The sequence below is a fragment of the Eleginops maclovinus genome, chromosome 4 (assembly GCF_036324505.1).
Source record: "Eleginops maclovinus isolate JMC-PN-2008 ecotype Puerto Natales chromosome 4, JC_Emac_rtc_rv5, whole genome shotgun sequence".
Lineage (NCBI taxonomy): Eukaryota > Metazoa > Chordata > Actinopteri > Perciformes > Eleginopidae > Eleginops > Eleginops maclovinus.
This window is the reverse complement of record NC_086352.1, coordinates 31,197,279-31,339,857: the sequence shown is the minus strand read 5'-3', so window position 1 is coordinate 31,339,857 and position 142,579 is coordinate 31,197,279. Positions and strand designations below refer to the sequence as shown.

General features: G+C 40.5%; 8 protein-coding genes and 2 long non-coding RNA genes across 25 annotated transcripts in view; 5 read left to right on the top strand and 5 right to left on the bottom strand.

Annotated features, from left to right (window-relative positions):
- The window catches only part of LOC134863273 (adhesion G-protein coupled receptor G5-like), a 12,865-nt gene extending 3,106 nt beyond the window's left edge, over window positions 1–9,759 (top strand). For all 5 annotated transcript variants that reach the window (XM_063881701.1, XM_063881700.1, XM_063881699.1 and 2 more), the window contains 9 exons: window positions 3,300–3,419; window positions 3,519–3,564; window positions 3,709–3,803; window positions 4,008–4,123; window positions 4,439–4,707; window positions 5,486–5,582; window positions 7,382–7,511; window positions 8,628–8,784; window positions 9,091–9,759. In XM_063881701.1, the coding sequence (XP_063737771.1) occupies window positions 3,300–3,419; window positions 3,519–3,564; window positions 3,709–3,803; window positions 4,008–4,123; window positions 4,439–4,707; window positions 5,486–5,582; window positions 7,382–7,511; window positions 8,628–8,784; window positions 9,091–9,182 (1,122 nt within the window). In that variant the 3' untranslated portion in view covers window positions 9,183–9,759. The remainder of the gene's footprint in view (window positions 1–3,299; window positions 3,420–3,518; window positions 3,565–3,708; window positions 3,804–4,007; window positions 4,124–4,438; window positions 4,708–5,485; window positions 5,583–7,381; window positions 7,512–8,627; window positions 8,785–9,090) is intronic.
- An 11,850-nt stretch (window positions 9,760–21,609) lies between these two features.
- LOC134863291 (uncharacterized) lies at window positions 21,610–22,335 on the bottom strand. 2 transcript variants are annotated; one of them, XR_010165647.1, is made up of 3 exons: window positions 22,263–22,335; window positions 21,912–22,135; window positions 21,610–21,752 (listed from the first exon to the last, which is right to left on the bottom strand). It is a non-coding gene; the product is annotated as an uncharacterized LOC134863291 (long non-coding RNA). The 2 variants fall into 2 exon arrangements; XR_010165648.1 differs by having other exon boundaries at window positions 22,047–22,135.
- A 6,397-nt stretch (window positions 22,336–28,732) lies between these two features.
- On the top strand, window positions 28,733–31,018 carry LOC134863290 (uncharacterized). Of its 2 annotated transcripts, none has more exons than XR_010165646.1 (4): window positions 28,733–28,805; window positions 28,933–29,021; window positions 29,317–29,461; window positions 30,846–31,018. It is a non-coding gene; the product is annotated as an uncharacterized LOC134863290 (long non-coding RNA). The 2 variants fall into 2 exon arrangements; XR_010165645.1 differs by having other exon boundaries at window positions 28,933–29,157.
- Window positions 31,019–40,040: 9,022 nt separating this feature from the next.
- On the top strand, window positions 40,041–51,111 carry LOC134863279 (adhesion G-protein coupled receptor G6-like). Of its 5 annotated transcripts, none has more exons than XM_063881713.1 (14): window positions 40,042–40,160; window positions 40,728–40,795; window positions 41,962–42,198; window positions 42,558–42,726; window positions 43,821–43,974; window positions 44,761–44,880; window positions 45,066–45,188; window positions 46,250–46,289; window positions 46,385–46,479; window positions 46,691–46,806; window positions 47,606–47,874; window positions 48,229–48,334; window positions 48,753–49,081; window positions 50,744–51,111. In XM_063881713.1, the coding sequence occupies exons 2-14, from the start codon at window positions 40,744–40,746 to the stop codon at window positions 50,857–50,859; spliced, it is 1,926 nt and encodes a 641-aa protein (XP_063737783.1). In that variant the 5' UTR covers window positions 40,042–40,160; window positions 40,728–40,743; the 3' UTR covers window positions 50,860–51,111. The 5 variants fall into 5 exon arrangements, with proteins under 5 accessions (XP_063737785.1, XP_063737783.1, XP_063737786.1 ...); XM_063881716.1 differs by having other exon boundaries at window positions 40,043–40,160; window positions 42,154–42,198; XM_063881715.1 differs by lacking the exon at window positions 44,761–44,880 and having other exon boundaries at window positions 40,041–40,160.
- A 514-nt stretch (window positions 51,112–51,625) lies between these two features.
- Window positions 51,626–59,381, top strand: LOC134863280 (adhesion G-protein coupled receptor G1-like). Of its 3 annotated transcripts, XM_063881718.1 has the most exons (13): window positions 51,626–51,962; window positions 52,036–52,152; window positions 53,064–53,118; window positions 53,306–53,393; window positions 54,210–54,338; window positions 55,395–55,544; window positions 55,637–55,691; window positions 55,770–55,861; window positions 56,740–56,858; window positions 57,649–57,920; window positions 58,249–58,351; window positions 58,488–58,795; window positions 58,884–59,381. In XM_063881718.1, the coding sequence occupies exons 1-13, from the start codon at window positions 51,905–51,907 to the stop codon at window positions 58,997–58,999; spliced, it is 1,662 nt and encodes a 553-aa protein (XP_063737788.1). In that variant the 5' UTR covers window positions 51,626–51,904; the 3' UTR covers window positions 59,000–59,381. The 3 variants fall into 3 exon arrangements, with proteins under 3 accessions (XP_063737788.1, XP_063737790.1, XP_063737791.1); XM_063881720.1 differs by lacking the exon at window positions 52,036–52,152; XM_063881721.1 differs by lacking the exon at window positions 51,626–51,962 and having other exon boundaries at window positions 52,030–52,156.
- A 4,795-nt stretch (window positions 59,382–64,176) lies between these two features.
- slc7a6os (solute carrier family 7 member 6 opposite strand) lies at window positions 64,177–70,753 on the top strand. Its single transcript, XM_063881723.1, has 5 exons — window positions 64,177–64,436; window positions 65,186–65,515; window positions 67,521–67,715; window positions 68,969–69,101; window positions 69,863–70,753. Exons 1-5 carry the CDS (start codon window positions 64,248–64,250, stop codon window positions 69,988–69,990), a joined length of 975 nt encoding a protein of 324 aa, XP_063737793.1. The 5' UTR covers window positions 64,177–64,247; the 3' UTR covers window positions 69,991–70,753.
- A 2,089-nt stretch (window positions 70,754–72,842) lies between these two features.
- LOC134863272 (proprotein convertase subtilisin/kexin type 6-like) lies at window positions 72,843–88,401 on the bottom strand. 4 transcript variants are annotated; one of them, XM_063881692.1, is made up of 22 exons: window positions 88,336–88,401; window positions 87,817–88,118; window positions 86,435–86,539; window positions 85,748–85,858; window positions 85,525–85,668; window positions 85,312–85,388; window positions 84,586–84,674; window positions 83,817–83,989; window positions 83,518–83,730; window positions 81,766–81,866; window positions 81,131–81,234; window positions 80,929–81,046; window positions 79,625–79,813; window positions 79,097–79,233; window positions 78,816–78,971; window positions 78,260–78,362; window positions 77,380–77,576; window positions 75,645–75,732; window positions 75,463–75,566; window positions 74,567–74,696; window positions 74,315–74,427; window positions 72,843–73,905 (listed from the first exon to the last, which is right to left on the bottom strand). In XM_063881692.1, exons 2-22 carry the CDS (start codon window positions 88,015–88,017, stop codon window positions 73,808–73,810), a joined length of 2,751 nt encoding a protein of 916 aa, XP_063737762.1. In that variant the 5' UTR covers window positions 88,018–88,118; window positions 88,336–88,401; the 3' UTR covers window positions 72,843–73,807. The 4 variants fall into 4 exon arrangements, with proteins under 4 accessions (XP_063737762.1, XP_063737763.1, XP_063737764.1 ...); XM_063881693.1 differs by having other exon boundaries at window positions 75,478–75,566; XM_063881694.1 differs by having other exon boundaries at window positions 87,817–87,964; window positions 88,336–88,385.
- A 7,008-nt stretch (window positions 88,402–95,409) lies between these two features.
- plekhf1 (pleckstrin homology domain containing, family F (with FYVE domain) member 1) lies at window positions 95,410–96,980 on the bottom strand. Its single transcript, XM_063881724.1, has 2 exons — window positions 96,577–96,980; window positions 95,410–96,326 (listed from the first exon to the last, which is right to left on the bottom strand). The coding sequence occupies exons 1-2, from the start codon at window positions 96,821–96,823 to the stop codon at window positions 95,728–95,730; spliced, it is 846 nt and encodes a 281-aa protein (XP_063737794.1). The 5' UTR covers window positions 96,824–96,980; the 3' UTR covers window positions 95,410–95,727.
- Window positions 96,981–97,643: 663 nt separating this feature from the next.
- pop4 (POP4 homolog, ribonuclease P/MRP subunit) lies at window positions 97,644–104,710 on the bottom strand. Its single transcript, XM_063881727.1, has 7 exons — window positions 104,551–104,710; window positions 102,839–102,894; window positions 102,321–102,538; window positions 101,717–101,794; window positions 101,538–101,599; window positions 99,376–99,477; window positions 97,644–98,692 (listed from the first exon to the last, which is right to left on the bottom strand). Exons 1-7 carry the CDS (start codon window positions 104,555–104,557, stop codon window positions 98,556–98,558), a joined length of 660 nt encoding a protein of 219 aa, XP_063737797.1. The 5' UTR covers window positions 104,558–104,710; the 3' UTR covers window positions 97,644–98,555.
- A 620-nt stretch (window positions 104,711–105,330) lies between these two features.
- Window positions 105,331–130,744, bottom strand: tpcn2 (two pore segment channel 2). The gene is made up of 25 exons (XM_063881705.1): window positions 130,452–130,744; window positions 123,483–123,538; window positions 122,646–122,722; window positions 121,782–121,959; window positions 121,508–121,624; window positions 120,854–120,960; window positions 119,699–119,771; window positions 113,842–113,941; window positions 113,697–113,762; window positions 113,545–113,609; window positions 112,222–112,313; window positions 112,030–112,111; window positions 110,774–110,863; window positions 110,508–110,627; window positions 110,144–110,203; window positions 109,798–109,926; window positions 109,391–109,440; window positions 108,828–108,927; window positions 108,367–108,438; window positions 108,081–108,154; window positions 107,724–107,829; window positions 107,461–107,543; window positions 107,264–107,345; window positions 106,720–106,811; window positions 105,331–106,598 (listed from the first exon to the last, which is right to left on the bottom strand). The coding sequence occupies exons 1-25, from the start codon at window positions 130,609–130,611 to the stop codon at window positions 106,520–106,522; spliced, it is 2,310 nt and encodes a 769-aa protein (XP_063737775.1). The 5' UTR covers window positions 130,612–130,744; the 3' UTR covers window positions 105,331–106,519.
- Between the last annotated feature and the right edge of the window lie 11,835 nt (window positions 130,745–142,579).

The following is a 142,579-nucleotide window of genomic DNA, read 5'->3' as shown; positions in this document are numbered from 1 at the left end:
TCCTAATATTTTCCAATTCTTAGATGTTGTAATGGCCACATAGTTTCTTCTACAACTGACCACCAACTCAATCTTTGAAAATGCTGACAATAATAAAGCTTTATTTATATAGCACATTCCATACACAAGGTGCAGCTCAAAGTGCTTTGACAAATTGGCAAACAATACAAATTAAAACAGTGAAACCAAATATCCACCTCGGATCAGCAGGTAAACAATGCTTACTTGTATCTGTCATAACCAGCCACCTGCTTCAAATGTTAAAAGGTTGTGGTTCCTTTTTATGGTTGTTTCTTGAATATGTTTTTTTTCCTGTTTTAAGGTTATTTAAAGTCAACAACACGACGAATAATATGACCAGTATTGTTTTGTTTATTTTATTTATTTATTGTTATCAAGCTAGAGCTTATGTACTACAAAGCCCAGTCACCCTTTAATGTTAACTTTTTCTATATTCCTGTTCCTATGTCATGACATTTAGATTGTGTGGTATACGTAAAGAACAAGTCGAGCTACTTTTGAATATAATTAGTAAAACTACTGTAGTTATGTTACCCATAAACTCTAGATCTGTTTTTTCTTCTTCTTTTTTTTTCCAACTGTCTCTCACGGTCACCTTTTTTTCTTACAAATGCTTTACACCATTGCTACCTGCTGTAACATGCAAAACATTATGGCTGAAAGCAGAATTGAACTGGTCCTATCTACCCCTACGGGTTACGGGATAATTGTGGGTTGTCAGTTAACGCGGTAGTGTTTTGCCCTGACCATTGGAAACTGGACCAATTGAGAGGACATTACTTGTGGAATTGACCAATTTGTTGCACCACTTTCTGTGTCCACAATGTGGTGCCCGAGGAACATTGCTTAACAAACATGTTGCTCTACTTCATGTGAGGAACACACAATGTAATTTTCCCCTATCGCGTGGTTATTTTCACATAGGGTTGACTTCTTGTTGCCAGTAGGTGGTGCTGTGCCTGAGTCAATATCAACCTGAAAACATCTTTAGGCAAATACTCTTATCAAGCACAAGACATTTGTAGCAGGAGATTGTGCTTTCAAGTTACAAACTCTACCTCTTTCATGGTGAGTGTCTCAAAACGGCGTTGCATATATCATAAAGCCATTTTAATCCTGGACCTCTCAAGAAGGTCTTGATCAAATTTGATATTGATTGAAAAAAATCGGTAGTCCTGTTGAGTTTAGACAATGTCTGCGAGAGACTTCTTATTAAATCTTCTTTATTTATTTTATTGTACATCTAGCTAAATCAAACAGTGAGAGCTGGTTTGTTCAAGTCTTAAAGAGGGCCCCCAATTGACACCCACACACAACAACCATATCCCTTACCTAAGTTTATCATTGTTAGTCCATGTGTCAAGTTTTGTGCGTGTTAATACCCAGCCCTAAAAAATAATGATCTGTTTCGTGGTGGATACGTATCACCTTATGAAAAGTGTTCGACTGAAGCTTACAACCTTTGCCCTCCGGCAAGGGGAAGGTCATGACATTAAGCTATGATGTTAACCAGCTGACAGCTGTAAGACAAAGTAGTGCAACAATAACTCCCTCTTGACACAAGGTTGTACTATGACTAAAATTGTCTTGTAGATGTCTATAGGGCAGGACCTTCTTTGCTTATGTTGACAAAACCTTTGTATAAAATAAGTTTGTAAAAAAAAAGAAAAGAAGAATCCGCGCCAGGGTTAAGGGTAGGGGGTAAGGGGGAGTCTCATTTACATATTGACATTGATTGAAAAAGGTTTTTGACACTGTCGATCACAATCTACTTTTAAAAAAGCTGTCTGATATGGGCTTGGATACGGGTGCTTGTGCGTGGTTTCATGATTATCTATCTTCCAGGCGTCAATGCGGGAAATCACCACTTGGCAATTCGGAATTTTTATCCATAACAAAAGGTATCCCACAAGGCTCTGTATTGGGTCCTGTACTTTTTACCAAATACATTAATGAGCTAGTCTGCTCTTTAACTGGCTGCCTCACCCATCTGTATGCAGAAGATACTATTCTGTACAGTACTGCAGATACCCCACGGGCTGCTAATGACAACTTGCAGCTTTCCTTTAACTTATTACAGGACACTCTCTCTGACCTTAAACTAGTCCTTAACACGCAAAAAAATAATTTATGTTATTTTCAAGTGCTAGAAATATTGATTTTACTTAACTTCATATTTTAACTGTTGATGGCTCTCCTATAGAGAGAGAGTTACTGATTTTAAATATCTCGGGCTGTGGCTTGATCAGAAGGTCTCATTTAAGACTCATATTGACTGCCTCGCCTCCAAGCTCCGACAGAAGGTGGGCTTTCTATACAGAAACCGTTGTAGCTTTCCTTTGCTTAGTAGGAAGAGAGTTGTAGCGGCAGTATTTTTATCAGTATTAGACTATGGTGATGTAATCTATAGACATGCAGCTACATCTACACTGAAAAAATTAGACTGTTTATCATTCCACCCTTAGATTTGTCGCCGGTGATAGTTATAATACACACCACTGCGTTCTCTATAGTAAGGTTGACTGGTCCTCTCTTTCTTTGAGGCACAGTTACCACTGGCACTTGTTTGTTTTTAAAGCCACTAGTGGTAAACTTCCTCCGTATATCTCCTCCCTATTACATTGGAATCTTGGTTCCTATCAAACCAGATCCAACAATTGGCTCATTCTTAGGGTTCCTTGCGCACGTTCGGATCTTGGAAAAAGACACACTTGGTGGAATACGAGGGTAAGGTTAGAGGTACTCCCATCTGCTACTGTTTTTAAACATTTGGTGTTTAATATTTGCTCTTCAAATTGCAACTGTTTTTATTTATTTATTTTTTCTCCTCATGTTTATCCGTCATTGCTGTCGTTATGTGCATGACCCTTGATTTAAACTTGTCGTCATTGAAAATGAGGGAAAACTCAATGCCCTACGAGTATAAAATAAAGGTTAGAAGGATGCAACCATAAAAATTTATCAATAAAGCTTGCCCCATGTCTTGAGACGTTTTTCACCAAATTTCAGAGAGATCAGAAAAATATGGGAGGAGGAAGAGAAAGAAAAGAACAAAACTCATTACCCTTCTAATACCAATAGAAGGTGGTATGTCGATTAAAAAAACGCAATAAAATGTAGAATAGCTGACTTCCTGTTGACTTTTCAGTCTTGCGCCAATGTCCATCCGTCCGTCCCCAGAGTGACTCTTACTTTGAACATGGTAAAGACACTTCAGGCAAGTGATGTCCCTTTACCTGCATAAGCTGTTTAACTAATGATTTTATGTTGTACCGCAGAGCAAACATGAAGCCTCGGATGAATTATATGAGAGCAGATTGGTTGGCCTGAGTGTGCGGGGAAAGAACATCTCAGGACTTCAGGAGCGTGTCAACATCACATTGGCTTTTACTGTGAATGTAACTACAACTTCACTCCTCAAGTCGTTTAGTTAAGGAAGTTAGAAACACCCACACAAACAAACAATAGTGTTCACTTTGTGTTGTGTTGTGTCACAGGAAATGCAAAAGCCCAGCTGTGTGTACTTAAATGAAGTAACAAACGGTGAGTATGAAAAAACAAAGACAAGTGTTTTATTATAATGAATATGACAACTTCACACATGAAAAACAAAGTGGGCTGTAATTCACATGTGTAAGAATCACTCTTATAATGGATATTTCTGTCTACGTTTGTTTGACCTGGCAGACTTTAGTACTGATGGCTGTCTGACACTGTGGGAACCAGGTCAGAGTAACATCACCTGCTCCTGTGACCACCTCACATACTTTGCCGTGCTCATGGTAGGCTTGTCGTTGTCATCATGCAAAGGAGGCAGTGTACTGTATACTGTATGTAAATATAGTGGATAGCCAAAATAAAGGATATTTTGGTTTCAAGGCTAGGGTAAATTAGTAGGGTCTTGTTTAATCAGGAACAATGTTTGTATTTGTAATGTATAATACAAATTGTCCCTGTAAAAAAATGATGTTGTCCTTTCTCCTCAGGTGTCTGCCCCCCTCTCACAAACAGACCTGCAGATTCTGACATACATCACTCAGATTGGTTGTAGTATTTCTCTGTTTGCCCTGATCATCACTGTCCTGCTCTTCATCACGAAAAGGTAAAAAAAAAAATGTCTTTCCAGCTGGATGATATTTGTCTTTCATCCCTCTTTACCTTCAATCCACCATCTCACATAATGCTCAGATCCAGCAGCATGCTTCTGTCTTTGCTTCCACTATTTATTCTGCTCCTGAGCTCCCTTTTTTGTCTCCCTTGTTGCTGTTGTTTCTTAGGGCCTTATTTATAACTTACTTTTAAATGGGTGTGCTTTTCTCCCTCCTTTCTCATCATATTGTTTCACTTTTTCTCACAATAAATGTCATTAAATCTTCAAAAAACTTGAACACTTAACACAGATCAATTCTCCTCCAGAAAAGGTCCGAGCAGATATCTCCATGAAGGTCCACATCAACCTGGCCATTGCCTTGATCCTCCTCAACGTGCACTTCCTCCCCAGCCAGACGGTGGCAGCGCAGTACTCCAAGGAGCTCTGCTTCTACATTGCTGTCTCTCTTCACTACTCCCTGCTGGCCACTTTCAGCTGGATGGCCCTGGAGGGCTTACACCTCTACCTTCTCTTAGTCAGAGTCTTCAACATTTATATCAGGAAATACTTGCTAAAGCTCAGCGTGGTGGGATGGGGTGAGTAGAGTCGCAAAGGCCAGGTATCAACAGGTGGCCATCTTCTGATTTTGGGAATTTGGCACTTGTTTCCTGTTTTATTTTTAAACATATTTTGTCATTGTGTCTTGTTTTACTTCCTGTCCCTGTTTGATTGTCCAATTATTTTCACCCCTTGTGTTTGTATGCCCTCCCCTGCTGTGTTCTGTCTTTGTGATTGGTATTGTGAGTATATATACCTGTCTTCCCTTGTGTTCTCTGTCAGTTTGTCAATGTTTCCCCAGTTTGTATAACTTTATCACAGTTCCTGGTTTGCTATCTGTATTCAGGATTTTCCTCCTGTGTCTTGCTGGATTCTTACTTGTTTTTGTTTTGCTACCTTTCCTTTTGTTTTACCTTGCCTGCTCTTTAATTTATATTTAACTGTTTTGTGCCAGCATATTTAACATAGGTAGCTTTTTGTTTATACCTCTATACCTGCCTCCCCTCTTTGATTTTCCATTTCGGTTCTGATGTCCTCAACCCTGTGACAATTGAATTCTAAGATGCTGTCACGAAACCAAATTACCCCGTGGATAAATAAAGTATTATGATGATTCTGATTAAGTTGTTATCTACACCATAGTTATACATCATACTTTCATTGTTGATTTAAATTTTGTATAATGAATTTAATTCTGCTAAATCATTATTTAAATAATATTATTATTTGAAGTGCAATACTTGCCTCTGAAATGTTGCAAAAAACAACGTAAGTTCATGTTACTTTTGTATCCCTTGTCTAATCCTTATGTCTCAGGTCTCCCTGCAGTCATTGTGGCCCTGGTGGTCATCTTCGACCAAAGCTCTTATGGACGTGTCCCTCTGGACACTACTTACACCAACAGCACACAAATGTAAGGGAGAAGTACATTTGCAAGCATGTACCATTTTAAATGTATAGGTCACTTATTTTATTAAGTATTTTGTATTTGCATTACCATTTCTCTCTATTAAAATGTAATTGGAAAAGTTGCACAAACACCATTTACAGTGAAGGATGGGTATAATGAGTGTTAGAAAAGAAGGTTCAAGGGTTTTTATTGTCATATGCACAGTACAGCAGCTACAGTGTAGTTATGTAATGGCAGTGAAATCTTAGGTCCCGAGCTCCTCCAACAATGCAACATATTATGTATAGGACATAAGACAACCATTACAAATGAAAAAGAAAATAGTGCAAAATGAAACAGGGTAAGATAAATTAGAATAAAATAGTGCAGGTTATGTTGCAAGACCAGTCTGTACATAGTGCAGATGAAGGTAACTATATGCATGTCAGTAAAATAAATAAACACAATAAGCTAAATAATGCAGAGTATGTTGAAAGTGACCAAGTAATGCAGGATGCTATGTACATGTGAATATAATTTGTATATACAACAACAGAATGTAAGGTTAAATAATGTTCTGTGGGTTCCAATAAAAAAACTGTTTAATGTAATAACTATTAAGATAACAAATTAAATAAATTGCTAGATGCAACTAGATGAATATTTTTGGTTATGGAGGCACTTCATAACCCAACAGTGCTCAGGCGTTTAGCAGTCTTGTTGACTGTAGGGTTAAGCTGTCTCTGAGTCTGTTGGTTTTATTATTATTATTATTATTATTATTATTATTATTATTATTATTATTATTATTATTATTAATAATAATAATAAATTGAATTTATATATTTAAATTATATAAAAAAAACTAGGACAAATAAAAGAATAGAAAAATAAAGTAAATAAAATAGAAGACAAAAATGGCAGTTGTGGTAGAAGAGCAGGGGAGTAAGATGAGTTAGTGGTCAGAGACTCTGGTGAAGAGGTGAAGTATTAATGAGGATTTGAAGATGTCCAGGGAGGCAGTATTACGGATCTCTGCAGGGAGAGCGTTCCAGAGGGTGGGGGCCGCAACACTGATTGCCCTGTCACCAACGGTTCGGAGGCAAGTGCGGGGAATAGAGAGAAGGCCGGTGTCCAAGGACCGCAGACTCCGTGAAGGGGTGTAGGGATGGAGGAGGTCTGATAAGTACTGTGGAGCGAGACCATGGAGAGACTTGTTGGTGAGGAGGAGGGTTTTGAAAGTGATCCGGGACTTGATCGGGAGCCAGTGAATGTGGATGAGGGTGGGGGTGATGTGCTGCCATGGTTTGGTGCGGGTGAGAACTCTGGCGGCAGAGTTCTGGACATGCTGGAGCCTCTCCAGGGTTGTGCTGGGAACCCTGGAGAAGGCCCCATTGCAGTAGTCCAATCGGGACGTGATGAAAGCAAGTGTGAGCGTTTCTGCCTGAGAGTGAAGGCCGGAGTCGGGAGATGTTTTTAAGATGATAGAAAGCAGATTTAGTGACCGATTTGATGTGAGACCGGAAGGAGATGGTTGTGTCCAGGATGACCCCCAGGTTGGGACTTCAGGGGATGGAGAGATGATGTCCTGATGCTGTGGTACAGCCTGCCAGATGGCAGCAGACATATCAGTTTTTTGCTGGGATGATGGGGGCCTTTTATAATCCTGTGTGATTTTGTCACTGGGAATAGACGTCCTCTATGGATGCCAGCTCCGTCTTGGTGATGTGCTGTGCAGTTTTCATCACCCTTTGTAGAGCCTTCCGGCTTAGGGCAGTGCAGCTGCCGCACCAGGCATCAATACTCTTTCTTTCTCTTTGCAGATGCTATATAAGGGATACCAAAGTGAAGATGGTGACTACAGTGGGCGTGTTTGGCTTGGTCTTCCTCTTAAACGTGATCATGTTGGGGGTGACAGTCAGACGCATTGTTAGTCTCCACAAGTTCAAAAAGGTACGACTCAATCTGGATTCTTTGCATTCTACTCTACTTGTCTACAAATATTATCTTCAAAGGATAATGTAGTTAATTCCTTAAAGCTTTAACTGTTGATGTGTTTCATTAAAACCAAATCCAGCAACCAATAAAGTAGTGCAGTGTAGATATATTTCTGGAGGCCAACCCAGAAGTTAGCATGTCAGGGCCCCTACAACAAAAACAAATGGGATTTTTTTTTGTGGTCGCATGGCTTCATGTTACCACCGTTGAGCTAAAGGCAGCTAATGTTCAGCATGATCACATTTGGTAGTGATTTAGTCACTTGTTAGGAACTGTCATTTTTATGTTACATACTGTAGAAGGATCAGACCTTCACCAGTGGGGTATTTACTGGCAACTTTAATGTGCTAGGACAAAATGTAAAAGTCCCTCTAGCTTGTGTTAACCACAGCTAACTTAGTAGAAGATTCATTCCTGCACAATTCTATTGAATCTATGTTCTTACATATATTGTGTGTAAATTCAAAGCCTGATATTGTTTAGTCTTCTGTGTCGAAGAGCTACACTGTTGTCCAAAAACTATTAAAAACGATTTAATGAGCCACACTGTTGCAGCAGGTGACAATTAACACACACACACACTCTATTTATTTCTGACTCATTTGCACGCAAACTAGCCCTTTGCTTAAAGTACATACAGCTCCGCAGAAAATAAGAGACCACTCCACATTTTTCTTAAATCTTTATCTCATGTATGGCAGCCATTCCAGTGTCTGTTGAATTCCAACACAGAGAAAAATTGTCAGTAGTTTGTAGAATACAATACACTTTAAAAAATCATTTAACTCCAAGACATACCTATAAATAATAAAACAAGAGAAAATGATCATGCTAAAGAGGTCTCTTAATTTTTTCCGGGGCTGTATTATAGTTCATAGATACTCTCTTTAATAGAAAACATGATATAATGAATCCTGGGGGCACACAGCAATTAAAGAAAGTAGTCGTTTCCTGTTTATTGTACTTACAGGTATGATTTTCCCTCTACCCAACGATATGCATTTCATGGTACCTACTTTCAGATTTTCGGTCACCTGCTGATGTATCATTTTATACTTGTTTTTGATTTAGTATGGGCAAAGTGACAGTAACAGAGCCAAGAAGGACATCTGTATGCTGCTGGGAGTCACCACTCTGCTGGGCATTACCTGGGGGCTGGTATTCTTCTCCTTTGGCTACCTGACCATGACTGGCCTCTACCTCTTCTGTATCCTCAACTCACTGCAAGGTCTGCACCACCTATTCATGTCCAGCTCTATGGGATGACGATAATATTGGTTTTATATATTTTAATGACCCTTGCTGTTGTTTATGCAAAGTCGATCCTCTTGGTTTTACATTTAGGATGGGGCACAACAGTATGACACTTTCATAAATACAGAAAACTGATACAAACATTGAAACAAAAACAATCTAAGTGGTTAAGAGCAGGGACTTTAATACTTGATCTTAGCCAGACCACTCAGGGCAATTTAATGGAAACACAACCTCCTATGCTCACTCTAATACTTTTCTTGTCACTCCTTCAACTCAGGTTTCTTCATGTTCCTGTGGTTCTTGATGTCTCTGAGAAAGAAAGGAGCTCTTTCTACTAAGAGTAGTGTAACAAGCATCACCAACACCTAAGCACTACACAACACAACACACCAGAGACGTGTGTGTGTGTGTGTGTGTGTGTGTGTGTGTGTGTGTGTGTGTGTGTGTGTGTGTGTGTGTGTGTGTGTGTGTGTGTGTGTGTGTGTGTGTGTGTGTGTGTGTGTGTGTGTGTGTGTGTGTGTGTGTGTGTGTGTGTGTGTGTGTGTGTGTGTTGTGGATTTATAGAGCAATACTGTAAAGTTTGATACTATTATTTTTGCTTCAAATCATTATGTTTATGTACACACAAGTAGAAAGTGTTAACTTTGGAAGATCACTGCCTAAGTTAACCCTTAAGCAGTGTCATTGTTATACCCTGGTGTTTTAATAAGTCAATATGTTGGTGTTTAATTACATCCTCCATACCTAGCAAAAGCTATGTTTCATACACTGTAAAAACTGGGATTGGGGTCAATTAATATTAAATAAATAATACAAAGTAAGTTATACACAATATAAATGACTTTGTGTAGTTTGTACATTAAGCTAAATTCAAACCATTTTGAATGATTTATTAATTGCATTTTAATTAAGTTTTGTTTGAATAAAATCAGCTGTGGATTTCTGAGTAGAAATGAATGGTATATTTTTAGTAGCGTCATAAATGCAAAATATTGATGAATTTTACTCATTGGGAGGTTGTCAGTTCTACTGCCTTTACACTTCCGCCCCAGGCATTTTGTGCAACATGGTCATGTTCATCATCTGCGTCTACCACACTTCACTTCTGACTGCCAATTTACCAAAGGTAAGACTTGTTTTATTATTGTTAATTACAATATATTTTTTAAATCACTTTGCTGTTGCAGTTGAACATCGTTTTGTGTTACTCTAAGTGACCAAACATGCCAACTTTACTGGATGTGTAAACCAAAATTTCAAATGTAGCTAACGTTAGCATTAGTGATTCGGTCCTATTGCCTATTGTCTTTGTGTCGACTAAAAGCATTTTAAGGAAAAAAAGGTGGGTCCTATGTCACAATTTCTTTACATGTTCTTGATATGTAATCGTAATACAATGCTTTTAAGGTACTGGCTAAAGTTTGTGTTGACTCTTATACCAGATTCCCAGAGGCTGTTCACTTAAGGTAATGGCAGTGTTTCCCACTCATAGACTAATTCGTGGCGGTGCGCCACAGATTCATCACCGGTCGCCACACATTGCGTTTCGTTATTATTAATTTTTTTTAACGCTATTTAAAAAATACGCATCGTATTCGTTAAGCTGCATTTCCTTTCCCTGCTCTCCCTCCGTCTCTCTGTCAGTCACGCGTCTCTCTTACATAGCCTGCACACACACACAGCCCCTCCCCTCCGTGCACACCACATGTCTCCATCAACCAGTGCTCGAATTATGTTTTTGTCTTCAAGGGGGTCTCTCTATTTTATAAATATGAACGCATATATAGACAAAACACTCGCATCATGTAGGCCTAACAATTCAGTTCGATGCTCTGATCATGTTTGACCGTGTTGGGCTTTACGGAAATAGATTAAACATATTCTTTTGAATTTCAGTTTAGGGCTAGACTGTGAACTGTTATGCATTATGTAGCCTATGGCTTTGTCAAACAACATAGAAGAAAGCACAAGTTCAACAGCAAACATGACATTCTCAGGACTTGTCAAATAATGTAACCCAATGAACGCATATATAGACAAAACTCATCCATCATGTAACAATTCAGTTCGATGCTCTGATCATGTTTGATTGGGCTTTACGGAGACAAAAGAGACCAAACTGCCCTGCTCTCAGCTGGCTGGGGCCTGCGCCCAGGAATCCATGATGCTGATGTCCGGTGGCCACTCTTAATCCATGAGTGGACAAACGGCACGGGGTTGAATTTCTCAATAGGAGGTCCATTCAAGTCAATGAATAGCAGGGCAGTGAGGCTCGCTGCACGCAGTCCGTTCCTAGTTTTATCGTCTGTGTCATTGCAAGCCGAGAAACCCCTCTCACACTCCGCTGAGGTCGGGAGTATAGTGCGGCATGCGACGATAAGTTTCTTAAGAGTATTCCCCTGAGAACCTTGAAGCTTCCAATCTCGGAATTCCTCGATAGCCTCGGTAGAAGATTCACAGAGGAGTTTTGCGAATCTCCCCACTTCGCGCTCTCCAAATAGCATTAGGTCTGACCTCTCTGCAGGCCAAAAGTGCTGATCTAGAGGCTTGAGCATGGCAATAAGTTCACTGTCAGGAAGACGTGATCTGAGATTATCAAGGATGGACTGATAAAACTGGGGTTTATTAATCTTAGGCTGCGTTTCCCTAAGCACAACGCCTTTGAACCGACCACTTGCTATGCCTGCGCGAATCTTGGATTCCGTTTTACCGGCATCTTCTTTCATAGCAGACAGTATCTCGATGGTTTGATGGATTTGTCTGCTGCCATCCACCAGAGACGTGTCCCTTCTCTGTAGTCTCAATGAGAGCCCCTGCAGTTCACGAAGCACATCTTTCATCACTGCCAAATCGGAGAGGAAGCCAGTAGATGTCAGATGCTTGAGTAGGCCACCATACTTCGCCCTCTCCACACCATTGCGCGAGGCATCTTCGCTGGCCATTGTAAAGTGCTGTGCCAAAACAGGAAAATCTTTCACCACAGCTTTAACTGTCCGGAAACTGCTTGCCACCCACCTGATTGTGAAGACTTTGCCTATTTTTAAAATCTGCATGTTTAGTTCCCTAGCAGCATTTTCAAGCTCCCGTGCGTTTTTGGTGGATTGGTGATACAGACTATGAAGCTTTGAAATAAAAATGTCAAAATGGTTGCACCCAGCCACAGCCTTCAAAGAATCATTAACAGCTAGTTCTAATCGGTGTGCCAGGCAATGTACATCCTGCAGTCGAGGGAAGTCTTGTTTAAGTCTTTCAATGAGTCCTGTATGCCTACCGGTAAGGACAGCGGCTCCGTCTGTGGCTATGCTGATGAAGTTCCTCTTAAGAAATTCTGCCTCTATCCCCACATTTTGAAGACTGTCTTTTAACGCATTGTAAAGAGATCCTGCATCTCCTTTTTCCAACTCAACAATGTCCAAAAACACGTTCTCTACGTCTCCATTACCTGTTACATCGCACCTCATGTAGATAATCATATAGGAGCGTCCATGCACAGTGCTTTCATCCAACGTTATGCTGATACGTGAGTCGAGTTTCAAGACATGGGAAACAAGTCTTCTTTTCATTTCATCTGCTATATGTTTCACAATAGCAGCACAGGAGTGATCGGAGCGGTGTGCAGGGCCCACTGTTGCACCATTAAGCTCATTAACTGTCATGATCGGCGTCATTTTGGTGTATGGCAATCTCTCTTTGGCTATAGTGTACGCCGCCCTAAATGAGCTTGATGTAACGTCGATGGCAGCCAAACTCAGCTCTACAACTTTGGTGGGCAGAACATCTTTTTGTTTTAATTCTGCTATCTCCACTGCTCTTTTATGAGCAAGGCTGTCCCGGTGCAGGTAAATCTTCTTACGTAATTGCTTTTGCAATGAGCTACTGACGGTCCCATTAACCCATGCATCCGAAAGGTGCACCCCAGGCTTTTTTTCATGGAGCAAGAGAGTTTTTGCTGCCTGGCAGGGAGCGCACCCAAGGCCACTCTCACTTGTACACAACCATGGATTTCTCTCCTTCCACGATCGCCACTGTGTGAGCCCCCAGTTCTGAGGCAGGTGGCGCAGGTGCTTCAGTTCCATATCGGTCCCGGACCCCGACCCCGTCTCCGCAGCCTCTTCTCCGTCCAATTCCTCCTCAACGTCCTCATCGTCATTGGTAAGTGTCCCAGCTAAAACATCATGATGACTGGTTGTAGCCACAACGTCCTCTGGCTCAGTAGAGTTAGGCGCCTGGCTAGAACTAGCTGTTGCTAGGCCATTTTCTGATTCTAAATCTGCAACTATTTTTGTTTTTTTAGTGGTAAAACCGAAACTGGTCAGGGCCGAATATGAATTTGGTGCAGGTGGCCTTTTTTTCGGCGGCATAACTGGCAATTACATTTAAATTTAAGATATGTTGTTGGTCTTTACCTCAAAAGCACATTTTTATGTGACTTCTTCGGACTTGCGAGTGCTGTCAAATCGATCTTATCCAGTTTGCTCACGTAGCCTAGTGGTGTGGTGGTGAAGTGCAGTATGCTGCGCTCTTGAGCGTATAAGCACGTCCGGTATTAGCCTATTTTAATGTAACGTCTTTAATGGTTGGAGACCGCAAAGGGATGGATAATGAGTGTTGTTTACGATTAAATTACAATGCAATATATGGCAGACACCTTCAGATATGAGAGACCCCCTCAAAAATTTGACTTTGTTGCTTTCATGGGAGCCAGTCATCACTCTATGGGAGCTCGGCTCCCTCTGGCTCCCACGTAATTCGAGCACTGCCATCAACGATATCATCCATGGAAGCGTGAAAGCTGTGCCTTAGTGCAGAGAAGACGGCTGGCGAAATTCAACGAAAGGTTGGTATCACGTGCACCTTTATAAAATCACACATTAAAAAGTCCTATATAAATATTTTATATTTTGAATACAATGTTGTCCCGACCCGACCCATAGCAAACAAGCGATTACGCCTTCTTTATAAAGTTAGGCTAACTATAGTTGCAAGTTTGCGGTAAAAAAGTGTTTTATTTTTACCGCCCGTCCCCCCCCTCCACACCCGGTGGCCTACCGCCACACATTGCCTTCAGATCTGTGGGAAACACTGAATGGTGAGAGTCGTTATGCCTTCCGACTGACGACCGTCCGACGACCTTCCAACTGACGATCGTCAGTTTTTCTCTCAGTTTCAACCAGTGGTCGGCGAAACAAATACATCTACTGTAAGTTACCTGAACTGTGCAGAAATACGGCGATGGTTTTTCATCCACAACACGGTAACCTCTTAAGCCCAGACGCAGCAACTTGTAAGAAACAGCGTCTCAGGCAGAGGCGGCTGGCCCATAGGGGGCGCTGGGGCTCTGCCCCACCAGCTGTTGAGGGGAAAAAATATTTTTTGCATGTTTTTTTTTTAAATCAATGTCAGTTTTACTTAATAGTGTGTGTGCCTACATGCAATTTAAATCATTTAAACAACATTTCCACCAACTAACACTCATTAAACAGTGAATTTCCACTGACAGACAGTGTATCATTCTCTCATGGGGCGATCGGCAAAGTGCCCCTGACCGGCAGCTAAACAGCCAATCCGGTTATGGTTGCTAGGGGGAAATTATGAATAATTGGCCTATCAACGTCGCCAAATTTAACGCCGGTGGGGCGCTGGAAATTTAGCCCCAACTGCTACGTAAAATGCGTGAAGGTTTAGGATTGCTGTAGCTACATAAGGAGCCAGCGATAGTTTTTTTTCGTAGTGCGACTCCCAGACTCTGTCCTACGCTACGTGGGGAAAAAATACGCGCGACGACGAAGAGAGATGATGGCGATGGCGGTGACAACTGGAGTTCAAGAGCAGCTTCCACCAAATTCGGTGAAATCGTTAATAATATACCCTTTTGCGAGACGGACGACGGAGGAAAAACTTCTCGTTAAGGAGCTGGGACCCGACAAGCCTGAAATCAGCATTTCCCAGCAAATCAAGCTGAAAGATAAATCTTACAAACGGAGTTTTTGTCGGAGCTGGTTCAACCGTAAGACGTGGCTGGCAGGTTGTGGAGCAGCCAATGCACTTTTCTGTTTCCCCTGTATGTATGTAAGTGACAAATGTGATTCGACTTGGACAAAGACTGGACTAACTGACTTAAAACACCTCTCTGAACGGATCAAGAAGCACGATCGATCCAAAGTTCACATGGAAAACTGCGTAAAGCTAGCTGTGTTCGGAAAGATTAGCATAGCAACGCAGCTCGATGATGGGCACCGCATCGCTGTAAGAAGGCACAATGAAGAGGTAGATAAAAACCACAATATTTTATCTAAGATCATCGATTGTGTACATTTTTGTGGTGCTTTTGAATTAGCAATGCGGGGACATGATGAAAGGGATTCCTCAGACAACGCCGGAATATTCAGAGGTTTAGTCAACCTAATGGCATCCATTGATCGGGATTTGAGGGAGCACCTTGAAAATGCGACCGTATTTAAAGGCACCTCGAAGACCGTTCAGAACGAGCTCCTGGACTGTATGCTGGCAGTTCTAAGAGAAAAGATCGTGGATGAAGTGAAGACAGCTGAGTTTTTAGCTATCCAAGCGGATGAAACTACCGACATTTCCACACACTGTCAGCTAGTCCTGGTCCTAAGATACATCGATGGACGCAACAACATACAGGAGCGCTTCTATGAATTCATCAAGCTACCCAACAGCTGTGCGGATTCAATAGCCGGTGCCTTATTGGAGAGCCTGCACAGCATCCTTCCTGAGGGACAAAAAAATAAGTTGATCGCCCAGGCATATGATGGGGCAGCGGTAATGAGGGGTGCCACTGGAGGAGTGCAGCGAAAGGTACAGGACATCTATGCAAACGCTCACTACATTCACTGTTATGCCCATCAGTTAAACCTGGTAATGCAGCAGGCGACCTCCCACATCCCTCAGATCAGTCACTTTTTCACCGACATGGGGGGATTTGCTTCTTTTTTCTCAAAATCGAGCAAGAGAACGGCAGTGCTAGATGAGCTGGTGGCGCACCGACTTCCAAGTGCATCCTCAACACGTTGGAACTTCAACAGTCGTGCAGTCAACACAGTCTATGAGCACAAGAATGATCTGGTGAAGTGTTTTCAGACCATCCGGAACAGTGAAGCATTTGATGGCCAAACGAAGAGAGAGGCTGGAGGCTATGTGAGAATGCTGGAAGATGAAGCTTTCTGTTTTTTCCTAGCCTTGTTCCACAAGATCATGCCACATGTAGACATGCTGTATAATCAGCTCCAGAAGAGAAACATCGATGCTGTCTACATCGCAGGAATCACCCAGGCATTCATGAACCGTATGCAGGCTATCAGGTATGTTAAATGCATTATTATGTAGCATAGCCTAATTGTTAATTCTCTGCATATATTATGTGTAGCCTTAAATGCTTATATGTCATCGTATTCAAATAATTAATTTATTTGTGAAGTTTAGATGAAATATAATTGCCAGTAATTATAACAACCTTGGGTTTGGTTAATATATCCCTAACCAGTTTTCTTATGCATTGGATCAGGGAGGCTGTTCCTAATCTGGCTGAGGATGAGGAGTACAGGGGACCTGTTCAGGATCCACCCACAAAGAAACGGAAAACATTGGGAGAAGACACACAGCACCATTTGGCACTAGAGGTAAGCACTTGCTTACACACACACACACACACACACACACACACACACACACACACACACACACACACACACACACACACAGAGGAACAGACACACAGACACACAGAGAGGAACAGACACACATACACACAGAGAGGAACAGACACACAGACACACAGAGAGGAACAGACACACAGACACACAGAGAGGAACAGACACACAGACACACAGAGAGGAACAGACACACAGACACACAGAGAGGAACAGACACACAGAGACACACAGACACACAGAGAGGAACAGACACACAGAGAGGAACAGACACACAGAGAGGAACAGAGACATACAGACACACAGAGAGGAACAGACACACAGAGACACACAGACACACAGAGACACAGAGACACACAGAGAGGAACAGACACACAGAGAGGAACAGACACACAGAGAGGAACAGAGACACACAGAGAGGAACAGACACACAGAGAGGAACAGACACACAGAGAGACACAGACACACAGACACACAGAGACACAGAGAGGAACAGAGACACACAGAGAGGAACAGACACACAGAGAGGAACAGAGACACACAGACACACAGAGAGGAACAGAGACACACAGAGAGACACACAGAGAGGAACAGACACACAGAGAGACACAGAGAGGAACAGAGACACAGAGAGACACACAGACACACAGACACACAGAGAGGAACAGACACACAGAGAGGAACAGACACACAGACACAGAGAGGAACAGACACACAGACACACAGAGAGGAACAGACACACAGAGAGGAACAGACACACAGAGAGGAACAGAGACATTATCAAATCTAATGAATGCTCGCCACTTGATATAGTAGTCCAGACTCAAATGTATCTTGTCATTTGACGATATCTATGAATAATTACAGTTAACCATTTTGGTTTATTACACAATATAGGCTAGCTATTCAGAACATTGATTGTAGTGAGACATGTGAAGACCTAATTCTTTCCCTTTTTTAAAATTGTATATTATCGCATAGGTATGTGACACCATCATAAGCCATTCCAAGGAGAGGTTTTCTTTCACCAAGCACCTCATCAGCGCCACACTCTTGCAAGGAGACTTGTTCCAACAACACAGCAGAAAGTTCCCAGATTCAGCACTGGAAACCACGGTGGAAGCCTATCCCTCATTGGACAAGGCCAGACTTAAAACAGAACTGTCCCTGATCTACGAGAATGAGGAGTTCCAGAGTTGCAAAGGTGCACTGGCTCTCTATCAGGTTTTGATGGAAAACAACCTTGGAGAAACATTCACTGAAACTGTAAGACTTCTCAACATCATCATCACAACACCAATGACAACATCAGAGTCTGAGAGGTGCTTCTCTACCTTAAAGAGGATAAAAACTTTCCTAAGGAACACTATGTCACAAGATCGGCTCAACGCTCTGGCTATGCTCTCCATCGAAAAGAAAATGACAAAAGACATTCCTGATTTCAACACCAGGGTCATTGAAAAATTTGCCTCCCAAAAACAAAGACGAGCGAAATTCTTGTACAAATAAAACCTAGAAAGAGAGAGAGACAAACACGCACACAAAGAGAGGAACAGACACACAGAGGAACAGAGACACAGATGAACAGAGAGGAACAGACACACAGAGGAACAGAGACACACAGGAACAGAGAGGAACAGACACACAGAGGAACAGAGAGGAACAGAGACACAGAGGAACAGACACACAGTGGAACAGCCATACAGAGGAACAGACACACAGAGGAACAGACACACAGAGAGGAACAGACACACTCAGAGGAACAGAGACACACAGGAACAGAGAGGAACAGACACACAGAGGAACAGAGACACAGATGAACAGAGAGGAACAGACACACAGAGGAACAGAGAGGAACAGAGACACAGAGGAACAGACACACAGAGGAACAGACACACAGAGGAACAGACACACTCAGAGGAACAGAGACACACAGGAACAGAGAGGAACAGACACACAGAGGAACAGAGACACACAGGAACAGAGAGGAACAGACACACAGAGGAACAGAGAGGAACAGAGACACAGAGGAACAGACACACAGAGGAACAGACACACAGAGGAACAGAGACACACAGGAACAGAGAGGAACAGACACACAGAGGAACAGAGACACACAGGAACAGAGACACACAGGAACAGAGACACACAGGAACAGAGAGGAACAGACACACTCAGAGGAACAGAGACACACAGGAACAGAGAGGAACAGACACACAGAGGAACAGAGACACACAGGAACAGAGAGGAACAGAGACACAGAGGAACAGAGACACACAGGAACAGAGACACACAGGAACAGAGAGGAACAGACACACAGAGGAACAGAGACACACAGGAACAGAGAGGAACAGACACACAGAGGAACTGAGACACACAGGAACAGAGAGGAACAGAGACACAGAGGAACAGACACACAGAGGAACAGACACACACAGAGGAACAGAGACACACAGAGGAACAGAGACACACAGAGGAACAGACACACAGAGGAACAGACACACACAGAGGAACAGAGACACACAGGAACAGAGAGGAACAGACACACACAGGAACAGAGACACAGAGAGGAACAGACACACAGAGGAACAGACACACAGAGGAACAGACACACACAGGAACAGAGACACAGAGAGGAACAGACACACAGAGGAACAGACACACAGAGGAACAGACACACACAGAGGAACAGACACACAGAGGAACAGAGACACAGAGGAACAGACACACAGAGGAACAGAGACACAGAGAGGAACAGAGACACAGAGGAACAGACACACAGAGGAACAGAGACACAGAGAGGAACAGACACACAGAGGAACAGACACACAGAGGAACAGAGAGGAACAGAGACACAGAGGAACAGAGACACAGAGAGGAACAGACACACACAGAGGAACAGAGAGGAACAGACACACTCAGGGGAACAGACAGGAACTGACACACTCAGAGGAACAGAGAGGAACAAACACACAGAGGAACAGACAGAGGAACAGACACACTCAGAGGAACAGAGAGGAACAGACACACACAGAGGAACAGAGAGGAACAGACACACAGAGAGGAACAGACACAGAGAGGAACAGACACACAGAGAGGAACAGACACACAGAGAGGAACAGAGAGGAACAGACACACACAGGAACAGACACACAGAGAGGAACAGGCACAGAGAGTGTCTTTTATGTTTATTTTACATTCAATGGGCAATATGTAATAATATTATAGTATGTAATTGTAATATAGTTGTGGAGAATGCTTTGTTGTTTCTCTCAGGCTGTGACATGCAATGACAACTGTATGGCACTGATGCTGTTTTCTCCAAGTAAATGCATTTTTCCTTGAGAGAGGGTATTAAAATAATCTGTTTATGTAAAAATTTTTGAAAATAACTTGGTTCTAAATTCTTTGTATATGTTACATTTTAATAGGAAAGTTCTGTTTCATTCTCTCTTCTCAACCCACACTCACTCATTCACTCACAACTCACTGTTGATTTGTATAGATTCAGCTGAAATCATACCCGTGTTGTTAATTTATCCCTTGATTGTATTGTATAGTATTTGATAGCATAAAGTCTAATATAGCTGTAAATTGTGACTTTTTCTGTGAAGCTGGAAACTGTGAAATTAAATTATTATTGTGGAACTGTAGTCATTTTCCGACTGTTCTTTTGAATGCTTATGCTAGATAAGCCAGGGAAATCTGTTGGCACACTAGCCCCACCAAGATTTTTTTTCACCAGCCGCCACTGGTCTCAGGGCATGTTAACATTTAACAACCTACTAATGTGGCATACTCACTTAACGGGAAGAAACTCAGCTACCAGACCATATTAACCATTTTTACCAAAACGAAACATAATTCCAACACCAAGCTTCTAAATCAGCAGTGAACGAAAACGCGCTAACGCTACATAGCACCGAGTGATCTACCGTGATTTTTTTACTTCATGATCTGCACAAACCACATATCATATGAAGCCTGCGATTCCATGGATTCCTTTGGTATACATCTCATCACTGTATGAACAAAACTCACTGAACTAGCAGCCAAGAAAGAGCAAGAAAACTGCTTCACTTTACAGAGCCATAAACAGTCTTTGCTGTTTGTGATCAAAAGTTGTGTTCAAGGTCATACAAACGCTGCTGAAGGTTAATCCGATGTCTCTGTGTCACTTTGAAATGATTGCTGATAATCCATCATTATCTATTTGTAATGAACTGGTAAGGCAACAAACGATTTTTTTTTCAGTTTTTTTCAGGGGTAGCCAAAGGAGAAGAATACCAGCCCCCAGGTAATGCCCAGCAGAGTGGTGACTCCCAGCAGCATACAGATGTCCTTCTTGGCTCTGTTACTGTCACTTTGCCCATACTGAATCAAAAACAAGTATAAAATGATACATCAGCAGGTGACCGAAAATCTGAAAGTAGGTACCATGAAATGCATATCGTTGGGTAGAGGGAAAATCATACCTGTAAGTACAATAAACAGGAAACGACTACTTTCTTTAATTGCTATGTTTTAACCAAAAAAACGTGAGGAAAAAGTTGTAGGAACTGGAAGTAATTTACTGGTTTAAGAACTATTTATGGCACCACTGTGTCATTGATGACTTGCTAAAGTGAAGCAGGGTGCTCATGATTTTAGGTTTTTGTTCAGTTTTAAAGTAACCATGCTAACATTTCCTGAATAGGGCTTATGGTAGAAGCAATGTAAAGGAAAAGTGAAAGAGGAAAAGTCAGGGATCACAGAAGTGATAACAGTTCCATCAAGGGAACATGTATGTGTGCCCCAAATTCGATGCCAATCAATCCAGCAGTTTTTGAACAATTCTACTCAAAACATGCCAACCTCATGGTAGCATTATTGAAAAAAAGGCATCGCATCATCAAAGTCACAAGGATACCTTATCTTGAAACCATCTGGCCAAATGTTAGGCCAATTGATCAAATAGTCCTGAAGTTATTTCACCAAAAGCAATAAGGAAAAGGGGCAGAAAGCTGGAAAGAAAACATCCTCCTGAAAGGCTGTTGAAAATATCATGGCTACCCATTCAGTAGTTGTATTTCTTCAGATATAGATGATTTGCCTACCATGCCATGCTCCTACCATCCTTACCTCATTATCACTAGCATAAAGCTCAATGCCGTTGAATGGGCCCTTTGGTTTGTGCAGGAAGGCCACCGAGTTGTTGAAAGACAGGAATGTAGACCCAGTCACCTCTGTGTCCTCGAGAACCTGCGCAATGTTCTTAATCGCTTTTCTGGAAATTAAAGGACAAAGTAATATAAATATGTAAATCAGTGTAATCTACAATTGCATCTCTTAAATTGTATCTGCTGGAACATTTGATTTATTATTTATAACTAGACACAGATGCTAATAATAAAGGTTTTCCTGTAAATGAAATTAAAATGATTACCGATTATGTTCGACTTTGGATCTGTTGTTCATCACGTTATTAACACACCATGTGGTGTTTTTAGGATCATGCAAAAAAATGGTTACCCTCCCTCCATTGCCTGTGTATACATTTGATCTTGATCTAAACCCTGACCTGAACCCTTATTGCAACCCGGATTCTGCCAGGTAACGTTTTGAGACACCAAAGACAAGACCAGCCAACAGTGAAGCCAACTCTCCATCCTGTGAAGAGAAGATGATTCATTTAGAAAAACAACCAGTCAAAAATCCCTCTGTCTTTTATCAGCATTACTAAGGAATGCTGGTAGTTAAGGTAAGGGTACCTAAAGAGAATCAAAAGAAAGCCTACCTTTTCATGTTGCGGATTCCGTGTAGAAATGATTCTGCCTGAGGACTATTAAGAGTACAGCTGATGTGACAACACGACAAAAGCAAGTGAGAACCTGCCTACCTTGTTTAACTTTCATTGGAGGTGAAAAGAACAACATGTAAATGATATTGTAAAAATAAAAACAGGGAGCAACAAACCAAGCCGAGGCATTCCCATTGTGTCACTTGCCTCAGTCACCACTGTAAGGAATACAAATCAATATTATGTGTAACTACAACACTGTCTTATTTAGAAAACTGTTTTATTTTGAAACTGTTTATTTTTGTAACCAGATGTATACTACACTGATGACACTTGATGAAAGACTTGAGAAAGAGTAAATAAGGAGAGTGACTTATGGTGTTATCAGTGGTGGCGCCAGAGTATTTTTTCTGGTTCAACTACGGTGGGTCTTAAATCAATGCCATAATTTCAATGTGAATATATATTCAATAAAACAACACCCTCTCACAGCTAGAAACAGGCTCAGACAGACAGAGACGGTATAGTTAATAGTTACCTTGTCCTACAGCCATATATAGTCTACCAAACAACAGCCAAGAGTCAAAACAGATCTCCAACAAATTAAGTATGGTAATTCGGCAACAAGACCACAGCAAGGAAGAGCACCAACACAAGCGAAGCAGAAAGTTGCGTCCATCTCAACCGAATATTCAAGCCAGCTGTATGTGCCAAACCAGGCAACATTGAAAGATCTCTGCTGGTTACCTATTAGCCTTGAAGGGTAAATTTTCCTGATGGGGCCTTGCGGTCCATCCCTGGGTCGTTGGCTAATGTCAGTGGTAGCATTAGCATCATGGCCAGAGTCCATGCCCGCAGTGGTTGGCTGTGGCTGGCCATGCCAGCCCCTTTCCTCATCCTCTTCCTCATGCTCCTGCTGCTGCTCCATCTCTTCTTCTTTTTGCTCATCTTCGTCCGGCTGAGCCTGGCGACCGGAGTGGTCATCTTCCCCTGCAGGTGTCAAAGGTGGTTCCTTATCCAACACGCCATCTGTTGCTCCGTCCGACGACGTTTAAATAAAATTGTATCCATGATAAAGTCTGACCTGAGCTTAATAGGCTACGAGCACAATAGAACTTCCAGTTAACTTCCGTGTGTTGAGTGTACGCTCGACTACTTCCGGTAGGTTGTGTTGTTGTGGAGATTGGAGTCGCAAGTTTAGAGGAGTTGCTAATAATTTGATTGACAAAGTTTAAATATGAGTGGATTTCGGGTGAAAGAGGCGGTTGGCGTATCAACGCGTGAAAAAGACCAGTCGTGTTCGCAGCAGGCAAACATCTACTGACTTGCATTTTAATCAATAAATTGTTTATTTGAAATCTATATCATCTTGGTCTCCCTTCGTGTTGTTTAATTTTCCTCAAGTGGGCCTGACTCATTGAATATTAGTTGGTTTTATGGTAGGGCTAACGGTAGGGCTAACACAATTCTTGGTTGGGCTATAGCCCTATAGTGCTTGAACTGAAGAATCGAGCTCTTTGTTTGCTGACCGCCTGACAGATAACTGCTTTGAGTTTCTACTCTTACGTGGCCTGTGGAAGCGTGTTCCGAACTATTGAACCACAGCTGTGAAACTTACTACTAAACTTACTTTGCTACTAAAACCTACTACCGCATCATTTTATGAAATACTCCTTTTAAAACTTATCTGAGGAGCTTCACTTCTCCTGGACTTTGAATAAAAGAACACTTCTACACCACCCAATATGGGTTTACTTTGAATAGTTGAAAGAATGTATACTTATACATTAAGCAAAAGTTGTTGTTTGGAAGCTAGTTATCCTGAACAATACATTGGTCAATAAACGGCACATCATTTGGTTTATGGCTGAACTTCACTACTATCCTAAATAGAGGGGAGTAGAACATTTAAATAAACATCAAGTGAGACACGCTGTTTGAATTTAAAAGCAAGCGATGCATCCTCAAGTTTTTACATGTTGTATTTTACTCCCAGTTATGAAGAGGATGAGAGTCAATAATTATAAAACATGTGTTTCTATAACAGGCACATTTTCAAATTGTGTCTCTCTCTAACTTTGCAATAACACATTTTAATACTATTAAAATAAAATAAAAATGTCTGATTTCATTGGGCGTGACGGTCTACCTGATTCTGCTATTGTGCCTTTTTTCCCTGTATTTGTTCCCCATTTGTCTTCTCTTCTTGTGTGTGTTTGTGTTTCCCTAGCTGGGCAGGCCTGACCTCCTTTCTCCTTCCCTCCACTACAACTAGTCAGCTGCTGATCATCAACTTCATTACCATTACTCGCCTGCCACCATCCCGTTCCTCACCTCCAATCTTCTGCAGTTTGTATTGTTTCCACGATGCGATGAACATCTCAGTACTTGCTACTTTTTGCTCTTATCAGGTTAACCTGAACTTACCCTGAATCTCGTGTTTGCAGATCCACATACCTACCTTACCCGCTGCCATGTCTATTGCCATTCATCACGCCTCTCCAGCTCCATTGTTTCTTCTGTCCGCTTCATTCCTATTGACTTGCTCTTCCCGGTCCCCACTCCCTGGATTCCCCCTGGTTCTTGTGGCATTACATGTCACTTATTATCAAAGCGTCTTACATACATTCAATACTTTGGGCAGTCCCCACAGGAGCAATCTGGGAGGGGACACTCCCCGGTTTGCCATTCCCTTCCTCTTGGAAACCTTGATCGTGATCTGCTCCTTAAAAGGCTGTGAATAAAATCAGCTTCTGTCTCACTTCTCTGTGCATTGTGGATTCAGTTCTGTTTCTACCAGCAAGCCTTAACAGCACGAACTGGCCATAAGATGAATCCTGCAAACACAGGGGCTGACCCAGCTTTCAAACAAGCACTGTCTAGCCAGGGCTATATTGTGATGCACCATGATCAGTTCATTTGGGCATTATTCAACTATAATCAGGCTATGGCTCACCAGGTTTCAGCCCAGATCTTTTTCCTCACTCCTGCCGTCAGTAATCTTTAACCCCGGTCTACTTCAAGATAGGATTTCCCCATCACCAGTCCTGAACCCATATTTATAGGGAGGTAGAGAAGTGTTACTTTTTATTGTTCCAAGGGTATTTATTCAGTGCCACTTATCTTTTACCTCTCAGTCACTAAAATAAATGATGTGTTGAGCTTGATTAACACACCTTCTTTGAAACTAGAATTCAATGTTCTTTCCTCAATGCCCAAAACTCTTTCTATCTTCTCCTCCCTTACCCAGTCACCCAACTTCCTTCATCCCTTCTACAGAGCCATTTTGTCGACTATTTGGAGAAAAAAAACTGTTATTCTCAGGCTCTGCACTCAACATGCTCTCACTCACCTTAAGAAAGGTAGCTACAGGGTTCCTTTGAGAGGGTATGTGTCCCACACTTGTCAACTCAACCCTGGGGTCCCACAAGGGTCTTTCCTTGGTCCCCTTCTTTTTTCTCTGTACACCAATTCTATTGGCTCTCTCATTTGCTGTCATTGCTTCTCTTCCCTCAGATTATACACAACTTATTCTGGCTTTCCCCCGGTCTGCTACCCAGGTGATCTCTCAGTGGATGTCTGTGTACCACTTGAAGCTTGGTTTTAACAAGACATACCTGCTCTTCCTTCTAAGTCAGGACGGTCACATCCATGAACTTTCTATCCACATCTGCACCTCTGTTGTTTTTCGTAGATTCAGACTGCAAGGAATCTTGGTGTGAAACTGGAGGACCAAGTGTCCTTCACAGCTAAAATTGCTGCTACAACCCTGCAGATACACTCTGTACAACATCCTGAGAACGCGTCCTCTACTGACCCAGAAGGCAATGCAGGTTCTGCGTTACAAGCTCTAATGCATTGACTACTGCAACTCCCTCCTGGCTGGTCTACCATCCAGTGCAATCTGACCTCTGCAGAATTTTCTCCAACACTAGACCGCTCCCCTGCTCCCTTCACTGACTACCAGTAGCTGCCCGAGTCCACTTCAAGAAATTGGTACCGCCTGCCATGCTGTGAAGCGATCCAGTTCTACCTGCATCCACGATATGTTTTAGCTGTACACTAAAGCAAGTGCACCTCGTTCTGCATTGGCCAATCGGCTTGCCACCCCTTCACTGCCAGTTGGACCCAGGTGCACCTCAACAAATACTTTCACATTTGTGATCCTGGCTCCAAAATTGTGGAACGAGCCCACCATTAATATCAGGACAGCAGGAATTCCACAAACCCAGAGTAAAAACCCACCTATTTTGCTTGTAACGTGGTCATTCAATTCAACAAAAGAAATACGAAAAAATGGAAGACGTAAAATTGCTTCTCCATCCTATTTATGAAAATGTGCTGTAAGGGTGGTCATTGGTAATGACAAAATATGTGGGAATGAATCTACAGTATACAACTTAAGTTACCTATTATATAGGTGATACAATGGTAAAATGCAGGAATAACTATGTAATTGTGGAAAAGAATAAGATAAAACAGAATCTAAAATTAAATTCAATACAGTAGAATAAAATAATGCCTATTCTTATTATATACACATGAGTAGACTGTATACAGATGTATGTTGAGACACTGATCCTATTGATACTTTAAAAATGCATATTGTAGATTCAAATCTTTAGTCACCTTAAATGGCCTAGAAATGGAACAGCATTAATTATGATTGTCCAGTGTATGAGTTAAAACCCTCTACGCTCTCTTTCACCTTGCAGATGCTATATAGGGAATACCACAGTGAAGATGGTGACTACAGTGGGCGTGTTTGGCTTGGTCTTCCTCTTTAACGTGATCATGTTGGGGGTGACAGTCGTGACTCTCCACAAGATCAAAAAGGTACGACTCAATCTGCACTCTTTGCATTCTACTCTACTTGACTGTAAATATGATCTTCAATGGATAGTTCTGGTGATATTCTTATATCCCATTAAAACCAAAACCAACAACCAATAGAGTGCAGTGATGACATCTTTTCGGAGACAGACCCAGAAGTTAGCATCATGATGGAAATCAATAGGATTTTTCTATTGGATGTGTGGAATATCGCAGAAAATAACATCTTTGGGAAACACATCTTCATGATACTCACACATTTTGTTTAGCTGGATAATCTTCACATTCTAACACAGTTTATGATCTTGGAAGCATGAATGCAATCTGCCGAAGTAAAAAGCTAACGAAAAGCTGCATTCAAATGATACGCGTTTAAGCGTCTATGCATTGATGTTGTCGTTGTGTATCTATGGAGAGAGCGTTACCACCTCACAAGGCGACACACACAGCTCAAAATTGATGCTGAGCTATGCGCTCATAGTTCAACTTATTAAACCTTTCACCTCGTTACCGCTGACCTTTGGACTGGCAACCCATCAGACAACTGCTGTATGTAACAGTAACAGTGACAGTAACAGAGCCAAGGATCCTTTTGGTTTGACCGTTAGGATGGAGAACTAAAGCTGAACATATTTCATACACATGTCAACAACCAGTGTACGGTGGTTAAGAGGAGGGACCTTAATGTTTAATGCATGCCAGACCATACAGTGCAATTTGAGAATGGAAACATGTGTTCAGCTGCATGGATAACTTCACAATAAACTGACACGTATTGCAGACTGTGGCAGCGGGCTGTGGTTAGGGCGCTGGCTGCTGGAGTGGTGGGAGTGGCTCAGCCGGAGGCCAGGAAGCTGATCGGAATCAGGTAATGAGGAACTGATTAAAAGCATGGTGGTAACCTGGTTCCTTTCCTTTGCAGTAGACTGGGTCCTGAGTGAGGCCTGTCTCCCCTCCCACGCCAGATGAGAGCGACTGATTCGGTGCTTCATTTGAGTTGCCCGTTTGACAATAAAGATTTCAGTTTGTTACACCTTGCCCATCGGTCCTTCCATCATTTTGTACCCCGGTGTGAGCCCGATAGCTCACACAGACTTTTATTCGTCCGTCACGCCCAATGAAATCAGACATTTATTTTCTTTAATAGTATTAAAATGTGTTATTGCAAAGTTAGAGAGAGACACACAATTTGCAAATGTGCCTGTTATAGAAACACATTTTTTGCATAACTGGGAGTAAAATACAACATGTAAAAACTTGAGGATGCATCGCTTGCTTTTAAATTCAAACAGCGTGTCTCACTTGATGTTTATTTAAATGTTCTACTCCCCTCTATTTAGGATAGTAGTGAAGTTCAGCCATAAACCAAGTGATGTTCCATTTATTGACCAATGTATTGTTCAGGATAACTAGCTTCCAAACAACAACTTTTGCTTAATGTATAAGTATACATTCTTTCAACTATTCAAAGTAAACCCATATTGGGTGGTGACTGAGGCAAGTGACACAATGGGAATGCCTCGGCTTGGTTTGTTGCTCCCTATTTTTATTTTTAGAATATCATTTACATGTTGTTCTTTTCACCTCCAATGAAAGTTAAACAAGGTAGGCAGGTTCTCACTTGCTTTTGTCGTGTTGTCACATCAGCTGTACTCTTAATAGTCCTCAGGCAGAATCATTTCTACACGGAATCCGCAACATGAAAAGGTAGGCTTTCTTTTGATTCTCTTTAGGTACCCTTACCTTAACAACCAGCATTCCTTAGTAATGCTGATAAAAGACAGAGGGATTTTTGACTGGTTGTTTTTCTAAATGAATCATCTTCTCTTCACAGGATGGAGAGTTGGCTTCACTGTTGGCTGGTCTTGTCTTTGGTGTCTCAAAACGTTACCTGGCAGAATCCGGGTTGCAATAAGGGTTCAGGTCAGGGTTTAGATCAAGATCAAATGTATACACAGGCAATGGAGGGAGGGTAACCATTTTTTTTGCATGATCCTAAAAACACCACATGGTGTGTTAATAACGTGATGAACAACAGACCCAAAGTCGAACATAATCGGTAATCATTTTAATTTCATTTACAGGAAAACCTTTATTATTAGCATCTGTGTCTAGTTATAAATAATAAATCAAATGTTCCAGCAGATACAATTTAAGAGATGCAATTGTAGATTACACTGATTTACATATTTATATTACTTTGTCCTTTAATTTCCAGAAAAGCGATTAAGAACATTGCGCAGGTTCTCGAGGACACAGAGGTGACTGGGTCTACATTCCTGTCTTTCAACAACTCGGTGGCCTTCCTGCACAAACCAAAGGGCCCATTCAACGGCATTGAGCTTTATGCTAGTGATAATGAGGTAAGGATGGTAGGAGCATGGCATGGTAGGCAAATCATCTATATCTGAAGAAATACAACTACTGAATGGGTAGCCATGATATTTTCAACAGCCTTTCAGTAGGATGTTTTCTTTCCAGCTTTCTGCCCCTTTTCCTTATTGCTTTTGGTGAAATAACTTCAGGACTATTTGATCAATTGGCCTAACATTTGGCCAGATGGTTTCAAGATAAGGTATCCTTGTGACTTTGATGATGCGATGCCTTTTTTTCAATAATGCTACCATGAGGTTGACATGTTTTGAGTAGAATTTTTCAAAAACTGCTGGATTGATTGGCATCGAATTTGGGGCACACATACATGTTCCCTTGATGGAACTGTTATCACTTCTGTGATCCCTGACTTTTCCTCTTTCACTTTTCCTTTACATTGCTACTACCATAAGCCCTATTCAGGAAATGTTAGCATTGAACACAAACATAAAATCATGAGCATCCTGCTTCACTTTAGCAAGTCATCAATGACACAGTGGTGCCATAAATAGTTCTTAAACCAGTAAATTACTTCCAGTTCCTACAACTTTTTCCTCAAGGTTTTTTGAAAGTTTTTTTTCGCTAAAAGCATGAAATACGGTGTGCGGTTAAAACAAGCCTAATGTTTTTCAAGTTTTACTCTACAAGATAAAGTATGTTATTAATTACCCAACCTGAGAATGTCTGAAGCTGTATGTATTATAAAAACAGCGGTTGCTAAAGAGTGACTAAATTGGCATCAATCAAGGTGACACATGTCCTTCTTCTTGCTTAGGGCTGGTAAAGCGCAGCTATGCGACTGTGATGAAGTTCGTTTATAGCCTAGCGATAGCTTTCGATATTTGTCGCTTGCATTAACGCTTCAAAATTCACAAAGTGCCTTTACTATGTGTAGATTATCCTGCTTAACAAACATGTTAAGCAGGATAATGGGAAAATCCTATTGCTTTTGTTGAGGTTCCCCTTTTGGATTCTTAATGGAGGGTCAGCCAACAAAAATACGTAATTCCTGTACCAGTCTATTCAGAGAATATTTGCATGCCAACATCAGCATTTGGCTCAATGCCCGGAAATGTTTAAGTACAATCTCATTGAGTTGCTAGAGGTTTTAGAGGCTCTTGCTCTTAGTCCTATTTAATAAAACGAACAACCTACTCTTAGTCTTAACATCTCTGGTCACTTTTGTAGTCGTAAAACCCTCAATTCATAACAAGTGGTTCTGTTAGTTGGGTAGTTAATTAATCCGTGAAACCTCTCAGAGGTCCAAATGTAAATATAAATGTGATTTATTATTATTACCTGTGAGAGTTTCGTTATTACGTAACAGGTATTGAAAGGAATGTTTCTGTTCTACACTCTGTGCCTCTGATATAGGTAAAGTCAAGCGTCTGTCAACAATGGCAAAGTGAGGGTTTGACTGCCGAGAGAGCTCGTTGCTGGATCAGAAAAAAACATCGTTTTCCACATGCTCACCTGGCCTGAAGCAAACTGGGTCAGAGACTTTACTTTTATGTGTAATTCTCTAATAAAAAATCTGAATAAATGAAGTCCAAATGTATGCATTCATTTTATATTGTCTTGACATATGTTTCTACATTCAGGTTATTTTAGCCCATTGTAGATTTGTTTGTACAATGTCTCTTGGTGAACTGGGCAACACAATTCCATCGATCACATTCTAAAGTCCAAGTTTAAGCCATATATCTAATTAAGTGATGTGTTTTGTTGTTTATATAAACCCCAACAACTCCACAGCCTCTCCCTGTTTCAACTATTACAACAATTCAACATTGTACATTTCAGACATGTTCACAATTGTTTCATGCTTATAAGATTTTGCTTTTATTTAGGTTGTGCAATGGCTGCATTCTGGACAGCCATTGATAGTATGTCATTATTCATTTACAGTGACTGCATGTTATAGTGAACATGTCCTTGTCTTAATTGGGGAAACGTTTTTTAGTGATGTTATTTCACTTGCTAGCAGGAGAAATTTTGAAAACAAGTGTTCTCCTTGATGTTCAAATGGTTTACTTCAAATACATGTAATGTGGTAAATGAAAAACAATCCACCTATGATATTGATTTTGTAACCCGTAAGAGCTTCCTTAAACCTGCGGCATCATTGAGGAATTAGAGTGGGTGTGGCTCATATTGTGAGTTGTCTCCATTCGTTGCTGGCATGTGACCATTTTACAAACTAAATTATCTAATATATTCCAATATATATTGTTAGATGTTAGATGGGCACTTTGTTGTTATTTTTTTTTTTATTCCTGTCCCTTCGTTTTCGAAATAAGATAATATGGCATACGCAAAAGACAACCTGGTTATTTGTAGAATTCCTTTTTGAAGTAAATTGACTACAGTTGTTTTTCTTTATTATTCTTTTTTTTTTCTGGTTCGCTGCCAAAAAGTTTCTCATGGTCACCTTTTTGTAAAAATGTTCATCAACACACATGCCTCCTTCACAAAGAGGAATAGATTTTTGTACACCACGACTGATCATTTGAAGCAATGTGACTTTTCCTTAAAACACAGGAAAGATCGTTCAGTAAAAGGAGCACAATTTCCAAAATTATTGTTGTGCCTTATCGGTTCAATTATTGATTGTTTGTTGTACTATAGTCCATAATTGGAGCTGAATTATATGAGAGCAGACTGGTTGGCCTGAGTGTGCGGTGCAAGAGTATTTCTGGACTTCAGGAGCGTGTCAACATCACATTGGCTTTTACTGTGAATGTAACTACAACTTCTCCTCATAACTCATTTACTTATGTACATTTTAATATTTTTGCCCAATGAAAGTAAGTTAAAACATCCTCACGAATATACAATATTGTAAACATTTTACTGTGCTGTGTCACAGGATACCCAAACGCCCAGCTGTGTGTTCTTGAACTATTTAACAAACAGTAAGTATGAAACACAAAGACACTTTTTTTTGGTGTTATAAATATTTCAACTACCGACAAAACTAACAAAGTGGGCTGTAATTCACATGTGTAAGGATCACTCTTATAGTGGATCTGTCTGTCTACGTTTGTTTGACCTGGCAGACTTTAGCACTGATGGCTGTCTGACCCTGTGGGAACCTGGTCAGAGTAACATTACCTGCTCCTGTAACCACCTCACACACTTTGGCGTGCTCATGGTAGGCTTGATCATCATGCAAAGTAGTCAGTATACTGTACATGTAAATATAGCCAAAATACAGGATGTTTTGCATCGCTGCCTGCTGTAGTTTCATTACAAGAAACAACAGAAGCAGTTTTCAACATTTTGGCAGGTCTTTCCATGTCCGTGGACTGATTTTGTCACAGTTATAATATCAAAGCTCTGCAAAACGCAGTTATGAAACTCTACAAGTGTGTAATAGAGTGGTGCAGTGATGATAGCTCTAGTTAATTCTTTATAGTTTTAGCTGTCAATATTTCCCATTGAAACCAAACCAAAAAGCAGTAGGGTTGTGCAGTGATGACCTGTTGAAGGTAAGCTTCACAAGGGCTCCTTCGTCGAATAGCAGTATGATTTTTTTGTTTTTTTTCACCAGCTTTGCTATATTGCATAACATAAGATCTGTGGCAAACACATGATACTTACACATTTGGTTCCACATAATAACATCACTTTTATGATAGTTGAGGAATAAATAAAATCTCCCAGAAGTAAAAATCTGAGTTAAGGCTATTAACGAAATACATCATAATTGCATTGTTGGCAACCGCCTTATTTAGGACACCTTGAAGCTTAAGACATTCACTAGTGGGGTGTAAACTGACATACTTTATGTCGTAGAACAAAACTTTAAAATCTTGTAGGCTTCTATTTACAACAGTCCTCATTTTAAGAATGTAATTTTAAAAACATGGAGTTTGAGGAGAGGGCGCTTAGAAGAGCTAAAATGCTAACTTTCAAGGTTTAGGACTCATTCCTGCACCACATTTTTAGTGATCAAAATGATGGTATTTAATACTAAGGCTGGTTAGAATGGAGCTTGTTTTATTGACTCTGCTGTTTTAATTATTATTGTACAAGAATGTCTTAGCTGAATTTTAAAACCAAATTGCCTGTGAAAACAAAATGATGTTGTCCTTTCTCCTCAGGTGTCTGCACTCCTCTCACAAACAGACCTGCAGATTCTGACATACATCACTCTGATTAGTTGTTTATTTATTTATAACTTACTTTTAAATGGGTGTGCTTTTCTCCCTCCTTTCTCATCATATTGTTTCACTTTTTCTCACAATAAATGTCATGAAATCTTCAAATAAGTTGAACACTTAACACAGATCAATTCTCCTCCAGAAAGGTCCGAGCAGATATCTCCATGAAGGTCCACATCAACCTGGCCATTGCCTTGATCCTCCTCAACGTGCACTTCCTCCCCAGCCAGACGGTGGCAGCGCAGTACTCCAAGGAGCTCTGCTTCTACATTTCCGTCTCTCTTCACTACTCCCTGCTGGCCACTTTCAGCTGGATGGCCCTGGACGGCTTCTTCAACATTTCTATCAGGAAATACTTGCTAAAGCTCAGCGTGGTGGGATGGGGTGAGTAGAGTCGCAAAGGCCAGGTATCAACAGGTGGCCAGCATCAGCCAACAACATTTTGATTGGTTAAATCCTTAATCAGTGGGGGAATAAGTTCTCAGATATATTCCTTGAGGAGAAGTAGCCATAGTATAATCTATAAATACTATATATATATATATATATATATATATATATATATATTAAATGAACCAAAACAAAAACAAGATAGGAAAGGATAAATACAGCAGACTAAGAATAGAATCCCGGACTAAGACTAAAGACATGAAATCAGTCAATAAATATATATATATATATAAGTACAAACAATCAAACTGCACACAAAATATCAAAAATAAAAGTACTAATTTTGCACAGGTCCCATTTCAGAATATGTACTGTATATATAATTTGGGGCTAAATGGTTGCTGCCAGCTTGTGAATGTGACAACGGGATCAATACGTTTGTTATTGGACATCATACTTTACCTTCCAAGGTGTATATACATTTTTTTCTTTAATTATATAATACAAAAAAACACGTTTAAACTTTATTTAATTTTTTCATTGCACACTTTTACTTTAACCTCTAAGGTTTAGTTATTGCTGCCAGCTAGTGAATTACCTCACAGGATCAATACATTTTAAAACATTTTTTTTTAACAATCTGTTTATTGTGATTTTTCAATTAAAACAAATATACAATACAGTAAAATTTGGTAAATATAAGTGACAGATTAACAGTGCAAGTTAAATGAACCAAAACAAAAACAAGATAGGAAAGGATAAATACAGCAGACTAAGAATAGAATCCCGGACTAAGACTAAAGACATGAAATCAGTCAATAAATAAATCGAGAAATAATAAATAAATCCAAAAAATAATAATAAAATAGTAAAAATACAATAAAATAATAAATAAATAAACATTGTGTATAATATAAACATAAACATAAATCACTGTTGGTCAGTCAGTTGCCTGGCAGATATCTGGCATGTCCAGCCCCGGCACATATTCAACGAATGGGTCCCAAATCTTATAACATTTCCTCAGGGAGACCCTCATTATGCATCTGATCCTCTCCAGCTTTTATCCACAAGGTATGCGAGGGATGAATTGAAGATTTCCACCTGAGCAATATCAAGCGTCTGGCTAATAAAGTAACAAAGGCCATATATAGGTTGTCTCCAGGGAAGAGAGTGGCAGTGTGGGTGGAGCAACACCAAGCAGTGCAGTCATAGCATTAGGATCAATCAGTTTTCCAGTGACTTCCGACAGTGTTATAAAGATTTTGATCCAATAAGAATGTAAAGCCGGGCAAGACCAGAACATGTGTGCATGGCTTGCTGGTGCTTGGCGACACCTGTCACAAATTGGCTCTACATCATTATAGATGCTAGAGAGCCAGACCTTTGTGAAGTGTGTGCGATGCACAATTTTGCACTGGATCAGTCCATGTTTCGCACAGATAGAAGATTGGTGTACTTTAGCAAGGACCTTCACCCAAAGATCCTCAGGGATCTCCTCACCAAGATCTACTTCCCAGAGAGTTTTAATGGAGTGTAAGGTGACTAGACGAAGGGAACAAATCTGAGCATAGATATGAGTCATCAATCCCTTCAGATCGGGTACTGGTTTAAGGAATGCGTCTAATGACGAATCAGTGAAGAGGTTAGGAAACTGAGGAAATCTATTGCTGACAAAACTGCGAATCTGTAGGTACCGAAAGAAATGCTGCCTAGGTAGAGCAAACTTCTCAGATAGCTGCTGGAAGGACGCTAATGTGTTGTCAGTATACAGGTCTTTGAAAGAGTTGATGCCTTGGTTGGACCAGATAGTAAATGAACCGTCTACTAAGGATGGAGGGAAAACAGGGTTTGCAGTTATAGGGGCTAACGTAGAGTATGTTTGGAGACCAAAGCAGGGTTTGAACTGACTCCAGATTCTCAAGGAGGATTTGACAATTACATTTTTAGTGTAAACAGAGGGGGGGCGGGAGTTCCGGTTATGACGTCAACGTGAGAAGTCGCAGTACCCATGTTCTCCGGTGAAATATTTGGATAAAAGATAAGTAAACCCACTCATTTGAAAGTGAAAGCAGTTTAAGCTAATTGTCCGAAGTATATGACATACTATATAGTTAGAAATACTGAGAATGCCGTCGAGTAAACCCGGTAAAGTTAAAGGAAAGAAGGTAGAGGCTGAGTCTGAGTCTGAATTAGCACAAGGAGAAACGGAAACCTCTCATGCTACGGAAGGGATATTAGCAGCTTTTCAGGCTCTTAGGCAAGACTTTTCTGCCCAACTCCAAGAAGTTATATCGTCAAACCGTGGCATTAAAGAAGTCATTGACTCCTTCTCCGAAAGACTGGGAGGTGCAGAATCACGTATAAGCTCTGCGGAGGACCGACTGAGCGACTTGGATAAGCTAACAGCAACCACCAATAAACAGGTGCTAGCACTCACCAAGTCGGTGGAATCCATGGAAAACCGTCAGCATCGCTTCAATTTGAGACTGGTGGGCTTGCCGGAAAAAAACGAGAAAGGTGACTAGTGTCGTTTCTCAACCAGTGGTTGCCCGAAATCCTTGGTCCAGAAGATTTTGTGAATCCTCCATCTATTGACCAAGCCTTCAGACTCCCAAGAGCAGCAGCCTCCGCCAACAACAATCCGAACCGAACACCGGCTCCTCGGGCTATCATCATGAAGTTTTGCTGGTTGAACGACAGAGACCGGGTGATGAAGGCAGCTCGCAAGAAGAAAGCTGTAAAATTCGAAGGGACCCGACTGATGTTTTTCCCGACCTTTCAGCAGAGATCCAGCAACGGAGGAGATTGTTCGATGGAGTGAAATCCCCACTACACAGCCTTCAGATCGAGTTTGGTTTACAATTCCCGGCTAAAATGAGAATCTTCCATAATGGTAAAACCATAGACTGTATATATATACAGTCTATGGGTAAAACGCTCAATTTTTCCAACCCAGCCGATGCAGAGGCATTCGTCCAAAAGATCGAAGCAGAACGGTCCCAGACTGAATGTAACGTGGACTGAGTGAGTCTTGCTAGCTTAGCACTTGGATCCATTCCAAAAAATGATTCCAACTATCTTAATGAATAATTTCGGCCATGTCTTAGATTGGTAAACATTGCTGTTTCATCCTAAAATGCGGTCATTTAGTTTGGTTATGATGCAATGGGCCAGTAGGCTATAGGGTTTTTTCACATATTTAATTCGGCCGGACATGGGTTTACTTTTTTATTGATCAATGTTTTATATCTGCTCCGTTATTGAGAAACGGCGTAGGTGTTCCGGTCCTTCAATTATGTGCATAAGGGTGAAAGGGGTCTGTGCAATTAGGGGGCACAGGGTTTTAGGAGAGCTCTCTCGCTGTTCTCGAGAGTTTCTTGTTTTCTTTTCTCTTTATTATCTTCTGTGTTTTGATGATGCACTGTTTTACTTTGCTCAGAGGGATGCTGATATAATAACTTTATGTAATATTGCTAAGGCTATGTTATGAGCAATGCTCCTTTTCTCATTATTACTTCATGGAATGTTAGGGGTATGAGAAAATTAGTTAAAATTAAGCAAATACTCTCCAGACTTAAACACCTTCAAGCTAACGTTATTTTTCTACAAGAAACTCATTTACAGTTAGACGAGATTATACGTGTAAGGAAGAGATGGCCAGGGCAAGTTCTTGCCTCAAGTTACTCTTCACAGGCTAGAGGAGTAATAACCCTTATCCATAAATCAGTCCCTTTTAGGATTCACAAATATATTCAAGACCCTTCAGGTAGATATGTGGTGGTCAATGGACATTATTGAACCAAGAAATTACTTTTGCAAACATGTATGGGCCCAATACTGACGCTGCCACATTCTTTAATAATCTCTTTCTGGTGGTTTCCTCCTTCAGAGGTGAAATAATAATGGGGGGAGATTTTAATTGTGCCCCTAATCTACTTTTAGACCGGTCTACCAGAAATGACACCTCCCATTCTAATTCCCGCAGGGCGATAAATCCCTTTGTGTCAGAACTGCACCTATGTGATATCTGGAGAATCAAAAATCCCAATACTTGAGAATACTCTTACCACTCCAACACACACCAAACACAGTCCCGCATAGACTATTTCTTGATTTCTAAATCCCTCACAGCTAATATACTGGATTGTGGTTATAAAGGCATTGTTATCTCAGATCATGCCCTATTATTTTTGCACTATTGCTTAAGATTCTATATGCGGGGGCAGACTGTGTGAAGACTTAGCCCAAAATGGCTCCCAAATCAGGACTTTTTAAAGTTTGTAGAGACAAATATTGAGGTATTCTTTGCTATTAATAAGAATGAAACATCTGCCTCTACTAGATGGGAAGCCATTAAAGCTTATATTAGAGGTCAGATGATTTCATATACAAGTAGCAAGGCCATTCAGATGCATCTACTCTTTACTGAACATGAGTGAGATCTTAAAGATATGGAAAGGGAGCTCTCAGTGAATAATTTACCAGAGAATATACAGAGGCTCTCCAAATTAAGGGCAAAATAAAACGAGTAATTAAACAGTATCACTAGGTTAAAACAGACATACTCTAAGCAGGGAGAATCTGCTGGAAAATGATTAGCATGGCGCATTAAAACCCTACAGAATGAAAGGGCTATTACAGAGATTGAAACTGAAGGGGGGACAAAAACAAACCCAATCAAAATTAATAAAGCTTTTCAAAATTATTATATGAACCTTTATACATTAGAGACTCCATATACTAATGACCTCCATTCCTTTCTACACCAGCTTACCATTCCAGTGCTAAAAAAGGGGATAAAGGAGGAGTTGGACTCCCCTATTACAATGGATGAATTGTTTGATGCACTGTCCTGCATGAACGGTGGGAAAGCATCTGGTCCTGATGGATTACCTATAGATATTTACAAGCGCTTTAAGGAGATACTTGTACCACCGCTCTTTGATATGTTGGCCGAATCAATTAAAGCAGAGCACATACCACCCTCCTTATGCAATGCATTAATAACACTGATTTTAAAACCGGATAAATCCCACTCAAAGTGTGGATCTTATCGTCCAATTTCATTATTAAACTCCGATGCTAAGATCATTGCAAAAGTTCTTGCAAAACTTTTTGAAAACCATCTCCCTATTCTGATACTCCCAAAGGGCCCCCAAGCTTTCCATAACATTCGTAGAGTAACTCCACGTTGTTTATGCAAATATGATCCTTTTGGTTTGACCTTTAGGATGGGGAACTAAAGCTGAACATATTTCATACACATGTCAACAACCAATGTACGGTGGTTAAGAGGAGGGACCTTAATGTTTGATGCATGCCAGACCATACAGTGCAATTTGAGAATGGAAACATGTGTTCAGCTGCATGGATAACTTCACAATAAACTGACACTGGGTGCAGTGAGACAGCAGAGTTTTTTTAAGCGTGTGTATCTGTTGGCCTAATCCTACAGACAAAATAGATTGTATTTAAAATAGACTGTTCATCATGTACTGTATATACTGTGTATGGCTTTTTATTAAACATTTTTCACACTTTTCACAGTGTCCGCGTGTGTATGTAAAACTGGGGAAAAAATTAAGAGACCACTCTAAAATGTTCTTAAATCTCAATCTCTACATGTACGGCCATTGCAGTGTCTGTGAATTCCTACACAGAGAAAGGTTGTCAACTCAAAGAGATATCTATAATTAATAAAACCAGAGAAACTGATAATGCTTCAGTGGTCTCTTATTTTTTTCCAGAGCTGTATGTATCTGCTCATATTGTGGTTATGCTAAGCAGTTTTTTTTTAATTCACTACTTCCCTAATGGCTTACGTACATCAGTTAACCTGGAAGTCTTCAGTAGTTTTCCATGAAGCTATTCTACATGAAATAACATTTCTATTGACACACGCCCTTGTTCTGTCGCAGTAGCATTTTAGGCTATGACATCAATATGAAACAAACTCCCCTTCAGTAATATTATTCCACTATTTGCATAAAACAAATTTATCCAACAGCCGAACACAAGAACTATTGTATTTTACATTAAGCTGCTGATCATTAGAATACACCCACGGTTCACAAGGAAGTCTGCTTCATACCGCTTCAGAGGTAACGAGAGCTTTCCACCGAGTGTTATTGTAAGTACCTTAAGTTATCTTTCCTTCATTGGCCATTTTGGGTATTAAGAGATTGTGGGATTGTTTGTCAAAGTTGAAAGATGAAATAGTATATTTAAATGTTGGTAAATCTATTGTAACTATAGAAATAGGACATTCAAAATAGAGATTCTGGACTTCAAATGTCCCTTTTGATGGAACTTCATCGAAGATGTCACTATATTGTGCAATTCATATTGGGCGACACTATTGCACTTATCATTTTTACTGGTTTAAATTAAATGTTGTGTTAATGTTCTGGTGTTATAGAATTGAGAATTTTTGGGAGAAACATTCGGGGGAAAGATTAATGAAAACAAACATGATTCACTTTTTTCTGTATTGCGTTAAACCTCATTGCGTTCCTTTAAAAACTATATTACAGTTACATCCAAATACAATTCTTTGATTTAGTGGTGTGCTTGTTTTTTTTTTGTTTGTTTGGTTTTTTTTGTATCTGAATTCAAAGCCAGAACAGGAAAGGTTTTAAATTAACTTACTGAATATATTGGCATTCAAATGTACATTTCTTTTTTCATTTTTTCACAGATGCAGAGAAAGTAAGATGGTTCCCTTACTGCTGTTACTGCTGCTGCCTCTATCTCTGGCTGACGAAGGTATGGAAGTCAGTTTGATTATTTTGAGTTTTTTTCACCAAAGAGCATTTTGAAATTGGTAAAAAATAATGACTGTTTTTCTGCTATTGCTGTGTTTGTTTTCTATTTATTGTCTCACAAGCTTAAAAGGACAGAGTTCCTGGTTAAAAAGTAAACCAATCTCTACCCTTATTATGGTCCTAACAGGCTTCAAATAGCACAGTTATGGCCATGTGAATTCTAGGGGGGTTCAGAGGCATACCCCTCAGAAAAGGTTAGATTTCACTGCTCTGGAGATGTCTTTTTCTATGGCATTTGGAGATGGGAAATTGCAAAAATTCAAAACAATGGCAATCGACAGCAGCAAAAATAATCTTTGCAGTAGTAATGCATGAGTATCAGGTCACAAGGTGCGATGAATGATCCACACTATGATATACACATGCATTGAGGTTAACTTATTATTATATAAGGTTAGTTAAATTGGACGAAGCACACAGTGTGTTAAGTAGCAAAGCAGAATACAAAAGAACTGAGTTTTAAGCCAAATGATTGTCCTTCTAGTAGGGGACGAAAATAAAATGTACATCTTAATTTCTTCAATTTCCCCTTATCATGAGTCACTCTACAGTGTCAAAGACTTTTCATTGTGCTTCATAAACTCCTTTGGAGCATAGATCCATCAAATAGATAAATGTTTAACTTTTTAGCGATTACATTTTAAACTAAGCTTCTTGTGACGACAGTACAGTAATATGCAACGGTGAAAAGTAACTACATATTTATAAGTAACATATTGAGGTACTTGTATTTCCATTTTTTCCAACTTTGTGCTTATACCCCACTACAAATTAGAGGCAAATATTTTTTTCTCCGTGACATGAATTTAATACCTTTTGTTACTTTGCAGATTTGGATTAATGATGTGAAATACAATCAACACTTTAGTAAGACTTTAGTTAAACCTGGAGTAAATTCACAAGCTATGAGCAGTAAATACAGTTTTTAAAATGACAACAACAATGAAAAACACAAGGATACATCAACAATTATAACCCAAAAACATTCAGAATATAAAATGACAACAATATTTAAAGATATGATATATTGAAATAACTGCTTAAATATGAAAACAAACAAAAAACCTTAAGGAACAGTAAGATAAAGTGAGTTTCTTGTGTTTTCAGTTTGTCTCAACATTTCAAACAGACACGTGGAAATACACATGAAGCATGCTGTTGTTGTTGTTATGGACAAGCCGAATTCTGTGAATTGCACATACAACAACTCTAACTGCGTCGTCTTCTGCAGTTACACCAGCACGATGTGTTTAAATGGATCATCTGTTTGTCTGAATGTGACTGTGACAAATGTGACAGTTCCTCCCAATATAGGCTTTGACACGGATGGAACAAACATGTACCGTAAGTGCATAACTACAATTAGCACAATGAAAATGTCTCAGTTAATCTCACATTAAGACCATTGTTTTATTGTTACCGTTTCTTTTTATGTTTAGATATGCAAATGGAGCGTTATCTTAATACATACTACACTACTTGCATACCGTTTTGGAACCATTTTTTTGCAGAATGCAGATAAATAGAAATATATTATAGAAAAATAGAGGGCGACATTGGACCTCTACTACTGGATCCACACAATATTAATGTGTGGTTATCAGTCATTAGCAAAAGTCTTACTCTTAGTCTTACTTAACAGCAGGGCAAGACTAACCTGCAGTGTCTCTCTCTTTGACTCTGATTCCCCTCTCCCTTCCCAGATATGACTTGCAAACTGTACCCATGCAAGAGCCATTTCATCAAGCCATTGATCACTTCGCTTGGTGGAGCAAGCGCTGGCAAAAAGGAAATGATTAAACTCTTGTACGTAAAGAATTCATGCCAAAATCTGTTCCGTGACAACACGGAAATCAAGAAAGAATATATAAGGTGAGACCTGCGACAAGGAAACCCTGTGTCTGCTGCTCTGGACACAAACTCATGCATTATCTCTGCCAGGACTAAACCTGGGGGGTCATGTTTTTGGTTGTGCGTGCATGTGTGTGAATCTACCTACAGCTCATCTTGCTTACTACTGGATCAGCCTAATATTTTAGTGTGTACTCTTTTTTAGTTTATGTTATACTGTGTGTAGCCATGGCTGTATGACAATGTCTGTCTTTTAACATCTTTGATCCAGAAATATTTCCTAGACGAAATATTTCAACACGCTTCTCATGCCCTGCTGACACAAACATGACAAGTTTAGCACTACAACTGATAGTACAACTAGGAACAACGCTTTATTGGATGATTTCTACTTTGATATCATGGCTCCTCACTCCCCTCAATCATGTGTGTTTCTCTCACGTTAGCTCAACACAGCAAGGATGCAAAAGAGAGGTGCGAGGGTTGGATAAATTGTATTCATCATGCGATAATGGCAATTACTCATCAACAACTATTGTAATTGAATGATTCTGGACCTAAACACATAATCTTTTTCATAAAGAACTTATACGAATAACTACACGTTAGTGATGTCATTCCTGTGTCTACAGGAATATGATTGCCTAATCTACAGGACAACAATGATGACATTATGTGATTAGTAATAATAATAATACATTTATTTTATAAGTGCTTTTTCAGGTGCTCAAAGTCGCTTTACAGAGGTACATAAAAAAGCGACAACAATAAATAAAGTAAAAGTTACATTAAAATCGAGCAAAGTCACACATTAAAAGCCAGTTTGAAGAGGTGAGTTTTTATGAGTTTCTTGAAGGTGGTGAGGTCAGTGCAGTCTCTGATGGGTTGTGGGAGTGAGTTCCAGAGGGAGGGGGCAGCGACGGAGAAGGCTCTGTCCCCCCTAGTAATATTAACAGTGATGCTGTTTCGAAATCACCTTATCTTAAAGTCCCATTAGATCAGCTGCCCATTCAGTAAACATGATTGGTTACAGGACCGTTGTCTCTCCTGGTCTCTTCTAAGAGCGTTTTCTCCGTTGAACAAGGCTTGTAAAATTGGTTTATGTGTTTTTGCAGGGTGGAAAGAACGGTAATCCACAACATCATTGGGATAACCCACCTGGAAGTGAGAGGCTCCATGTCCTACGACATGAAAGAAATGACTCTGAATGTGGTGAACATCACCAACCTCAACTCCACCGGCACCACCGTCAAGCTAGACTTTCCTCAGGTACACTAGCTGTGTTTCAGATGCTGCTGAGGAATTAACAGGATTGTTTACTTTTTATTTATCAACCTGGTTTGTCCGTGAATGTACTTAGCGAAAACAAACAACAACAAAAAAATTACTTTAAAGGCAGTAAAGTAAAAAAAAATATGTAAAAAAAAGAAAAACATGCCTTATTGTATGCCTTGATAAGGATCTTTTTTACATGAAAGAATAAATATATATTTTCTAACTTACAATATATAAATAGCATCCCGAACAACAATTACAAGTAATTAATCTGAAAAATAATGACATGATTATTATTATTATTATTATTATTATTATTATTATTATTATTATTATTATTATTATTATTATTAATAATAATAATAATATATATATATATTATTATTATTATTATTATTATTATTAATAATAGGTTAAACAATTAGAAATTATTGAAATTATTACATAATAATTAAAACAATAATTACTCATTTTAAATAGTTTTATATATATATATTATAGTCATTCATAATAATAATTAATAATAATAATACCAATTAAAGCTGATTCCAAGAAAGTAATATAATGTATAAAGGGGGCAACAATACATCCTAATAATGCCATCTAAAATGGGGATGACTAAGAGTCCTTGATTTTAACATGTTAATGTCTTTGTTGTGCTTATTTGACATTAGACTTAGTTCAGTTTATGCAAACCTTGTTGACCCATGTTCAGATTTACAATGACGTGGATTTCACTATGTGTTGTAATGTGCTGTAACCTCTTGTATCCCCACTTAGCTGCCTGAGAACGCGTCGCTTATCCCTGACATTGTACTGCCTATAGATGCCCTGCGCTCCATCTCAGAGGAGAAGAGGGTTATTGGGTTGGTCAGCTACATGCATAGCAGTCAGTTCAAAGTATGACCTTAACCCTCCCTTCTTGCATGGTCCATCTAGTCCACTATATAGTTCAAGCATTAGTGTGTTATATACTATAACACACTAATGCTTGAATCCTTGTCATGAATGTTTGCAGATTCTTTGGTGATGAACGGTTTGAATATATAAGGTGTACACATTTATAAAGTGAAACTGTTGCTCAGTTCGAACAGGAAAATATCTCATCAATGGTTGTCAGGATAGAGGTCCAAGGCAAAGATCGCCTTCAGAATCTGAAGACACCAATCACCATGACTTTCGGTATTTTACCCAACACAACATTGGATGTAAGTCTGTCGTTGCATGAGTTCTTGTTTTCTCTCTGATTGTCACGCGCCAGTATAAATGCTTAGCCACACCTCACCCAACTAGCTACTGACTTCTGCATCGCATTTGTCTCGGCCAAAAAGTTACATCTACTCAAGTACTGTACTTAAGCACAATGTTGATGTTCCTGTACTTGAGTATTTCCATTTTTTGCTACTTTGTACTTTCCCACTACAAGTCAGAGGTAGATCATCTTCTTTTACTCCACTACATTTATTAAAATAACTTTAGTTACTTTACAGATTAGGATGAATGATGGTAAATATAATCAGCCCTTAAATCAGACTGTAGTTCACCTGCAGTAAATTCAGCAGCTACCCTGCAGTATACAAAGCCTTTAAAACTAGCTGCACCTTTACCAGCTCTGAGAACACTTTAATGATCAATAATTATAAAACATATCAGAGATATTATTCTGAAATGGACCAATCAAACAATCACTACTTTTACTGTGTGTATTTAGAGTACATGTTGATGCTACTACTTTTCTACTTTTACTGGTGGAACATTTCGTTTGCAGGACTTTTACTGTAACAGAGTATTCCTACACTCTGGTACTTCTACTTTTAGTCAAGTACAAGATCTGAGTACTTCTCCCACCTCTGCACTCTTGCTTAAGAGAAAATAACTCTCTCAAACATCAGGGGGTACTAGTGGGTATTCTCCTTTATTAAAAGGAGACCCAGGATATACAAGTGTATGCTACTCAATGTATTAAATTACTGATTGTTCAGTAAAATGATCATGATTATGAAAACATTTTGTTAAAACTCCCCTAGTAATTGTACCTGTTGCCATCTGAAACAGCTTTTGGTGTATAACTTCATCATGAAAAGAATGACATGTCCATATATCCAACAATTTAGCTTTAAAGGGGAATTCAAATAATTGATAACACTGCTTTTGATCGTGTTTTTTTGCTAAGCCTATGTTAAGTCTATTGGTTATTTTTCTTTACCAGGGCATTCATGTACCTGAATTAATAACTCTAATGCAAATCTGTATTTTTGTATTTCTACAGAATTACACGTCCTTACAGTGTCACTATTTTGATGAAAAGGGTAGGTTATATATTCGCTTTTGCTTATACATATGTTGTATTTCAATGATTTGACAACACTGCATGTTATCTAATTTATAATGTTCGCATTTCCAGATTTTCACTGGAAAAAACATGGATGCGAGACCAATAGTAGTCAAACCAAGATTATTTGCAACTGTAACCATGCAACACCCTTTGCAGTCTTACTGGTAAGAAGATAATTTCATTTGACTGATTGCACATTTTATATTAAGCAGTCTTTATTTAAGACATTTCACACAGGAAATGCAAAGGTTGACTCTTTATTCATAACTATTACTGTATTAACCAAGTATGAGAAATCAGTCTCTGACCTCCCAGATGTTGGTACATATCAAGATTAAGTTGCAAATAATTTCCACCATTCTTTGTTTCCTGCAGATAAGGGAACCAATTCCTCAATATCACTGGGACATCCTGTCATACATCAGTTACTTGGGCTGCGGCCTGTCCGCATTCTTCTCTGCTTTGTCCCTCGTGACATTTGTCTTCAGTGGGTAGGTATACTGTACATGTGTTATATAAACCTCTGTGTTGTCCATATACAGAGACACACACACAGGGCAATATGAATGAGGTATTGATTATGTGTGTGTATGTTGCATCACATCAAAGTGCCACGGAAATGTGTATTTAAAAAAATCTTGTAGCAAAATTAATCATAGAATCGGTATTATTGAACCACAGTGATGTATCATTACAATTCACCCGTTTGCAGCCCATTATCTTATACCATTATCATTTAGCGGCTTTCTCGCTCCACATTGAAATGAAACTGGTTCTGTTTCAAAGTTGTTGTCATTAGCTATTTAAACAAAAAGAAAAAAGGAAAATAGGGTCCAGGTTGAAAAACCCCAAGTGTATCCATTAATGTGGATTTCTTTGTTTGTTTTTTAGAATAGTTTGAGTTCATTCTTATCTTTTGCTATATACTTACCTTAATTCAAAGAAACATTAGATTTCACAGATGTTTTCATAAAAGAATGTCCCTTTTCATGTAAAGCTTCATTACCACAATACGTCATTTGCTCTTTGAGGTTGGGCGCAGAGCCTTGCAGTGAAAATGGCTGGTTAAGTTTCTATGGTTACCTGCCCTCCTAACTTGCACACCTGTCATCTGATTGGTTTGAGTGTTGAAAGGTCATAGATAAAAGTGATCAAGTTGAAATAATTTTAACTAACAGCACACAAGGCAGATAGTAAAAGCCTTGACCAGTCTTAGAACCAGTTAAATCTGCTGACCCGCGAAGAGTTTGACATAAATTACTGTTGCATCTTCTCCTGTCACTTACTCAGGAACCACAAGCTGGATTTCTCCATCTCCATCCATGTCTCTCTGAGCGGGGCCCTGTTTTTGCTCAACACAACCTTCTTGCTTACCGAGTGGGGGGCCAAAACGAAGTTGGACTGGGTGTGTGTGTTTGTGGCAGCTCTCATGCATTACTCCTTGCTCTGCTGTTTCACCTGGATGGCCATAGAGGCACTTCACCTCTATCTCTTGCTGATAAAGGTGTTCAACACCTACTTCAAACACTACATGGTCAAACTGTCTCTTGCTGGATGGGGTGAGTGCTGCAGGAGAGACTTCTGCATTTATTAATGCTGACATGGTATTAGTGTCCTATGACTAACATGGTGACACCAGTTGAACCACAACATAAATAGGAAGCCCAAGAATGATAAACAAAATGTGTGAAAACCTTAAAACCAACAGTCAGCTGACACAGAGGCTAGCTTACATAGGAAACAACAAATACAGAATATAGACTCTGTGTTGCTTTCCTCATTCATGACTTCTTGTGGATTGTAAAATGATATATTTTAAATGTTCTGTCATCCAGCACCATAAACCGTGTGTGTGTGTGTGTGTGTGTGTGTGTGTGTGTGTGTGTGTGTGTGTGTGTGTGTGTGTCTTTCAGGGATCCCTGGTATAATCGTGGCAGTCTCTTTGGGCATGAGAGATTTTAAACAGTTGTACGGACTCACAGAAATTACCATGGCTGAACTAAACAAAACTAACGACATGTAAGGACGTGATATCTGCTTTTAGCTAGAACTTACTTACATTTTTAAACAACATAAATTAAGGCTTCTAAATGTGCTCCATCACAATCACACAGCATGATAACGTGTAGTATTTATAATGTGTATGTTCATGTTCCATTTATGTTAGGAAGGGTCCACATGTCCACACAAAACATCTCTTTTATTTAGAACATCTCGTACATAAAATGATCAATTCTTATTAATATGACAAGATGTAAATGACATACAGAGGGTATAAAGTAGAATTGCTGTGGCTTGAATTAGAATAAAAAAGGCCTTAGAATTCAAAATATTTGAAGGAGAGAATACAGACGTAACTCCACTGAGTGCACTGTCTGTTTTTCTTTCATTATCTGTTGTTAAACTATATTCTGACTGTAGTCTTTCCTTCCCATAGCTGCTGGATCAAAGATGATTCGTACTTCTACTCCTTGAACCTGGTGTATTTCACTCTCATATTCATCTTCAACCTTGGCATACTATTGACAGTGGTCTCAAACATCTGTAAGATGAAACAAGTGTCTTGGGCCAGTTCGAAGCTAGGGGAAAGGGTTGAGGGGAAGACTGTGAGAGACTCCCAGAGGTTCAGAGAGACCTGCAGGAGATGCCTCACTGTGATGGGTCTCACCTGCCTGATGGGGACCACCTGGGGCCTGGCCTTCCTGGGATCAGGATATGTCAACTATCCCATCCTCTACCTGTTCTGCATCCTCAACTCCTCCCAAGGTCTGCTGTCACTTCTGTTTGTCTTTTGTTAACGTATCTTCAAACTGATTTTCACTAGCAAGGACTAAGCCACAATGATATGGCCAAAAGTGTCTTATACTTTCTATAAGATTTACTCATAAAAAGTATTGGATGTTACCACTTCTAAATGTAAGGGAAAGTATGAAGAGAAGATGAAGGGATGTACGGAAGAAGGGATGAAAGGTCAGCGACTTTAAATCCGAGAAAAGTGCTACTGTATATAAATACTATTTATTATTGTGGAGGGAGGAATGAAGGGATGCAGGGAGGTATGGATGGTTGGCTGGATGAAGGGATGTACATTATGGCAGAATGGATGAATGGTTAAAGGGAAGTATGGCGGAAAGGATGAAGGATCAAAGGGATGTAGGGAGGGTGGGATGAAGGGGTTAAAGATCTCTCATGTGTTGCTGCCTGAACCAAATATAAGCCCCCAGACCGTCCCTAGAATGAGACATATGCACTAGATTAAATAGAAAGATGAGAGTAAACAGGAAGAGAGGACAAAGGAGACTTGGTCAGACAGGGTGTATTGTTAGATTGATAAATGGATGAACAGAAGTAAGTAGTGTGAAGGGTCAAGGAGTGGGAAAAGGAGGGATGAGAGATGAAGGGATGTTGGTAGGGATGGATGGATATATGGATTTATTAAGGGATGTAGGGAGGAAGGGACATAAGAAGGGATGAAGCGATAAAGGGTTGATGGGATGTAACGAGGAAGGGATGGTCGAGAGGAAGGGAGTGTTAGAGGGTCAAAGGGATGTAAGGAGGGAGGGAAGAAAGGTGGAAGGGATGTAGGCAGTTAGGGATGAGAGGTGGAATGGATCTCAGGGGTGTTTCTGCAAAAACTTAATACAAGCAACCCCGGTGTGAGACAAAAAGTATGCATCAGATTAAACAAATGGTAGAGAGGAAACAGAGGAAGAGAGTAGGAAGGGGTATAGGTAAGGAGGGATCTAGTAGAGAGAGAAATATGTCAAAGAGAGGGAGGGAAGCGTGCTAGATGAAGTGGTGCAAGGAGAAATGGATGTAGGGAAGGAGGGATGGAGGGTCAACGGGATGTAAGGAGGGAGGGAAGAAAGGTGGAAGGGATATAGGATCCCATGTTTCTGCCCAAACTAAATCAAAGCCAAGACGGTAGAACAAGACAAAAAGTATGCAAGAGGAATAAAAGATGAAGGGATGCAGGTGGCAGAGGGATAAATGCAGGAATTAAAGTAAGGTGGGAAGGATGAAGAGTCGAGGAGTAGGAGGAAGGAAGGGATGAGAGATGAAGGGAAGTAGGGAGGGGTAAAGGGTTGATGGGATATAGGGAGGAAAGGATGCAGCATCAATTTATTATATAGGGAGGGAGGAATGAATGTTTGAAGGGATGTAAACAAGAAGGGATGAAGGGTCAAAGAGACGTAGGGACAGAAGGCTGAAGAGATGTAGGGGGGGGCTGAAGAGATGTATGGTGGAGGGATAAAGGGATATAGTGATGTCGGAAAAGATGAGGGAGGAAAGGGATGAATGGTAGCAAAAGTGAGGGGGGGTTGTGAGACAAATGAGGCCGGATGTGTTGAACATTTGGAACATAAGTTAATAAACTTCTTGTAACTCCATTAATGCTTCTATCTTTTCTCTGCCTCTTTTACCAAGGTTTCTTTATCTTCCTGTGGATCTGCCAGTCAGCCAGGAAGCAGAGGAAGAGAGACATGGAGGATAGACTGACCACGTCCACTCCTGCGACGACTTTGACAAGCAAATTTGATTAGATCCCCTTTTCTGCCATCAGTCTGGATGAAATAGCCCTGATGTCATCATAGATAGCATAGCAACTCTGGTAATCCCCGTTCATGTAACCCTCACTTTAGAACCTCCCGTATCTCACCCTCCCGACAGGTTGGACTACAAAATTCCGTGAACTGTAAACGCTTGATGCAAACATTGTTCTCTGTAACTTTAACATTCATTTTTTTTGTTTAGCTTTTAGTATGATTGAAATAAAGCTGTTTTCTACTGTTGAATATTGTGCATGAGTGTATGATTAAATCTCAAATGACATTTTTAAAAATCCATGAGTAAATTCTATACATAAAACAATGTGTGTTGGCAGTCTGGTTTCGTTTCCCCAGCAAACAGTAAATGTCAGACCTTGTCGAGCATTATGCCTTTTTTTTTCCTTGCATATATTGAGAAACATTCAGAAACTTCCTCTATTATTATTATTATTGATATACTTTACTTGTATCAACACTTTGTTGATCTAATTGTTTCTCTAATAATTCAGTAAATCAACAATGAGGAATTTTACCTCATCCCCACCATAACATACCTAGGATTTCCTGTGAAATAACCTTTGTAAGAGGATATGAATCACTTCTGCCCCATATGTGCTGTGTTCCCATAATCTGCCACCATCATGTGATATACACTGCCCGGCCCAAAAGAAGGTCACAAGCCTGTGGGGGAAGTGCCTATGATCTGGGATGGCTGCAGTTGGTCTGGTCTAGGTTCAGCAACGTTATGTGGCCAAAGAATGAGGTCAGCTGACTACCTGAATATACTGAAGGACCAGGTTATTCCATCAATGGAAACAAAAATGAATGCAAGACAGAAAAAGATGTTGTGACATTGCTGAAGCTTGTGGAAACGATGCCACAGAGAATGTGGACGTAATCAAAGCTAAAGTGTGTGACAATTTTTTTTGGCCAGGAGGTGTATGCAGATGTGAAACTCACTGCTCATAAGCGAGCTAACCTCAGTACCGAGCAGTAAAACAGTTACTTAAGACGTGAGAGTGACTAACAGAGAGACACCATGAGGATCACTCTGTGTCTCCTCACAATGTTGTGTTTTCCTTCGATCCAAGCTGGGGGTGAGTTGTTCATAAGTTTATGTTTATGGTTGTGTGCTTTACAAGACAATGACCATTGACATGTTCGATTTAGGTCGTGGAAATACAAATGGAAACAAAAAAGAGACAGTGAATCAGGATGTTCTGCCTGATGGTGTTAGAGACTCTTTCACAACCACTTGTGCAACAACGAAAACCGGAGTTCCCCTGAGTATGTATGTTAGCTTTTAGCTGTTAACATTTTGAGGAAGTCTTTGTCTAGAATAGCTGCTAAAGTCTTCATTTATTTTTATTTATCTTGACCTTTCATAAACTTTGAAGTAATTCTACATTAATATTTCAGGTCTATGACTAAATCCATTGTAACTACATACCTCATGGGAGGGTTGTGCTTTCTTGTACCTTAACAGCTTACACACCTAATAATATAATGACTTATAAGGATCAAAACAAGGATCATACCACTTCAAATGTATTATGATGACGCATGACATATTTTATGGCCGTTTCATAATGTTTTAATGCATAAAGTTATCATTTATATAGTATAAATACTGAACAACTAAATGACTGCAGGAAGTTAGTGTTAAATAGTGAGCTGTTAGTGTTAAAGAGTGAGATTGCAACAGGAATGGGTTTCCTTTGAGTTTTAGCACAGACTTGTGAACACGTCTTCTTTTCTTCACGCACAATCAAAAAGGCCTTGTTACTGCAGTCTTATCCATATTAACGTGACTGTAATTGGAGTTTTTAGTTAAGATGACATATAATACTATAATAGTGATAAATGTGCTGGTATTAAATGTTGAAGTATTCTTTGATCCATTTTACATTTTTATTTAAACAATTTAATACTTTTAGTTGATTGTTGTATCAGCTTTGGGACTGAGATAGAAATAATCTGGCATAAATCATCTTTTCTTTTTAATGTTAACATATATTATGCAGGATCCTTGTTTAATAAAGACACACTAGCATAATATAATTACAAAGTGCTATAAGCAACTCAATATTTGTTTATAATGCAATAGACATGTCCATGATACCAAGTCTAACTGTTTTATCTTATCCGACAGTCAGTCATTTATTGTCTCTCACTTCTTTTCTCTGTCATTCCAACAGAAGACTGTAAAAATGTCCTCCAGGATTGTCTAGCAACAGATACCTTATGGACCAGGTATACAAAATCATATATTTTAAGCTGGAATGTGAGACCAGATGCTCCTTTTTTCTTTTTGAAACATGTCTTTCTTAAGTCTTAAATGACTGTGTAAAGTCATGTCAAAAGACAACTTAATTAGGCTCACAGGAAATCCATACTTATTCTGATGTAACTGTTCGTATTGTGAAATGTGTGTTGGCAGGTGTTATGAGGCCAATATTACAAGTTGCAGAGTAAGAGGCCGTTTCATACATAACTTCCTTCGTCTGATGGTGAACTCGTCTCAAGAGGTGAGGTCATAACTGGCGTCCAGCTCTTGTCAAATGTATTTTTTTAAACAATCGGAAGTTTAAATGAAATGCACTCAAATTAGCCAAACGGAAGAAAAATAGCAAGCTGCTTCATCAATCACTGTTCCCTCCGGAGGGAGTTTCTCTCCCACACACTGCCCCCCTGACTAAAATGCCTCCATTGGACTCCTTTGTTTACTTCCATAACAAAAGTGTCTCACTTAATGGCCAGTGCTCCAACACATTGTACGTGATAGGCTAAGGGGTGGGACATCTCAAAGTGGTTGACCAATCACAACAGAGCTGGCAAGCTAACCAATCAGAGCAGACTGGGCTCTGGTTTCAGACAGAGGGTGAAAAAAGGTGCTGCAGCACAGGCAGTATGAGAAAAATAAAGAGCTTTTTGAACATTAGAGCAGGGAGACATGTCACAGAGGAGACACAAAATACTAATATGAACCTGTAAATATGAATAGGGCTCCTTTAAAGTATCAAAACTGTGAAATAACTTATTCTGATAAAATGTGTTGTATTTTACATGCTGTAAATGTTAAAGGCTGTGCTGTTTTAAATGCTTTCTATACTGTTGGGTAGATCAATTTTCAGAAAAGCATTTTATTCCTATAAAATCATCATATGTTTGTAACTTAATCGCTGTCCAGTGAGAATATAGTATAAAGTTGCATGAACTGAAAATAAAGTATTCTTTCATTGGAACATTTATACAGTTTAGTGCATTGAAAGCCAAACCAAAATAGTTGAATTTCCATGAAAAATAATTCTATTTTTTATCATTTTTGCTTATTTATGTCTTAGGCAGAGGGGCGTCCCACCCTGGAACACACGGTTCGAATCCCATCCTCCGCTCTGCAGAAGAGCAGAGGATCTGCGACTGAGAAGGAAGTCCTGCTGGTCGCCACGGTGATCAACAGCACTTTTTTTAAGGTCAGTAGCTTCTGAAGACTCCTCTCAGGGGAGGCTGGTTCCTCCTTGATCGCACTTGTCTAACTCAGGTGAATGGATAAGATAAGTATTTTTATAGAAACCTATACTTAAAGTGATTGACATCCAGTAGTGGTACTTAAATCCTTTACTTACTCATTGAAAATGTTACTTAATATTAGTTTATTTTCCTTAAAGTATCAAAAGTAAAAGTAGTCATTAAGTGTAATGGCTCCTCCTCACAGTATTATAATTCAGTTAGATTTTAATTACTTTTTTAAACAAAAGGTAGATTTTTAATACAGTACTGTATGATATCATATAAACATAGTCTGTGTTTTTATATGACTCATCCCACCTCGCCCCAGCACTAAGTCCTTTGTGCTTGTAGCCATCAGGCTGCACAACAAGGGGTTAAACATGTGACTCACTGACAATAACCTGGACCACATAAAGCCTGCACTCTTGCACTTTTGCACAATAACTTTGACCTGCACTCTCGTTCTGAACACATACATGTGTATATTTTTAACAATACTCTTGTTACTCATCTGTATATATATATTTTCATTTTTTAGAAATTTTTATTTTAAATTTTAAATTTGTGTTTCATATCCCTGTGTGAACCTGTACTGTTTTTCCTCTTTGTTGCTGCTTAAACACTCGAATTTCCCCACAGGGATTAATAAAGGTACATCTTATCTTATCTTGTCTTATCTTATCTCTTATCTTATCTTAAATCATTTTAGTGCACTAAAAATACAGTATCTGTGTCCAAAACGTAGTGAAATTGAATTATATTTTCGGTAAATTGGAAAAACTCATGTGCCATACCTGAAAATGTTGTATGTACTTTGTATCATTTCACCACTGTGTACATTTGTATAATTATACAAAGCAGCACTTTCCCCTCATGCCAATTTGCATTGATTCCAGTCAATTTTGTACACACACAATCAGCCATTGTGAACTATGTAAATGGAGGGAAAAGGTTGATACTGTAGCTAACGTTGATACGAATACTTGACCCTAACCCTAACCCTCCCTCTGTCTCTGCAGCTGAGCCCCCCTAGGATGAGAAAAGGGAGACGGGTCATACCAGTCATCAAACAAGTTCTGGGGGGGTTAGTCCTGGCAGTGAGGGCAGGGAGCCAGCCTGTCAGAAACCTCACACAACCCGTCAGATTAATCTTCAAACACAACAAAAATGTACACAACACAACCAGCTGTAAAATAATTGCAGTTTGATTACGTACCGATCTGCTTTGCTTTTATTTTTAATGCATGTCTTTATGTTTCAGGTAGAAAATGGGACTTGTGTGTTTTGGCAGGAGTCACAGCTTAACGATGGAACAGGTAGGTCACACATGCCAGCCTAAATTCTTATTTTAATTTAAATAAAAGAGGATTTCTTAATTATATTTGTGTTTTTAGGTGATTGGAGCACAGATGGATGTGAAACCGTTGACAATGGATCGGAGCATATTTGTAGCTGCAACCACCTGAGCTTCTTTGCTGTGCTTATGGTAAAATATATTTGTTTTTGTCAGCCACATGCCAACCATTGTTCAAGTGAAAATAAGAAAAAGAAAACATGAGAGCAAATGTTGAAGTAGTGCATAAAACAGCAGGTTTGGCTAGTTTGTGGGTGTTAGGGCTTTCTGTAAACAAAATAGATTATTAAATTCATAGCAATCTTTCATAATTGGATAGTTACTTAAAAACAATAATGTTGCATTTGAATTAGCTTATAATGGGCCTTTCATATTCACAGTCACCTTAGATAGCATAAATATATATTTTATTAACATATATTTTAATCTTTTACTGGATATATTTATTTATTAATTTTCCAGCATTTCCATGCCAACTTTCAAATGCAAAGTTTCAAAATAGTTGTACTGTATGGAACAGTTTTTTACAGGGCATAACACTTTCTATGACACAGATGTCTAATGCATTAGAAATATATTTCTAATGCGTGATTTTCTGCTTAAAATTACTTAGCAGTTATAGTTATAAGCACTCATAGTAATCAAAGTGCTTTATAGCATAATCACAACACTTCCATACCTCCTGGTCATTCATTGACATGTTTTTGCAAGCCTGTTTCTGCATTATTAACATACCTATCATTTCCAATATGATAATGCTCATCATCAGGCGATTATAATGCATGATATGACATTTTAACGTATGATGTATCACTACTATACTCTATTGATGATTACACATGCTTGCATATAATGTTTTATAAATAGGGACATTATTGGAAGTGTTTCTGCAAGTTCCAAGTATTTCTATTTCATATATTTACAATATGTCTACTCAAAAAGCTCCCATGTGACTAATAAACTTAAAACACATTAATTTGACTTTATTGAAAAATGTTCTCTTGTTCCAGAACCCAGTGCTAACAGTGGATAAACTCAATGCTGTGAGGCTGAGCTACATCACCTACATTGGTTCAGCGCTCTCCATTTTCTTCACCATCATCAGCCTTATCATCTATATATGTCTTCAGTGAGTTATTCTTTCACTTCAAATGATCATTTCCATAACTTTAACTAAGTTATAGTATAGTAAAATAAAATCAAACATGACACTTGTACTTTATGTCAACTAAAGCAATAATCTTATAATAACACACACTTCACATTAGACATTTCTGTGAGGTTAGCAAAATGGATGTGATCATGAGTTATAAATTCAACAAATGGTTTGAATTTTGCAGATATACAGAGTATGCAATGTCGATGGCTGCCAGATAAAACAACTATGAGACTTTAAGTGAGGAAGTGTGTTACTCTTGCTGAACAGATTGGTGTTATTGGTTGCAGAGGTTTGTGGTAGAACATTGTCGTTCAAACAGTCTCTATGGTTGGTCAAAGTTCCTGTTAGGAAAATGTTTTCTTTTAAACAGAATTAAGTTTGTGGAAGTGCAAATGATTTATATGTGTCATAGTTCAGAAGCGCTCTGCTAGTTTCAGAGGTGGAAGTCGTACTTAGATCTTGTAAGGAAGTAAAAGTAGAAGTACCAGAGTGTAGGAATACTCTGTTACAAGTAAAAGTCCTGCAATTGAAAATGTAACCCAAGTAAAGGTACAAAGGTATTAGCATTAAAATAAACTTAAAGTACCGACTGTAAAAGTCTACTCTGAACAAATGAAAACATTGCCCCTTAATCCCAGAGGCTTACCATCATTTGGCCTATGGCAAATTTACTCCAGAAATAGCTGAATACATGTTACTGTATCTGCTAAATAGGCAATATAAAAATGTTTGTCACATAATGACTACTTTTTCCTTTCAGACGGCAGCGTCCTGAGAAGGCTATCGGTGTGCATTTGCAATTATCAGGGGCGCTGCTCTGCCTCCACCTCAGCTTCCTGCTGTGCAGCTTCTGGGTGTGGCAGGATGAGGAGGGCTGGGTGTGCAAGGGTCTGGGTCTCTTCTTACACTGGTCGCTGCTGGCCACTGTTTGCTGGCTGGCGCTGGAAGGATTTCACCTCTATCTTCTCTTGGTCCGAGTCTTCAACATCTACGTCAGGAGATACCTGCTGAAGCTCAGTCTGGTCGGATGGGGTGAGTCTGTGTTTCTGTCATCTGAAAGTTGAATTTGGTATTAAGGCTGAAACCTTATGTTACATTTTTTGAGTATAAGTGACTAACGGGAACAACAGTTTTTAAATTGGGGCTACATTTGGTACTACAAAGCCAGAGCGCATCAAAAATAGGGTCCAGGGAAAATTAGACAATTCCTTATTAATAACATATTAATTCTTTTTAGATATTCTTTTGTATTTTAATAAACATCTCTTGATAATAAACATTAATCCAAGAAGGAGCTGTGTTCTGTTCTGAAGTCAGAGTTTGTTGAAGTAACTTCTGTATTTGTCGTGTTTTTACTCAGGTATTCCTACACTGATTGCCGGGATTTGTGGGATTTTAGATGTTTATGGCAAATACAGTTTGGATGTTAAAGATGACACCAAGCCCATTTCAACATCACAGATGTAAGAAACCAAGATTAATTTTTTGTGATTTTAAATATTCAAACACACGGGAGGTTGCAAGCAAAAACATGTTATGCTTTACATGTTATTTGGAATTAAAATGTGATTTTCGTTTTCTTTTTCTTCTAACTTGCAGATGCTGGATGAGCAGTAAGTTCCCCCATAGGCTTTTAGTCAGCTACGTCACTACAGTGGCCTTCCCCTCCCTGGTTATACTGTGTAATATCTGCATGCTGGGGTTGGTAGTGTTTAAGCTGTGGAGGCTGAGGGCAAGAGGTGGAGGCAGCAGTGGCTGGAAGAAGATGAACAGAGAGAGGTTATGGAAGGACTGTACCACAGTGCTGGGCCTCAGCTGTGTGCTTGGCTTACCCTGGGGGTTAGCGAGCACCACCTACATCTCCTACTCTGGGATCTACCTGTTCACTATACTAAACTCCTTGCAGGGTCAGTATTTGAAGATCTTCATATAAAGTATCCATTGTGCTATTAACAGTATATTCAGAATGATCAGCATTTTCTTTCTCCTTCTCAGGTGTGTTTATGTTCCTGTGGTCCGTGGCTTTGACCTGTAAGCCTCGAACTGATCATAGCTCCTCTAGCAGAGACCCTTCCTCTCAGAAAGTGATGACTACCAGTTTCAATAACTGATATTCACAGCTACAAATGTAGTATTGCCTATATTAGGTGTTATAACTCTCTGTACATATGCAGTTAAAAGATAACTTATAACAATAAACAATACCTTAATCAGTCGCGCTGTCGTAAATTACGGAATAAAAAATACTCTTATTGACTTAAATGCAAAAGTGAGCATGTGATGTTTAGGAAGACAACTTGCCAGTGCCTATGCATTATAAGACAACTTGTTTAATGTGGATAGATGTTTATTCTTATTATTAGTCGCGTATTTTTTACTTTTAATAAATATTGGTTTATTTAGTTATTGCAGAGGGAATTATGCTTAAAAGACATGGTTGTATTATTTTACTGGTCAGAGAACAGTTAAATAAATCTGGATTTTGAACTGTTATGAGCTCCATTTGGACTGTGTGGCTCTCTGTCTCTTTTAAGGTAAGCATTGCTGTTGATCAATGCTGCAAATTTGGGTGTCAAATTACACCCAATCTGTTGCAGGTTTCATTTGAATATGCAAAAAACACACGTCAAAGGTCATAACACAGAGTCATTAGCTTAGCGCCCCCTGACCCTAACAGTCCATGTTTGCAGGTTTAAATGTGTGTTTCCTCCTGTGTATGTACAGGTCGTGCCTCTAGGTTCATTTGTGTTGTGTAAAATCATTGTGTTCTTTGTTTTGTGAAATGTCAGTGTTTGTCAGGTTGTTTGCGTTTGTCTTTTTGTTCAGTGATGTGCTGAGATTTTGGAAACCTGATAGGGGTCGTGGTCATTTCACATATTTTTCCGAGATCAGGTTGGATTTCGGCTTTGTTTGTTAATGTTGCTAATGTTGCTTTGCACGTCAAGGCAGGTTAACCTCAGGGCCAAAACATATACAGATTGGCTGGGAGGTGTTTGAAAGCTTTAAAACGTTTTGGGTGTTTTTTTTATGTATAAACAGGATACAAAAAACCTTGGACAATTCTTGCAGAACCACTTAAAATTAAAGTAAGATAAGCAGTGTGGATGTTACAGTAACAGATTAGCGCCATCTGATGGCTATCCCTGGTCAAATTTAGTAAAACATGGAAACAACAGCGGTTGTCACATAGGAAATAAAACCCCATGAACTTAAACCATCAATAAAACCAAAATAATATTCCATGAGATGTCAAAAATACCATCCAAAGAGTAACATAAAAACCAACAAACTTTTAAATAAATGGTAACACTTTCTATAAAGACCTAGTCTATATTGCATTATATTTTATAGTGAATTGAAATCCATTAACTTGATAATACCTGGTGTGTATAAACACAAATAAGGATTTCTGGTGCCTTTTATCAAAAGTCATATACAATAGTGACTTATACTGAATAATAAATGTAGAGGGCGACTGATTGGGCTTAGTTATACCCAGAAGTGTAAAGTAGATTAACTCAAGAACTGAACTTGAAAACAATTCTGAGGAACTTGTACTTTACTTGCGTATTCCCATTGTGTGCTACTATTCAGACATAAATCTTGTACTTTTACTCCACTGCATTTATGTAATACATTTAGTTACTTTACAGATTTGGATGAATGATATAATCAACACTTAAATCAGACTTTAGTTCACCTGGAGTAAATTCAGCAGCTACCCTGCAGTATACAAAGTCATTAAAACTAGCTGCACCTTTACCAGCTTTGAGAACACTTATATGATCAATAATTGTAATAAAAAAATATCATATATTTATTATTCTGAAATGGGCTAATCTGGATAATGAGTACTTTTCATTTTTGATATTTTAAGTACATTTTGATGCTAATATTTTGTCATTTAACTTGAGTACAGTTTGATTGCAGGACTTTTACTTGTAACTGAGTATTCGTACACTCTGGTGTTTCTACTTTTACTCAAATACTTTTCATGCAGTCATCAATGTTATGTAAAGCAAAGTACATATAATAATATAATAATATATTCTTCATCATCAGGTGTCATTGTTGGTGGTGTAGAGCAGGGGTTTTCAACCGGTGGTCCGCGGACCCCTGGTGGTCCGCGGCGGCATTGCATGTGGTCCGTGACAAGAGCCTATGTTGATCAGTTCACCATTGTTTTTTTTTAATATAAATTCGCTTTGATATTTCAACACATTTCCAGAATACCGTTACATATCGTGAAAAATATGTTTAAAATAATATAAAGGAAATTCAAGCTGACAGAATGTAGCCTTGCGCCTATCCAGTCTATGGTAGCCTGTGATTCGCTAATGGTAATGAGTTGCGTCGCTAACCTCACTTATTATTCATTACGTACAGTCTTGCGAGCAAAGTTGACACACATTTATAAGCATAGCCGACGAGAGTATTTTAAGATAGGTTGTAGTACAGCAAACATTTGTTACATATGTACTAGTCTAGCTATATATCTAGCACCAATGGATCGTTTTGTAGTGAGGAAAGTGCCAGAGGGACAGGCTGCCATGACAGAGGGTCAGGCTGCCACGACAGAGGGACAGGCCGCCACGATAGGGCAAGGACAGGCTTCCGAAGCGTCAACTTCGCAAAAAAGACGAAAAAGAAAATACAATGAGGAATATGTTAAATATGGATTCACAGTGACGACAGACAGAGCAGGAGAGGAGGTACCACTGTGTTTCGTATGTTCAACAATTCTCTGTAATGAAGCTATGAAGCCGTCGAAACTTACGCGGCATATGGAGACGCATCACGTCCACTTGAAGGCCAAACCCGTTGAGTACATGCAACAGATGTTGCGTGATTTCAAAGGACAGCAGGCTACCATGAGGAAGAGTGCAAAAATAAATGAAAACGCACTGAAAGCATCGTATCTGGTCGCTCTCAGGGTTGCAAAAAGTAAGAAGCCCCATACCATTGCAGAGCAGCTTATATTGCCAGCAGCCATAGATATGTGCAGAGCTATGGTAAGCGAAGAATGTGCCAACAAATTAAAAACTATTCCGTTGTCAGACAACACAATCGGAAGACGAATTGGGGAAATGGCAAATGATGTCAAAGACCAGCTGATGGCAAAACTTCAGACAGTTCTGTTTTCCCTTCAAATCGACGAGACGACAGATGTTACTAATGATGCGCAACTGTTAACATTTGTGCGATACGAGGACAGTGGCACTATGTGCGAGGAATTTCTTTTTTGCAAACCACTGCCCGGGCGAACTACCGGTGTAGAAATATTTAAAGCACTGGACGATTTTTTCACGGAGCACAATATCTCGTGGCAGAGGTGCGTTGCATTATGCAGCGATGGGGCCCGAGCCATGAGTGGCAGCAAGACTGGACTGTTTGCGCATGTAAGGAGGGTGGCTCCGGGGGTAATTTGGACACACTGCCTGATTCATAGAGAGGCTCTCGCCTCCAAAGATCTCAGTGTTGAGCTCAGTGGTGTGTTTGATGTCGTTGTCAAGACGGTCAACTTCATAAAACGAAACGCATTGAATACACGCCTGTTTTCATCCCTATGCCATGACTTGGGAAGTGAACACAGCTCTCTCCTTTATCATTCAGAGGTGCGTTGGCTGTCTCGCGGCGCTGTGCTCGCCCGTGTGTTTGAACTACGCGGAGCTATCTACGAGTTCTTGTGCGAGAAGCATTCTGATCTGGCTTCCAATTTCAACGATAGTTACTGGTTAACTAAGCTGGCGTACCTCACAGATGTTTTTGCAGAGCTGAACAAGTTGAACAGCTCCATGCAAGGGAGAGATGCAAACGTCATGCAGCTCTACGAGAAGCTCGACGCATTTGTGAAAAAAATGTCAAAGTGGATCGAACGAGTGGAGAGCAATAACTTGGCGATGTTTCCTTCAGTTGAGGAATACCCTGACAGCACTGACATCAACGACACTATATGTGAGCATTTGAGGAAGCTTGTGCGTCAATTCGCAAAGTACTTCACTGATTCGGAAGAGTGGCGCCGTGACAGCAAGTGGATCCTGCTCCCATTCAGTGACGATGCATCAGTAGGGTCAAGTCTGACGGCTGTGGAAGAGGATAAGCTGATTGAGATGTCCACAGACTCTGTCAGGAGGCATATGTACGACACACAGCCCCTTGTTAAATTCTGGATAAGTTGCCAGACAGAATTTCCACAGCTTGCTGCAAAAGCAATAAGGTGTCTTTTGCCCTTTCCAACCACATACCTGTGGAAGTGGTTTTCTACACTGGCTACGTAAAGACATAAGTACAGGCTAGCTTGTTACAAGAAATGAACCCCATGAACTAAACCTCTGAACTACCATGGTGCCAAAATACCATCCAGAGTGAACTACACCACACCAATAAATCACACTTCTATAGTCAAAGTCTCCCATGTTTCACTTTAACTGGCGGTTACCGCCCTTTTAATGGTAAAGCCTGTGTTTTCCTAGGTTTCCCTGCTTTTATCAAATCTCTACTAGCTGACTTTACTGAATAATCTGTAGAGGGCGTGATTGGGCTAGTCTGTCCCTGTAAGTGTTAAAATAAATAAAAAGACCCTTGACTTACCTGCGTATCTCCTTGTGTGCCTATCAGTTCTTGTGACTTTGGTTCTCTGCATTTTGTATGATTTTGTTCCCTTTGTTTTGGTACATGATATACTGACCTTGCAATCAATTTTAGTTACCTTGAAGTATAATTGCACTACCTGCATTATACAGTTAATTGCCTTTCTTTAAAACTTTAATTCAATTTAATTTAATAAATTCTATTTTATTATTAAACAATCTGGTTTGGCCACTTTTCATTTTGCAATTTGCATTGAGCTATTGTCATGTAACTATACAGTACACTTACTTGCTAACTGAGTTCGGCACATCAGGTGTCCTTCTCAATACTTTCATCAGTCCAAGGTGTTATGGGACAAAACATATAATGAAAACCCCTTTGGGTGTAGAGGGTTATGCATTTCAATTCTTTATTTTTAATTGTATGCTCCATCAAACGTCAGTATTAAGTAAAACACCACTACACTTAAAATACAGCTTCTGCAACAAGTAAGGCTTTCATGGTATTTAGTTGATGTTTTAAATGATTATATGAGGTTATAAACAGTAAATTGTACCTTTAAAGAAAGACAATTGGTTTGGAGTCAATTACATCCCCTCCTATGGATGTGAAACATTCCTATCAATACAATTGTACAATAATAACAAACCAATATCTTCATATTATGGTCCTGTTGTGTGACGTTTTTGATACCCGGAAATAAAGGCGGAGCTATCCCGTGTTTCTCTCCTCCTCCCTGCCAGACACAAACTCAGACAGAGGGACAACATGGATCAGAACACGACTATCCTGCGAGTCAAGAGAAAAAGGGGCACCGACCCCGCAGATGCGCTGCTGCTTGCATGTAAACGCATTCGACCGGAGACGTCTCAGACCTCGGGTGAGACGGTACCGGAGCCGAATGAAGCCGAGGTCGAGAATTCTGTCTTCAAACTCGTGGCGACGGTAGCGACACAGGTGAGAGGCCCGCTGCCTTAAGCTAAGCTAGCGCTGCAGGCTAACGTCAACGCAGCTGGCGGGGAAACCGAGAATAAACGTTATTTGGCGTGTCGGTATAATCGTTCAGACATGGTACATTTGACCAAGATAGGAAGATGAATGTAAAAACCTACAGTTGAGGTTCTTTCTAGAAAATAACGCGCCTTTTGTGCTATTTGTTGGTAGCATGATACACAGTTAAGGCAGCGCTTAGCATTAGCCTTTCATCATCCCCAAATTACATTAGCCTCCTCAACCGTTAGCTCACTTTTTTGATGTTAAACGTTGTTATGACGTATTTACAGGCCTCGCAAATGACATGACATCATCCAAATTCAAATCTGTGGAAGTAGAATAACGCATTTAAATTCACAATGTCAACCAACTACATCTCATCAATCACATAAGCTAAGTAACATTAGCTCAATTGGTAAATATATTTAGGTATATTATAAGGTTCTGCACTTTTTTGGTTTAATGTTGTCCCAAATTAAGTTAATTTCTGCTTTTTCTTGTATAGCAACATGCTAACTGGTCAGTGTGGTTCTGCTTACTGTGACATTTTGAGAACATGTGTGTGTTCTTTGTGATGCAGTGAGGATTGAGTTTGGTGAGGTGTGTTGTTGCCTGCTTTTTCCTTAAACTTGTTGGTGTCAGGAAGTAACAAATGCCTTTGTATTTCCATGTTGAAGCTCTGTAAATTCTCACCTTTTTGTCCTCACCACCAGGATGCTCCGGTTCAGACACAGGTGCGACAGGCTTTGGCTCGGCCCCGCATGGCCCATGCTCTGCGGCCCTCTGCTGCCAGTTCACAGCGGATACTGGGGGACCTTCGGAGCACGAAGTGGAGCACCCGGAGGGAGGAACGCTACAGGATACTCTCCAGCCTCCGCACAGGGCTGCCCACCCCAGCAGAGCAGCAAGCACCTCTGACAGAAGCTTCAGAGGGCAGAGAGGATTCTGGGAAAGAGCAGGACAAATGTCTGGGTCTTGGTGCCATCCAGGTGGTTGACCTCCTTCATGAGGATGAAGAGAACCAGGATAAATCTTCTGCCAAGGTAAGTTGAACAGTATATAGATATATATATATATCTATATAGATATAGATATAGATATATATCTATATAGATATATAGATACTAAAGCAACATATACACACTATAGCTGTTCTTAAGCAAAGAAACTCCTAGTCAACCAATATTCACACCATTTTAACAAACGCATTTAATTGGCAGACCCGCAAAAAAAAGCAGAACACATGCCTGTGTTTTTTCTAGAAAAAATATAGCAGTTGGGCAATACTGTGGCGCTGATCTTGTATTTAAGATGTGTCAATTCTCACGACAACATGACGCCTCAGAACTTAAAAACCTGACCTCAGAGCTCCATTAAACAACCCATCTATGCCGTCTGATGGCCTGTTTGACCCGATTTTCATATTTTGGGAATAATTATACTGTGTTTGATGAACCCTAGGCCTATATATTGTTTTCTTGCATCACTGCATTTTACAGGGAAATCTGCCTTTTTAGTATTGAGATTCATATTCTCCAAAAGAAAAGACCAGACCGTCTGATCCACTAAGGACGTTCCCTTCAACCAAGATGCATTGACATGTTTATTATTCATGCCTTACATACATATTTTTGTTTCCCTCTGCCACAAGATTGCTGGATATGAGGGGGATATTTATCTATATATAAATATAGACAGGTATATGTTTTTCTTTACAGTCAGTCCCTATTATTGACCGTAGAAGAGTTTTCAGAAAGGGAGAGTACAAACAACCATAGACTCGTGTAATGCACCATGTGTTGAAATGGCCTTAGAGGCCAATGAGTACATGGCCATGTGATGCCATTGGGCCCAAAAATGCATTTTCCCAGGAACTTACATTTTGAAGAGGTTTCTGTAAACCAACATATCATTTTAAGGACTTATAACATTACAGCACTTGAAAAGCCCTCCAAAGAGTTGCTAAATGTGCAAAATAGCTGAATCCTATCTTCTCTGTATTATACTCCACAACCATCTTAATAATGTTAGGTGTCAAAATCATCCAGGATGAGATACCCATCAAGAGTGAAAATGAATTACAAAAATGTTTAATTCAATTCCAAAGTCCAATTTTTTTCTTTTTCTTCCAATGCTAATGCAGTTACAACAATAATGCTTGCATTGAGTCAATATGAGAGATGGTATAACACATTTATTAAGGAGCTGCTAAAGATGCCCAACCTTCATTTCCTGAAATGTGACAACTTACCCACAATCACATCCCGCTGCCATCTTCTTGTATATTCAGAATATTCTCCATAGACATGCAGACTTAAGTCTTTTTTTTAGCTGTGCAAAACAGGAATGTGGTTTTAGAAAAGGATTGCAATTAGCAAAATCAAGGTATCTGTATTATCAGCTGTAAGGATTTCACTTTAATTGTAACTCTTTATGATACCATGTGAAACATCTGATGGATTCTTACTGCTATTTATCAGGAATTAGATCAAACAAGTAGTCACTCTCCTCTGGGGTGCACAGCTGTTTCCTGCAGTTGGTGCAGCAGCCATTTTTTCAACTCTCAAACGATGTTCACTTGTTACAGGTTTCTCTTCCCACTCAAATGTAATTAGCATGAAATGGATAGTCATTCACTTTGCTTAAGGGAGCCCTCTTGTGTTTTTAACCTGTATGACATAACATGTTTACATCCCTAAACCTCCCCCATGATGGCTAAAATAATGTAAGGAAAGGTTAGAATGATTGTTAAGCAGTACTCTTAAGTTAGAGCTAGTTACGTGACATTTGCTGAACAACTTTTTCTTATTAGTGTTACCTAATGCTCTCAACCGAATAAGCAGTAAATATTAAACCAAATACTGTTTGGGTACCAAGAATGTGATTTTTCAAAACAAAGACGCTAACACGACTTCTTCCGGTCACCGAGCATAACATAAACATATGTTTTCACCGAGATGCAGATGGCGGTAAATAGGGTTAACATCGACCGATGTATCGGTGCATCCCTTCTGTCGTGATTTATTTTGTCTCTTTGTTTTTCTAAAGACGCTGTCCTCAGACCCGGAGGTGATCCTGTGTAACAACACCAAGATGCTGCGGGAGCGCCTGAACATCGCCGGAGATAAAGTGGGGGGGGGGGAGGACGACTACGTGTACGACCTGTACTACCAGGAAACGGTGACGGCAGGGTGGATCCAGGACATCCTGTCCGTCAGGGCCTACGCCGACGAGGGAGAACTGGTGTGTGTGGATGGATGGACGGACAGATGAATGAGTGCTGAACTCGCAGTGAGTGAATGAAGACATGGGTGAAGTAGAGAGTAGACCTGGTGAGGCTTCACATCTGCTATCTAACTGTAATGTGGATAAACAGGGAGCGTCAGCTGAAAGTCCTACCCTGCTGTCAGCTAACGTGTATCTTGATCTATCAAAATCAGTCGCATTCCTCCTAAAATCCTACATTGTAGGTGTGGTAGGTAGGACGCCTCAGGGTTTCCCGCAGCACTTTACAGCTTAGGCGGTCCTGTTTTCTCTCATTCCAAACAGTGACCATCGCTAGCCTCCCTTCTCTGCAGAACGCATTTTAAAAAATAATAATAATAAAAACCGTGTCCTGAATTGGAAAATAATCCGTTTTTAAAGTTTAAATAGGCCTATGTGATATGCCTGCGAGTCCTGTGGTGCGTCCGAACAGCGGCATCTAGTGGTTGAATTTAATTATTGATTATTGATTATTAATTATTAATTATTTTGAAAAGCTTATTGTGTATTTATTAAAACTTTTAGTGTTTAATAAATAATTGCTAATGTAGTAGAGTCTGTAGTCTGTTGTTTACTGAAATGAATGAAGGTCGCTGGGAAGAAAGTTGGTGAGCTGCAAACAATCGTCTGATCAGGGTCGATCAGAGTTTCATATTCTTGTTTAAAATCAACCGCAATGTCAAAACACAAGTTGACATAAATCCATGTTTATCTCAGAATAAGCCACTGCAGGATCCGACTGATTTTGAGAGGGCGGGGCACATGTTTGCTGAAGTGAAACGTTGCTTTTGGCCAGACTGCACGTTCTTTAAAAAGCTGTTTGTCCACATTTTGCTGTTCTGATGAGACCAGCATATGGCAGAAACTGTATGTACCAAGCCATTAGAAAGAAGCAGCAAAAAGTCTAGGTGACATTTCTTGAATTCCTATTTCAAACGCATCTGCAACAAGGAGCGTTGTTATACAAAGTTTCCTATACATTTTCTAGAATATTCATTAAAAAGAGACTGTCCAAAAGTATTAATTTAGTTTAATCTCTTAATCAATTATTTCTTTGATCTTTTTTAGTATTGCTATTACTATTACAATTCTTGGACAATATAACCGGTAGTGTGACCATTTTCTTCCTTTTTTACTAATCCATATTATTACACACAGTTTTGAAAGGAGAATGAAACCAGCAGTGAATAAATAGACGAGGCCTTTGTATAAACTGCCTGTTGTTATTACAGGTGCCTGACCAAGTGGTGCATGAAGAAGAGGTGTATGAAGATGAGGATGATGAGAACGAGGAAGGCAACTGGAGGAACGACTACCCCGATGGGGACAGTGATGCAGACAGCGACCGGGAGGAGCGCTATGGTGGTACGGGTTTATGCATTATTAATGTCAGTTATTACGGGCTCTTTCCGAACACTACATTACCACAGCCCTCTTTTCCTTTTTCAAAATGGTTGTCTGTTGTTTTAAAAATGTGTCCCAAGTAAATCAACATCACTGTAAGATAATTTCACAGTACAATAATTGTTCTGTAACTAGTTAATCAGGAAGTTAATTAGTATATTTTATTTAGAATTCCCTTTAAAAACAAACAATTGCCCCACACGAGGCAACACTAAAACTAAAACCCTTTCAAAATAAAAGATCTACGGTACTATGGTATGATCTTGTTTGAAGTGAATATACAGTATCTGTACTTTCCTTGTTTTTCAGAGTTTGAATCTTTATGATTTTTGCACTTATTGCCAGTCGCTTTGGATAAAAGTGTCAGCTAAATGACATGAAATGGAAAAAAATATATATTATGTTGGTCTGTTGTGTCTACTCTGAACACAAGCTACATTCTAACTCAGGATTAATACATCAGTCCTATTACAAAGACATTTCTGAGATTTTTAGAAAGATAATGGTCAATGGGACACTGACTGTTTTTCCTGTTATATCCAAAGACTGTTGTGTTCTGTTACACCTCTGTTATTTGAGTTTCAAACGCCCACCCCATGTAAACTCACCGGTGCGGTTTCTGCTCTTCCTGCTTATCATAGGTATCTGTGCACGTTGGTCAAACAAGCTGTGTTGGATTAGCCTGTCATTTTAAATCAAATCCTTGTGTCTAATGTGTGCAGGTTACTGGGAGGAGGAGCACTCGTACAGCCGGAGGAGCTGGGGCCTCTACCAGAGGGAGGTGTTGCAGGAGCTAAAGGGTGAAGAGGAAAACGAGGACGACGATGGAGACAAATATAATTCCGATTGATTTAACCCACACCTGTTTGTGGATGTTCCCAGCGCCCTCTCCACAAATATCACCAAACTCCAAACCTCTGTGTAGCTGAGACTGGAGGGGAAACGCACACTAAAGAAACCAGGAAATAAGAACCACCCCCCCATATTAGCGTGTAGCAATAAATGTGTAGCACGAATCGGGTTTCAAATCTGTTCAATTGGCTGGACGCCTCCTCGTAACTTCAGTAAATTTCATATGCAAATACCAAAAAGACCCAACAATGGAGTGATTCAGAAAATGTCATCAATACATAGATCTAAAATATTTTTCATGTGAACCCCCCCCCTCTCCTACACAGGGTAGAGCAGTGTGCGTTATTTCCTGGAGGATCCAGAGTGTCTTTTTCTTTTTTTAACTGGTGGAGTGAACCTGTGTGTGGGTGTTTGTCCAATGTGGATGTGTGTTAAACTGTTGCACATTAGTGTGATATGCCTTGTATGCTTTGTGCTGTTAACACTCGTGTAAGTGAGACGTTTCGGGGCGCGCGTGGTTGCAGTTTAGGGTGCAGCGTTCTGTGCATGGTAGTGTGTGTAGGTATAACTGTGTGTGTGTTAGATTTTTCTGCATAATGTGAAAGCGTGACGCATATGTTTTGTTGTGGGTGTGTGAGTTTGGTTCAGAAATTCCCCCTTGAAGCTCAGATTGTTCGGATGCTTGTTGAATTTATTTTTTTGTAAATATGTAGATGTGTATAAAAAGAAAGCTTTCAAAATAAACTTTAAACATCTCCGTGTGAATTTGTCCTACATGAAAAACACAATTAACACCTTTTTTAAAAGATCAAAATTCAAAGAAAGTAAGCAATCCAGTGATCAGCAACAGTTGATGTTGACATTTCCCAGCATGCTCAGCGTGGCGGTGATCTGTTGAGCTGTTTGGTCTGGTGCTTTACTGATGCAGAGATGCTGTTCTCCTTTTTTTTAGCTTCAATTTATATTTACTTAAGTAATGCTCTTGTAAATCATTGTGAGGTACTATAATATTTCCATTATATCCATATATTTATTTGACATATCTATTTAATTTCAGATTTTAGTACAAAATACAAATCCATGTATAATTGAGCTACCTAACAGTACGGTCTTTAAAATGAGGTTGTGCTGCAGCATTAAAGTAATGAACACAATTTCTTCATAATTGTTAATTCTATGTTATTCTGATGTAGGTCTTTTTTTTCTATATATACTTGATAGAGCCAGTGTTGTGTTTTTTTGTCTTTTTTTTAAATCCACCTGCTCGTGACGTCTGTAGTCGACACACTATAAAGGACTACAATTCCCACGGTGACAGGTGGGCGACCTGTCGAAAAGACTCCGTCGAGGCAATGTTTTTTAACTGTTTAAATTTCGATGTTATCCAAGCGTATAAATAGAAAGAAAGAAAGGAATACCACCTAAGTTGTTGATTATTTTATTTGAGCCTCTTTTGTTCGATTACGTTTTGACTGTTCTAATTGCCTGTTTCTTTGTGACCTTTGAAAATGTTTGTTTTATTTTCAGCAAACCCATTGCACAATATCATCACACCATCTGAGGCCAAGCAAGTCTACAAAAATGTAAAACAAATATAAAGGAACGAAAACGCGTTAGAAATGTCTCTTAAAGCAAATACCTTTGTCACTTTACTTTGAAGGCATGTAGCATTTTATCTTTGTAGTGTTGCTACTTCTCCTAAATATAATCAATACTTTGCCACCGCCGCCTGTGACTGCAGCTGCGTTGAATTTCGGTATACAAAAAAAAGTAATAATCCTAGTTTGTCTGAAATTCTGAAGGTGAATGAAAATGTCCTTCAGGCTTGAGAGTAAAATGTGATCGCGCTTATGATCCATGTTTAAAGGAAGGCTCAGTCAAATGTAAATGCAAATCAAGCTTCACTTCACTTAAAAGGGCTACCTCTTTTTTTATTCCCCATCCAGTATCATGCCACACTCATTTGTCAGATCCCTCTTCACTAATGTCATATTCTTTTCATTTGATTTACTATAAATTGTATGTATGTGTCTTGTCCACTGTTTGAACTTTAAAACAGTCCTATTTCTAAAATGTTAAATGTCCTCTTAGATGTTGGGCCAGAAAAGTAATATTCATGTTACCCTTCACTGCAGTCATTGTATTTGTCTCTGATAAACCACCAGTATCTGTTTATCACTGGCTATTCAAATCAGAATTTGAATAGCTAAAATGTGCTGGATGTGTTATGCTGCAACCATCTGCAGAGGGCAGCGGTGTGTAGGTATTACATAAATACTTGTGTTCTGTACATTATCATACAATGTGGGTAGAGTCTTAAGACACAGTGCTCTTTCATTTCTACCTTGATGATTGCTATGCTAGAGAGTGAAATTATGAATTAGAGAAATTATTTTGTTAAACAGGAAAAATAAGGAGAGGCTTTAATTCTATCTGCAAGTTTGTTTGAAATATGTAAATTAAGATTTGTCTGAACAGAAAAGTTAACTTGATAATTATTATTTAGTTATCTGTTGCTTCTTTGCCCCTGGCGCTGCCTCTGCTTGGGTGTTACTTATCTGTTCCTGATCTGCTCTTCGCTCTCTGCAAAGGCTAAACCCCCCCCGCCTGAAACGTCTGTAACATATTGACATCACTATCTATTTGCTATGATGAGTAGGCTAAGGGGCAGGACAACTCTTAAGCGGTTGCCCAATCACAACAGCTAACAAATTAGAGCAGACTGGGCTCTGGTTTCAGACGGAGGGTGAAAAGAGGGGCTGCAGCACAGGCAGTATGAGAAAAATAAAGAGCTTTCTGAATATTAAATTATGGAGACATGTTGCAGTAGAGACACAAATTACAAATATGAACCTGAAAATGAGCAGAATATGTCAACTTTAATTTAATGTTATTAGCATCACTTGTCCTTGTTTACATGCCTGCTAGGAGCTGAGCAGTCCAACATAACAGGACTTGGACCTGGTACGAACAGAACCCCCACATAGAGAGTATCTATATCATTATCAGCACACAGCATACAGTTAGCTCTGGGTCTGAGATGAGTCTGTCTCCAGATAAACAGAACATATTCCAGTTGCTTCATCTGAAGAATGTAAACCCCCCGGTCTGCAGCTGCTGTGTTTCTCTAACACTTCAGAACACATGTCTCTGTGAAGGCTGCAACATGTGGGACAGACTGCAGGCTTTCCTCATCCTCAAGAATGTATTTTATTTCTACATTTGATTTATTTTATTAACTCATATTGATCATGATTGCACCATGATGTAATTTTTATGAAAAACAGCTGCGTTCTCTTTCTGCTGAAGCCAGAGCGAACACAACTCCAACGCTGGGGGCTGCCAGTTCATATCAGCTGAAATATATTTAAATATTCCGTGGTGCAAAAATCAGACATAAAAAAACAGCATAAACATGTATGGCTTTAAAGACCTCAGTGTGCTGTAATATTTACATTTTAACTGAGCTGTAGATATTATCTATAAATCAAAAGTGGTTGAAACCAGTGAAGGTAAATATATCAAGCTCATTACAGAGTATGAGATGTTATCGAGAGTAAGACTAATTTGATCAAAGTATCAGTTTGAACTTTATACCGCAACAAGCACATTCGTTATAATGCAGTTTGTACATGTTAAATACAATTCATTTCTAGTACAGAATATTTCTACATATTCTACAACTGAAAGCTTCATCCAAATTGCAAAATCCATTTTTGTATAAAAGTTAACCACACTGTAGAAATAGTTTTAGTTCTTTATGAATGATTGTAGGACAAAACTGGTTTAGAGTGATGGAGGAGAATGTATGCTCCTCATCCGTTCATCAGACAGGTGCGGCAGCAGAACTGACGGTACAGCTTCTTCTCACAGAGACGGTTGGACCGGACCATTTCACAGAACACCTCGTCAGCTGACAAAAAAGCAGAGAATTACATTAAATATATATAGCCATATATAATACATTTACTGTTTCTAGTGTCGATGCATCTTTTCCTTTGCTTATATCTGTTATGTGAAGAAAATATAATCAGAGATCTTTTGACAACAAGAGAAAAAATGAAGTGTATTATTGCCAGTAGTAACATTAGCTGAAAAATATTCATCATCCGAGGGTCAGCGCTTCGATCCGCCATCCCTGCAGTCAACATGTTGAAGTGTGGAGATAAGATACTGTACCCCAACTTGCTCCCATAGGCACGTCTATGATATTCAAGTGTTTGTAAATCACACTCCAGGGTGCCAATTATTTTATCCCTATACACATTATCAGAGGGCAGACCTAGAAGTTAGCTGGCCCCACCATATCATTTGGTACTCACCATTATTACAGGAAGCATTCACAACGCAGGTCCTTCTGACCAGACTGTACCCCTCTTTGCATTTGGTGCACATTGTTCCAGGGCCACTGCAGCTCAGACAGTTTTCCTCACACCTGGGGAGAAAAATCCATAGAGGGCCAGTATGGCAGAACTTAAATTATCAAATCCTAAACAAACTTAAGTATTCTAGCTGTAAAATGGTGATCAACGGTGTTACAAAAATATGTATTTGTAGGACTGAGAATCCCCCACCTGTGGCACATCTTGTGAGGGACTTCTGCTGCCTCTCCGGGGTAGTATTCAGGACTACAGCTCTGCACACACCTCCACTGCTGCTGCAGGAAGCCCTCAGCACACTGGATACACTCCCTCGTACCTGGACCTGGGAAACACACACATTACACTTCATGTCTTAATGTCACAAAGTGCTTTAGGAAAGACATGATTCAAATGTATTCACATCTATAGAGTGGTGAGGCCATAATCCCGAATAATTTGTTAACATTTTGCCACTTCCTGTTCCCTTATCTCAAAGTCAAATGTTTTTTGGTTAGATGCTAGGAATGAGTTCTGGGTTAACACAACCTAAAGAGATTTTCACGTTTGTTCTAATACATTAAATATGTAAGTTAATACGTCCACTGGTGGTCTAATGGTGTCAGAAACGTTTATGTGTTTCAAAAATGTCTGTTGCTAACAACATTAGCCGCCTTTAGCTTAAAAGTGGTGACACACAGCCATGTGCCCGTTATTTATAGCCTAGCATTAGCTTTCACTTATGCAGATTGTATTTACGCTTCCAAACACATAAGTGGTGTTAATATGTGGGGATTTTTCCTCTAAACAACAGATGTAAATACCATAAGCATGTGTTTGCCACAGATCTTATTTCCTGCAATATTCTAAAATCCAATAGAAAGAATCCCATAGTTTTTTCGAGAGAGAGATCTTGCCATGCTAACTTCCGGGTCGGCCTTCAATAATATGTTGTGACTGCATCTTTCTCACCTTAATCTTTTCAAATATGTCTGCTAGCCCTTCTAGGTTAAGCTCAGGTTTTCGCGTTAGCAGTTCCCTCAGTACTCAGAGGTTTTATTTCTGCTGTTTCTTTGATGGCACTGAAGAAATTGCTCATACCATACACTGACCTGTACAAGTCTTACAAGAGGAATGGCATGTGCTGCAGGTCATCTCTTCCACGTTGAAAAAAGTCCCATTGGTGCATTTAGGAACACAAGTCATTCCTGCCAGACTATAAACACGAATCGATTACATTCGATACTTTGTTCAAGAACAAAATGTAAATGGCAGACAGCCTGTATCTACATACCTGTAGCCCTCGCTGCAGGCAGTGCACCTGTCTGCATATCTCAGGCATTGCATACAGGTGTCATGGCACTTCAGACACTGTCTCTGATCTGGCATAGACAGCATGCTCAAGCATCAATATAGTGGTGAAAATAATACAATTACGATGACTTTCTCAACAGTTCATATGAGCCACTTCTGAATCAGGAATCCAGTAGCAGACTTTAGACCATTTACTACTAGGACACCAGGAGACGTTATCATAGAATAATGTTCACTATAACTGACTGTTTTATGTCATTCATTCTGTAACCACCTTGTATTTGGTGGGGTGTCTGTGTCTTATTACTCCCCATAATTCCCACCTAGTGAATTTTAACCAAACCATGTAATTTTATTGTAAGGTCATCATTTCTTAGTCTCCTTCCCAACACTCATATACATTTTCAGGACTACTTTCTAAGGGGCTGGAAAAGAAGTAGCCTGCACCTCAAACTCTGACATTCCACTAGGGTCACTGTGTATAACTGTGTACATCTAATGAACAGAGTTTAGGTTCAGTAAAAATAATAATTGTAGGTCTTAAAATAAGTTTGATAGCATACATTTCATTTACTCCACTCTGCATTTTGGTTTCACATTGGGACACAATCAGTGAACGCTGGGCTAACAGTTCTGGGATTGTTTTGACCCATTCCATTAAAAGGTGCCTTGTGCACCAGTGTTAGACGCAGAGGGATGGGACGAAACGTAGATTTTTGATATCTTGGGAATAAGACTCTGATAGCACTAACTGGAATAACTACTGTATGTGACATAGCCAATAAGGGTATAATTGCATCTGTTTGTTTTATGGAGTGTGACCCTAAGGCACTTATCATGTGTGCAGTTGAATTTAGGGGAGGAAAGGGGGCGGGGCCTTGGGGAACAAAGGGAATTGTTTGTTTAGGAATCTTTTTGTTTGGTAGGAAAGGAGGGAGAAGAAGCCTGGCAGGTTGCTGAAGGGAATTGTGTAGATTTGAAGTCTTTAGCTCTAGGTGAAGGTCTTACCTCAGGCTGCTGAAGGAATAGTTAAACCAAAGGAGTCTGAGGACCAGAGAGGACGGAGCAGCAAAAGCCCAGCTTGAGCATTCAATTTAGTCAATTTCTTTTGGGATATTTTTCTTCTTTTTGCAAGGCCTTGTTCCCCTTGGATTATATATTTTTTTTGTTGAAAGACGTTTGACTTATTTTTTCTTGGATTATTCAGGTGTTTTAAGAAGACTGCGCTTTGAATAGGACATTGCATGAGAACCTCAAAAAGAACATTACTGCAGATATATTTTGTGTTTGAGATTTGCAAGATTTCTGTTGATTAAATTTCCTTTGAGATGCTAGTGAAAGTCTGTCTTTGCTTTTAAAGTGGGTGGGAAGTTTAGGACTAACTTTCATTATAAGCCCCTTTCTTTGCCTGGTTTAAGAACCACAGTAGCTCCTGAAGCTTTTTATTGATAACTGTGTTTAAAATATAAGTTGACTATTACAACTAGCTTACTAATATGAAGCGTTTTTTAGGTAGGGGAGATAAAAGCAAATCTAACATGTGTGATACTATGAGACCAATGTTTGTAACTCAATGACCACCCTCACCCAAAACACTTTTATTGACATAAGACTGAGGATATATAAGAACCAACCAGGAAGCTTAAATGTTTCAAACCCCTGACCGACATCACTTCTACATATCAGATATTTATTAAAAGGATGTGTTGACATACTCTCATCGGCAAAGTACCCTGTCGGGCAGATATGGATGCAGCTGGAGTTGAGTGTGTTGAGGTAAAAGCCTCTCCTGCAGGACAGACAACTGCTGGCTGATCGACCCTCACACCCCTCACAGCCTTTGAAGCAGCGTCTACAGCGACGGGACGGTACGTCCTCATAGTGTCCCAGAGGACAGTGGCTCACACAGGTTCTACACATAGAGGTATCACAATGAGAGATAGTTTGCAGTTAATATGGAAGGGCTTGTATGGGTGGATCTGGACAATCTGATTCCAGTGGTGGCCTGTTGTACCCAAGCCCAGAGGAAGTGAGCTGCCATTGATGCAAATTTACCTTGTGGTTACTTGTGTGTCATTGGTGTGACATCTGAAAGCACAACACTACTTTTTTCCATTGACTTACATTGGGTTTGGAGGCGAGGCTTAAGGAAAACTCAATTGTGCATGCTCCAAGGGCCCATAACCCCAGATGATCGGGTATTTTTGTTCCCATTTCGGTTTCATGCGTCATTGAGGAATTTTCATTGGCGTAAACAGGGCCCCACCTCCAACACTGTCTCCAGTTCTCTTTACACATCCATGGTTCTACCCCAGAAAACTCCCTGAATATAACCCTGCAACTATTGCATTGATGGCAGTAGTGTTCACATACGCTTAAAGAAACAGTATACTGTATATACTTTTAAGCTCTTATGGCAAACGTGCTAGCAAACGCATGTCTATCCAGCAGAAATATATACATTTTAAATTGTGTTACTGGCCAGCTACCTGACCACCTTACAATCTCCTTACAGCTCTGTCTGTCCTTTATATGGAGCTGGGCAGGTCATTTGCAAATTTAAAGTTTTGGATACTTCATTCTTTTAACTCTTACCTGCCACTTTTCAAGCTGCCGGAGCTGAAGTGTACACAGTTCAGGCAGTGATCACTGTCGGGTCCATCACAGCCCTGGTCTCCACACTCAGTGTGGCAAAGTCCTAAAACACCAAATTAATTTTAACCAACACCATCATCATCCTCAATATCATCATTGCCAGTTCAAAAAGCTTATGTGTGTGTTTCTGTTTTTGATGTGTTTAGGATTTGTTTTTTGTTCAATCTAGTTGTACCAGTGGCACTTTCTGTTTTAAAGAAAGCTATCTTTAGTTTGTTTTTGGTTTGACTGGCAAGCCCTTTTATTTAAGCGTTATGAAAATGGCATCTTTTGTTTTTTACAAATCAGTTTCCTGTCTTTCTTTTTGTCTCCGGGTTAATTAATGTTTTGTTACTCACCTTTTCCCAGAGATCAATAGGGAACGTAACATATAGGAGCTTGTCCGGGATTTTGAAACAAAGACAGTGAGTAACTGATTTGTTCTTCCCCTTGTTTGCCTTGGCACGTAACAATGGTATTTTAGTTTAGATAGAAAGTTGTTCTTTGATTCTCTTACCAACGTACTCGTCTTCCTCTTCCAGCTCGGGCTCCTCAAAGATCTCCGCTGTAGCTGGGTTCTCTGACATCCTTGATTGTGAGTGCTGAGCACCGTGGGGCTGGGAATGGTTCTGAGATGTGCCATACAGGATCAGAGTCCACTCTTTTAGGTTGCCTGTGCAAAGTAACAATACAAATTATAATATAGCTTTTTTTTTTAGGTTACTTTGTAAGAGGTCATCTGCTTCCACTTTAATTGTAAATGTAATGCCTGAGTGTGCATGTCCTGGTGGACCTTACCCAGCACCTCAGGGTTGCGTAGCTTTGATGGTGAGTCAACAATCTCTAGAGTCCAAGTGCCCTCTGCCCTCTCACCCCAGAAATGAACTGTCATGAACTCCCAGTTCCTGAAGCCCTCATTGGAACGGTCAAAAGACCTGTGAACATCACAGTGGGAAAGGTTAGGTAAAGATCATGTGTTAAATTACCCCTTCAGAGTTATTTACACTGTACCATTTACACATGATGACATTGCTGGCCAGTTTAGAGCTTTGGCAACACTTACTGTACATACCCAATTTAAACTTGATTATTTATCTGCTCATACCACAATTAACGCATTCAGAATATGACATCCAATAGCACAGGATGTAACTGGCAGCTTCCTGATAGAAGGACACAGGATAACAAGAAAGTGAGAGGTGGAAACCCTGTGTTAGTATTTACTGTGGTTTAAATCACTCTCTCAGAGTTAAAGCTCAGAGAGTTCCTGGTGCAACTGATAAACATTTCACATTTTCTTTTCTGTATAAAGAAAAAAGATCTCACCTCCTGGCCAGCAGCTGTGATCTGGTCCCAGACGGAGAGATGAGGTTGATCTCCAGATCTCCTCGGCGTGGGTGTACAATCAGGACCTTGACCACCACGTGTTCCAGGTAACCCACGTGCTGGTCCGGATCTCCTGAACATCCAGAGGTGGTTATGCTGCTGTTGAGATGCTGGCCAGCATGGATGTGTCTAGGACAGCCGTAAGCATAAGCATTTATATCTTAATCAAAAACATGATCACTTTTAGACTATCTTCTTGATTTGGAATGTTCTAACTTCAGCATAAGCTAATAACAGTAAAAACACTTACAACTATAAAGCTCCTTTTTATTCTAACGCCCAATCAAAGACATTTTACACCACAAGCCAACAGTCAGCAATTCATGTGTGTTGAATTACGGGTTTGGTTATTATTGTATTGTAAAGATTTATAAAAAAAGAATTGTGTTTTCAATTTAAGTCTTCAGATCTATTTTCTGGGCTCTTGAGTAAGATATGCACATGGTTTTTCTTGTAACAAGAGAAGGGTAATATCAAGGCCAAAACATCTGTCATCCATCCTGTCATTTGCACAACTATGCACACATAAACACAAACACACACACAGCAGCCAAAAGCAATTTCTCTGACATGTGTTTTTGAACATTTTCTAATCCTCAATTCAGATTGGGATTGTGCATTGTAGATATATGTATCATTTACAAGCTATTTAAACCTAAATATATCCCTACGACTTGTCTAACATTGGCATTGTCACTATTTACAATAAATAAAGGCATATTTGTTATAAAGTTAGGTTGAACACATGGTTGAACTATCGTTAACTAGCAACTATTCATAAGTTTCTTGACCACAAACACAAATGATTTGTGTTTGTGAACTAAAATGATGCAACGTTTGTGATCTTACACCCACACACCGATCGATTGGTGGTTGACCTGATAAGGAATCAGAATGATGAGTAGATATAACCAGAGCTTATTTTTAATTTGTGAGAAGATATACCCTGATAGACCCTGGCTGACTGTATTACAATTATCAGACAGTGGGTTTAGTTTCCCCAAAATGATTATTGACATAATTAAATGGGAGGAGTAAGAATTGTGTCGGTGTTGAAAAGATCGATACATTTACCTAATTTCAACATCTGACTTAAAATTAGTCTCAAACCATCCAAATTCAGTCTGTGATGAATGCACCATGGATTCATTTCCACTTTTTAGAGATCAGGGAGCTGTAGGATACAGGTATGGAGGTCAAGCTAAACCTTAAGCCACCTCTGCACTCGCTGCTGTTTCCCTCACCTGGTGCGCCGCTCAGGAACCCGACTGCAGGTGTGCTGAGGAGGAACAGTCCTCCACTTGGAAGCCTCCACTACCATAGCCTCTGCATCCACCAGGCCAAAACCATACAGGTGGCTCACTGTGACAAAAGAGAAACACAGCATAAAGAAGGATAATACTTCTAGAATTATCTAAGGCTATACTGTTGTATAATGCCGTGTACCTATAAGTCCTGCAGCGTTGACCTTCCAGTCGTCAGCTTTCAGGTGGACTGGTCTGGACGTCTTCACCAGAAGATGTTGCACATCCCTCCATGTAAGCAAAAGGCTGCAGAAACCAAACACACAGTTCACCTCAGGTTGATTCACTTTCTGTAGTTCAACCAGGTTTCGAAGGAATGTGCCATGTCTTTAGCAGATTGAATCCTCAGCCTTTCGGCTCCAGTACATTCACACATGTGGAAAAAGAGATAAGGGAAGAGGCAAGATACCATTTATTGTTAACTAATCTAAAAGGATTAGAGTGGGGGATTCTACGTTGTTCTTATTGTTAGCTAATCCCATGAAAAGGCCAGAACCAACAATGAATGTATCATACTGTATTCCTACCAACATGTGTTGTGTGAGTATCCAGAGCCTGAAATGTGTTATTCCTCTGTGCCACAAAGCTGATTCCAGCTGTTTTAAAAAGCCCTGAAAGTTCAGCAAGAAATTACAGAAACATTCTGCCAAAAAAAAAAATGGAACTAATTTATAAGAGTCTCTAGACACAGTTAAGTTGGTAGCAGAATGCCTTCAAAGACATAAAAAAGATAGAAGACAGAAGCAGAAGAGGAGAGCAGAGTAATGAGAAACTGACTTGGCCTCCAGGGCAAGAGCAATGACTCCAGCCACAATGGGAGCGGAGACAGAAGTGCCGGTATGAGCGTCAGTGCAGCGGTGTCGGAGGTCAGTGGTTACCTGAAAGGCAGCACAAACACAGTAGAGTTGATTTGGTAGTATGGATTTCCTTCTAGAATTAATCAGTACTGAATTAGGGCCGGCATTGTCCTGTTAAAACCAATGAGCACTTATCCAGGATTAATTTTTTTTAGAAATGATTAATTATAGTGCCAGTCTATCCCTCCTTTAGCCTACTTTACGGAAGGTTGAAAGTTATGCTATTAACTGCAATACTAATACATATATTCAACATTTAACATTGTTTAATGAGTTGGGTTGGGCTTCTTAAACTTTGTTCAACATGTTTGAATGCTGATATGCACAGTAAGAGATGTGTAGGTCTAAAGTTGTTTGTTTATTGCATAAAGTTTTATTTATTCAAAACAATTTCTTACAATCAAACTCATTGGGATTTATGTGGATTAATACATGCAGAATGGAGGGCGAGGATGAATGCCAGCAACCATTTCATTTTTTAAATTTCAATCTGAGTGGTTTTGTTGATCCAATCTGCAATCAGGAATTCTTTCTTTATATTTTTCAGGATCTATCGCACGAATATGAGGTGTCTTCGTTTAGGTTGTTTAGGTCCATCTGCGTTTGTCCCTTTTCCCCTTTCTATACCCAGGTGTGCTGTGTTGCTGGAACGAGGTGCACAACGAGGGGCACCTGGGAAGGAAGTACTTAAAAGCTCCAAAGAAGCAAGGGGACTCTGGATGGAGTGGGGACTGCTGGTCTTGCTGCTGCTCAGCTTAAAATGTTACGTTGATTTATTTATTTTTAGTTTCTTGAAAGAACTCTTGTGGTTTTCATTTTAACATTGTGTTACGTGTGTTGTATCTAGGTCAGTGATGGAGTTTTGTTAACCTCATAGTGCTGGCCATGGAGGGGCGTAACACCCTCCATATTCCCATTTAAACACCTCTAAATGATTGGCTATCAGTGAACACACCACTACGACTGATGCAAAGACTTGATTGGTCTTAAAGAAGTGTATTCTTTGTTAAAAAAAACAAAAATAAACTCAGACATAAAATAGAGCGTGACAAAAATACTAAAAGTCTGATTAATAAATGACAGATGTGAGATACTGAGTGTGGGAGGCTCTCTGTAATCTGCCCTGAAAATTTGACTGACCCCCGCCATACACACTGTACTGGGGAGCTGGTTCCTCTTCACTCTGGCTTGACACAAACCACAGCATAATATTTGCACTGAGGATCACAGTGTGTGACCTGGCCACAGAAAGACATGGCTAGTAGTACGAGCCAAAACAGAACCAACAGTTTGTTGTGAAGTGCAGCGCTGTTAATATGTGTTAGTATACATTTTTGTCCCTTCACAGGGTCCATCTGACTCCTATTTTTTTATTTACGTAGCATACTCTGTCTTTAGCTGCTACATCGTACAGTCCTGTACATTCACCATCTTGTAGCGAACTGTCAGTGACTTAGCTTATTTTCTACATGCTAACAACATAGCATACTGTCTCTTTAGCGGCTACATGCTACAGTCCTGTAGGTCCACCAGTTTGTAGCTAACTGTGTGTGTCTAAGTACTGTAATGTAAACAGCGCAGGCTATTTGTGGATGACAACTAGTTAATATGAATCACACATATTTGATTATGTATATCTAATTGATTGAGGTACATTGTATGCAGTACTCACAATCTTCCTCTCGTTAAACTCTCCACTGCTGTATGTGGTGGCCAGGATGGAGCTGCAGGCCTCCAGGTACCAGGGCTTGTTTCCGTTCTCTGTGGTGCTGGAGATGGAGATGGTGTAGATACTGCTGGTGTAACCGTCACATGAACAGTGGTCCCTCTGCCGGCCCCCGTTACCTGATGCCCAGACAAAGATGGAACCCAAGCCTTTGCGACCCTGTGGGACAGACAGGGATGTTGCACTGTAATTGTATTCAATCATACATGCATAAGTCTGCTCAGAGAAGTTCAGTTCTTTCTAACCTTCTTGATGCCTTGCTCAAATGCCTGCTTAGTAAGCTGCCCTGGGCCATCCACTGTCTTGCCATCGTCTTTTGGCCCCCAGCTAGCACTGTAGATGTCGATGTAGTCAGGTCGCACTCCCAGGGACTTGGCTTCGACTAAATCAGTCACATCACCGTCCAGCATCCGAATCCCTGTATCCAAGGTAACATCAATCACAAAACTCTAGATAGACTTAACAGACAAGGTTTTGTTTTTGTTGTAATATAGTTTTTCCTCCCCTTGAGTGTTCTCCACCTGGATGATCATTCAACCTCATCCTTATTAATTTCAACGGTTTCTCATTACCCTCTAACGCTCTAGTAAATTTACTTCGGGTGCCTCGTTGTCAGTTCGTCTTAGTGCCTTTGCCTTGAGCGTTATACCAGCAGTTATACCAGGTGTTAAGTGTTCACAGTTTTTCTGACCCTTCTTTTGTGACCTGACTCTGCTTTTGCTCACTCAGTGCTGTTTAGGTTGCTTTTCCTAACTGTTCTCCTGTGTACCAAACTCTGAAACAAAGACTGTCTTTCTACGTAAGCGGTTGTCTTTAAGTTGTGCTGTTCACACCAACCAACGCCTTAGAATGATGATGGTCTTTGGGGTCAATCCTGTGGGGACAATGATCATGTGCACCATAATTCTTGGCTATTCATCTAATAGTTATAAGATAGTCTGAAACAAAGTTGTGGATCAGCAAACTAAACTGCTAGTGTGGCTCAAATGTTGACAAAAGGACAGAGAACTCTACCTCCAATGTGAGCATTATAGGCAATCCCAACAATACAATGGGAGTTGTTGGCCGCTGCCGCAACTTCACCCGCACATCGAGTTCCATGTCTGCAGGAAAACAGAGCAAGCACATAAATTACAGCCTGACACATAGCTGTTGTCTGCTTCAATGGTAGACTCCTGCAAACAGTTCAAGGAGGCATATCTAAAATAAAATAACCTTGGAGTGAAAAGATAGCCTATAGAAGACACTATGGAAAAATACTCGTTTCTATTGTGATGGATCCTTGTTGCCAAATGATAAGTGTAGTTGAGTTGCCCGCCTATGATTCGTTAGGAATGATATCAAAACCTGACATTTACTGTTGATATTTTAGGTTGGCCTTCTTCTCATACTCTGTTCTTTTTTTTTTTTTTAAAGATTATGCTTTTGGCTTTTGTCTTTATTCTACTTTAACAGAAGATAGACAGGAAAGGGGAAGAGAGTAGGACTACATGCAGCAAAGGATTGTGGTTTGTATTCTGCTGTCTAAAAAGGGCTTTAACATGCTGTAGGACGGTCCAACAACACTTTGTTTCAAGCACACTTACTCACCTACAAAAATGGGTCTGGAATCAATCGAAAACCTCTCCTACTGTATCGTCACTTGGTCTTATATTAGAACAATAGCAATATGATCAAAGTGCATAGATGGGGAAACTGCAGAATAGATTTAATTTGAATGAGACAAGTTGGAGACTTTACACGTTTTCATTGAGGGAGTCGTAACGTGGCGTTGGGTCATGGTCATTCCCATTGACATCATAACTTGCTAGATGGTCCTAGGGAAAATGAACAAGAAGAATTGTTAGGTGAGTTTACTCAGCACTCAGTTCTTGTTTTGTGCTTGTGGAGTTCCAAGTTTATGTTTTTTGAACTGTATCAACATCTGGAAAACATTGGATGGATAGCACATACATAGTTCTGAACCAGATCAGGGTGGTTCCTCTCGATGCCGTCATCCAATATGGTGACCACCACATTCTTGCCGGTGTAGCCCCTCTGCCAGGCTGCCTGGATGTTCATCTCTGAGTGACACGGGCTGTTCTTTTCACCGCAATGCTGGAAAGACACATAGCAGCACAATTGTTATGTTGTCTCTTCAAAATGGAAATGGAAGGACGAATGATTCAGTACTTACAATGTACCACATGTTGGACCACTTAGGGTCATTGAAATGAATGAAACTTGGGTCACTTTGGGCAAACCTCTTTACTCTTTGTTTCACTACCTGCTGCTGAGCCCAGTCCACCTAAGGATATAAATGGAACCAAACATCAGTTTCAAGGGGAGAAAAAGGCTTGCTTTTTTATAGAAACTAACACCTATAAAATGATATATCAACATGGCTGTTGAGATATTTTATTGTCACTAGACGATTATTGGGACCAAAATAAATCACAATTGTGATATTATCACACATGTAAACAACTAGCTAATGCTCTAAGTCAATTCAACTTCAACTTTGTTTACTAATATGCGTATGAGTATTTCTTTAGCAAATGAATAAAGCTGCATTGACTCAGTACATGAGAAGCAGAGTTCTCTCTTAAGAACTACATTTTTATTTGATTGTTTGGTATATAACTGCACTTTATATAAAATATCTTTAACAGTTACGAAGAAAAGAAACACCCTCAATCTTTTTAAATCACAAGCAGTGTATTGTTTTTTTCACACCACATTGCAAACCTATGAAATGGAAAAATAGAGAAATATGACCTGCTGCAGTGTAGTGCTGTTAACTATGTGCAGGTTTGGCAGGTCTGCTGGGACGATGGGAAAAATATTTTTGATTCCACTCGAAAGAAAATGATCAAAGCCTCACCTCGGGGTCCATATGGATGAAGCTGTGGGGGCCCTTGAAAGAGTAAGCAGCTCTGCGAACCACTTTGCTGTGGTGGAAATGGTAATGATCATCCAGACTTCCTATCTGTCAAACACAAGAGCAACATCAAGACAAGGCAACAAAACATAGACATTAAAAGTTGGCTAGGTATAAATGATATCCATCTAATGTTATTATACCTAAATGGCTTCTACACTCGTGTGGTATAACTTTTTTAGATTAAAACCTGAAGCTAAGCAAAGTCTTCTAATCAAACACATTCACACTATCTGCATATAATAAACAATAACGCCAAAGGAAAACACATGTTCTCTCTTTGCACCAAAAATGTGAACAGGATTCTCAGCACATGTGCACAGCTGGCACACCGCAGTGATATTCTTCAGACTACTGTCCTAAACTATTCATGACTACATCTGTCTCCACCCTCTCCCTACCTTCTTCAAACACACATCTCCTCTACAGAGTCTGCACACCTTCTGATGAGGAAAAGTTGTAGTTTTGTTCATGTTGCATTCTTTACTGAAGATTTATTGATCACTAAATAGCAAAGCAGGTGATTTATTACCACATGTGCTGGAAAAGTATAAGAAAAGAGCAAAAGAAGCTCAACATTTCCACCTCCTTTTCTGAGTAAATGTCTATGTGAACAAAAATGCTATAATCAAACTTGACCTTCATTACACATACAGTAAATTGCATGATACTGAATAACATCTAACATTTTAAACAATATACTCTGCACCTCCATAAAAACTGTAGCAAACACTGAACATAGGTTATTGGGATTGTTTGTGTTGATGTCTTTATTTAAATCATTTTGCATCATGTGTTATCCTTATTGTAGATGGAGTTGCCATCATGCCCTGTCTGCATATTGTTATAGGCCATTAATAAGAGCAGGCTTGGGTCTGCCATGTTAAAAAAAAATGCCTCCGAGAGGTTTTAACAACTGTTTATAGATTTAGATTAATAAGCCAGAAAGTCCAAAGATTTAAATGTTAATAAATTGTAAACACATGGATTATGGTCTACCCGATTACATATCTCTTAACACCAGCAAGGGAGAATTTACTCTTTGCAAAGTCTTTCTCTCTATAGCCTACTGAATCACTAAGCTAACTTACCTAAATGAAATAAACATTTCGAATATCGGACATATCATATGAGAGGGTCAGGTTTAGCTCAGTTTTCCTCATTTTTAATGTGCTAAAGTAATGACATTCCTGTGGGTTCATTTACTGAGAAAAAGTAATCGATTCACACCTACTAAAGCACATTTTGATCAAGTCATTTTTCGAATATAGCTTCTAGAGTAAATCAGTATTAAGTTTAGTTAAGTGCAAGAAGTGTGTGGTTACCTGTCCAAAGTTTATATATCCATATTTCGCTGCGATTCTGTCCGCGTGTTGCTGCCCCCCTGAGACCCGCACTGCCCAGTGGTTTGTATAAACCTCTGAGCGACTGCTTTCTACAGTCACTATCATCAACAGCAGGAACAAATTCATCCTGAGGATCAGAGATAATAACCGGGTCTTTAGTTCAGTGAGCGGCGCAGTCATGAATCCATCATGTTGTGTTCACGTCCCGGGGAAAATCACTGTCCGGCTGAGAATCGCGGGAGGCGCGTTTAGAGAGTGAGATGTGAGCTGCTCTGGATCACCTAGGGTAGGTAGATTAAACCGGAATATATTACTATTTAAATGTTATCAATAACCTGATCTAAGTTTAACAATATGAAAGCTATGTAACCTGATTACTTTTGGATTAGCTCAATATAAAATGCAATGCAAATAAAAACAATAATTTGTTCTCCTAATGCATTTACAAAAGAAGAATGAAAGAAGCCTTAATAAAAAGTAAAAGAAAAGTTTGTCTACCTGTAATATATATTTATTTAAAAATAAAATGATCGTGCTAGTAATCCCCCGTTTAAAAAAGATGTAGGCCTAACTGAGGGGGACAGCCTACTACCTTTTTTTTGGGGGGGGGGGGGGGGGGTGATATGATTACGTCATACTGTTACATATAACCCGTTACTTTCCAAGCCTGTCTAAAACAATGGCAAATATGAAGATAGACTATGAATGCATTTTGCATGTTATCTAAAAGAAAAAAATCTTGGCATGACAATCGCTCACAAAATTCACACAGTGGACACTTAAATACTTAAAGATGCCCTGCAGGAACGTTAAAGGATGTGTGAATATATTCTGCATCAAATTGTAATATGTTCATGTTTCACAAAGTACCCTAAACATAACTCCTCCTACTCCTTGCATTAAAAATCCATAATGGATAACCTGAAATTGTAGGTGAGTAGCAGATGAATATGAAAACAAACTGCACAGTGGGGCTCAAACATCACAGTGATGAAACAATAATTGTGGTAAACTACTGCAGAACCAAATAAATGATGGATATTTATTTGTTCAAAGTTCTGTCTCTTTGACTGACAGGGCACACTAGGGGGTGCTGTTGATCGCCTTATCAGTGACTCATGTCTATGACTGTGAGATTATGTAGGGTCACAGATATGCTCACCAAGCTGATGCATTTATGTTTATCAAGTTATAATTTTTAATGTGTAATATTATAATACATTTAGTGTCATGTTTCGGTTCACAGGTTAAATGTACATCTTAGATTCCTTCTGCTTTTAGCTCTGCTTTGGTGTTCCCAAAGTCCCTACCCTGAGACATATATCAGGTTGTACAACTGCTATAGAGGCAAAGAGGCTGTGAAGTTGTGAAGTTGTGGACTAGAAAATCAAGATAAGACACACCAAGGCCACATAAAACTATGAAGAACTCCATATACTAAATAGGTTCATTATTATGAGACATGTATCCTATTAAATGCAGTAATTTAATCCATTGTTAATTGAATTGAAATACACAGTAGCAAAACATTACCAGAGAGGGGTACATGGTGTAAAAGGACATTGAACAAAAGAAGAATGGGAAATGTCAAAAACCTTGCTCTTGATACTTTATTGCAACTGACATCTATACGAATAATATCTCCAGATGTCCTTGCATCAGTCCTGGCGCAGTATTACCACAGGGTGGTTTGAGGCCATGTTGCAAAACTGTTTGGCCTAATAAACACAAGCCTTCAACATAATAAAATATACTGCCACACCCGTGTGCTGATGTGTCAACTACACAAATAATGAACCCACACACACTTCCACGTCACAGGATGATTTATGATATCATATAACCAGGCATCCTGGAACAATACTGGCAGAACTAGCAGACGGAACTGCAGCTTCAGGACAAATACCACCAGACTCAGAGACAGTTTCATCCCACAGGCCATAAGACTATTAAACAATTGAGCTTGCACTATTTTTATTGGTATTGTTGTTTTTTACATTTAAAAACTTGTTATTTCACTGTTGAGGAACCTGTGATCTAAGTTTTTCATTACATAACTACTTTTTACATTTTACAAAAATATTTTTCATATGGGGTGCCCTTATCAAAAAAGAGAGATCTGAATAATCTGGGAGGAGTAGGACTTGTTATACTAAAAGTTGTTACTACCTGGTCCCAGCAGGAGGCGCTATGTAGATGAGTGACTTGGGTTATTCAGCTGTCTTCAGGGCGAGACTGTGCTCAACCATGCGAGGTGTTGTAATTTTAGGACTAATTACGGCCGAGTTACAGCTACTTCCTGTTTCACCGCCTCCACACGGAAAGATTGTATCAATATTGCAAAAACTATATGGTAACTTTTTATTCTCAAAGTGTTCTGATGGAACTGGCCAAATTTGGAGTTGATCGTATTAAAACTGCATGAGCAGATGGTTTTGGCATGGACCCTGAAAAGGGCAAAAATGTCAAAAGTTGAATATTCAAAAAAAGATGGCCGACTTCCTGTAGGGTGTACGACATACCACGTGCTGACTGTTTTGTTCGTCCCATCATGCTGCATATGTCTACCAAATTTCAGACTTGTAGGTGAAAGCACAACAAAACTCTGATCATTAGGGGGCTCGATGGAGCCATTTTGCGTGCACCAACTGTGAGACCCACAATAGAAATATATTTTCACCTGACCTGACAAGTGTTCAAAAAATCTCAGTTTTTCAAGCATGCTAAGGCCCTCAAAAAGGCCATTCATTTGATAATTCCTAGGATTTCAATAGGTCTTCGCTCCGACTTAGTTGAGCTCAGACCCTAGTTACAAAACAACCATCGCCAAAAATAACCTAGAAAAAGTATAAACAGCTTATCTGCTATAGGTGGAGGGGCCTATTTGAATGTCTGTGCCCAGGGGACTTTTGTTTCCAAATGTAGGACTGTAAAGCTGTACTGTGCTTTGAGGCTTCGAGCTAAATCAGTCAGCGTGCTAACGTGCTGATTTTAAGACCCTATGCTGTTCATCATGTCCATCAACTTACCGTTCCTAAATCTGAATGTCATTACCTTTTGCAGGATATTTGGTCATAAGGCAAACAACGAAGAGCACTCAGTTAAGGATGTGCATATTATTAAATAGTTCTATTTAAGTGTAAAAATTGGTACCATGTTTGTATTGTATAACAATCAAAGCATGGACTGCATCAAAATAACACACAAACTGAATGTACAGTAAGTGTCATTTACAGAATTGACAATTGTGGTTAGTATTATTTTTTGGTGTATATTTTTTCTTTCGTCTAAAAAATATACTTTAATGTATTTTTAATTATTGGCCCAGGTGCATTGAAAACAGAAAGCTCTTGCAAAACAGCTTTAATTTAACTTTAAATGTGTTATTTTAGAATTCAATTAAAGCTATGTTTTTTTATGTTTTATGAATGACTTAATGTTATTTTTGAATTTATTAGATACATCTTTTTGTTCTTTTTTTCCCAATAAATTTAAAACAAAACTGCTTTTTGTTTATATATATATATATATATATATAGAGAGAGAGAGAGAGAGAGAGAGAGAGAGAGAGAGAGAGAGAGAGAGAGAGAGAGAGAGAGACTTGCCCTATGATATACCTTATGTATATATTGTATGTTTTATTTTGTATTTGAACAATGTCATGTATGGACAAATGTAAATAAAATGTTTCAATGCACCAGTCCCCAAACTGCGGCACCGTGGCATAAAGGAAACATGTGTCTTCCTCTGGAGTAAGGCTCATGTGAAAATGGCAGTTTTTAATAAAGAGGAACTCAATTCTTAGAAAAGCAAACCACAGTGTTTCGAATGACGTTTTTCAAAATAATAGATTAGCACACTCTTTATTTCCTTCTTGTTTATCTGAAATCTTGGTGGTTCACACTAATACTGGTTCGCAGAGTCTGCAGTTTCTCATGGTCATGTGATCATGGTTGTGGGAAAAAAAACGTTTACTGCAATAAGAAAAATGTTCTGTTGCAAGTAAAGGCCCTGCATTCCCAACGTTACTGATGTAAATAAATACTAACAAAAGTGTCTGTCTCTCTTTCCTGCCTGCTGGTCTGCTCCACACGGCTGGGAGCAATATCAATCAAGTACACCTGCCAGTTACCACTTCATCAGCCACACTAATTCCCTGCCCGATTGTTGCTGAGAGGGAATTGCTGCGTGTCACTGCAGCTTTTTTTGCCAGAAAGTATTTGCCTGTTTTGCCAGTTTGCCTGCTCTAGCCTTACACTTGTTTAATGCCTCTCTCAGGAGAATCACAAAGCCAGCCACACTCCCAGCCTGAACTCACTAGCGTCTCGAAGGATCTTTATCCAACTTAAACCACCAGCCAGCCGCAACTACCAGCTCTCTTTTTCAATAAACCAATGTCACACTAACCAGCTCACTCTGTGTCTGCTTCTAGTTAAATGTAACTAAAATAATAGCTTATTATGAAAAATGTCAGTTTATATGTTAGCACTGGCATGCACTCACCGGCCTTCAGAACTGCCTTAATTCTTCTTGGCATAGATTCAACAAAGGGCTGGAAACGTTCCTCAGAGATTTTGGTCCATATTGACATGATAGCATCACGTAGTTGGGTCCATGATGCAAATCTCTCATTCCACCACATCCCAAAGGTGCTCCATAGGATTTACATATGTTGACTGTGTAGGCCAGTTGAGTACAGTGAGCATTGTCATGGTCAAGAAAACCAATTTGACATGATTCGAGCTTTGTTTCATGGCGCTTTATTCTGCTGGAAGTAGCCATCAGAACATGGGTACACTGGGGTCATAAAGGGATGGACATTGTCAGAAACAATACTCAGGTAGGATGTAGCTTAAATGATTCTCAATCGGTAACCAAAAGGGGCCCAAAGTAAGCTAAGAAAATATCCCCCACACCATTACACCACCACTACCAGCCTGAACCGTTGATACAAGGCAGGATGGATCCATGCCTTCATGTTGTTTACGTCAAATTCTGACCCTACTGTCCGAATGTCTCTTCAGAAATCGAGACTTATCAGATCAGACAATATTTTTCCTATCTTCTTTTGTCCAATTTTGGTGAACCCGTGCAAATTTTAGCCTCAGTTTCTTGTCTGAGAGGACTGACACCCAGTGTGGTCCTCTGCTGCTGTAGCCCATGTGCTTCAAGGTCCCACGTGTTGTGCACTCAGAGATGGTATTCTGCATACCACTAGGTTGTAACTAGTGGTCATTTGAGTTACCGTTGCATTTCTATCATCTTTAACAGGTCTGGCCTTTTTCCTCTGACCTCTGGCATCAACAAGGCAATTTCGCCAAGAGAACTGCCACTCATTGGATATTCTCCCTTTTTCGGACCATTCTCTGTAAACCCTAGAGAGGGTTGTGGGTGAAAATCCCAGTAGATCAGCAGTTTCTGAAGTACTCAGACCAGCCTATATGTCACCAACAACTATGTCACTTTCAAAGTCACTTAAATCACCTTTCTTCCTCATTCTGATGCTTTGTTTGAACTTCACCAAGTCCTCTTGAAGATGTCTACAGTACATGCCTAAATGTTTTGAGTTTCTGCCATGTGATTGTCTGATGAGATATTTGCGTTAAGAAGCAGTTGAACAGGTGAACCTAATAAAGTGGGCAGTGTGAGTGGATAGTATGGATATTTCAATGTACAATCATCAAAAGTATATCTCTAAGGAATATTTCTCTCCAAATTACAGAGTAGTAATACAACATAGAGAAAAAAAACAAAAATACCTTCAAATTAAAATGTCTCCCCCACCACTGAGCCCATACAAAAAGTATACAACCAGATCTTATGAAATTATTTTTAATTTTGTTAGAACAAATAAAATATACTCTATAAAGGTCATTTGTTTAGCAAGAAACAATAAAAATGATGAATAATCGTAACAAGGGGATTCTGGAAAAGTACTGAAAACGAATGCGGTTTTGGCCAAAAAATCCACAAAACTTAATTTAAATTTCAAATATCCAAAGATCCTGAATGCCAGGTTTGACACGGCTGGGAATATCTGCCATTGTTGGCGAGAGAATCTGTGCAGACCTTTAAAGCAGGATCATCACATCCATCTGCATCATATTTACCCTTCAAGGTGTCAGCATGAATTCTGAGGAAACTTCTACACAATACATGCATGGTTGTACTATTTTATGGGATGTTGCAACATGAGCATGGCTTTTTTGGTATGAAGTATTTACCCAGTTGAATTAAAGTAGTTTGGAGAGTTGAAATCAGACACTATACTACTGTTAATGTTTTAATATGTGTAGAGATACATGTTTTTTTTTTCCTAACCTAAGGGTTAAATTCAACTGAGATTACTGCACCTGCCCTGTACTGTGCTTTTGGCAGACCTTTTCTTCCTTCACTTCACCACTCCAAGGTGTCTTCTTTCAGAAACAGTACATGTTATTGTTCTCTGTAGACAGCTTGCCGGAGGGAGTTAAGTCAAACAGGTTAGACTCCAAAGTCAAAGCGTTTTCCCGTCTGTGGAAAAAGCCAGTTAAACAAGAGGGTTATTTTAAGGTGTTGCACTGGTGAAACACCTGTATGTTATGGGAAAGGATCCAGAAGCGTGTCCAATGGTGTGCAATCTTTACACACTGAAGGGACTTTTTGCTTTGAATAGTCAATCATGTTAAACATTTACAAGAGCTTCAGCCATGCTTGCAATTTTCGGTCCTGAGGGCTTTCACCTTCACAATTGTAATCAAAGGCACTTGAAACACCCAGGAAAAGACTCAAAATGACCAGAAGGAGAAATAAACAGCCTCAAAGAGAGACAAAAAACAGCCTTTAAGAGACTCATGAGGATTATAATAAGGGGCAAACCCACCACACAGATACACAAAATGACTTGTACTCAAACTGATCAAAAAGGATGACTACAAAAAGATTAAAACAAATATTACCACAAAAAAAAAAACATACATCCAACCTTGGTTGCACTACAGAAAAGTCAGTTCACTAGGAGGATTCATCGTCTTGGAACTATGGAAGTTTGTGTAAAGTCAAAGACAATCCATTCAATAATTATTCATTGTTCAATATTGAAATAGAATAGATCATGTGTATATTAAAATATATACAGTGATGTATGAGTACTAATAAGATTGTAATGCTGAATTGCACAGTAAAAGGGTTTGATTGCTGATGGTAAAGTAAGTCCTGCTGCCAATGTATTGATAAAGGACAAAGGGTATACTAACTATGGGTTTAATGTTAATAAATCAATCACTTAAATAAATATATTCATGTAGAAATCGCATTGCAAGGCCTGTATTAAATGGATATGATCCACATACAATGGCCTTGTTAATCATTACATATCAACGTCTATGGGATTTTCTTAAAACATCTTAAAACAACTGGGGTGGTTTATCATTTTTTCATAAAAATATTAAAGGGATCCACATATGATGGCCTCTATTGATTTAACCATAGAAGCTCTTCACAGTATAAAGGCTTTGTTGCATAGCATATCCTGACTGATAGCACGTTAGCATGTTAGCTGAGGTAGTAAAACTCCAATCATCACAGAGATACTTACTTTGAAAGTGCTTTATTTTTCATAGTTTATTCCAAAGACAAATGTGAAACATGCATTTGGTCCAAACACTCTCATGTGCACAAACACTAACATAGACATACAGTACGTGACTGAAACCAGCCTTAAATAAAAAGTGTAAAAAAATCAAGTTCACAGCAACAGTTTCCAGCAGCATAATGTGAAACAACAATATACCAACTTAAAAATTCTCTAAATAAAATATGTACAAAATAGTTTGGCTCAATAAAGTATTGTTTTGTTTAGTGAGGATGCCATGCAAAGCTGCATTAGTAGTGTGTCCATGTTAGTCCAATTCATGCTAGGGGCCTCACATGCTCTGGTTTGAGGTAAACATATGTGGACCAAGACTCCAGTTGAGACTTCATCCATATGCTGGGGTCATTCTCCTCCAGCTGCTCCTCAGCCTCCTCTTCCTCACTGCACGAATCCACCTCATCTTCATCGGAGCTAATCTTCTCGGTGCTGTTCCCCCTCCCACGAGCCACCTCCTTGGTCTCCGCTCGCTGCTCTGTTGTGGACAGGCTGGAGTGACACATGTTGCAGACCCTCAAGAACTTAGTGGGGTGAATGTGTTCGATTACTGCTCGCTTCTTGGAGCAAGCGCCGCAGACCACGAAGCCGCATTTCCGGCAGTGGTGTCGTCGGTGGGCCACGTTGAAACTGTAGGTGCAGCGCATGCAGACTGCAGAGGCCTGGTCAGGGATCCAGGTGACAGCGAAATCGGATCTGGGCCTGCTCAGCATACTGGACTTGCACTCCTCGATGTGCTCGATCCACGCTCGCTTCTCCTCGTACGACACTGCCCTCACGTAGAAGGACTTCCGTGGGGTGCGCAATAACCATTGGTTTCTCATTTGAATGCTATCCTCCAAGTCCTCTAGCTGGATGTCCTCTGAAATGATGCAAAAAGGGTTTGTTAGGACAAGGTTGCAAAGGTGCAACATGATTTTGCATTTAGTAGGCCACCACAAAACTGTATGGCGAATAATTATGGCATGTTAGCTGTTGCAGGATTATGAAGTTTTATATCTGAAGAATAAAACTGATTGCAATAGATACAAATAGAAAAAGGCAATGCTATATGCAGGAAAAGTTGATTTAAGCCTTATCTTTCTCCTGAGTGGAATGTTTGAGTTGTTCACCTAGAGGGATGATCTGCTGCTTTTTGTTCCAGCGTCCGTTCAGAATGATGCTGCCGTACACCAGCACATCGTTGAAGAGGAAGAAGGCTTTGGGCTGTTGTCCGCGGCGGCTCAGCTTCATCAGCCGGCCCTCTCCTATCAGAACCCGGCCCGGCTTGGACAGGGGCTTGCCTAAAAGCCCAAAAGAGTTCTCCACAGCCTGGATCCGCTCAAGGTTATTTTGAGCAAACATGATCTGTTCTCCCATGGTGTCCTTGTTTTCTAGTTGGCAGGAGTGCTGTTGTATTTTCTGCAGGTGGTTCCTCGCCTCTGTGGCTGTTAGAAGTTGTCATGCATTTGTTTTGTTTGTCTGATGAGACAGGCAGCTCTGCAGAGGTATTTAAAGCCTTAGCGCCTGGTGACATCACTGGACTTTCCAAAGCGGGCTCAGCTTTCAGAAGAAACCCGTTTGCAATAGACAAGGGGGCGGGAGCTAAACTTGAATTCAGAGAAAGTAACCAAAACAAAAAAGGAGGAAATACCTGCATTTAGACAGCTTTAAACAACTGAAGGCTTTCTACCCCTTTCAAACACCTGAGCAAGTTAATATTGAAGTTTGTTGCTGCTCATCATTTTTGGCCATGTGTTCTTACCTACCTATTGGTCTTTATTGTTATTCTAGTTTTACTAACGTGTTTTTCTTCTATATATTAATGTTAGCTTATTCTGTGTTATTGCATGCCTTTTTTTTTACCTGCTATGCCACTTGGGCTGTCACACTGAAAATGTCCCCGCTGTGGGACGAATAAAGGATTTCTGATTCTCATAGAAATTAAAATGTCAACGTTGTGTGTAATCATAACTACATGGTAATAAACTCCTCCTTACAGAAACAAATCTGTTAGTTTAGATCAGTAATCTGATCTGAGTGAAACCAGTGTGGAATGAGGCCCCAGGCTGTAGCACACTGTTAAATGTCTTAAAGAATGAAAAAATGTTCAGCTCAGCGATGTCAGACAGTGTCAAAGCCGTTCTCTTTTGAACAGTGTGTGAGAGGTAGAGCAGGTGAAGGAGTTCAGTACACAGTGTCATAATTGTATTGTAATTCAGTTCCATACAGCTTACAGTCCACAGAACTTCACTTGATCCGTTACAAAAAGGGTTGCAGATGGACCTTTGCTTCACTTAAGCTTAGCATTACAAAATAAATGTCATGATCAAAACAAAATGAGCTTAACAAACTGAACACTGCTGGCATAAAGCAAACATGCTCTTCAATGACTTCCATTAAGAAAATACACATTTTATTTCCTCATGCACTATAAACAAAGCTTTCAAAATAAATACCATGGTTTATTGTTTGACAGTCTAATGAGCCCAACACTACACAAGTAACTGGGCTGAGTCATACTTCTCTTTCAGGAATATTAAAATGCTTCAAAGAAAAAAACAAAAACTTCTGACGTGTTTCATTTATGTCAACGTGAGGCAGCCCCAGAAAAGCATGAACAAAATTATATGTAAACAATATCAGGCAATCAGTATGTGTGCTTCAGTATTTGGTTCAAGTAGCGTGTATACAATAGGTTTGAAATTAAGTTATCTACAGCTATATTTTTACAGGGTCAGATATGTATTTAATTAACGTTAAATATTGAATCAAGAGATACCCAACATTAAATGGTCTTGGAGTGGGAAAACGGCCAAAAGAACTTAATTGGGACACCTTACTAATCATTGAGTGATGACATCATCAGGGTTATTTTCTCCCACACAGAAAAACATTATCTAACTGACTTACTGGCTGTTGAGTCCCCGCCATGTGTATCTAAACTGAAACCAGAGCAGAATCTGTAGAAACCTGTTGAAATATAAAATAACAAGGTCCAATATGCAGCAAATGACCACAAAGCACCTGCGAATGTTGCTGCAGTTCCTACTGGCTGCCTCCAGAAAGCAGTGTCAGGCACTGTGTCATGTCTCTGTTGTTCACTGAATCCTCACAGGTCGATGGTTCCTCTCACTTTAAACTTCTTGGCAGAACGCTCGCTGGCTCGCTGCTCAAACTTGCTCCCATAGATGTGGGACACAAAGCCGTTGATCTCCACTGAGAACACGCTGTTCCTCTTCGGGATCACTGCCGCACAGCAGGGGAGGGAGACACAAAAAAACATATCACTCTGTAACACTGGCATCAAAAGTTTCACCATGTTTCTGTATAACATTAAGTTGTTTGTAATATGCTGGTCCATAGTTAAAAACAACTGAGCTGTGTCCACAATGATGTCCCGGAGGTAATGACGACTGGAAAACAACATGAGTGTTGGAGCTATAAATTGCCTTAAATTATTTTATAATTGATTTACTTGCCGTTATGTTTATAATGAATATATTGTTATAATTATTATAATTATTATTTAGCCTTGTTATTTAAGTAAGTTAAATTTGTTTCTACGCTTTTATTTTGAAGGTATGTTAGGGCACTGGGTGATATTTCTGTAATTGTGTATATATTGGAGACAGGTGGTGATGGCAGCAGAGCACCAGACGGCAAATATTTTTTTAACAGCCGGATAGATTCAAGCTAACGGGAGAGCCATAGGAAAGGCTCTAGAAAAGCAAGTTTGGAAACTGTGTTCTTTGTTAATAATACGACAAATAAACACACAAAGGTGAGTTGTCTGGACTTGGATCATTATTCCCTGCGTAAGATTCGCTATCTGGTGCCTCAGCGGCAGTTTAGTTTTAAGTTCATTTTCTTTTATAGATTGTAGGATTTTGGCCGCTACAATGAGTCTGTCCTGTTTTAGTGGGTCTTACCTTTCATTTTGTCCTCTCTGGTGATGATCTTGAAGACGTGTTTGAACTCTTGGACGATTATCCCAGTAGCCCCTACATACGACGGGCATTTAGACCGCACCACTGTAACAGAAAAAAAATTAACTATTAGAACTCTGTCAGCGCAGGGGTGGGACATAGGATGGGATATAGGATATTCTCGGATGGGGAATAAAAACAAGTGAATTTCTTGAAAAGGGTTTCGTTCTTATATAGAATATTTGTTTCATTGCAAAATGTAGGGTAAGTGGATGTTATCATGCATTACGGCCATAAGAGTTTTAAGATTATTTTTGAATTATCAGGATAATAAAGTAATTACTTCACTATATAACTATATATTATTATTATTATTATAGTATTTTTTTGTGTGTTTTTCTCCATGTGTAAAAAATGAATAAAGAAATGTGTTTGTTTTTTAAACCTGAAACCAGGGTCTACAGCTTATTTTTACTCAGATTAAACTTCACCATGAATTCAACAGTGGATAGTGACAGGGATATACAGTGGGGCAAAAAAGTATTTAGTCAGCCACCAATTGTGCAAGTTCTCCCATTTAAAAAGATGAGAGAGGCCTGTCATTTTTATCATAGGTACACTTCAACTATGAGAGACAAAATGAGAAGAAAAAATCTAGGAAATCACATTGTCTGATTTTTAAAGAATTTATTTTCAAATGATTGTAGAAAATAAGTATTTGGTCAATAACAAAAGTTCATCTCAATACTTTGTTATATACCCTTTGTTGGCAATGACAGAGGTCAAACGTTTTCTGTAAGTCTTCACAAGGTTTCCACACACTGTTGCTGGTATTTGCCCTCCATGCAGATCTCCTCTAAAGCAGTGATGTTTTGGGGCTGTCGCTGGGCAACACGGACTTTCAACTCCCTCCAAAGATTTTCTATGGGGTTGAGATCTGGAGACTGGCTAGGCCGCTCCAGGACCTTGAAATGCTTCTTACGAAGCCACTCCTTCGTTGCCCTGGTGGTGTGTTTGGGATCATGGTCATGCTGAAAGACCCAGCCACGCTTCATCTTCAGTGCCCTTGCTGATGGAAGGAGGTTTTCACTCAAAATCTCACGATACATGGCCCCATTCATTCTTTCCTTTACACGGATCAGTCGTCCTGGTCCCTTTGCAGAAAAACAGCCCCAAAGCATGATGTTTCCACCCCCATGCTTCACAGTAGGTATGGTGTTCTTTGGATGCAACTCTGCATTCTTTCTCCTCCAAACACGACGAGTTAAGTTTTTACCAAAAAGTTCTATTTTGGTTTCATCTGACCATATGACATTCTCCCAATCCTCTTCTGGATCATCCAAATGTCCTCTAGCAAACTTCAGACGGGCCTGGACATGTACTGGCTTAAGCAGGGGGACACGTCTGGAACTGCAGGATTTAAGTCCCTGGCGGCGTAGTGTGTTACTGATGGTAGCCTCGGTTACTTTGGTCCCAGCTCTCTGCAGGTCATTCACTAGGTCCCCCCGTGTGGTTCTGGGATTTTTGCTCACCGTTCTTGTGATCATTTTGACCCCACGGGGTGAGATCTTGCGTGGAGCCCCAGATCGAGGGAGATTAGCAGTGGTCTTGTATGTCTTCCATTTTCTAATAATTGCTCCCACAGTTGATTTCTTCACACCAAGCTGCTAACCTATTGCAGATTCAGTTTTCCCAGCCTGGTGCAGGTCTACAATTTTGTCTCTGGTCTCCTCTGACAGCTCTTTGGTCTTGGCCATAGTGGAGTTTGGAGTATGACTGTTTGAGGTTGTGGACAGGTGTCTTTTATACTGATAACGAGTTCAAAAAGGTGCCATTAATACAGGTAACGAGTGGAGGACAGAGGAGCCTCTTAAAGAAGAAGTTACAGGTCTGTGAGAGCCAGAAATCTTGCTTGTTTGTAGGTGACCAAATACTTATTTTACCGAGGAATTTACCAATAAATTCATTAAAAATCCTACAATGTGATTTCCAGGATTTTTTTTCTCATTCTGTCTCTCATAGTTGAAGTGTACCTATGATGAAAATTACAGGCCTCTCTCATCTTTTTAAATGGGAGAACTTGCACAATTGGTGGCTGACTAAATACTTTTTTGCCCCACTGTAACTCAGAGAGATGATAGTGTTAGAGAAAGCTGAAACTCTACCTGTGATGACGGCACCGTGGAAGTCAGCCTTCAGAAGCTTCTGCTGCACAAACTGTGGATTACTGTAAAAACACAGCATCACACATGGGACTCAAACACAGGGAATAAAATGGCTAACTTCAAATGAGCAGTTCAGTAGGAGTGTCAGTGTCCATGTGTAAAAATCCAAGCTGCTTTACCTTGTTGGTTTCAGCCCGCTGCACAGGTCTATGATGTACTGCCTCCAGAGGTCATGCAGAGGCACGAAGAGCTCGTATCTACAAGCACAAGGAAGACAGGGATTTTTGGAGGCATTTTCACTTTAATAGGATTAATATTGTTTGATTACTTGTCTCTGGTTTTCTATTATTTACCTAATTATGAAAGGATATGACATGTGTGTACATGTATAGCAGAACACTAAGGACGCAGGTGATGGTGGTTAGAACTGAGTGGCGGTAAAGTTTTTTTTCCACCAGCACTTATTCTTATTGCTCAAATATACCCCAAGCTCTTTTTGTGCGTTTTGGAATGGATGCAGTTTATGTTGATTGTTTCGGTTGTATAATGCCCCCCTGGATCGTAGAATAAATATGAAATGGAACAAAGATTTCCACATTTGTTTGGAAATAGAAACCACAATTCCAACTATTTAAGAGTGGACTCAAACGCCACAACAGTGATACAGGGACGAGACAACTGGCTTAATGGTAAGTACATCACAATCAAGGACATTTTGATGTGTCAATGCTCCAAACACGTTTCCTCCCAATAACCGTCCCCTCCTCCACCTTCCTCACCCACCTCTGGTGCTCAGGTTTGATCTGGAAGACCTTCATCGCCCTCTTCTGCCGAGCGTTCAGTCCTTTGGGTTTCTTGCTCTTCCTCTTGTCTTTCTTGGGCCTGGTGTAGCCCAGGATCACAGCCTTGTGAGTGAGCAGGTTTTTTACATCGCAGCGTGTGGTTTGCGGAAGGCTGTTCTTCAGGAATGCATCAGTGAAGGCTTTTGGGTTGGGTCGAGACTGGAAATAAGACAAGGAAATGTGCATTTTCACATTTAAAATACTTATGAATCAAAAACAAATGCAGACAATGTATTTTTAGACAACATGATTGTATACAGACAAATATAAATGTCAGAAAAAAAGATGTATGTAATTACATTTCTTGCTCATAGCATTTTATTTTAATTTGATGGTATCAAATCCTCCTTTTCTGACCCAACCTTTTTTCCCAATATTTTCGAAATAGTTTCACATAATTTAATGTTGATTCAGTATCACTGTGCAGCACATCATATCCACAGCTAGGTCTCTGCTTACCTCCACACCAAGAACCTTCACCAGATCCTGAGGAATGGTGGCTCGAACAAGAGCTTCTGTTGAACAGAACAAACAGAACCAGTGTTACACCAAACTTGAGGACTCACTGAGCTTCTGGACAAGAACACAGGAGGGCCAATGTAAACCCCAGCAGCTAGCCTCAGGGATCTTCTACTATTCTTACTGCTGCTACACAAATTCATACATTAACTCAAATCCATCTGCTAGCTCTTATGAGGTTATCTGATTGTATTTTTTGACTATTCACATAACATATCTGGTTGTAATTTATGATCAAAATACCAATTGATAGGATTCTTCTGGACAGGAAAGTTATACATAACATATGAGGGTTTCCAAAAAAACCTGTGAGCCCTGTTACCAAAGCCTGGGAGTTTCCTGTGACCTGATGTCAGTTTTGTTGAGATAACTTTTCAAAAAGAGCTACAGTTGCATATTTTAGGTTCTCTTACTGACAGCGTTGCTTCAGGTAATCTGGATTAAAAATAGAAAAGAAAAGCTGTTTATGGACAGTGACGGATTGACACAGAGATAGACCTGATAGATAGAAGGTTACAGCCAGGTCAGACCCTCAGTCATCTAATCTCAATACTTTTTGGTTCAGACTGAAATGTGTATTTTGAGCCTCAAAATTGGGTCACATCCTGATTGATCCAACAGTTCCTGAATTCAATTCTAACTGTAAAACCACTTGTGAAATCAGAAAAGTCGGCACTATAATTTTGTATTATACCAGCAATGCAATCCCTTATACCCAAAGCAATCAATATATATTCTTTCTTGTCGTAGTTTGTTTATTTTACCACCTGTTCATATTTACTTTAATGGGTATCCTCTTAGATTTCCATAACTCAAGCTATTTTGTGTGCAGATCTGATGGCCGTGGACATTACATGGCAGGTTGCTGTGCTTATGCGGTAGAGCGGTCCTCCGCTAATAAGGAGATTGGCAGTTTAATACCGCCTTCACCAGTCTGAGAATATGAGTTTTTCAATTGTTATATTATATTTGAACTGTAACATGAACTATATTATTAACATGTACTTTAATATGTTTGTGTGATAGAGATTATGCAATGTTTTTAGTGTTTGTTGATTATTATGTACCTGCCTAAGGACTGCAGATGCAAATCTGGCATATATCAACTCTTCCCTTTTCTGAGATTAATGTATTTGTATGCATGGTCGTTGTTCAAATAGATACATAAATTAGATCAGCATGTCAAAGTGAACCACTAAAAGCTGTGTGTGGTATAACAAGTCCCTGTAACCCTTTTTGTAGTTTATTGATTAACGCATTTAGTTTGCATCATTATATTAAGTGGATGAGGATACAGAGAAAACAGACTTTTCTCTAGGGAGGCATTTTGATTGGTCAGAGCAGCAAGGGGAAGGGAAATAGCATAATTAAGACTGTTCAGTGACATGAGCCGGAGAGAAATGTCTGTCAGCTAGTAAGAACAACAGCAGCACGTCGAGCCTTCTGAAAGAATGTTACGTGTACCTGTATTGCAGTGCTGTATTGTGTCGTGTTTGTATTGTATTGATACTTCTCCCTCCACTGTTTTTAACATCCCTACACAGACATTGCACTATGAGGTAGACAGAGTAACACATGGTAAGCCTTAAACGGACTTGAGGAAGGATGTGTTTAAGGGTCATGTTCATCACCCTTCAACTACTTGAACTCACCTTCCATTCCGACGTTTTTGCGGACTTCCCGAAGAATACCGTATCAATTCAAAATGTAAACACCGGCTCTTTTTGACAACAGAACAACTCTTCACATGTGTTTTGTTTACAACATGAGCTCACTTCTGGTTTCTTTCTTCTTCGGCAGTTTCCGGCATACTGTCGGCTGTGGGGCAATGTTGCCCTCTACAGTAAGAACTACGCATTACAAGACCTTTCTAATTCAGTCTTTTGCTCATCTTTTGCACGATTTATCTTAAAGTTCAATGAGCTACAGATTTTTCTTAACCTCGTATAATTTATGTTATGTAAAAAAAAACTCCATGTGTTAATTATCTGGTAGAAAAACCAGCAACAAAGAGAATTCATTTCCTAATTTTGTATTATTTTCATGGAAGCCTGAGCTTCAGTTTCAAAACCCCTGTTGTGGAAGATGATTTTACAGTTTTGGATGTTAATAAATATGTATTCTCATAGGTAGTCACAACAATGTTCAAATTCTAAATTCAATCATGGTGGCCTTTACAGCACTGTAAGTGCTTTGAAGAAATTAAATGACTGAAAACAAAAAATGTGATGCATATTTCTTTTGAAAGTATGGCAGTTTTGGACATTTCTACTGATAAGATCTTTGATCTGCTGAAATAAAAATAATCAGTCAAGCAGCACCATCTATGAAGTGAATTTCCATACTTTAGGAGTGTGTGTACATATAATGTAGTAAAACAGGGAGAATGGCTGCACTGCTACAAGTGAAGGGCAAAAAAACAATACAAATCCTCACATTTTTCAAAATATTTATTTAAAATCTATTTGTCAATACTTTATACACATGTATATTGGACAAACTGTATCTCAAGTCAATAAACATATCACAAAATGGCATTCTAACTTTTCTATACAAATCACTTTCAATAAAAAAAAGAAAATCCCTGTTCTTTTACAAAAATGGTGTCCTTTCTAGAATAAAAAAAATCCAGAAATCCAGTTTAAAACATTTCTAAATATATTACATCAAAGTATTTAATAGTAGACATGCAGCCTCAATGCTTACCAGTAACTACTCCCAGAATACACTCTATGCCCCTTACACACATGCACGTCTCTCACTAAATGTTCTGGCGTCATTATTTTCTTATTTACTGCACGACAGAGACAAAACCACAATACGTCTTCAAGGATGATCCAACACAGGTAAAAGAAATAACATGTTCTACACAGCAGAACATAATGGACAAATGTTTTTGGTTTTGTCACAAGTAACTTGATCTGATTCTCCAAAAGCTGTGAATCCAGTTAACACTAAGTTCCCATGTTATATTTATATTTTAGTGCTGGAACAACTGCTCAAATCAAAGATAACCAAGCATCATACATGTTATCCCAATGTTACAGCAGCAGTACAGTTCATTCTGCTGTATTAATAAGCACTGGGAAATGCCCCCGCTTCCAGGTTAGCATTTGCTGGAGCATTCTGTAGTTAGTTTGATTAATTTATTGTGCAGTTATAGCAATACCACTAACACATACTTTATAGTATTTACTATAGTATGTTCTGGGATTTGGCACACAACCTGTGAATATTTAGCCCTACCCACTCAGTATCAGTTGTACAGAGACTTCTCATTGGCAGTGGTTTATAAATAACATGACACATAATGGGATCATTTGCTTTTTACAGCAGCAATGATTACTTCTAAAAATAATCAAAACTTCATATGCATAGGTTGTAGAAAGCTGTGATTTTTACCTTTCAGTGCTTCTACCACACAATGGACTCATTTGGTAGCAGTCTTGTTAGCAAGATGCTGGTGCTGTGTGTGTGTGTGTGTGTGTGTGTGTGTGTGTGTGTGTGTGTGTGTGTGTGTGTGTGTGTGTGTGTGTGTGTGTGTGTGTGTGTGTGTGTGTGTGTGTGTGTGTGTGTGTGTGTGTGTGTGTGTGTGTGTGAGAGTGTGTGTGTGTTATTGTGTCACCAGTGTAGGTGTAAGTGAGGGTGTTGGTGTAGCTGACATATTAACTCCTCTTCAGTTGGCTCTTGGATCTGCTCTCTGCAGAGAAACAGGAGTGAGTCATGGACAACAGAAGAATGATTGGACAAAATGTAGATATAGTTTGAGAAATTGATTTTTCAGTTATATAAATGATAACAAAACAGTAGACTCAACCTACCTAAACATGAGTTGAACAGAGGTTTCATATCTGATCCTTTCCACATCTGTAACAGAGCAGCTGTGACTACGGTCCCATCTATAGATGAAGTTCTGTTAAAAACAAGGAACAGAGTATTTGTGCTGTTAGCATGTTAGCACCAAAAATAACAGTCAATGTGGTTCATTGATGCACCATGTATTTAAAGACCAGGATATTCCTACATCCAGTACATGGTCAAACCATCCACTCCAGCACATGCACTTTATTCTGCACCGACCAATAGGCTCTCTACTACATACACTCCAATGGGACCCCTCAATAAAAACATCCCACTATGATATTCGGTCTCCAAAATGTTGGCAAAGGCTCCCCATTGACATCAGAAAAGTGGAAAATCAACGTATCTCCAGTGCAGACTGAAAAGCCTCCTGTTTTTCCACTGCAGTCTGGCCAATAATAATATAATTAATGTTTCTAAGTAGCACTAACAAATGTATCGTTTATCTGAAGCCAATTATACTGGTTTATTTAAATGAAATGTAGTGAATGCTACGTTACTGACCTCTAAGATAAGCGCCACAAACAAGTTGACCCACATGACAGAGGAGGTGAGCCACCAACCCACAAAGTAGATCTTTGACCACCTGTAAAAAACAAAACGTGATCATCATCATCATCATCATCATCATCATCATCATCATCATCATCATCATCATCATCATCATCAGTTGCTGTGCAGGAAAGATGTAGGTTCCTTACTCAGTGGTGTATCTGCTGTATGCATCCATGAAGGCCTGCCAGTTGTTGACTATCATGACATCATAGAGCAAGATGATGGACGCCTGAGAGACAGGAAGTACAAAATTGTCTTCATCACAATACCTAACCCATCATAAAGTTACCTGTAAAGCATCTTTGACATCATCAAATGGCAAATAGTTTAATAATACTTTCAAAAGTGCTAATAACAATTACCTGGAACTTAAAAGGACAATAAAAGTCTGACTGTTGTTGTTACTCACACCAAAGTCATCAAAGTTATTGGGCCAGTAGCCCAGCTGCTCATAGGTGCCACACTCCATGCTGAAGTTAGAGGAGATGTTCTCCATGGAGGAGTTAGAGAACGCACTGCAACACAACAACAGAGCAGGGTGTTCGACACACAGCTAACTCATGTCAAATCACACACTTTGTTAATGTCTGCTTTACTGCAGAAAGGTGGGATGTAATGTTCTGGATACAAATCTGGATGCTTTTATCCCTGTCAGGTTGAAGATACAGGTATAGGATCTGAAGTTAGTGTTCCTGCTTGAGAAAGAGCTTCATGTGATGACCCTTGTTGTGTTGTGTCTCCATCATGTGTGCAGAAGGCTTCATACCTCATCCCTGGAGGAGGTTTGATGACTCCCTCAAACAGCCAGATCCCAATCACAGCAAACACATAATACACCACCTGCACAGAGAGCAGGAAGAAGACTGCTGTTGTCAGCATAAAACCCTGTGTCTCTCTAAGTCCAAAAATACGACGAAACAGGTTTTTATGAGCCAGAGACAATGATCACATTTCATTATTTGGTCTATTAAAGAGATTTTCAAACAACTTTAATAATATAGATGAGGCTATTTAAAAATACATGAAAACATATGAATCATTTTTAATTTCACCAGTAGTATTCCTGCAAAGGCTCTGAGGTTCTTCAGCAGGTCCAACAGTGTACTCGCAACCAAAGCCATGAGCTGGACACCAAGAAAGAACATATGAAAGATAAAAAGGTTCAACGGTTTTTATTGTCATGTGCACAGTAACCACAGAGTAGTTATGGAAATGAAAATACTAGGTCCTGAACTCCTCCAACAATGCAACAAATTATACATAGGACATGACACAATATAGGAAAATAAAAAAAGTGCAAAAGATAAAGGAATTTATACGTGATGAGACTGCACTGTTTTGTGTTATGGGATAGAACACACTCCTTAAATCCTGTATACCATCTATCATTGCTATATATATTTTAATGTATATTTGGCTTCTTTAAAATGAATGGTATAAAACCACTTCTACTATAACATTTATGGGACATATTTGCTAATAAAAAAATGTTATTTCTTTTTGTTTGCCCTACCTTGATATCTGGGATGATGCGCAGGAAGCGGAACACAATCAGCATGTTGATCAAACGAACCATCTCCCACAGAGACATCAAACCATGAGAGGATGGATCCCTGTTGACACACACACGCATGCACAAACGCAGGCACGCACGCACGCACGCACGCACACACACACACACACACACACACACACACACACACACACACACACACACACACACACACACACACACACACACACACACACACACACACACACACAATTGGTGATGCTGAGTCAAAGCTTCACACACAGCACACAAGTGTGAGATGCACTTTTCACTTGTTGCAGCAACATTCAAGTAAAAGAGAAAGTTTCAGAGAAATGTTCTGCTGCGGACTTCTAACACCTCTACTTATCCATTTAACAACAATACAGACTTTTGGATTCATTTGGAAATCTATTTGTTTTTTCCCTACCACTTATGTGTAATTCATCATATCCGAATATACAAAAAAATGAATACCTGAGAGGACCAAACTGAAGTTAAATAAACATTTACTCTAAAATGATTTGACGGAAATACAAACCTACCATTGAGAATAAGGAAGCCTGTAAGTGATATATATCGTGATCTGTAGGACCTGATGGAGACACACACACATTTCTATTCATTAAACCTGCAATAACAGATTGTTTTGCCCATTAGTGAGTTTCACCAGTGCTTCATTGTATTATCTTTGACAGAACTGTAACCCTTAAACAACAATCTGGATAAACACAACTTGTCACTAATGATTGTGCTACGATTACTAAATACTGCTGTAGTAGGTGAAACTGCATTTATATGTAAGTATTTTGTTCATATCAACACAGATAGAATACTACGGGACACTGTACAAAACATTGCAAGATCGTGCTGCTCACATAATGTGACAAAAATTGTAAAAAATGAAACTGTTATTATTCACGTGACAATGATAAGAGCCAGTGAGGGTTACCAGGAGCAGGATGGTGAGGATGCCGTCAAAGATGTTGTTCCTGTAGGACAGATACCCTTTCCATCCGAAGGCAAAGATCTTCACGCCCATTTCAAACAGGTAATACAGGATGAAGCACATGTTGATGATCTGGCAGTTGGATAGAGGTAGAGTGATTTAGTCCAATAATGAAGAAGGTTATGTTCACAATTTCAACAGGCAGCACAGAATCAAAAACAGTTAATGAAACCGACTTACAGACTTAATTTGTCTGTGAGATACTTTGAGATGGATTAAAGTGTTAGTTAGGGTGTGTATGAACATCTGCAAGGCATTATAACAACTTAAGCCATAAGGCTGTGTTCACCTCCATGATGTAGTTGTCTCTCTCTGCTGTAGACTTATCAGAGTTCAAAACCAGGACGGTCTGTAACACACAAAACATTTACAAATATAATAAAGTATACAGCTTGATATGGTGTGAAAACAAAACATGTAAAATTGGTGGTGGTCAACGTGTCCGGGAAGATTCAATTTCTCAGGCAAGCGTGAGGAATTCCAGTAAAAGAAGCTTTTCCTAGTCTAGTAAATAACCGCCTAATAGAAATACTGATATACAGTACTGTATATGTGTGTGTGTGTGTGTGTGTGTGTGTGTGTGTGTGTGTGTGTGTGTGTGTGTGTGTGTGTGTGTGTGTGTGTGTGTGTGTGTGTGTGTGTGTGCAACTTACACATATGGACACGACATTGGCCAGGGCCACTGCGTTGCCGAGTATAGTGACATAGTAGTGACTGAAGACATTCTGGAGTCTCTGCAGGACTGGAGAGTTGTATTCGGGCAAAGGAGGGTGCTGAGAGGAACATACACACACACACACACACACACACACACACACACACATACAAACACACACACACCCGTAGTAAGATATATAAAGCAGAAGTCAATTGAATCATAATGTTGAATAAGCAGCAGAGCCTGTGGGCACAGCTTTACCTCCTTAATGCGATCTTTATCCAGTTCATCAAATATCTTCCTGAACTGCTCTCGATCCATGTAGCCCACATCTGCATACTGCTGAGCCTCCTGAAGTCCACATGACATAAAGGAAACAGTCAAGGTGAGGAACCAGAGGATGCATCTTATCATCTGTATGTCTAATAACACACTCAAGACTAGAAGGCTAGAAATCATGTGGCTGGGACCTCAAAGTTGTCTCAACAACATTGTGTCTCCTAATTGTGCTTTTGTATCATACAATTGAATCTATTAACCAACTCCTGAAAAAGATATATATAGCTTTTTAGCTGCTATGTTCACCAGCTAGTCTCTACCTGCCAGGATTATCAGAGCTGTCTCCTTAACAACTTGTTTTTGCCTTAAAACCAAAACAATCAGCTCAAAGAAGCTTAAACTCTTCACAGAACGGAGGGGTAACTACAGAAGTGGAGATAACTGTTTTGAGTTTGTCACACACTGCAACCCCTCTCATAGTAAAGATTGATCGTTATGAAATTCAACAACAAAATAAACCTGTTTCAAGTGAATAAACGGTATTAAATAAGTGATTGTGTACTTTTTTGAAGCCTTGAATTTGGTATTTTGGCCTTTGCCATACTTTAATTTGGAATCTGAAGTGACACATGAGGGTGGAACAAAGTCCAAGCAAATCTGAACGCAACATTTTTAGCCAACTATTAACATTAATACACTTTTAAAACATGGCAAGCTGTCAATCACAAGCTGGCCACGTCCTATAGCATTTCGTGCTTTATCAGCTATTTTAGTGTAAAAGGGATAATATTTTAGAGATTTAACATCATACTTAAAACAAAAGATTAAGACAATAGAATAAGAATTGTGAGAAGTAGGGTCATCAACTCATAGACTTCTGTACAATCGGAGTCATTTTTAACCAGTGTCGCCCCCTGCTGGATGTTACACAGAATCCAAGTTTAATGCACTCGTGGCAATTTCTACACAAGTGTGTGCACTATATACAGTATTTTATGGGATTATAAGAAAAATAGAAAATCAGATTGATACTCAGATGAAAGATGGAGCATGATTCCCAACCGTTTGTGTAGGTAAGTTTCTTTTGTATAGTTTCTAATTTTCTAAAAAATACGTTATCATAGTTTGTGGCACAGTGGTGTGTGTGTGTGTGTGTGTGTGTGTGTGTGTGTGTGTGTGTGTGTGTGTGTGTGTGTGTGTGTGTGTGTGTGTGTGTGTGTGTGTGTGTGTGCTCTTACCGTAGTGATAGCTGTTCTATAATAGCTCTTCATCTGGACCCTGGACATCACCTTCAGCACCACATCAACAGCCACCCCCTCCCTGTCAGAGATACAATACAAGTCTCTCCATGTTTTCCGTTTATTTTATATAATGGAAAAATATGACTAAACAATAAAAACAATTCAATGACAAGCCCGCGCAGGCCTTACTCAGCAGCCCTTTCCGCTCCCTGGCAACTAAGGATTTGGAAAGCAGCTCGGATCCCCAGGCGTCTCCTGATGATGGACGTTTGGACAGACATCTGGACCAAAACAAGAACACAAAGACTCCCACAATTGAAAAAGTAGTTTTACTAGAGTAGTTGTGCATTTGTGCTACCTTTTAATGAACTGTCATGATCTATATTTTGTCTTTCTGTTTTTATTTTGAAAAGTATTCCCTCCTTTTGTTTTATTTGGGTTCACTTCCTATCTTTGTGTTTTCCCACCTTTGTGATTGTTTGCCCGGCCGTGATTCTTTCCACCCGTGTTTGATCACCCTGCTGGCCTCTCTAGCTGTGTGTTGTCAATGTGAATAGTCTGTGTGTGTATAAACCTGTCTCTCCCAGTGTTCTCTTGCAGACTCTCGTGAATGACCACTTCAATGATTCCCCTGGTGTGTTTTAGCGTGTCAGTATTTCCTGTATCTGTTTGTGTCTGGGTTATCCCCCATGTTCCCTGATGGATTTTCTGCCTGTGTTTCCTTGAGCTATCCCAGTTGTTCCTCATTTAGTTTTTAACATTTTCCTTTGTATTTTTACCTTGCCCACTCCCTTTAGTTTCTTGGGGACAAGTTTTCTGTTACACACTTTGGAATAAAGCTAGGCATTTGTTATCTATCCTTGCACCCCTTTTGTTCAGCATGTGAACTGCCTTCCATAGCTCATGACATTTATTTTGTCAGAATGGTGTAACACAGCTAGCCTCCTCTTATATTCCAGTAGATGGCAGCCACAACTCAGAAACCTATTTCAGAAACGTTGCCAAGTAGACAGGTGACCTGGGAGGGTGACCTGGGAGTCTTAAAGGGCCATACACATGGAATTGAAAGTAAACAGGTAGATGTAATTTAGTCACTACTATAAACTCACTTTTGATGACCATTTCTATAAGCATTTGTCCTGACCTTTCAGGACATCCATTGGTTTGTTTTGTTATACGATGTGCTTCAGCTTGGCTTGAAAGAGAACACAAACTAACAAATTAAATTACGTTTTATGGACTACACCATTCTGCTGAAGGTTTTTTTTTCTACAGCAATGAATATAAACCAAAGTAAAAAACATGCTGCTGTGCTTCCAGTGGCTTACAGTAAGAATGGGACGAGCTGTAACTGCAAGTCAACTCCCATGGTGATGTCATACTGTGTGTGTGTGTGTGTGTGTGTGTGTGTGTGTGTGTGTGTGTGTGTGTGTGTGTGTGTGTGTGTGTGTGTGTGTGTGTGTGTGTGCGTGCGTGCGTGCGTGCGTGCGTGCGTGCGTGTGTGTGACTCACCAGTAAATAGCCCCTGAACTGGTTATAGATGATGGCTGTCAGTAAGTTCATCAGGCAGTAGGTCCCTGCCAGGAAGCACAACAAAGTTTCAGAAATGCTTACTCAACATTGAGTGCACTGCATTGGCACAGACCATAATAATCACTGCTTACCGATCACGCTGAAGCTGACAAAGAAAATGGAGTAGCCTCTGTTCAGGGAGTAGGCAGGGATCATCACTGTGACAGGAGAGATAAATGTTTAAAAGAGCTCTTCACAGAAACTGTAAACATGTTTGTTATGTGAGTGAGTGTGTACCGTCGGGGTTGTTGGCAGTGGTGAGCAGCACCAGCAGAGAGGTGAGGGAGCTAGAGAAGTCTCTGAAATGTAACTCCCACTCCCCGTTCCGCTTCGGATCCTGAACACAAAAACAGAGAGACAGTGATGAACCGAGCCAAGGAGAGCCGCTCACTTTTTGTGAATGTGATGTCTCAGGAACACCTCGAGAGAATTTCATTACACCGGGCACAAGCTTCCATTTGGATTGAAGGTTTGTGGTAGAATAGTGTGTTCTGCTTATCGAGGTTCCTGAACAAGACAAATGACCCGGAGGTAAGAGGCAGCCGTGGGGAGAGCTGCTTTTATGCTGTAGTCGATAGGAAATAAGCTTCAATACTTCCCTTGATATCTCCTTTAGCCTTGGAAACTCTGGACTACCCTTAATGAAAGGAAAGGAGACGATGCTGTCCCATAAGTCATTGAATCCAAAACATTGACAGTGATGCACCACTCAGCCATTTACAGAAACAAACGACAATACTGAAAAAACGCAGTTCATATACGTTATGTTGCTTATTAAGCATTTTCCATCTTGTGCTGTAACTTAAACTTCTATGTTTTTAACTTTTAACACTATGTTAAATCAAAAGGCCAATGTTATGTTGTTGATATGTAATCCTAACAGTAGCTTACAGAATCCATTTTAAAATTGTATTGCTAACTTATAAAGCATTAAATGGTATGGGACCCTAATATACGTACAGTATGTCCGACATGCTGCTCTGTTACGAGCCACCCAGGGCTCTGAGATCATCGGGGCTTACTAATTGTACCCCGGCTCAGAACCAAACACGCCGAAGCTGCTTTAAGTTTTTATGCACCGCACAAATGGAACTTCCAGAAAACCTGAGGTCTTCACCAACACTGAGTTTATTTTTACAGCTGCTTACCCAGAAGTCATTTCACTTGTTTTATCCTTCCACTTACCTTACAAGTTTACATTTATTGCTTAAAGTATGATTTACTCAAAACTTTTAACTGTTTCAGTTGTATCCATGTTTATAAATCATGCATGAAACAACATTATAGCAACACAATGGCAGAAGTTTCTAGATGCGCTTCTAATCGGTCATCTAAGGAACATTGTAGTTTCATCACAGCAGACGTACAATGCTTTTCCACCACATCATAATGATCTCGTCCAGTACCTCTTTTCCTGATGAGTTCTCCTTCCCATCTTTCCTTAACCCCGTGTTAGTTTCATTTAGGATAAGTAAAAATAGTTGTGAAAATATATAGGACCTGAGACTCACATATTATCTTTGAGGTTGAGGTCGCAGTGACCTTACAAAGCAGGTTTATTTGACAAAACTCAATAACTAAACTAACAGGATTAAATTATGAAGTGATGTCATTTCTGACAGATGTGGGTGTAAACCCCATTTTGACTGGATTCTGGAGGCACACAGCCAATAAGCCGTACTTCTAGTTTTCACCTGTATTGGTTTTAACTCTGGTATATTTGCATTGTGTTGAATTATGCTAAATTGTGGAACTATTAGCAACTTGTGTTTACATGGTCACCATGGATATACTGACAACAGTCACTGGATTACTGCTGATCAGGAAGAAAATGTCCAGACATAGAGGGCAACATCTGAAATGTGGTATTTTGTCAAAAATCAGTGTCAGGGGGGGCGCTAGTGAGCAGGCTATGGAGTAGACGTGTGTCGAAACTCTCCAGAACCTTTTTCTCAAAAAATTTAAAAATAGCACAAGTTGGAACAAATTATCGCTGTTTATTATTTATTTACACTTAGTTACACGTTTCTAAAAAATTATGTGAGAAGACATGGCTGGTAAAGCGCAAAAAAACCGTAACACCGCTTCGTCTGCATCGAGGCCTATGGCCGCCGACACATCCCCGAGCGGCAGTGATAACCCGACCCCCGCCGACATGACCTCAGTGCTGGCGACCGAGACCTTCAGGCAGGAGTTACTCGCGTCGCTACTTGAAGACATTGGACACATTATCAAGCTGGAGATCAGAGAGGTGCTCGAGAGGGAGATGGCGGGGCACTAACACTTAAGAACACTACGACGGAAATGGAGAAGAGCCTGTCCGCGTGCACAGATGATATCACCACATTACAGCACGAGGTTAAACATCTCCAGGCGCAAAATTAATCATTACAAAACAAGTGTGAAGACTTGGAAGCGAGATCAAGGAGGAACAATATCAGGATTGTTGGAGTACCGGAGAGCCAGAACAGCTCTGCTACCGCTGTTTCAGCGCTTCTACAGAAGGCATTTGACCACGATGAGGCCCCGGTACTGGATAGATCTCATCGCTCACTGCAGCCAGCGCCAAGACGGGGAGACCAGCCGCGCGTCATTGTGGCTCGCCTACATTACTTCCATGACTGCGTTAACATCCTTCGCCAGGCCAGGACGACATTCAGATTATGGTGACAGATCTAGAGGGGCTGCAATACTGATTAGGAAAGGTCTTCCTTTCACACCAATTGATATTACACAAGATAACAAGGGTCGATTCATTATAGTAACAGGGAAGCTGTATGGTTACTTGGTAGCACTTGTCAATCTTTATGGCCCCAACTGGGATAACCCTCAGTTTTTCTCCAGCCTCGTTGAAAAACTCCCAGACCTTAATTCACATTTGTTGATATTAGGGGGAGATTTTAATTGTACTTTACAGCCAGCCTTAGACAAATCTAATCCTAGACAAAACAACGTGTCCAAATCAGGTGCACTACTTATATCCTTCATGCAATCTTATAAATTATATGATCCTTGGAGACACGCCAACCCCTCCACTAGACAGTTTCCTTTTTTTTTCGCCAGTTCACCTTTCATATAGAAGAATCGACTTTCCTTATTGACTATAGAACATTGTCCTTTGTAACTGATAGCAGATACCATAGTATCACAATTTCGGATCACTGCCCTGTCCAGTTGGACATGTCATTTCCGAACAGTTCTGTGCCCCAGCGCTCATGGCAACTAGACCCGCTGCTATTAAAACAACCATCATTTGAAAAGGTAATCTCTGACCAAATAGACTTCTTTCTCCTGACAAACACTACCCAAGGAATGTCATATGGCATCATATGGGATTCGCTTAAGGCATATCTCAGGGGTCAGATTATCTCATATGTAACTCATAAGAAAAGAGAACGCGATAAACGCCTCAAGGAGTTGAACCAACAAATACTGAATATAGACAATCAACTGGCCCGCAACTCGACACTTTTTAAGGAACGGTTATTGCTACAAACAGAATTTGACAACCTCTCTATAAGACAGACTGAACGGATGATGTTAAAAACAAGACAAAAATACTATGAACATGGTGAGAGGGTAGGGAAGTTATTATGTCACCAACTTAAACAAACAATGATACAAAACGCAATCCCAGAAATTCGTGTCTCATCAGATTCGACTTCTTCACATCCACAAGCTATTAATGATCGCTTTAAAGCATATTATACCGAACTTTACAAATCACAGGCTTCAGCAAACGTGGTGGCCCTTCAGGATTTCTTAGATGACCTACCCCTACCACAAATCACTACGGAGGACAGAGATTTACTTGATGCCCATATAACGACAGAGGAGATAACACAGGCAATCCATGCAAAATGGAAAAACGCCTGGTCCAGATGGATTTCCTGTAGAATTTTACAAGACGTTTGTTTCCAAGCTGGCACCGTTTTTACGTTTAATGTTTCAAGAAATCACTTCAGACAAGAAACTACCACCCACCATGACACAGGCTACTATATCAGTTTTGTTGAAGAAAGACAAGGACCCATTGGACTGTGGCTCATACCGTCCGATCAGCCTACTGTGTTGTGATTACAAGATTCTTACAAAAGCTCTATCGCGTCGTTTACAAACAGTGATACCAAAAATTATTGATCCGGATCAAACAGGGTTTATACCAGGACGGCAGTCGTTTTATAATATGAGGCGTTTGTTCAATGTGCTCTCTTCTAACCACTCAAGCCCGCAGGCAGAGGTTGTGCTCTCACTCGATGCAGAGAAGGCCTTTGACCGGGTTGAGTGGGATTATCTATTTACTGTGCTTGATTAATTTGGATTCGGCCCCATTTTTACCTCATTGGTTAGGATATTATATGCATCACCCATGGCCTCAGTACGTACAAACTCCATTAGATCCAGTTACTTTAGGCTACATAGAGGTACACGGCAGGGATGCTGCCTCTCACCATTTTTATTTGATCTGGCCATTGAGCCGCTTGCTGCATCCTTGAGAACACAACAGTGTATTGCGGGTATCACCAGAAATGAAACGGTGCATAAAGTGTCGTTGTATGCAGATGACCTCTTATTATATATATCAAACCCAATGGAATCAATCCCCAAACTTATACACACACTACAGCAATTTGGAAAACTATCAGGTTATAGTCTTAACCTAACCAAAAGTTTGCTCTTCCCCACAAATCAACTAGCTAAATCCACAGATTATAGCGGCTTCCCATTCAAATTAGAACAACAAGCTTTCACCTATTTGGGCATAAACGTTACACGGTCATATAAGGACCTATTTGACCATAACTTTAAAGTTTTGTTAGAACGTACTAAACAGGACTTTCTTGAATGGTCAGCTCTCCCTATCACACTAGCGGGCCGAGTTAACACAATCAAGATGACAGTGCTACCACGGTTCTTATATTTGTTTCAGATGATCCCGATTCTGCTAACCAAGTCATGGTTTAAACAACTGAATAGCCACATCACTAGTTTTATTTGGGGCACCTCCCACCCGCGAATTAAGAGAACTTCACTAGAGATGCCCAAGAGCACGGGGGGACTGGGCCTGCCTAACTTACTGTTTTATTACTGGGCAGCTAACATCTCCAAGTTGAATTACTGGATCTCTTTACATAAAAACAAAGCGGGGCCAATGTGGGCCACAATGGAACTCGAATCTAATTTGCCGCTTTCTGGCCAGAATATACCCTAACGTCAATCCTGAATGTCCAAGATGCAGCCACAATCCAGCTACAGTGGGTCACATGTTTTGGTCATGCAGGTCTCTAAACAGCTTCTGGACCAACATTTTTGAAGCTATATCTTATATACGTGGTGTTAATGTAGACCCTGACCCAGTAATCGCCATCTTTGGGACAATACTTCCAGAAAAACATTTTACTAACTTACAGATGAATGCCGTAGCGTTTTTAACCCTGATGGCGCGGAGATCAATTCTCATACAGTGGAAGTCGGTAAGCCCTCCCTCATTCAAACCTGGACTCCCTTTATAGAGTTTATTGAGAACCTATCTTTCACCTGACATCCCTTTAGCATGCCAGCCTTTGCAGATGTAGAGTGACCAGCTGGATTTATGTAACAGATAAGATTTTCCCCATCATGTCTTCTGTGCAGGAGTGTACTTTATGGAAGCCTACATATGCTAGGTATTTATTTATTTATCTATTTTCTCCTTTTGGGTGGATCAGATGCATATGTACTTGCGAGTATGCACTTGTATATGGGTACATGTGTATATGTGTGTATGCTTTTGTGTGTATAAGTCACATGTATGGTTATATGTGCGTGAGTACGAGTGCGTCCATGTAACTAGGACTGTGCAGGTGTGAGAACATGTGCACATCTTTATTTATTTATTTTGTTATTTTATTTATTTTTGTTATTTTTATTTTATTTTGTAGCCTTGTGGGAGTGGGTGGGCGGGATGGTGTATTGTTTTGTGTTCTGTAAATTGAAAAAGTTCTGTAAATAAAGTGCTTAAAAATAAATACATTTTAAAAAATCAGTGTCAGTGGTCCAGTCCAGTTCAGTAGGGTGTGTTTTACAGGGCGTGACCACAATGACCTGAACTCACCTCACTCTTAGCAAACAGCAGCATGCCGATCATAGTGAAGAGGCAGAGGTGGAGCGCCAGCAGCAGGATGACACTGCACAGACAGGAGGACACACACACACACACACACACACACACACACACACACACACACACACACACACACAAAACACACACTTGTAGTGGGGGCAATGAATACTGAAAATCTGAATCTTTTTCTTTAAGATAGACTCCATGAAAACAGTGTCTTAAATATTATCAGAGGTTGATGCTATGACCATCAGTTTTACTCATTCCGACATTGTTTTTTTGCAAAATCTTCTTTTACTTTGATATGGTGGATGGCTAGTACTACAATACCCATGAGCCCCAGTAGCTCTTACTATAAGCATAGGCCAGTCAGCAATGCAACAAATTCACCAAACATAAAATAACCGAAAATGATCCAAAACAGAGCCAGAATCCGAAAGTGAAAGTAGCCACACTGCAGACTGTTTATTACAGAATGCACATTTCTGTTAGATGAACAAACTAAACCAAATAGTTTAAAGCTCTCAAATGACCTTATTCGTAATGAAATGAAAGAAGTAGTTGAATTCCCCTGTACATTTTTATTTTTAAATAAATATTCTACCCCACATTTTCTAAAAAATTTGCCCATCCTTTGTGCTGATGAGTCTGAAAAGTAATCCAACTGTCAGTCACAACACATAGTGTTTTAAGCTTTGTGTCTGAGTAACTATAACAAATATGTAGCACCTTAAAACAATCCTCTCAGTCGCTCAAGATCAATTGTCATAACACATTTACTGTATCTGTGATGTTTCAGAGCTATGTGATCACTGCGTGTCTCGCTGAGAAAGTATCAAATAATAGACCCGCCTGATCACTGATCTGTATTTACCTACAGCGAGCCATTTTGCACGTCTCACTGCTGCACATCCTGTAAATCAACCAAAACAGATGCCTATACTGTGCACATTTCACCTTGCCTTCGTGTTTGAAATGTCAATTGCGTGTGCAAAAAAATGAAAGGGGAGAACTGATGGAAGGATTGCACAGTCCACTCTATCTGTGCAAATGATACAAAAGTAAACCTGCAAAAGGTCAAATGCTCTCCTATCTGCACGGCCATTTGAATGTAATATTTGAAGCAAAATTGAAAGAGTCAGATACCTGGCAATCTCTGGAAGAGTCCTCTTGATGCACTTCAGCGTCTTTTTCATCAGGGAAGAGTTCTGCAGGAGGAAGAACGGCCGGAGGAGGCGCCGTACTCTAAGTCTCTGACGAACAGACAAAAAGACAAGTTCACTTTTTATTGCAGTATGAGTCATGATTCATTTGAATTCACTACTTAGTTTGTATGCTATCTGAGTTTCTTTAGGAGTTTGAGCTCTATAATTTGAACTCTGTAGCGCCGTTTTCTGCCTTTAAATGTCCCTTTAGAAAATATAAAACATTGCCTCTAAGACTTATGTTTATCCTATAGAAGTTATAAATTGTATGTTTTAAGCACAGCCTCCAGTGTAGTGTACTAAGTATTAAAAAACTTCAAAGAAATGGACATTTTTTCATCACTGCTGGTTGATGTCAAATGCAGCAAAACCAGTGTCTACTTGGTTAACCCTAAATTGAGTTCGTAATGAGAGTGGACTACAGTCTTATTTGTACTCCAAATGACGTCTCTACAGCTAGAACCATAGTTTAAATCTCCAGCCTTTCTTTCCACAGACTAAACAAGTTTAGGATCCACTCCTGTATGAGCTGATGGTCTTTGAATGCTTTTGTTAAATGCTGCACTGCACTCTTCTGAGCACAAGAGAACCTCACCTCATCACACACCATGCTGACAGACAGAACCCAGTCGATGCCACAGAACACAAGGACTGCTGTGTAGCCGATCAGCCATTTGCTCTTTCTGAATTCTTCCCAGCCAATCAGGTAGCTCTGAGGAGAAAACACATGGAGTGAAGCAGCGGTGAAGCAGGGATTGGATTGTGCACCCCTAAAGGCAATAACCAGTATTTGGAAACATCAAATATGGTATAGTCCAGGTCAGGGAGGCCAACATCCTGGAGAAGTTTTCTTCCCTGGCTGTGCTCACCTTCACAGCGAGGTCCAGAGAGAAGATGAGCAGGCAGAGCATCTCGAGGCCCTCAGTGAGGCCGCAGGGAGGCTGCCCCGCCGGAGAGCGGAACCTGGGGTCCGAGGAGATGGAGAGGGAGGAGGGCCGCTCCACAAACGCCAGCAACAACAGCACTGCAATGGTGAGGCCCAGGCCCCTGGTGATGGAGGCATGGTAGAAAAAACATTTAATTTATAAATGCAAATTCTCAAGATAATTCATACGACTTGGGTTACTGAGGAGGCTTACCAAACAGTGTTGTCTGAAGTTCAATCTCGAAACAGTTTAGACATACTGTTTACCCTCATCCTCCAGTCTGAGGTACCCACAGACCCACTATAAGAGCTCACAGGGGCTTTACTCTACCATTGCATTTTCAGGACTTTGTCAAAATGACCGATATCTATAATATGTATTGGGTTCCGGGGGGAACAGTTCAAAATCATCTAATTCAGTTTAATAAGATGAAGTAGAATAGATAGACAAAATGTTTGTTTCATTAAAATAACAGACGCAGATGCGGCAGACACAGACTTCTTTGTGTTATCCGTCTAATTTTGTTTGAAATATTATGCAAATAAACTGTAACTCTCCCACAATAATAATAAGATTTAATTTAGCTTCAGATTTGACATTTCAGCAAAGACTTGTGTTCAGAAAACATTAGAAATCTCAGGAGTTTTTTTCACTGCACTTGTACTTGTTATAGCAGCAATGGAATTCAAATCATCTGTGAAAAGGGCCTATTGGTATAAAACACACAACTCTACAGTTTCTGTCCCTGAGGCACTAATACTTCTACCCGTTGCAACTCAAGTACAGTTTTATTTGTCGACAACTTACCACTGGCATATCCTGGAGTAGTACCAGCGATACAGGCGGAGGGAGCGGGCATCCACCCGGTGGTTGATAGACCGGTACTATACACAAACAAACAAACGTTATCAGTTCCTGGTACCTTTCAAAAGAATTGGGGATTACTATCAGGATTACAATTTTACAAAAGAACTAAAAAGAGCATGTAGTGTGTGTTGTAAAAGGATCAGATGTTATCTCATCACTGTAAGCTGTTCTGCTCTGGAGGCTAATACTTTAAGTGTTATCAACTGCCTGAATCTGCTTTATGTTTTCACTTTCTTTGGTTCATTTGTTCTTTTTTTTATTCAGCAGGTGTTCATAAAATAGTGTGTGTGAGCTTAACTGTGTGTATTAAATTAAAACTGTAGTATGTGTTCATGTGTTTCATTGTTGGTGTACAGGCTACTACCTGAATATGCTTAATGAGAGGCAGGTTTTCCTATCAATAACGTCTCTGACCAGAGGACACATTTTAGGTCCTTCATATCCTCTTTTCTAAGGTCACATTGTTCTGTTGTCTTACATAATACACTTCAGTAAAAAAACACCTTATTGATATTTATTTTTTTCTTTAACCTATTTGCATTGCATTTGATATTGTGGTTATCCAAAAGTAACGGACAGTAATCAGGTTACACTACTTTTGTATTTTGATTAGGTTACTGATTACATTCTCTTTACAGCTAATACAATACATGTTTAAAGTAACCCTAACAACCAAAGACAGGTTCAATCACACCACCATGTCATACTGTTCTGTTGTATTTAATTGACTTTTTTCTATTAGTTACCAAAGGAGAAATAAGAAGGGAAAGTGCTTACCTGTATGGCGTCCTCGATAAATACAACAGCTTGCTGGAGGTAGAGCTCCTCATCACCTGTGAACAGTGGGACAGATGTAAGCAGCAGCACCATCTGAACAGTGTCTCAGACGCAGGAATAACAGATATCTTTACATCAGAAATATTCTGAGCACAGTGGTCTTAACTCTCCTGAATCTCTAAGTGCACCACTCAGTGAACACCTGCTGTGACTGAAGCAGACAGCAGAAACTGTGTTGTGGATGTTGTTGACCGAGGAAATGGTTGAATTTGGAGCCGGAAGGTCAAGACTGGGAAAAACAGGAACCGAGATACACCTGAATGCTTTGACAAAGATGTGGCTTTTTTTTTGCAAACTCTACTCAAACACAAGTCTGAACAGAAAGTTAAACCAAGTTAACTGCAAATAAACAGAAGTAGAATAACATAGAACTACCTTTATGCATACGAGAGACAGAATAAAAAGGGGATTTTGGCCTTTTCAGACCAGTTACAAGCACAACAACCCATTCGCCGCGAAAAAAACAAAAACAAAAGCATAATAGGGCCTCTTAAAATTCTGAGGATGATGTTTACTTCTTTGATACCTTTCATGCTTTTGTTCTTCGAAACCTACCTGGTGATCATGAAATCCCCCCTTTACAGATCTTGAACAGTATAGACTTAATCTTAAGAGACTCGTGTGCCTGCCTGCTGCCGGTTGACAGAAGAAAGACATCGGGCCAACAGGAGGACTCCGCGGGATTGTTTCATCGGGGAGATACGTCTATGGATCGGCCGTGTGGAGGGAATATGAGCTCCATCTAGCGCACCAAGAAGGGTACCATAACTGACTAAAATCCCGGGTACTTTTATTTCTTTTCTTTTGAACCGAGTCGTGGAATATGTGTTGTTGTTATTAAGTTGACATGTTAATAAAGTAAAGTACAGATTGACGATCATTTCAGGTACAGTTCGGGTATTTCTGATAATGGAATATTTCTCTGATGGTAATCAGAGTGGGGGCTCTAAAGCTGATATTTGGAGTTGCATGGGAGATTTATTATTTTGCAGTATAGCTACGGTCTATCGCCGTGCTACCTGAGGGCTTTTAGTGACCAAAGTGAGAACCCTAGATAGGAGAGCTTATAGTAGATCCCACCACAGCTCCTCCCATGCTCGTAGTACTGTCTTGGTTTACTTAACCTTAGTGGTTGGGAGGGCTACACTAAAATATTTTTTTTTTCAAAAAAGTTAAAATTGAAATCTTTAACTTGAAAAGAAAAAAAATTAAGTTACTCCACAAATTAGATTATTTTAGCTATTCCTGTCATATACTACTTTGTTTGCCACTTAAATTCATGCAGGAACTTATGAATAGATGATAATTATTGTATTCTTGTTAAATGTAGAGGTGTTAGAAGTCCGCAGCAGAACATTTCTCTGACAGTTTCTCTTTTACTTGAATGTTGCTGCAACAAGTGAGAAGTGCATCTCACACTCGTGTGTCTGTGGTGTGTATCAGCCGTGTTAAGTCCTGTCTGTTGCACCCACCCACCCTCAAGACACATCCTGCTGTGTGTGAAGCTTTGACTCAGCATCACCAATTGTGTATATGTGTGCGTGCCTGCGTGTGTGTGACTGGCCACAACTGAGTCATTGTGTCTTTGTGTGTAACGGCTGGATGGAAGAGTTCAGTCATTAAACATGATCAGCTGACCGCAGTGGAACAAGCTCTGATAGCTTCTCTGATCCAGCACATGTTCAATCTCCACATAATATATTCATTTTAGAAAACAAAAAGCTATCTTCTACATTGGTTCGATTTGTTTGCCTTGGTTAATCACAAACTGTGCAGAGGTGGAAGAAGTTCTCAGATCTAAGTAAAAGTAGAAGTACCGGAGTGTAGGAATACAATGTTCCAAGTAAAAGTCCTGCATTCAAAAAGTTACTCAAGGAAAAGTACAAAAGTATCAGCATCAAAATATATTTAATGTACAAATATTAAAAGTACTCATTCTGCAGATTGGCCAATTTCAGAATAATATATCTGATGCAGCTAGTTTAAAACAATGTAAACTTTAAATAAATGTGTTATGTCGACAATGGACTGTATATATATGTCACATAACTGTATTAAGTTGAACCTAATATATTTTTATTTAATATATTATTTATTCTAACTAACCTAATACAGTTATGTGAAATCTGTTGACAAAAAACATTAACAAATTAAATTCAACGTTTCAGTTTTTTCAGTGTGGAATGTTACTCCAGGTTTAAAGTCGGATTTAACTGTTGTTTATATTTCACATTAATGCAAATCTCAATTAAAGTAGGTCTCTTAAAATTGTAATTCAGTACAATACTTGAGTAAATGTACTAAGTTACTTTACACCACTGCACATATGTCACCTCCACTCTTATTAACCGGCACACAGCACAGTGTCAGGTCTGTTTCAGAAGGAGGGGACTCATGAGTTCTATGCTAATACTGATATAGCTGCAGCCTATTAACAGAACATAAATGATGTTTCTGTTCAAGTAAACGATGGACGGGGGAAACATGGACTCTTAGATTCAACGCGGATCTCTTGCGACAATAATTATCAATGCAGAAAAGTCAATAATTGCTAAATTAAACCAAATTCTGGGCAGTTTTATAAAACCGGGCTGTGCTATACTTACTCAATGCTGAATTGTAACGTACGTAAAGACATGAGTTTACTATTTTAACTTTAGCTACTTTTACCTTTAAAATGATGCTGCTACAGGCACTCATATTTCAGGTTGGGACACTTCCAGCTGACATGTCTTATATTTGGTAGAGCTATTGTATTAAAAATAATAGAAAATGACAGTGAATAGATTGATCATGACCTAATTACTACATTTTATAGGAGGAACAAGGCTAATCAGAGTAAAAAGAAGTAATAAAAATGTATAGAAATCTACAATTTCGATGAATCTGAACCGTAATCAAAATAGTAAGCTGTCTGGAGATTCACCCTCCTACTACAAACACCTTGATCGCTATTTTTTTTTAGCTATTGGAATAAGGAATACAATTCCAAAATGTTGAGTTAGTATGCTTGTCTTTCATATGCTAGAATAAACATGTCTGTTAGAGCCATTTTTTGGTTTAGACCATTTAGATTTATTTTTGTATGCCACATTTCTGTTTAGAATATTATTAAATAACTTATTTAATAATATATATTCATGCGCATTTCTGTGTGCCCTTATATAGCGTGGCAATCACACATGGCTGGTGACCTTAGACTGGAGCCAGTATAATCTTTTTGACCGTGCTCTTTTTGTAATTGTTTGGAAACAGAGACATACCTTTTATTTTACGTTAAAACAAGAAAGCCTATGTTTGTTTGTTCAACTCGATGATCTCGGTATGTGTTTTTTGGGAACAAAGAGAGGCGTATCACGAATCCCGACATCCTGAGAGTGGCCTTTTAATTCAAAAAAGGAAAGGACTAAAACGCCACGACAATGTCCTACTGTTGCCATGGTGAGGTTTCCAGGTTTGAACATTGTCACAGAATTTAGCAAGTGACTCTGGGATGTTTTGGTGTTAAGATCAATAAAAGAATGCAACATGATGGTCTTGCAGTTTTAGATGTGTTGGCTTTTTACGGCACTATGCCAGCAATTTTGCTTCTAGTCTCCTTGCAAATTTAGGGTTATACATATTTGATACTGGAGTCGTGTCATGATCCTGCTGTTATGTTGTTTCCTGTTTTATGTCTGTCCTTGTGTCTTGTCTGATTTTACTTCCTGTCTTTTGGTTTTCCCATCTGTGTGATTGTCTGATTGGGTTCACCTGCTGCCCCTGTGTTTGTACCTCCCATCCATAGCTGTGTCTTGTCTGGGTGATTAGTATTGTGTGTGTATATACCTGTCTCTCCTTGTGTTCGTGTCTGTTTTGCAGAGCTTCTTCCTGTGTTCCTGTTCTCGTTCCTCATGCCCTCCGGTCTGTACTCGTTTAATTTTTCTCTTTTTCATTGTTTGTTTTGCCTTGTCTGGTCCCCCTGTTTATGTCATCAGCTTTTCTTAATTAAAAGCTTGATTTTTGTTACGTTTTACTGCCTCCCTCTTTACAATTTGTTTGTGTCCAACCTTGACAAGTCATGAAACTAATCTTTAATGTCTAATCTATGTCAATTCAAGAGGCTTTCCTAAACATTTCACTGTTCCTTCTATAACCTAATTAGTTAAAAGGATTTCGATCAAAACTCCAAAATATGACCACATTTTTTTTTCCCATACTACAAAAGTAATTTAAGGACATGTAATGCACCCTAAGCCCTGATGTGGCGTTATAATTCCAAAATCCAGGCACAAACACAAAGTGCATGACAGGGAAACCTTTCATCTACAATACCCCAAGTCATAGGACACATCATTGCTGCTTTAACTCGATTAGCTTTAAAGGGCCTGGCTAAGGGTTTAACTCACTAAGTACAACAGTTGACTTTGTGTCCATCATAGTAATTTAAATTACATTTTTAAAAAAGGCTATAGGAAGCTTTCAATGTGTGTAAAGAAATACAAATGCCCAAATAGTTTTATACATTTTTATAATGCCTCAACACTTTAATATGTCACTTTTTTTATAACTCATTTTTAGCCATAGTTGTGTACTTATTTGTCTTTTTTTTTATTCTATTACTATCTGCTTTTCTTCTCAATATTTAAAGTTAGTTACTCTCTATTATTGCAAGCCTTTCTTGACCTGTTTGCCACTTTTGCTGTAACACTGTAAATGTCTCTGCTGTGGAACTAATAAAGGAATTCTGATTCTGATAACTGCTTTTCTCATTTGTGTAATTGTTCTTTTCTTACCACCTTCTGATTTTGCACTATTCCCCCTTGTTCTACACCAATAACACCTCTGTACTGCTTTTGGTTTTATAGCACTTAAGAGTAAATGATTCCATTCTGACATAAGAAATATATGAACTGGTTTGACACCTGAGCGGTGATGCACCACAAGGAGCATGCCAACTCACATATCTAGATCCAACAAACACTCCAGTGATGCACTTTATTGTATATTTGGTTTGGGTCGGACTGTCAGTTGGACAACATATTAGAGACTAACATTAGAAGACATGACCATCGGATTTGGGAATTAGTATTATAATTGTATTACATTTTACAGAATGAAATAGTTTATAAATCTGAACAGTTCAACACAGTAGTTGTGCTCTTAATATATACTGAAACTATTCAGGGATTTGCCGATGTGTTAGATGCTGCGAATGAAGGGCTTAACAATTTGAGAAAACGCTATTTGCTTAACTTATTTTGCAAAAGGAAAACTAATATTACAGGGAATTATAATTTCTGCTTTTTATTTTATTCTAATTTTTCCTTTTTAAAGTTATATTAAACATTATGGTGTGACTTTCTCTTTTTTTTCAGGGGTTTGTAAAAAAAATCTCTAGGATAAAAGAACATCCCTGCAGCATGACAACATTTAAATTAAAATGGTATAGTGACAAATGTTGCCAACAAATTTTGAAATCTGAAGTGGGCCATTATGTTGAATATTTAGCCTTAACAGTAGGGGCACGGTTGATGAAGTCATGTAGGCATAGGCAAGAGGATTGTTATTGTCCAAACCCTACATCATAAGTGTGGTGCAACTGACTTTAAGTGTTTAAAGAAGGATTGTTGTGGTTAGGCAGGGTGGGTTGAGTATCTCAGAAAACATTTTCACCCACAAGGTTTCCTAGCATTTGCAAAGAATGGTGTGAAAAAACTCTGTTGAGAAACAGAGAATGACCACACAGGTGTTACAACTATGAAGGGGCAGGTTCTCTGAACACACAACACGTGGGTGGGAGTGGGTGTTCATCAACGGAGGCATAGGAAACTGCAGCTTGAGGGGGGACAGGCTTATTAAACTGATAATTAAGCGCAGTAACAATGACCTCAGCTGCCAAAGTATGACACTGGCCCGTCGATGCATCAGTTAATAATACAAATCCAACATAAAAACAGAGCAGGGCACAGGAGCTTTCTTCCCCTAGAACCCCAAGGGGCCCCAAAGGCCCAGACTCACAGTGACCATAGTTTAAGGTCATTTGTGTAGATTTGTTTGACTATACAACAATAACATTGGATTTCAAATTGTGCATCATTACTAGTTTATTAGTAGTGTGGTGGCTTCCTACCTTTGTTTCCATCAAGCCACTTAGACCCCTTGTAAATCAGACATTTCCAAAGCGTTATCTTTTAATTAATTTTTTCACTTTACTTACAGTTGTTATGACTGTTTTATCTTCCGATACGTTGATAAATTAAAACATAAATCTTAGACCTTTAATATAGTCAAACAAATAAAAACAGAAGAGGCAAAACTCAAATATAAGAATAAACAAATAATAGTAAGAATGTATTTCTTATATTTTGTGTAGGCTAATGTAACGTAATAGTTCAAAACAATGTTTCAACAGTGTCTCCCATACATGTTGCCCATCTGTGTCTCTCAAAAGGCTGGCGCTGTGGGAAATGTAGTCTGTGGACTACATTGATCACGATAATGTGGCAATATTTTGCCTTTTTTACAAAAACAAAAGACTAGCTCTATAAACCAGGAGAGCCCAATACCAAACCAAATGATTGTGTTTTTTATTGCTAATAATATATATGCAATGCTGAAAGTTGGTTTGTATAACACAACACAATGCTATGTAGAGGTGTAGGTGTCTTTAGGGGCCCATAGGGTCCCTATTGTAGGGTTTGAACTTGATGCTAAGGGAGTATAGCTATTCATAATAAATGTTTATTGTTTCTTTAGTATATATTTTTGCGTTTACTTTTAGTTGAGTAACTTTTTGAATAGGCTTATATGGCTTGTATTTGTAATGGAGGATATTGTTGTGTTGCTATTAGGTGACTTTTGTCCTGAATAACAAACAGAAAAGGTCACCGACCTGAGAGAATGACAGCCGGCTGAACCTCCACTCACCTGGGGCACTATCGACACTGCATGACTGCCCGGCGACACTGTACGACATCCGCCTGCTGCCCGGGGCCCCTCGGTCCTCTGTGCCCGACGAGGAGCCATAATCCCCGGGTGCTCCGTTCATACTCCCGGTCAGCAGACTGTCCGTTTCCATCCGGGACATCTACAAGTTGTCCAGTGTCCGATCCTGCGCTGTGAAAGTGAAAGTAGTGTTGGGGCAGGAGACATTCAGAGTTGACTCCGTCTGCACCGTCAACGGCAGTCAGTCACATAGCTTCACAGAGACTCAGCCTTAAGCAGTAGCAGGGGAATGTGTTTTTAGGAAGTCAGCTCTCTGCCCTGCTCCACCCCCCTCCTGTCAAGTATCACTTTACACCGCCTTAAAAACTCAATCTCCACCTACAGTACAATGCACGTGCTGCAGGCTGCAGTGACATACGAGTTATTTAAGTTAATACTATGGTTTTTAAATAATCCATTAAGTGAAAGTATCGAAAGTACTCAATATGCAGAATGGTTCTTTTCACCATCATATTACATAACCTGATATTTGTATTAATCCAGTTTTGATCACTAACAACTTCATTTAGAGCATTACGTGTGTATAGTTTATCAACGTTGATCCAATGTTCTTGTGATTTTTACTAGGTGGATTATATAGTAAAGTGTATATAGTATGGGCATATATTACAACGTACTTGTAACTATGAGGGTTCAGTACACATTAAAATATTTAACTCGAAATAGTAATGGAATAAAAGTAGGCCTGCAGTAGCTATATTTAGCGTAAAATCCAAGTGAGAGTAGGCTACAAGTATTTCAAAATGAGTAGCTAAATATACTAAGCAGCGTTATTTTATGTATCATTTATATATATTTCCCCACACGGTTACATCGTTAACCAATGTTGTTATACATCAGCATTGCACGGAAAGGTGTGTCAGTGATGCAACATGAAATTGGCTGTGACGCGCGCAGCCATTTTTTTTATATAGTTTTGCTGTATAGTAGGCCTATGGTATTACTATTTTACGTAAACTATCATACGCCTCGTCTTCCACTGCGGTTAAAATCAAATTCCATACTTGTTTTTATATGTAAAGTAGGACAAAATTCAGTGTTGTGCCAGTTCACAGCTTTTCTGAACTAGTTCAAGTTCAGTTCATACATGCTCAAAGTGAACAGTTCACGTTCAAAGTTCACAATTTTAATTCTGAACTAGTTCAAAGTTCAGTTCATTTCACTTTTTTCGTGAGATATTCAAATAAATACTTTTTTTCACACTACGAGCTAGAAATCACTATACGTTCTTTGAAACTGTTCATTGTAGACATTTGCTCATAACACTGCTATTGTGGGTTTCTTAACAGGTGCTGAAACTTGTAGCAATACAGACAAGATAGACCAGTTCTATACTTAGTGCAATGAAATCTACTAGCATTCAATTAAATAAAGAATATATAATATGAAATATGAATATATTATTTGATATATATGATATTATATATACCTATGTGTGTGTATGAAATGAGCAAAACTCTTGAATTGCATTCACACTGGATGGATGTTTTAATTCAATGTGCCGTTTCAAATTCGAGAAGGACGTTGTCGATGTCCTAACTTGTTTTTGCTGCGCAGGTGGACACATCTTACACAGGAAGGAAAGAGTTTTGCCGTCGGGGTCTTGGTTTGCAAGAGTGTAAAATTGTTTTAAATGTTCGTGAGGAGAATCGGAGTCCGTCTCCGTGCCATCACTTCCACTAGCCATCTTGTTTTTGTTTTTTTTAAATCGCAGCGCTTTCTCTCACTCTCGTCATTGGTCTCTGTATCTCTCTATCTCTCTCTCTCGAGCCTCCAGCCCTCCGCGCTCTCGGCGTTGCTATGCCTAAGCCGCTCTGCTGCAATTCATCATGGGTAACGTCGTGCGGAAGCCAGTACGTTTCAACTATTCAACTCAACTATTCTCAGGCGGACACTACGTTGCCCGCAATGCATTGCGCATACAGTGCCAAAACTATCTCTGCGTTGATACATGATTTAAGCGGCACCTACAGGAGGGAGGAACTTTCTCTCTCGTTGCGTTTCAAAAGAGAAAACAGATGTCACTCAGTTTTCAATGGAAAACAAATGCCAACGTTCATTTATAGTGATGTCTGCCGTTCATGACACATAATGTGAACTAATTCACGTTCAAGTTCTTTATTGAAAAATGTGTTGCGTTCAGTTCAACGTTCACGAAAAAATGAGCGTGTTCAATGAACGCGTTCTTTTGAACTCGTTCATGCACAACACTGACAAAATTAAGCTCGAGCATAAGGTCAGTGAACCACCCTTCATGTAAGTGATCCTATTTTTCATGATCTAAAAAAGTACGTGTTTTGCAATAAGTGGATGGATAGGCCAATGTAAATGTGTGTCATGGTCGAGTCAGGAACAAAACATTTTTCAACTTTGTTGCCTGCACATCAAAAAGACTATCAGTGTATTATAAACATGTCATAAGACCGAATCTATTGTATCTATTTAATTTAGTATAATTATATTCAATGCTATGTTAGAGGCAGGGTGATCCGGACTGTGATCGTTCCCTGGTTGCTTTGCTTCGTCTCTAGCTGCATGATGTTAATTTAAACCATCACAAACCTTGCGACTGTCAGAGAACAACTGCAAATTGCTCCTTTTACTCGACAATTTCTCTGAAAAAAAAACAACAACCTGTCATTTTTTGCTTCCAGATCTCTACCTAAGCCTACTGTCACTTATTACAGAGCTTTTTTTTATGGTAGATGGGAATTTTCCCCCCAACTTTTCAAACCCATGTTGTTTTCAATGTATTTTCCACATTCGCTTTCCAAAACCCTCAAAAGTCATCAATATAACAGTCAGTAGCCTACTTGTAATATATTTAATTTCAAGTGTAAATTAATCAAATATGACTGATGAGAAACGGATGTGACCAAATACTACCGTCTGTTTGTCCAGTTGAAATGTTAGCATGCTAGCAACAAAATGTTTCTCCATATATTTTAAATTTTCTTATCGATATGGACCACAAGTGTTGCAAGTAGTGACAGTTTTTGGCTAATTTTAAAGGATTGAAACATTTATTCTAAACTTGTCTCCTTAGTATCAAATCTGTATCCATAACTACGTAATTATAAATATCAACTTCACTGAAAGGCATAATCAAATTGTGTTGCTTCTTTCTTTGGCTCAGTTTCATTGCCTTCTTTGAGTCCTTATTTCAGCCTGGAGCGTTAAAATACTCACAGTTGGCTTGTTTTATACCTTGTATTACCAACACATGTTGACATATGTAAGGACTCCTCAGATAATACATGGGTATCATTTCATTGTAGGATATTAATGCTAGTATTATTGCATTACAAATAAATGTATATCTTTGCTATTATTGGGATTTTTAAATTCATTTGTGATGTGAGAAAGTTACATCAAGGTATCACACTTCATGGTATGTTAACATGATGTTAACTTCTAGCAAGCAGGGGCTGGCTTGAGCGGAATGGTTTTTCAGTGAGGAGACGCACAACGCTAAATGCATATGCAGTGAATGATATTAGCCTACTGTAATTATGCCCATTATTTGATTTAAGTAATACAATACAACAGAAGGTAAGCAAGAAATAAAGGCCTGGTCCATATACAAGCCTGCCCCAAATAAAGGCCAGTGCGATGTGCAGCCTAATAAGCACTCGGCCACAATTTGAGGATTTACGGTGTAGACCTATTTTTATGAGCGGACGTTGCAAGCATTTTTTGCGAGATCCCGAGCCGCAAGTAGGCTACTTCAGCCAGAAATGCCTGCCTCGACTTTACTTGGAATGTCGGGAGAGAGTTTACGGCGAAGTAAGCCAAGTCGATTTATGATGTTAAAATACATATTTTGCCTCAACTAATGTCATTTAACTAAGAAGGGCTATTCAAATGTGATTCAGATTTTTTTTCCCCTCATATATCGTGATATAATATCGATATCGTCTGGACAGTGAAAAATATCATGATATGAATTTTACCTCATATCGCCCACCCCTACGCCAGACCCCAGCCAGCTCCATGGCCTCCGCCTCATCCTGCGCAGGATTGGCTCCTCACCTGGCTCCCCAGGTAGACCTGCCCCTAAAGCAAAAGCTTCTCCTTCTTGTTCCCCCCTTGGGGCCGTCTGCAGCTCCTCCCCCGGCTCCCACCTTGGCTTCCCATCTGGCACCGCCCCTAAGCAGAAGTGGATGAAGAAGCTGAGGTTTCTGATGAAGAGTATGGAGCAGGCTGGCGGCAGGAGGAGCAGGAGAGGCACTGAAGCTGCAGGTAAGTCTGAGCCTGGCTCCTTCACTAGGACCCCCCTGACAACATCTGCTGGCTTCCCATGCTGCTCTGTCACCTGCTCTGGCTCCTCCTTTCCCTCTTCCTCTCCATCCTCCTCTCCCTCCTCCTCCTATTCCTCCTCTCCCTCCTCTTGTTGTTTCTTGCTCTCCTCCTCTCGCTCTTCCGCTCCCTCCTTCTTTTGCTCTTCCTCTCCATCCTCCTCTCACTCTTCCTCTCCATCCTCCTCTCACTCTTCCTCTCCCTTCTCCTCTCGCTCTTCCTCTCCATCCTCCTCTCGCTCTTCCTCCTCCTCTACCTCTTCTTCCTCCTCCTCCTCTCGCTCGTCCACCTCCTCCTCTTGCTCCTCCTCTACCTTTTCTAGCTCCTCCTCTTGCTGTTCTTCCTCCTGTTGCTCTTCCTCTCCCTCTTCTAGCTCCTTCTCTTTGCTCTCCACCGCGAGGCTCTCCCCCACTCTCTCCCCAGACAGAGTGGACTCTGGTGCTGACTGACCATCAGACCAGGATCACCGTCAGAAGGCAGCAGAGCAGCAGGAAGCGCAAGAGAGGCGCTGAGTCAGCAGGTGAGTCTGCAGGTAACGCTAATAATTAGGGAAAAGGTGAACCCATCACAGGGCTCCAGAATGGGAGGGAATGGTCACAGCATTAGCAAGAGAGAGATTTTGTAACAATGCAGGTCACTGCTTTTATTTTTCACTTAATTTCAAACTTATTTTTTCCTCATACAATTAGATAAACTAAGTTTCCTTTTTTGAATTTAAATGTTTTGAATTTGTTTAGAATAGTTTGTTATTTGAATGTATTGTTTATAAATGTATTGAATTGAATGTGTTTTACTTGCTTCGACTGAATTGAACATGTGTCTGAATTAAATTGATTTTGAATTTGGTGTACAATAATTAAACTCAACTGTGTTATAATAAGATGTATCAGATGTGAGGACCCCCGCTCTGGTGAGAACCGGGTCCTTGTCGCAGCACCATGACTCACGCAAGGTGTCTGCACAGATGGATGGGATTTGGGGGGGACAGCGTCCAACGTGTTTGGACCCCCCAGTGAAGCTCCTTTGTGCAGAGAAGGAAAGGGATGGAGACACCATGTCAGGGGGTCCATATGTCATGTCTATGCCCACCTTATCTAAGAAGAGTCTGCAGCGCAGGTACCTCAGAGCAAGGGCCGCACTTGGGGGGTAACTGTAGTGGGTAGGGGAGCTGAATTAAAGAGGGAAGGAAATGAGAGCAGAGATGAGAAGAAAACAGAGAGAGGAGATGTGACGAGGTCATAAAAATAGAGAAAAAGAAACAGTAAGGGAAGACGAAGGACAGGAAAGAAGAGAAGAAGAGGGCAAGTATGAAGTCTCATATCAAAGGTAAATATACATTTTACTCAGCTGGATAATACATCACTTTTGGCTCTTAACATTTGTGCTGTTATCGATCAGCGTCTGCATTCGTTTCTTTAAATAGAGGAGAGGAGGGAGGAGGGCCAAATGAAGCGTGACCTATCACACAAAAAAGATAGGAGTCTATTTATCTAATCTCATAACTTTCAGTTCACTTCATCTGGGGTGTTGGTGTCTGTGGTGTCTGGGCGTCTGTGCTGTGTGTGGTCCTTTGAGGGCCTGTGGGGGGAGGCTGTGTCTGGTGTGGGGTGGCTTTGCTGCTGGGGTGTGGGATGTGTGTTGCCTGATCTGGTAGTCTGATCTGCTGCTGGGGGGCTGTGAGGGATCTGGTTGTGGGGGGTGTTGATACTGGCTGGTCGTGGGGTCGTGTGATGAGGGTTCTGCTGGCTGTGGGGTGCTGGGGGCTGTGGTGTGCTGGTGGGTGCTGCTGGGCGTCTGGGGTGTACTGGGTGGTGGGGGTGGTTGGGGGTGGGTGTCTGGGGTGATCTGGGTTGGGTCTTGGCTGGATGCTGTCTGCTGGTAGGCTGGGCTGGTGGAGGTGGCTGTGCTGGTGGGAGTGTCTGTGGTGCTGGGGTGGCTGTGTCTGTTGGGGGTGGTGCAGGGGTGGCGTGGGGGTGTTTGTTGTTGGGTGTGGTGTGGGCTGAGTGATCTGTCTGTTGCTGTGTTAGGTGGAGTGTGGTCTGATCTTCAGGACTGGGCTGGGCTGAATCATGGATGGGGTGGTCTGAGCTGGTTCTTTGGTCAGGTGCTGAGTGTTTTGTGCAGGTGTGGGTGTTTGTTGGATGGGGTTGAAGTGTGGGTGGTGGGTGGGGGGGTCTGACTGATGTCTGTGGTTGTCTGTGGTGTGGCTGCTGGTGCGGCTGGCTGTTGTGTCTGTGATGTTCTGCTGGCTGTGGTGATGTGTGGTCGGGGGGTGGAGGTGTGGCTCAGTGAGTTGTTGTGTGGTGGGGGGGTTTGGGGTTGTGGGTTGGGCTGGGTTGCGTGGCTGGGGTCTGGGTGGTTCTGGGTCTGATCTGCTGGGGCTGGCTGTGGGTGCGGGTGGGGGCTGTGTGATGGCGTGGTGTGTGCTGTTGTTGTGTGCTGTCTGTGTGGCTGGTGTGTCTGTTGTGCTGGCAGTTTGGGACATGTGGGCTTGTGGGCTGCTGGTGGCTGTGGCTGTCCTGGGTCTGGAGGGTCTGGTGTGTCTGAGGTTTGGGGGGGGGGGAGGGTCGGTGCTGGTTTGGGGGGCTGAGTCTGCTGTGTGTCTTTTCTTGTGGGTGCTTGCTGGGAGCTGGCGGTCATCTGTGTCTGTCGTGTGTGTGATGGGAGTGTGGCTCTGTGTGTGCTGGTGCTGTGTCTGTGGAGTGATGACCTGAGGTGGCTGCTTGGTGTCCCCTGGTGGTGCTGGGTTGGGTGTCTGTGTGACGTGTGGGTGGCTGGATCTGGTAGGATCAGAGGAGTGGTTGGTGTGGTTGTGTGATGTTGGTGGGGGGTTGGTGTGGTGACTTGGGGCTGGGGTGGTTTGTGGTGCAGTTGCTTGGGGGGTGGGTTGCTTGGCGGTTTGTGAGGGAGCTGGCGTCTGGTTGTTTGGTGGGATCTGTCTGGGTGGGGCTAGGCTCTGCTGGGTGTGGGTGGCTGGGTGCGGAGGTTGTCGGGTGTGGGTATGTGGTGCTCATGGGGTGGGTGTGTTTGGTGGGGTGGGTGCTGGCTGTGGTGAGTTGGGGCTTTGTGTGTTGGGGATGTTTCATAGTGGTTGATCTGGTGTTTTCTGCAGGCACCTGAAGGGGGTGGTGGTGAGGCGGTCTGGTGTGGTGGGGGTCGTAGGGTGGTGGCGCTAGGTCTGGGTGTGGTGAGCTGTGTCTGTGCCTTATGGGTTGGCCTGTGTGTGTGCTGGGTGTGTGGGGTTCTGCTGGGTGTGGCTGTGTGAGTGCCTGGCTGTGAGTGGTGTGTGTGGTTGTTGTTGTGGCAGTGGGAGGGGCGGAATGGTGGTGAGTGGCTGCTGAGTTTGGTTGTTGTGTGGGTGGATTTGGGTCTGGGAGGTGATCTGGTGTCTTTGGCAGGGTGGCAGACTGGGAGTGGGGTGTTTGTGGCTGTGTCTGTTGTCAGTGGGGGTGCTGGCTGGTTGGCGGGTGTTGTGCTGGCTGTGTCTTGAGTATCTATCTGTGCTGCTTGTGTGGGTTGGCTGGCTGGGGCTTGTGTGGCTGGGCTGTCTGGGAATCTGCGGGTGCTGCTGGGGTCTGGTTGTGGCTTGTGGTGTCTGTGTCTGTGTTGCATGTGGGTGGTCATGGTCTGGTGTGCTGGTCTGGGTGGGGTTGGTGGATGATGGGGTTGGTGTGTGGGCTGTCTGCTGGTTGGGTCTGTGTCTGGGTGGCGGGGCGTGGTCTAGCTGGGGGTGTGGTGGGTGTCTGCAGTGGTGGTGGGGGACTGGGGGGGCCCTTGAGTGTGGTGGTGCTTGTTCTGCTGGGTGGTGTTTGGTTGACTGTGTGAGGGGCTGGTTGGCTGGGGGTGTTGAACTGTTGGTGTGGTTTGTCTGGTGCTGGTCATTGGGTGTGAGGTTGTGGAGGTGGGGTGCTCTGGTGTGCAGGTCTTGGCTGGGGGGTGTTTGGGTTGCTGGTTGATGTAGTGGTTTGGGAGTTGGTGTGGTCTGCTTCTGCGTGTTGTGGTTGCAGTGTTGTGATGTGTGGCTGGGTGCTTGTCTGGCTGGTGTGGGGCAGGGCTTTTTAGTGTGGGTGTGGGGGTGCTGTGTGGGCATTCCGGTCTGGGGGTGGCTATGTGTGCTGGGTCTATGTGCTGCTGTATAATTGGGTCTTTGTGGTGCTTGGCGCTGGGTTGGTGTGCTGGACTGCTGAGGTCTGTGGTTGTGGTGAGTGGTTGGGGCGATGATGTATACTTATGTGTCGGGAGTGACTGGGTTGGGTGGGACTGATTGTGTGTGTGGTTGAGAGATGCTGGGGTTGGTGGTGGGTGTTGTCTGGTGAGGTGGGGTATAGACTTTCGTTTGTATTGCATGGTGGGCTTGTGGGAGATGGTCTGGGTCTGGGGGAGTGGGTTGCTGTCTGCTTTGGGTTCTGTTTCTGTCTGCTGGTGGTGTGACTGAGGGGGTGATTTTTGGTGTCTGTGGGTTTACTGGCTTGGCTGGGGAACATTTTGGTATCTGGTGGTTGGCTGGTCTGTTTGACTGGTCGGATGTGCTTATGGCTGGTCTGGGATCTGGGTCTGGTGGGGGGGCTTGGGGAGGCTTGAGGGATGTGTGTCCTGCTGTGCTTTGGTTACTGCTGCAGTCTGCTGCTGGTGTGGTCTGTGGGTGGTGTTTGGTGTGGGTGTCCTGCTGTGTAGGCTGTCTGGTGTGCTGGTTTGTGGTGTGGTTGTGGTTTGTTCTGAGGGGTGTGGGGGTTCTGTCTTGGTGGTGGTGGTCTCTGGGTGTGTTGGTGTTCTGGTGGGTGCTGTGTGTGTTGTAGTGGGGTTAAGGTCTGTTTATGCTGTTCGTCGGCGTTGGGTGTGGGGGGCTGCAGGTGGTGGGGGTGACTGCTGGGTGAGCTGTGGTGGTCTGCTGTTGGTGGTGGGTTCTGGCTGAGGTGTCTGGGTGCTTGCGTCTGGTGGTGGTCGGGCTGGCTGCATGACTGGAGGGTGGATGTGGGGGCTGGTGCTGAGTCTTGGGTGTGTGGGTGGCTGGTCTTGGCTGTGGGTGGCGGGGCTTTGGGGCCTGTGGTATGGGGTCTGGGTGGTTGTGGGGTGGTGGTGCTGGCTGGTGTTGTGTCTGGTTGTGACATGTTGGTGTGTTTGGGTAATCAGGTGGCTGGTATGGTGGGTGGTGGATGGTGCTGCAGGTGGGTGGTGTGGGGGCTCTGGCTGGGTCTGGTTGGCTGGTCTGGGTGGTAGTGTCTGTGGGGTGGTTTGTGTGTATCGATGGGGCTGACTAGAACGAGTCAGATCTGTGTGTGTTGATTGTGTGGGGAGCTGTGGAGCTGTCTGCAGAATTGTGTTGAGGCATGTTGGAGTGGTCTGGTTTATATTGGGCTTTGGGTGTTATTGGGGCTGGTCATGTATGGTTGTTCTGGTGGGATGGGTGTTGCAGGGGTCTGAGTCTGGTATTTCTTAGTGCTGGGCTTTGGAGGTCTGGGGGGCTGTTTGTGGGTGTGGGGTGATTGTGTGATCTGTTTGGGGCAGGTGGTGATTGTTTGGGTGTCTGCTCTTCTTGTTGTTCTGGGGTCTGGGTGCAGCGTGGAGGCTTGTGGCTGGGGGGAGGGTGGACTAGAATGGGGATGGTGTATCTGCTTTTGAGTGTTGGTGGGGGTGTCTGTGGCTGGTGGGTTGCGGGCTGGTGTGGGGGTGCTGTGTGGCTGGCTGTCAGTTGTGTGTCTGCTGTGGATCTGTTGACTTGGTCTGGCTCTGTGCTTGGGTGGCTTGGGAGTGGGTGTTCTTTGTGTGGGGGGTAGTCTGTGTGTGTGTGTGCTAGAGGGTTTGGCTGTCTGTGAGTCTGGGTGTGCGCTGCGCTGGTGCTGTCATCTGTTGGGCTTGGTGCTGCTGTGGCTGATGGGGGGCTGATTGTGGATGGGTTGGTGTGTGGCTTGTCTGTGGTGGCTGGTGGGGTCTTTGTGGGGTGTACTGGATCTGGCTGGAGCATGGTGGGCGCTGTGCTCTGTGTTTGTCTGCGTTCTGGTGTTGCTTGGGTGGGCTGGGCTGTGTGGGGGATGGGGGCGTGTGGGGGGGTTTGTCTGGTGGGTGGTTGCTGGGATCTGTGCAGGGGTTGTTTTGGTGGTGTGGTGGCTGTTGGAGGTGCTGCTGTGTACTTCTGGGTGGAGTGGGGCTGGGTTGTGCTGGGGGGAGTTGTGGGTTGTGTACTAGGTGGCCTGGGTGGGGGATGTGTTTGGGAGACTGTTAGAGCAGTGGGCTGAGGGCTGCTGGGTGTTGTGGGGGGGTTGTGGTGTTAGTGTGTGCTGGGATGGGTGGGTGAGGTACTGAGAGGTGGTGTAGGTGTGGCTTGGGCTGGTGTTGGGTGGTTAGCTTGGATCTTCTGGTGGGGTTTGGTGAGGTATGTCTGTCTGATCAGTTGGGAGTGGAGTCTTATCTGCTTTGGTTTTGGTGTGGCTTTGGAGTGTTGGGGTGTCTGGTGTTGAGTGGCTGGGTGTGGGGTGGCTTCAGGGTCATTGGTGCTGTGGTGGTGTGTTGTCAGTGAGTGTGTGCTGTTTTGGGTGGTGGGTGGCGTGGGGGTGCTGGTTTTAGTATGGTGGCTTTGGTGTCTGCTGGGTGGCTGTGTCTGGTCATGGCTTGGTGGGGCTGTCTGTGAGGTTGTCTGGGGGTTTATCTGGTGTGTGGGGGGTCTGGTGTCTGTGCTGGTGGATGATCTGACTGTGCTGGTGGTGGGTGTGGGGTCTGGTGGGGGTGTTAGGGAATCAGGTTGGTCATCTTGTCTGTGTGTGTGAGCTGTGTGGCTGGTCTGTTTCTGCTGCTGTTGCTGTACAGTTCTGGCTGGTTCTGTTTGGCTCTGTGGTGCTGTGGATGCTGTTGTGTGGGTGTCTGGTGGTGTGTTGCTGTCTGGGGGGGTGGGGTCTGTCTGTGTGTGTGGTGGTGTTGTGGGGGCATCTCTGCTGAGGGGGTGGGTGGCCTGGTGCTTGTGGTCTAGGCTGTGGATGGGTCTGTGCTTGGGGGGGCTGTGGTGTCTGGTTCGGGCTTGGGCTGTTGGATCTTTGTGTGTGTGGGTGTGTGTGGACTGGGTGTGCTGTCTTGGGTGTGTTGTGGTAGGGGGTCTGGTTCTGGCTGTGTGTGGGTGGTTCTGGCTGGATGTGGGTGTGCTGCTGGTTTGTTGAGTGCTTGGTGCGGGGTCTGAATGGGTGGGTGGTGTGTGGGCTGGATGGCGTGTGTGGCTTGTTTGTGTGGGGGTCTGTGGGTGGTGCGTCCTTGCTGGGTGTGTGATCATGGGGACATGCGGTGCTGCTCGGTGGGGTGTGGTGTGTTTTCTGGGTGTGCTGTCTGGTGGTGCTGCTGGTTGAGTCTGTGCGTTAGAGTGTTGATGTAGTGGCAGGTGGGGGTGCTGCTGGGTGGTGTCTTGGGCTGGGTTGTGCTGTTGGTGACGGCAGTGGTGCTGCTCTGGTCTGGTTGGATGTGTGTGTGGTGGGGTGCTGGGTCCTGCTGGGGTATATGTGGTTGGGAGTGGCTGTGTGCAGCTGGTGGCTGGTGGCTGTTTGTGGTGTGGGTGGCTGGGCTGTGGCTGGTGTGTGACCGGTGGGTGGGTGTCTGTGGTCGTGGGTAGTCTGGGTGCTGGTGGTGGTGGTGGGGCTGTATTGGGTGTGTGGGTGGTGTGTGGGGTGTGGGCTGTCTGTGGTGGGAGGCTGTGCAGGGTTCGGGTGTGTCTGTGGGTGGGGTATGAGGGCTGTGTGCATGCTGGTGATCTGTGGCTGGTGTCTGGTGGGGGG

Bases quoted from the DNA above. Each gene is read 5' to 3' on its own strand.
- LOC134863279 (XM_063881713.1), top strand. From the start codon at position 40,744: ATGGTTCCCTTACTGCTGTTACTGCTGCTGCCTCTATCTCTGGCTGAC. The intron at 42,727-43,820 runs GTGAGACCTGCG...GTGTTTTTGCAG, and splicing joins ATCAAGAAAGAATATATAAG to GGTGGAAAGAACGGTAATCC. The intron at 45,189-46,249 runs GTAAGTCTGTCG...GTATTTCTACAG, and splicing joins TACCCAACACAACATTGGAT to AATTACACGTCCTTACAGTG.
- LOC134863280 (XM_063881718.1), top strand. From the start codon at position 51,905: ATGAGGATCACTCTGTGTCTCCTCACAATGTTGTGTTTTCCTTCGATC. The intron at 54,339-55,394 runs GTCAGTAGCTTC...CTGTCTCTGCAG, and splicing joins TCAACAGCACTTTTTTTAAG to CTGAGCCCCCCTAGGATGAG. The intron at 58,796-58,883 runs GTCAGTATTTGA...TCTCCTTCTCAG, and splicing joins TATACTAAACTCCTTGCAGG to GTGTGTTTATGTTCCTGTGG.
- slc7a6os (XM_063881723.1), top strand. From the start codon at position 64,248: ATGGATCAGAACACGACTATCCTGCGAGTCAAGAGAAAAAGGGGCACC. The intron at 67,716-68,968 runs GTGTGTGTGGAT...TTGTTATTACAG, and splicing joins ACGCCGACGAGGGAGAACTG to GTGCCTGACCAAGTGGTGCA. The intron at 69,102-69,862 runs GTACGGGTTTAT...TAATGTGTGCAG, and splicing joins CCGGGAGGAGCGCTATGGTG to GTTACTGGGAGGAGGAGCAC.
- LOC134863272 (XM_063881692.1), bottom strand. From the start codon at position 88,017: ATGACTGCGCCGCTCACTGAACTAAAGACCCGGTTATTATCTCTGATC. The intron at 81,047-81,130 runs GTACACGGCATT...CTTTTGTCACAG, and splicing joins CAACGCTGCAGGACTTATAG to TGAGCCACCTGTATGGTTTT. The intron at 77,577-78,259 runs GTAAGAGTTAAA...CTCTATGTGTAG, and splicing joins GGCAGCTTGAAAAGTGGCAG to AACCTGTGTGAGCCACTGTC.
- plekhf1 (XM_063881724.1), bottom strand. From the start codon at position 96,823: ATGGGAGAACAGATCATGTTTGCTCAAAATAACCTTGAGCGGATCCAG. The intron at 96,327-96,576 runs GTGAACAACTCA...GCATCATTTCAG, and splicing joins GCAGCAGATCATCCCTCTAG to AGGACATCCAGCTAGAGGAC.
- pop4 (XM_063881727.1), bottom strand. The intron at 101,600-101,716 runs GTAAAGCAGCTT...GTGTTTTTACAG, and splicing joins AGCGGGCTGAAACCAACAAG to TAATCCACAGTTTGTGCAGC. The intron at 98,693-99,375 runs GTAAGACCCACT...GCTGTGCGGCAG, and splicing joins CAGAGAGGACAAAATGAAAG to TGATCCCGAAGAGGAACAGC.
- tpcn2 (XM_063881705.1), bottom strand. From the start codon at position 130,611: ATGTCCCGGATGGAAACGGACAGTCTGCTGACCGGGAGTATGAACGGA. The intron at 122,723-123,482 runs GTAAGCACTTTC...GTTTGTGTATAG, and splicing joins TTATCGAGGACGCCATACAG to TACCGGTCTATCAACCACCG. The intron at 110,204-110,507 runs GTAAGTTGCACA...TGTGTGTTACAG, and splicing joins CCAATGTCGTGTCCATATGT to ACCGTCCTGGTTTTGAACTC.